This window comes from Oryzias latipes, chromosome 1 (genome assembly GCF_053564925.1).
Source record: "Oryzias latipes strain Hd-rR chromosome 1, Olatipes_Hd-rR_3.1".
NCBI classification, from domain to species: Eukaryota; Metazoa; Chordata; class Actinopteri; order Beloniformes; family Adrianichthyidae; genus Oryzias; species Oryzias latipes.
Window position 1 is genome coordinate 27,384,199 of NC_136237.1, and position 140,059 is coordinate 27,524,257.

Sequence of the window (140,059 nt, forward strand, 5' to 3'; positions counted from 1 at the left end):
CCAGCATCACAGCGATTTACCAGACTGAGTTAAAAAGGTATCTTAGCAGACGCAGCGTGAGTTGCATGACATTTTCTTATCTCCACAACACACCTTGATCAAAATCAAGTGTGCGCTTATGCATTTGTTGAGAAGAAAAACAAAGTAAAAAAATAATAATTAAATGTGTTTATTAGGGGGTAATCTGTTAATAAATCAATTGATATTCCTACGATCCAACCAAATCGATCAGCATGAGGCAAGTTGTTAATCGAGTTGAATCAGATCGACCTTTAAAAAATCCTTTCAAAATTAAATAAATTGATTATAATCCATATTGGAAACTTCCTGTAGATGGAGGCAAGGTAGGTTTACTTTACTAAAATGTAAAAAGTACCAGGCATTTATCTCTGAGTCACACTGGTTGAGTTTTTGGCTAAAAACGTCCTGGACCACTTTTAGCTCAGTGAATCTAATCGGATATTTCAAAATGAACCAATATTGTCTGAATTGTATTATCAACCACAAGAAAAAATTTTAAGAATTGAATAGTTGGTATGAACCATTACAATCCTAATACATGTATTGTGGATAATAAGTGCACATTCTGGTCAGACCAGGCAGATGATTTAAAATAGGAGTCCTAGAAGCCATCAAATCAAAAAGGAGAAAACCCATCATGATAATCCCTGAATCTTTAACATTTGTATCTGCTCCCTCCAGGACATATAGAATTTTTTGCCACACCTATGAAGCAATCAGCACACAAAGAACCTGAATTTTCCGTCAGCATTTAGAATTTAGGAGGCTACCGGGAGAAGCAGCAAAACGTCCTCTTCAACCTTTCAAAGGTCAACTGCCCTGAAGATCAGAATCCTGTCATAACACAGAATGATGCAAAGACCCACTGACTGTGTGTGATGGATATACATACACAGAAACAACAAAATAAAGGTATATTAAAGGGAAAGGCACCCACAGAAATTGCAGTTGAGGAAACCTGGTTAAGCCATTCATGTGTTTGGCTGGAGAAAAACATGGCAATGATCAACATTGATGTGTAGTAGAGGTGGGGGATTAACTAATTTAGCAAGAAAAGAAAAAAAAGTATTTTCTTGAGTAAAAGGATGAATTGCATTGAATTCTGAGCTGATGGAGACACAGCCTTGGGCAATTACCCTTTTCTTTGAATCAGAGGGAACAAAAAGCAGTTGTGGGGGGGGGGGGGAGCAATAGGAAATCAGAAATAAATACAGGATAGTTAATTGGCTTACAAAGCACTAAGCAGGATTTTAGGCTCTTGCACAGCCCTGCGCCCCGCTGCAGGCAATGTTGCATGAATTGTGGCACAGCGGAGGAACCTTAAAACTGGGACACGCTCCTGGTACAGCAGATAAAAATGAGAGGAGACGTTTATGTCGCAGGTAACTCAGTTTGACACGCAGGATGACAAGCAAAAGAAAAAAAACCCAGATAAACCTATTGTTAAGGATGTACAGAATGAGGGCAGCGGGGACCTGTGGTAAAAACTTAGAAGACATGTTTGTAAGGAACTTGCTGGCCTCCAGGATTCCAATTCTTTGTTGTTTATTAGGAAATGATGCAAGTAAGAGGAAATGTATTTCATCAGTGGAAACGTGAAGGTAGGAATCAAAGAGGGAACATGTAAGAAAGATTCAGAGGCGCAGCTCAAAGGACCATTTCACATGGAGGTGTATTTGACATAACCGTATTTGACCGTAAACAAGGCAACATAAACAAGAGGAGAGCACAGAAAATTGACATCAGCAGGAAAAAACCCAAAAGCAACAGCTAAACCCAGTCACACTAAATATATATATATATATATATATATATATATATATATATATATATTAAAAAAAAAAAAAATAACGCCCCTCTCACCCTTCTGCGGGTGGTTTCTCCTCCAAACTCGGGTCCTCTACCAGAGGCCTGGGAGCTTGAGGGTCCTGCGCAGTATCTTAGCTGTTCCTAGCACTGCGCTTTTCTGGACTGAGAGGTCTGAGGTCTTTCCAGGTATCTGTTGTAGCCACTCCTCCAGTTTGGGGGTTACTGCCCCGAGTGCTCCAATTACCACAGGCACCACTGCCACTGGATCTGGAAGTCCCACAGGATCTTTGCCCTCTCATTCTCTACCACCTTCGGGGGTGATAACTATGAAAGATTACGTTTAAAATAGCATTTCTGAGTATTTCTTTATACAAATCATTGTGAATCAGGATCGGACAGAAAAATGCAGTCTGAAAAGGAGCGTTTCCCTGCTCCGCTCCATTCTGATGCATCTACTTGCAGACAAATAGATTCATTTATGTGTTGGTATTCCTCGTCCAAGCTGGCATCTGTCTCCAAACTGTACAGGTGGATTGCTCTGATACTGCTCGCCATTTTTGTTGCACCAGTAAAGTTAAGTTGCGGGTTTGAGGGACTTTCAGCAAGTGAGATAGCGTCCAAACAAAGGGACGATGGGAAGTCCGTTGAACTATGTGCCAACGGTCCCGCCCACAACTCAGAGGGAAATTTCTATAATGAACTACTGCCAGTCTGAAGACACCATAGAAAACAACACAGATTTTTTTTATTTTGGCTAAAAACGGCATAATCACAGTTAAAAGACCACTGGGAATGCTTTTAAAATGGATCAAAAGATGACCGGAGAGGGACATATGGAATTAGCCACTCAAATCTGTCTTTTGGACTTATTTCATCATTGCCTAAATAAGATCAACCGGTTGATCACAATTTTATAATCCAGTGTTCCCTCATACCACCAGGATTCCTAAGAGTTTTTAAAGGGGAATCTTTAAGGAATGAACTTATCAGCATTGTGAGAAATGCAATAGGACAGGAAGAAATCTTCTGAGGAATTATTTGTAGCCTCCTGGATTTCAGGTTTGGATATAAAACTGATCTCAAAACCAATTTTGTGATCAAAACTGTTCTAATCTTTCCTGCAGCTAGCTTTAAGTTACTTTTTGCCAGCTGCTCTCTCCTCGTTTGGATCTATCTGCACATCAACAATGTCAGCTGTGAGGAGTCAACGGAATGAACAGGGGGAGTCAGACACTTCTGTTTGAATATTTTCAGTCCTCAGAAGAAGCTGCACGTGTGACCGTTCACCTCAGGATAGATCGACTCCGCTGGCTGAATTTAAATGAATCTGACGTCGGAAAAGCCTGAATCTCTGTCTCCCATCTCCCCCCACCGTGCACACATCCCAAAAGACTTTCCAGCTGTCTCCACAGATTTCTGATCAGCCACTGTACACTGAGGAAGGTGACAGCTCAGAGTTTTTGGTGTAAGCAAATTACAGAGTCCTCCTGCTTGGGTGAAATCTTTGGGGACAGTGGTTTGCAGTTTGCAGGGCTGAAAAAAAAAACTAGAGAGCAATTTTTTTTTCTTTATTAGTAAAACTCTGAGCACCTCATGTCCAATCAAGCCTACTGACCCTTTTTTTATGCCAGTACCATCAAATATTCATTGCTGCTGAGCGTATTACAGGATGCATACCGTGTTCCCAGTGGTTCTTCATCAGAAAAGATGAAGATCTCTGTAATCCCACAGAAAGCTAATATTTGAATGCTACGATGGATGTTAAAAATCCAATTTCTGTCTCTGCGAATTGCTGTCTCTCCTAGTTAAAACGCGATGAGGTGATTTCCATCTCATCCTAAACTGCAGATGTGGCCTCAGTTTGGAATTTTCCTCCAACTGCTAATCAAAGGAAGCGCATGAGTGCTTCCTCACAGACTGTGCAAATATGGACGTATGCTTAATTAACACTGTGGGCGTGTAATTCCTGCTACTTGTGTACACCGACAGCTTGATCGCAAGCAGACAAAAGTGAAACACTGCGGCTGCAGGAAAGCAGTCAAACATTAGGGTGTTCAGAGGACAGTTCCTGTGTTCCTCCTCACACAATTATCAATGTCTTGCTTTTGAGGTAAACCGCAAAAAATTCTCGAAATAGAACTTTTGAATATAATAACTTTTTTTTTTATTTATTGGCTAAATTTGAAAGCCTTTCAAAAAGCATCCAGAACAAAAAAAATGTAATAATAGTAATAAAAAGAACCACAGATAGAGATCCTCAGTTGGATCTGACCAATCAGATGATGCTCTTCTTTGACACATGCATAGTGTTCTTCTGGTCATACGAGCCATTTAGCAGCCTCTCCTCTGCGGCGGTCTTCCCACAAGCATGTTGTTCTTTGGTGAACAGCTTTCAGGCTCCATAGTAATCACCTGCACAGAGTACCCAGAAGCCTCTGCTGCCCAGGAACGATCCAAGTCCACCAAGCCCATACACTGTTTCCCTGCAGAAAAAAACATCAGTTTACTTTGTGCATTTGAGCTCAATAGGAAAGGTTTTTGTTTTTTTTCCTCATTTTACTTTGAAAGGACATTAGGCATGTTTTTTTTACCCTAAGTCATTTTGGTGAATAAAACTGAGGAACAACTTAATATTGTTTTAGAGGATTAGGAAAACACAATATAATAAACCTGAACATGTTTAATTCGTACATTGTTGTTGAAGATAAACAGCCGTTCAAAGACCCATTTCAATCTTCTTTTCATTTTTTTTAAAGCGTTCCCAGTGATCTTTTAATTATGATTATGCTGTTTTTAGCCACAAAAAACGTTTTTTGTTTTCAAAGACAGTTTCTGCAGAGCAGCAGTAGTTCATATGGCCTCTGAGTTGCGGGAGGGGACCATTGGCACGGAGCAACCCCGCCTTCAGTCCCCTTCCTATTGCTGAGAGCTTGAGCAAGGAGCTTGTGGCATGCCCAGCTTTATTTTCTATACAGAATGTCCTCGATCATGAGAAAAATGTCAAAAGAACATGTTAAAAACACTAAAAGCACAATTCATGGGTTTTAAATGAAATGAGAAATGCTGCCTCCCTGAATAACTGCACTATTACTGTAATCGTTTTGTAAAACTGCTAAGTTTATGACAGATGAATGTTGTAAGTGCACATAAACTAAACAGTCTAGTAAATAAACAAAGAAGGTCAGTTTGGTTTCACTAAGTAGGCAAATTAAGAAAAAGGACATTAGGGCTTTTTTTAAGACAGTCAATCATTTTTTTTTTAGTTGTGTGTGCCACCTGCAAATGCTTCAGCTGATAAATGGGAATCAATATGAGCATCACAGCACTTCAGCTGGGCCCTCTCTAGAGGCATCTTTTAAGTGCTGAATTTCATTTTAAGGCAATTTTGTTGTATCTGCTGCTTATTCCAAGCTTTTACAACTATTAGCAGAGAAATTCATCCACATCTCTACACCCATTATCCAGGTTCTTCCCAAGGATTTCTTTTAAACACATCCCTATGATGAAGGATAACAGTCAGGCTGCAAACGTACTAATCGAGAGCTTTAGTTTGCTGTAGAGCCTCGCCCATCACAGTAAGTTCAGCAGAAGTCTGGTTGGAAAGTGTTTGTCAGAGAGATCTTCCCACTGATGGCAGAGTGTGAAGCAAAGTGCCAGGTACACATGAACACGTTTCAGGCTGACGAGGCAATGGGGAGCCCTCGCACGTTCAGAGTAAGCGCTGATAAAGTGGAGAGCTATCAGGCTGAAGAGTCCTCCGCTGCACTGTGAAATGGAGGTTTCTCACCTCCCTCAGCAAATGACAACAACCTGGCAGCTGTTCTCTGCAGCTGTTTTTGTCGCTCTGCTGAAATCCAAACAATAACGACTTTAACACATTTCAAAAGTCTGGAACTCTTGACTAAATGTAGGAATGGTGTTAGCTTAGTGTGAAATATGACACACTTTTATGGATTTAATCACACATTTCATTTAAAAAAAAAGATGGTACCAATTCTTCAGGTGTATTTTATTTTCATTTTTGACAGCAAGTGAATCATCGGATGCTGGTCAGGTTAAGTGGTCGGTAATTTGTTCGATTTTTCCATTAAATTCTGTATTTTGTGTGAAGAAATCAGCTGTGGGAGCATTTGTTAGGAAATGGAAGACATACAAGACCACTGAAAATCTCCCTCAATGTGGGGCTCCAGACAAAATCTCACCCCGTGGAATCAAAATGATCAAAAGAACAGTGAGCAAAAATCCAAGAACCACACGGGGGGGAGCTAGTGAATGACCTGCAGAGAGCTGGGACCAAAGGAACAAAGGCTACCATCAGTAACCCACTACGTCGCCAGAGACTCAAATCCTGCAGTCCCAGACGTGTCCCCCTGCTGAAGCCAGTACATGTGCAGGCCCGTCTAAAGTTTGCTGGAGAGCATTTAGATGATTCAGAAGAGGATTGGGAGAAAGTCTTACGGTCAGATCAAACGGAATTAGAACTTTTTGGTAAGAAATCTATTTGTCATGTTTAGAGGACAAAAAATGCTGAGTTGCATCCAAAGAACACCATGCCTACTGTAAAGCATGGGGGTGGAAACATCATACTTTAGGGCTGTTTTTCAGCAAAGGGACCAGGACTACTGATCCGTGTAAAAGAAAGAATGAATGGGGCCATGTATGGTCAGATTTTGAGTGAAAACCTCCTTCTATCAGCAAGGGCATTGAAGATGAAACGTGGCTGGGTCTTTCAGCAAGACAACGATCCCAAACACACTACCCGGATATTGAAGGAGTTGCTTAGTAAGAAGCATTTCAAGGTCCTGCAGTGGCCTAGCTAGTTTCCAGATCACAACCACATTGAAAATCTTCGGAGGGAGTTTTAACAGTCCAGGTACAGCCCCAAAACATCACTGCTCTAGAGGAGATCTGGATGGAGGAATGGGCTAAAATAACAGCAACAGTTTGTGAAAACCTTGTGAAAACTTACAGAAAATGTTTGACTGCTTTCATTACCACCAAAGGCTATATTACAAAGTATTGAGTTGAACTTTTTGTTATTGAGCAAATACTTATTTTCCACCATCATTTACAAATAAATCCTTTAAAACAATCAGACAATGTGATTTTCTGGACTTCTTTTTCTCATTTTGTCTCTCATAGTTGAGGTATATCTATGATGAAAATTACAGACCTTTCTCATCTTCTTAAGTGGGAGAACTTGTACAATTGATGCCTGACTAATTTATTTTGCCCCACTGTATCTATCCATCCATCCATCATCAAGACTGGCTGCAGGACCTATCCAAAAACCCTACATTATTATTATTATTATTTGAATACAAATTGACTAAACACATTTTTTTTAACCAGCAGTACACACTTCAAGGGGTTTTGAACATTTACTCTAAAGAACTGGTAGAAGGAGAGATCCCTGTGTATCTGCTTATGCAGAGTGCATGAGCGCATACACAACATAACAAAACAAGAGGAAATTTCATATTATTTTCCATGGTTGGAAATGTTTTCATGGCACGCTGAAGTACTTTACATGCTGTGTAAGAAAGAGGCTGTCAGAATTACCGATGAGACGTCTCTCAGGTGGGAGCTGAACAGCAGTTTGGTCTGCAAAACGACAGAGGATCATGTGTTCCTGGAACAAAAAGCAGACAAAGACTTGTAGTCTATTACACAGATGAGCAAAACGTTTCACGACAAGCCCTCTCAAAACTTGAACATGGAAAAAGCACGGACAGGAAAATTGCACGCATCAGTCAAAGAAATCTCAGAGAATACTGTTATGTGTGATTTAGTTCCACCAATGTGTTTTTTTGTGCTGCGTTTAGACCTTATCTGCTCATCTAACTGTGCAGCCATGAAACCACAGTCTGGGGAAAAATCCTTAAGGTAATCAGTTGCATAGAAACTGAGTAAAAGCGGTTTTCATTGTCTTATTAAAGAACCACTCCAATGAAACTGGTGTTTTTGGTACTTTTAACATGCTCTTATGGCATTTAACGAAAATTAAGCATAAAATTGCATTTCTGATGTCCTGCTAAGCAGAAAATGTCCTAAAAAAAGGATAGTTTTATTGATTTTGGCCAAAAACCTCATAATCATAACTAAAAGACCATTGGTAATGCTTTAAAAATAGCTCAAAAGATGATTGGAGTTGGTCTTTAAATTGCACCAACACAACACTTTTCATATAAATGTTAACAACTGAACATTTTTTGTAGACATTTTGGAAAAAATCCCATAATCATGGTAATAAACCACACATTTATTGGGACAACATTGGCCATCACTCTACCTCTGCAATATCTGCTTGGAAACCGTGTTTAAAACATGCAAACACACACGCACATAGTTGTGGACTTCATAGAGACCACATTACAGATTTCATTGATGGTGCGGTTGGGGTTTGTAGATAATGAGCAGAGGAATATGGTACACAATCCTACCGAAGCACTGTTTAAACAAGTGCCATGTTTAAACAAACATGGCGATTTTTCTTTGATACGATATTAGTGATATCAGCATCACCATAACAGTTTTTCTTTAAAGTCAAATCGATAGTCTGTGTTGCCAAACCTTTGGCAGCAACATCAGCAGCCACACTAACAAGGTCTCGTGTGGGTTTTTCCCTGTTCAGCTCAATCTACATTGGCTTTGTCTGCCTTTTTTACTCATTAGTGCCTTATGAGAATTCCACTTGAAGCCGTTTGCTTGTTGGTAATCCTTTTCATTTGTGTGATGCATGATTGTGTCTGCATAAGATGAAACAAAATAATCTGCAGGGTTTTTTTGTTTTCATCTTTAATAAGGGTTTCAAAATTCTTAGTCTTCTCTTTCCAAAGCCAAAGCTTTCCTGTTCTGCTTCATTTAGGAGTCACTGGTGAGAGTGGCGAGTCATCTCTGAAACTGCCTCCTCTTTAATTGATGCAATTTCTCACCGTGGAGGCTCTACAGCGAGCGCACGGACACATGCATCTCAAAATTAGCTTTGGAAAAACAAAACCTTATGCCATTACTGTCTTATTTTTCCTGCACGATTGTGAGTTTGCTGTCAGTCATCTTAACTACTGTAGTTACAGCATGACAGCTACGGTTCAGGAAAACAAGGCAAATGCAATTCACCTTTCCCTTCTGCCAAGTGTTTGCAGAGACACAGGAAACAGGTAGGATCTTAGCACCGAGAGTTAATAAATAGCAAATGTCAAACACGGCTGTTGAAAGCAAAACCAAAGTGGGTGACAGACCCGATTTAGAGCTCACGCTGAAAGCTGCAAACACAGTTCCTCCCAGTTCAAAGAGGCTGGATTTATCCTGCTGCGCTCCTTCGTGTTCTGCTTGCTGCTTCTGTTCATGTTTTGATCATTTGTTAAAAAAAGGTGCACTTGTTAAAGGTTTTGATGTCCATGTGGTAAGATGAATAATCGCTAACATCGCATCGTGTTTAAAAGGCTGAATGTGGTGAAGTGCAAAAGAAAAGAAGTTGAAGATCGGCCAATGTTGTGACATGTCAATGTGTGGTTGCTATGGTTAGGACCTGCAGCTACTTCTGCACAGATTTTCCCGGAGGCACTGACAGGGCCCATACATCAGCGTGGGATAGCCCCCCCCCCCCCCCCCCCCCCCCCCCCCCCCCCCCCCCCAGAGTGCAGCGGTGTGTCTGCGCTGAGAGATAAGGGACTAAATGACTGGAGGATGCAAGATTTACTTTGTGAGAGATGGAGAATTTTTTTGAAAAGACAAAAATACTTATGTATAGAATCTTAGTCCGTTTAGGTTTCCAATTGAAAAGAAAACTAAACAAACAAACAAATAAAAAGGATTTTCAAAGGAAACTCAATGTGCCAAACCTAAAACAGAAAAAAGGGCAGACAAATTATTACATTTAACAGAAATCTACTAATTAACAATATAACTCAAAAAATAAAAGTGACAATAAATCAAAGACCCTTCAGTGATGATCCTGTAGTTATGAAGTATTTATGTTTTAAGATTAATGGCTACCTCACAATGAATTTCAGTTCTTTGACATTTTTAGGAGCAAAAAGAAACTGGATGTCAGGAATGATCAACTACAAGCTTCAGACGCTTATTTACTTAAAAATAATATTTTCATGAGTTGGAGATGAAGATAATTTACTACACACTACTCTGATCACCTCTGGAAATGTCAGGAGTTAACGACTGGGTTACGAGAAAATGTTCTCATTTCGGTAAGCGTGGTTCAGGTATTTGAAACTTTACATTAGAAAATACTAAATCAAAGTTGAAGAGTAATCAGTAAGATATAAAAAAACACTTCTGTATGACAGCAAAAAAAGCTTACCTTATATGTCAGAGTTTTCCGAAACTGTTCACTAGAAAACAAAATGAGAACATTAGAGATTACGTTTCAGAAATATTATTTAACAAAATCAGTTAAATCTATCCAGATGGTTTATGCTGGCATCTTTAGATCCAATGATTTACTTTTTTAACTTTGAACAAACAAAAACGTTATTTTTTTTAAGAGCTTTATGTTTTGCAGGTTTTGCCAACAGACATGACCGCTTGATGCTTCTACCCCCATGTTTTATTATAGAACTGTGTGCAGTTGCATCAGAATTTGAGGTTTCTTTTATAAATGAAATAAAACTTTACATTAATTTATTTTGAGATACTTATAGACCTTTGTAAAAGCCAGTTAACTGTAGGGAGTGGGGAAGACAAAGTGGGCATACAGCGTCTTTAATCTTACATCTGTATCTTTGTTGTTTGGTATTTTTTTTTTATAATTAACATAATCTGTATATATTTTAAATAACTGATCTGCATTTGCCATGTTGATTTCTAAAATAGTTATGTCTATTTTTACATAATAATTAAATAATTCATCTTTGTAATGTGCTTTATTGATACCTAAGGATTCTTAACTCTTTCTGATAAAAGTTATGAACCGGATAATGATAAATCATTTAATAAAATGGTTTCGGTAGAACAGGGGTGGGATTATATAAATTCGCTTCCTTCTACTCCCTTTCAAGCAATATTCAATTTTATGTCTAATTATACTAAGTTTGATACGTCCTTGTACGAATGTATAACTGATGATTGTAATGTTTTCTGTGTATTATTCTTTTTTTATTGCTTGAAATAAACCAAATCAAATCAAAAATCTTTTTTTTTTGATCATATGCTCTTAATATTTCCTTGATTTATCCTTTGTTCCATAATTTTTGCTTTTAATTTCATATAAGTATTTAGAATTTTAACGTTTCTAAAGGGATATTAAAACTATTTTAGCATGTTTCTCTTAATTAAATGGAGTCAGCTAATCTCCTGAGGATAATCAGGTTTGGAGAGCTCTTTAGTCTAGTGTTTCTTGTACACTGTCAGAAAAAATGTGCAAAATTTGTACCTTTAGAGGTACAATGGCTTGTCACTGGGGCAGTACCCTCAAGGGTACAAATGTTGTACCCTTTCATATAGGTGCGTATCTGTACCCTTTCAGTATGTACCTTTCAAAGGCAAATATGTACCTCTGTGGACTAAATTGTACCTTATAGTGCTATGGTACCATAATGTACCTTTAAAAAAGGTACAAATTTGTTCTTTTAAGGGTACTGCCCCAGTGACAAGCCTTTTGTACCCTTTGATGGCAAATTTGTACCAGATACAGCATATTAAAAGACCAGTATACTGTTTATCACATTTATTACATTCAAAACAATTACAATTCTGACATTTCACAGTATGAATGTTTTAAGCTCTACAGTGTCACAACAGGATGCATATATTTACAATTATTAGCAATTTTACAATAATGAAAAATCTATATTTTTCCTTCAGTTCACATTGCATTCATTGTAACCATAACCTTAACATTTGATCAATTGTAAACAGCACATAGCACTTCAGTTACCATTTTTAAACCTTGAAATAAAACTTGTGACATTAACAAAAGAAGCACTAGACCTCATTTTAAGCACATCTTTCTACTGCATTCTACATTTTCTAAAAATAGATAATAAAAAAGTAAACTTATAACCAAGTTTAAATGCATAATTTAAATAATAAAATGCATAAATGTGATAAGATAATATTGATACGAATTCTAAAAAGAAGAACTATAAAACACACTAAAGATTACCAAGGATTACGTTTTATGTCAATACCTAGTAGATCCTCTGCAAGCATCTCTTCTCTTGCTTCTTTGGAGACTTTGGCTAATGGAGCTTTTCTTTGAACAAGCTCAAGCACCTTTGGCACAACACTGGTAAACGCCGTCCTTGAAGCGCTGGCTTAAACTGACAGGTGATGGATGCATTCGGTCAACATCAAACAACTGAAAAAAATTAGAAAATTAATCATTCACTTTAACTAAAACAAACAAAAGAAATAAAACATTCTAATATTCTTTGTTGCCTCTTTCATTGCCATTTCCCTTTAGTGATCCCATTGTATAAATATTTACTTGAATGACTATATATTTATATATGTGTTTAGAAAATTACAATGTTTTTACAATTGAGTTAAAGCTGTTAATGGTCATTTTAGCAGATGTCTCAGCTTATTTGACATTCAAAATGTATTTTAAGCTGAGAACTGATTTAAAATGTCACTGACCCCTGAGGTTGTCTTCGAGAAAGGGTACTTCTTTAGTATATCCTCTCGCACCTTGCTGTACTGGATATGCAGGACATTCACATGACCTTCAACGGACGATGCATCCTCACCAATGACAGCAACCACCTATTGGATCAAATTTAAAAGTCCATATTAATAATAAAAAATACAACTGCAAGCAGTGATTACTGGGGTTAAAGCACTTTGAGATGATGTTTAAAGACAGTTTGTGCAGAGTGGTTTGGAGTTGATCAGAAATTAACTTCTGAGTTGTAGGCGGGGCTATTGACACAGTAGTTACCCTCCGCTGATGTCCGATCATCCCTTTGTTTACGCCCTCTCCCTCTAGCTTACAGTCCTTCCAACCTAAAACTAACATTAGTGGTGAAACCAAAATGGTGAGCAATATTGAAGCTTTCCGGCCATAGTTTAGATCAAGCTCAGACAAGTATGATGAAGATGTTAATGGATCTGTTTGTCTGCAAGTGGACGCATCAGAATAGAGCAGAGCAGAGGGACTTGGACCCACTTCATTTCATGTGGTGCGTCACAATAGAGACCTTCCTCAAACTGCATTTATTTTGTCTGTTCCTGATTCATCCCAATTTGAGTGAATACTCAGATGTGCAGTTTTAAACGTGTTCTTTTAAACGTGCCCATCATGAGAAAAATACTGCGACATGTTAAAAATGGGGGACCCACTCCAATGAAAGTTATTTTTTAAAATGTAGCATTTTTATGATGACATATTGTTATAAGATTTAAGAATAAAACTGTGTTTCTGAATATTTATTTTCTCAAATTGGGATGAATCAGGAGCAGATGAAAAGATGTAATTTGAGAAAGCTTGTAGTTGTTACGTACAAGCTACATTTGGCAGGCCACAAGCTCCCTGCTCCGCTTGTCTTCATTCTCCTCGTCTGAGTTGGCATCTGGCTCACATCTATAAGGCTGGATAGCTCCAATATTGCACGCCAATTCTGTTGCTTGGGGCTTGTGAGGGACTGTAAGGTAACGGGAGCATAAACAATGGCATGATGGGAAATTAAGGCCGGTCAACTCTGCAAAACAGTCCTGTCAAGAACTTGAAGGTGAATTCCAATTGAACTGCAGAAACCATGTCCCAGAAAACATTTTTCCCCCTCAAAACTGCATAATCAATGTCTGTCTTTGTATAATAATAATAATGGATTGGATTTATCTGCGCTTTTCAAGACACCCAAAGCGCTTACAGTGTGTACTTCATAATTCATACTTGGTGATGGTAAGCTATGGTTGTAGCCACAGCTGCCCTGGGGCAGACTGATAGAGGCGTGGCTGCCATTTCGCGCCTACGGCCCCTCTGACCATCACCGGGATCATACATGCACATTCACACACCAGTGGAGCCACACTGGAGGCAAGGAGGGTGAAGTGTCTAGCCCAAGGACACAACAACAGTTTTTGGCTGGTGGGAGCGGGGAATCGAACCGCCGGTTCGGTCATTGGACGACCCGCTCAACCACCTGAGCCAAATGAAATGACTTTGTGAAAAGATTATTTACTTACTTTGGCAAGAGAGGTGTCTTCAACTCTCCGTCTTGTTGTAGGACTGTGTTGTAATATTATGGTGTCATCTGAGTCCACTTCAGTATCTCCACTTGAACTGGTATTGCAGCTCTTTGCAGGACAACTCGACTGATCTGTCAAAGTATTAAAGCTTTCAGTTACTGTAATATTTAAATTAGTATGATAGCAAAAACAAAGATTTTTTAAATACTGACCGACTTAACAGTTTAGCAGAGTTATTATCTTGTCTAAGACAGCAATAGGATATAAAACTCATACTTATTTGCCCGTGTTTTGTTCCCCATCAGCTCAAAAATGTTCTTAATTTAGCATGTACAGTGATCCCTTGCTATATCACGGTTTACTTTTCACGGTTTCGCTACTTCACGGATTTGCATCGTGCATTGTGTTCTGCATTCTGATTGGCTAAAAAAGTCACTCCGCTTCTTCTCTACCTGCGCGTCAATAATGTTGCAGTTTAATATGTACACGTACGTAAATCAGCTTTCCAAATTACGTACATGCAAATCATCTTGCAATTTCCTGTTTCTCTAAAACCCATAGAAAAAGAGCGACAACAACTGTCAATCACTATGTTCTTCTCCCGAACAAACACACACAGCTGCACCGCGGGCTTGAGAAGGAGAAAACACTGCAGCTTCTCAGACTGAAGAGCATTGAAATACACCTGAGCCACTATTTGTCCGTTTGTACTTTGTATTTTTTTCATGATCATTTTAAATTTTCTCCCGTTTAATTCAATTACTCTCGGGTCGCGGTGGGCGGGGCTAATCTCCGCGATTTGAAGCCTTCTGTTCACATTGATGATTAAAATTATTATTTGACAGTACTGTACAGAAGTTATTTGTTGAAAAAAAAACGTTTTTAAAGTACTTTGATTTGTGAAACAAATGTTTGAGCCTGTAAAATGGTTTGTTCTTCTTTTCAATGTATAACAGAGTATTTAATTGTATAATAATTGTTAAAAAAATAGAGATTTCTACTTCACGGATTTTGCCTATCACGGGTTCTTTTTGGAACGTAACCCCCGCGATAAACAAGGTTTACTGTACTTGAAAGCAAAAACACAGATTATTTCCCTTGGAAATAAATTCAGGCATCGAGGGGAATTTACCCAAAACCATTCAAAACAAAATAGATAAATTACAATTTAAAAGAAAAACTTCACCTTCTGGATTTGTATCTTCGGCCAGACAAATTTCCAACACACCAAGGTTTGGGTTTTTCAACAGGAGATCAAAAACCTGCTCATCAACTTCTGTCTTTGAGTCATCAAACACTTTCAAGTCCAAGGTTGGGATGTTGAACTTTTTGGCAGCTGTGAACACAGCAAAATTATGTTTAGAATACTGCACAGAAATTATCTTTAAAATAAAAAGCAATTAAAAAAATCTGTTTGCATCACAGCTGACAGTTTATCCACAAAGTTGACTGATTCCTGTAAAGAAAAATGCTGGAAATTGTGATGTTTCCACTCACCGCATTCCCAAAAGGATTTGAAGGTCAGCTGAACTTCAAAACATTTTTTTTTTTGCGTTCAACATGTTCACGCACAGCTTGCATCTATCCTGGTGGGAAAAAAAAAAATATTACAAAAAAGAAAAAAACATTACAACACCAAAAGGTACCAACACAGCATTTATTCAGATCTAAGCCCTGTTCCAAATAAATTAATACATTTTAAAATAGTAATGGCAAATATACAGTTCACACTAGCTGCCACAGCAATGTTGCAGAATTTGCAGAACTGCTAAAAAAAAAACACTGACGACAATGCACTGGCTTCTAAGGGCCTACAGATTTATTTCTTGGAATTTCATTTAAAAAAAATATTTTTTCCTGGTTTATAGATGAGTTTTTGGTATGGGAAATCGTGACGAGTATCTGGAATCACGGACCTCCATTTAAAAAAATAATCTCTGCAGGAGAATGATCAAAATCAACAACACTGTGTAAACTTCGCTTGACCAACAATGAGCGATCATGACAACCTAAACAGTCTCTGTCACTGTCTTGCATTCGAGAAATGGTGGCTGCCCGCGCAAAGCAGCTAAGGCAGGCTGACATATGGGAAGGACCGCCATACTGCGGTGTAAAAAAACGTTATTGGACTCCTACACATTACAGATTCAAATGATTAACGCATTTAATTCGACGGAACTGATAATTATCAGTAGGAATTATGGAGCTGGTCGTTTCAAAAGTAGCTGGCTACCTTACTAAGAAAGACAGAAAGGAAAAAAAAAGGAGGGGGGGGGGGGGTAGGAAACAACAACCGGTGCATCAACGCCAGCGTACATCGGTAAAACGGCGACAGAATTATCTAGTGAAAAATGTATATATTTCAATGTATTTAACGGAACGCGGTACAACACCAATATAAAAACAACAGCTTAATTTATTTAATGGCTGCATTTAGCTGAACTTCAAACGGCTGAGGCTAACCGTTAGCAAACTCCTGCTCGTAGTTTTCAATCTCCTCACAGGCACATACACGGTGGAATAGCAGCATTCCACTACACAAAAGTTATTCCTTACAGATAAAATAACCGAACCCGCTTAAAACAAGTTTCCAACTTATTTTTGAGCAGTCTTACCTCAGTCAGCCTCTATCTTCCGGCCGCTGCGGGATAACAAAATGGCGGAAGAAACGAAACTTAAGAAAGTAGAGTGGGCGTGGTCTCGCTGGTTTACTCCAACATATTTCCTCTACGTTTTTACACCTACTTAAATAAAAAATTACTGATGGTAACTCCGAAAAAAGTACTCTCTCATTATTCCTGTGTAGGTACAAAATCTAAAAGGTACTAATATGTACACATAATGTAACGTAGTAACAGAGAAATTTACTTTTTTATGAGAATGTATGATTAGAAAAAAAAACTTAAATTAACAGCCCAAAGATTAGAAATTTAAATTGAACTCAGGCCAAGTTAAAGTACACCATATAAGGTTAAAAACATCAAATAATTTTGTCTACATAGTGCTTTTGCTCTAAATTAAAGGCAAAACTTAAAACAGCTCTTATATAAGTAAAAAAAACAAAACAGGCTCACACTAATACATGTTTAAAGGTTATTATCTTGATGCTCTGCACAATCAATAAAATATAATGTGCTTGTGTACTGTTCAGAACTAGTCATAAAAGATGTGTGGTCTCTTAAATATATTTGGTTATTTTGTGCATCTTTTCCAAATAACCAACAACGTATTAAATGATTTTGGGTGACGTTTCATACACTTTGAATTATTACTTTTGTCACACAAGTGATTGTACCTTTGTTTGTGGAATAAAGGGTCCAAATATGGGCCCTCTGATGGTTGGAAACATATTTGTACCTTTTTTATCCTTAAATGGTACATATGAGTACCCTAAGGTGTAATTATGACTCACTTAGGGTACAAATTCACCATTTGTACCCTAAGTGTTCACAAACGTACCCCAACCGTACCCTTTTTTCTGACAGTGTACTGAGGTGCCCTTGTATGCAGTGCAGCAGACTCTGAGACTTTTGGCAACAAGATGAAATAGAGAAACTTAAACAAAGCCTAAATTTATGACTTCTTAAGTTGTGTCTCGGCACCATAATCTGCAGTGTGCCTTATCTGTTTATAGGACCCAATCTTGCTGGGAAATCAGCACTTTTATTATTTTCAATTAAAACAAAGTTGGTTTGTTTGAGAATAAATAAGATGAATTTTAATTTATGGAATGGCTTATAGACAAAAAAAATAAAAAGAAAAAAATCAACAATTGTGGGTTAAGAACTTAAGACATGAAAAAACAAAACACATCCAAACAAAATGACTGAAACAGGCTGTCAAATTTCCAGAGCCCATAAAACCTGGGAACTGCTCAAAAAATGTCTGAACCTGCATAATGTCCACCTGAATGCCTGAAGATGACCTTAGGGAGGAACAGTCAGGACTGACAGGGTCAGGTTTGGACCGTCTCTGCAGAAACTGTCCCACTGATGCAGTCTCTTCTTCAGCCACCAAGTCTTCCTTATTTTAAGTGTGAAGAAGTGGTCATGAAGAATCAGACTAAATGCATCTTTATTATATAACCTAAGATGTTTTTTTTCTAAACGGACAATTAAGAGCTAAACAAAAACTATTTTTTCTGGTGTGTAAAACATGTTCTTAAAGTAGCCAAGGAAAAGTTCAATACTTTGTCATTTTTCATGCAATTGGTCCTGTAAGGTTATTCTTTTTTCACGTTTGTGTGCATTTCTGTCATTTCTTGGCAAACATCGGTGACAGTGATGAGGCATGCACAAAGAACCAGTTCAATTTGAATGTATTAAATAAAAAGCAATGTGGATGGGTTCTTGTCATCCAATTATTCTAGCTCCAAGATTCTTAGTTAAGCCTGTAAAGCCCACTACATCAAATCATTGACAGAAAATGCTATTTTTTAATTAAGATGTTAGGAGGAACAAATATTGACAGGAATGTTCAGGAAAAAAAGCATCCTATTTACCCACTGTCTCAAATTTGATCCACACACTTTTAACACAGTAACTGTTATATAAAGAAACGCTTATCAACAAGTTTTGAAATATTTTAATACTGAAAGTAGTCATTTAAAAAATTGAATAACAATAGATGAGTTATTCCCACCATAAAGTTTTGAAAACCAGCTAAAACTTTCCAGACAAAAGTTTTTTTTTTTGAGATTTCATGGAATCAGCCATTTCGAAAAAACAGGAAAAGTCCTTCTACTGCCCCTAGTGGAATGATGATGAACTACAGGGTAAAAAAACATGGACCAAGTTCTCTACAATGGGTTTTTAAGGAATCTTTAGGTCATGCTAAGAAGATAGGGGTCTCAGAAAGGTCTACATCAAATATGATATGAATGGTTATTTAGGGTTAAGAAGTATTTCAGTCTGACAAATAAGTTTCAAGATTTACTCATGTTCTATTTTTGTTGATAAAATGGTTAATGATCTTTTTAGAAAAGGATTGATCCTTTCTCTTCAATTAAAAGTTCTTAACTTTTATTGTCTAGATTACAACAAAAAAACTTTCATTAAAAAAATGAAAAAGAGCACAACTAAATGAAAAGAGGGAAATAAATCCCTCTCGAGTTCTTTTCAATGTTTATCACATGAAGAGAAAAGCCACAGGGGTGCCTTTGATTATATACGGTGGATGATCTGTTTGACATTAAATTATCTCTGTTAGTCCAAGCAGAATTTCCTGTCAGACTGTCTATCACGTTCCTGTGACTGTCTTTCAGCGAGAACACCGTCTTCAGGAGCTGACAAACAATAATGAGAATATGATGGACGGGGAATGCTGTGTAGATGCTGTGACACTGCCGCCTCGCTTTGTCAGTGGTGCTGATAAGAGACAAGAGCCGAACAAAAAAAAAAAGAGCAAAGAGAGACATTATGTATTTTCCTAGTAAGAAATGGAGTGAGGCTGATGGGAATCTTTTCTTGTGATAATAAACATATTAAAAAAAATCTGTGAAATAAAGAGGAGAAACGCAGTGACTGCATTTTTTTTTTTAAGGCAGATATCTGGAAAGCTGAGGCTCGAATGAGGTGTGGTGAATGGGTGCAAACCTCTTGGGGAAGGTGAACTTCACTGCATTCTGTATGAAACCGTAGCAACAAGGACTGATGACAAAGGCGGACTCAGCCTGAATGCAATGCTCCAGCACCATGTCGGTTGCAATGCCACATGCATGGAGGGCAACCTGAGAGAAAACAGGAAGAAAGCAATCACAAAGTACATTACTTCAGCCCGTGAAGAGTGTTCACGCTGAACATTATGTGTCCCTAATGGAGAGACTGAAATCGAGCGTATTTGAGAGTGTGGACTCGGCCGCTGCGATCGTTTCATAAAAGCTGCTCATGCTACTACGAAACATGAACGCTGTCAGAAGTTAACCACCAGAGTGTTAAAACAAACAGAAATGTATTGGTGCCATAAGAGCAGAAGCACGACTGCATCAGGACTCCTGCAGAAGGAGGTAAACCGTGCATGATGATAAACACCTCGCAATTCGTTAGGATGCCTCCGGTTATAAATGGGATGGCAGGGGACTAAATTATTGAGTTTTTCAGCACATATAAGGTATGGAAAAGGGATAGCTAAAATATAGGAACAAGCTTAAAAAGTATGGGTTGGTAAAGTTTGAGACAATGAATACTGATAGTCTGAACGAACCCTCGTAACACAAACAGCCATTTTTATATTCCATTCTTGCTTTTCAAGATGCTGGCGTCTGGAGTCTAGATTTACAGTGCGTTGCCTTGACATCATTGCCACAGAGCAGAGATTCAGAGCCGATCAGTGCAGCAGTGAGCCAACTGGCTGGAGTTTCACTCCAGGGAAAGGGAAGACAGACTCTAAGAGCAGCACATGAAACCGCGCTTCTAAATTTTGTATTTCACCGGTGGTAGCTGGAAAAAATCTTTGAAGAGTTCTATCGTCATGGAGTTAAAATTTGAACATGTTTGCAAACACGTTCCAAAAACAGGCTATCAAAGCTGAGGGCATAGCACCCTTTCAAGACAGAGAAGATGGAAAACCTAAAACACCACTCCTTGCAAAACTAAAGGCACCACAATGAACATAAAGGGTAAAAAAATACAAGAAACTGTATAACAGCTAAATGACAATTTACAGGGAAAAAAAGGATCAAATCTTTTATTTTTTTAAGATAATGCAGGACTGTGACTTGTGACTGCTGAAAATATGCTTTAAAAATACAAAGTCAACATTTTTATTATTTTTCTATGTTAAGAATTGTATAAAAATACTAGAAATATTGTATTTCAAAAATAATATAAAACGTAAATTGAAAATAAAGTGTGAACCACGACCCCCCTTTGGGGTTTGCTGCTGCAGGGCTAGATGAAGCTCCAGGTGCATTGTGGATCAGGCGGCAGTGGCAGATCTATGTCCACTAACTTCACTTCTTTGACAATGAAAGAGCTTGAGGTTGAGTGTAAGATTTATAAGAAATAAATGGATACAGTTAGACTCACCTCACAATTTGGATACTGGAACCAATCTTTTCAATAGAGCTTGGACTTTTTTATTTTTGAAGTTTCCCTGAATAATAGGTGACAAGCAGATTTGAAGCTCCCAGGTGGTACCTGAACATAAAATTGTCCTTATTGGAAGTGAGGGTGGCTTCCTTGCACTTTGGTTCAGGGAACAAGACCTGAATGTCACTTGTGCTTATGCTTCTAATGCCAGGTCAGAGTAGCTGAACTGGCATTAGGATGTCCAAGAGGGCATCCCTTCTAAAGCAGGCTGTGTCATAGTTTATTTATTTATTTATTTAATGTCCACATGGTCCACAATGTAGATGCCAAATAGGTAAATATTTAATTTTTTCATAATCTATGTGTAAATAACAAAAGATAGTTAATGGAAACCGGTAAAATATGATGAATCTACCTGAACAGGCAGCATTCAAATAAAACACGGGTCTAAATTATAAATGTAACACTGCAATAAGAGAAGGATTTGTTATGAGTGTCACATACCCTTATATTTGTGACATGATTGGCTAACAATCTACTTTTTTTTACAACAACCACGTATATGAATGTTGGTAATGAAGATATTTATAATTAAATAGCTAGGAAGCAGCACATTAAGACATCTTTTTATAGTTTTAGAGAAAAGCTGCAGGTTAATTGCTTGACACTGAAACTCACACATCAAATCAATATTGACAAATGAACATCATTAGTTTGATCCAGCCACTGTAGTACCTTCCAAAAAGAGTCAAAACCATTTACGCAGATCACGTAGACATAAACTTACTGTAATATTTCTTATAAAACCCTCTGACTTTTATATCTTATATTAAAAGGAACCACTTCTTCATTACATATTAAATATGCATTAACAAAACCTTTTTCTAAGGATTTACAGAAAGGAAAATCTGTATTTCAGTGCAGGCATCAAACATATGGCCCTCTGAATAACCATATTTGGACGTGGCTATCTTTAAAAAAGATGCTTCTTGACAAGCCTTTGCTCAATAACCTCATCCTAAAATAATGAGGCTTCATTACTCACTTTTATTCAAGTGATCATGTCCTGCCCCTGGTCTATCCAGACTAATTCACCAATACAGCTGTCCATATTTATCATCATAATCACTGTGGTCTTTTGCCAAATAGCGCTCTGAGAGCTTCATCGGGGGAAAAAACCGTCTGCAGCATTTTTTTCTTCTTTGTGCGTTTTTCTTTTTTTCCTAAAGATTTTAAAGTCAAAATTGGATTTCACTTATGCTAAAGTCTGTGTTAACACCAAACCCAAGAGTCTTTAAAAAATGTTTAAATTGTTATATGTAACATAGAACATTCCAGTGACAAAGACCTAGATATAAGAAAGACTAATTTTTTTTTATAAAGAGCTAAAACAAACAAAAAAAAACCTACCCTTTATGGGATAAATCATTAAATTAGGGAGTTCAGAAATAAACCAGATACTCGTGGCCCCATAGTCTTTTGGCGCAATGTTATCAGGCGGGAGAAAGGATTAAAATCGCATAAATCTATTAAAACGGTGGTTCACAACTTCCCAACCTTCAACAGCTTGAATGAACAGACGCGGACTAAGATTAGAAGCACCGCAACATAATTAGCCTGAATAAATTAAAGGGTGGCTAAAAATGGGACCTTGTGCAATGCATCACAGCTTTGAAACCTTTGTAATGGGAAACTCCTCCAGGAAGCTGGAGGCAGAAGGAGGAAGATTAAAAAAACAAACAAAAAAAAACCTAACAGTGCAGTGATGTATATTTAGGCCTCATTTGACTAAAATCAATAAGAGCAAGTATCCATTTCTAGGCAGGTAATGGCCACGTGTTGTTGAAAACAGTAACTTGTGCAGTTTGTTTCTTGCTAAGTGGAACGGGTCTCAGCGGAGTAATGATGCTGGAACAAAGCTCAAACTAATTACAGCAGGTACATGCTGCAGACATTCCTGTTTGTCCCTGGGAAAGCTGAGATGTGACTACAACTGTGGGTTCTTTTGAAAGTGGGTTAAAACACGCCAGTGGAGTATGTAAGCAAATAATGTGCCTTTATCCCACTTTAAACCTGATTCAAACAGCTGCAGTTGATCCCATTTATGCTCTGAATTCAAACTATAGGATTCATGAATAGTGAGAAATTGCTGGTAAATTTCAAGCAAATAAAGAAAAAAGCATTGAACAAATTGGTTTAAGTTTTAGTAAAACTTAATATTAAATCCCACTAACATAAAATAATAATAATTAATATTTTTAAAACAAAACTTGGATGGAATACATTATATAAAATTTAGTTGTCATGCCGCAAGATTGTACAGTATTTAAAAACTAATGTTAAGGCTATGAATAAAACTTTAGTTTTTATTAAAACAATATCAAAATAATAGCCGTTTTACATTTTTTATTAAAGTATAAATCTCACTAACATTTAACAAGAAATGAAAATGAGTTTTTGGATGGAATACATGAAATAAAAATGAAAATGTTAAGCTGCAAGACATCTCACACAAAACCTCCTCCAGCTGTAGGAAGCAGTCATGCGTTGTGTGTGAACACCTTGGGCTCAAGAATGCGTGTTTGGCACGTCACATGCCCAGTGTGTACAAAGCTAAAGACGGATGTTTCAGTTTGGATAAAACAAAAAAATGATTGTGGTTCTACTTTTTTTTAATTGAAAAATAAAACATACTAATATTTATAAAAAACATTTAAATTAAAAGTTTTTGGATGGACCACATTTAATAAAAAAAGTATTTCAATTAAATAGTTTCTAAAAACTTTGTTGGTAATTACTCTGGTAAACTGCTTTTTTTTTTACTCTCAGAAAGTCCGAAAGATTAAAGCAACTCATTAGTTTAGACCAATTCAGAAAACTGAACACCCTACAATTAGAAACTTTATTGGAGAAAATAAAGCACTATCTTTGTTTTTCTCCCCAAAATAAGTGCATGTTGGCATTTTCAGTTTCTGTGGAAGGAGTATGATATGCGGATGTGCTCTTCTTCTGCAAATACAGGCTTTATGTCACTCCTAAAAGAAACACTAATTCTGGCAGAATAGAACTTCATTTATTAGTAATAATATAATGTTAAATGAAAACGCACACAGTCATGATCACAAAAGTAATTGAGTTCAAATGAGCCAACAAAACCGACTGAATTATCTAGCTGTTTTTTTGATAATTTGATCATTTTAACAACTTTTAAATGAAATGTGAAAATGTCAATAGACAGCTTATGAAAAGGTTTGTTTCTCGGATTTTACCTTCTTGGAAAAAAAATCCCAAAAATGTGCACTGGGGGCAGAAAATGAGGGCAATGAAACTTTTGACACAGAAATATGGAGATAGATCATAAAAACATGACGACTATTTAACTGAGGTTCTAAAATATTGGTTGTTTTTATCCCAGCAAATAAACGATTCTTTGGTGTCTTTTAAAATGTGAAGAACCAAGAGAAAACAGATCAGCACAAGCCTAAGGACAAAAGCCGGTCAATTTCAAATTCCACCACGTCAACAAACATATTAATGTCAATGATATCCTGGGGCTCTATGTGTACAGTTTTTTTTTTGATGCTTTTGGCACTTTGTATTTCCATTTTCTGTGTCTAATATAACTAATTCTTTTCCTGTAAGTCACCTGGAACAGTTATAGCACTACATTAAGAACCATTATAAAGAAAATGCAATAGCAGTTTGTTTGTTTACTTTATTTGTTGAGCTCACCCCGATGTGAAACGGCCCAGTGAAGTAATCCAAGTTGGTCTGAATGAAACCGATGTTTTTCAAACCGAGCTGGGCGCTCCGACTCCGGGCCCTGACCAAGGACTCTTCTTTGTTTTCTATGAGAATAATCTTGAAGCGCAAAAACAAAAGGATTTCTTTCAAGAGCTGGAATAAATAACATCACAATGTTGGTAAATAACAGCTTATAAACCCACTCTTATCATCTTTTGCTCTATTTTCAAATCGTTTCCAGTGGTCTTCTAATTATGATTATGCCTTGTGTCATTTTCTAGGACATAGTTTCTGCAGTTCATTAGAAATTCGCCTCTGAGTAGTGGAGGGAACTGTTGGAGCGGAGTAAGCCTGTCCACACATCCCGTCATCCATATGCTTAACCTCTCTCTCCTGCTAGCTTACAGCCCCTCACGCCCCCAACCTAACTAGACCTGGCTGCAGACATCAACTTCAGAACCGGAAGTCCTCGACTGGAACAACAAGTCTGTCATATCACTCAGGAAAAACTTCATTTTAACTGTTGACCCAAACAGTAGCAGTTTGTTCAGCTTTAATGAAAGTTTTTTTTCTACAATTCTAAACACCTTTGGGTTAGAAAAGATAAAGGTCTAGACCCCACCCTCCATCAGAAAGCGGAGTCAGTGCACACTCCACACAGCCCTCCCAGGAGCAGAGCTCCAGGACCCATCAGATCCCCAGGTAGGGTTAATATTAAGTATTTAAAATTCTCTAAGTTGAGGTTAGGGTCGATGATGTCAGGCTGGCACCATCTTGCCTGCAGTCAGGTCCCTCTCACAAAAATGAAAAGAAATATTGGAGCTATCCAGCTATACAGTTTGGAGCTAGTTGCCAGGTCAGACGAGGAAATCAAAGACGTTGATGGATCTACTCGTTTACAAGTGGATGAATCCGTCTACAAGTGGATGCATCGGGATGGGGCGGAGCAGGCAGCATGAGCTGCTGATTGAAGCTTCTACATTCCAACTATAATCTTTTTTGTCAGCTCCTGATTAACAGACTTTGACTTTAATAAAGAAATACTCGGAACTGTATTTTAATATTAATTTTCTTTACATATGTCCTATATAATAAGAACATTTTCACAAAAACATGTTAAAAACATCAAAAAAATAATTGTCATCGAAGCGGGTGTTTAGAACGGGTTTAAATCAGGTAAGAATAAGGAACTCTTTGTTACGTCTAAAAAGCACACTTACCTGACAGTCTGGAAAAGTGTGAGCAAGAACGATCCCTACGTGGCCCTGGGAGACCAGACAATTAGAGAGGTGAATAACAATGCACAGAAGTGCCACATCAAACAAGAGTCCCACCACAGTCATGTGTATTGCTTCCAACATCCTTCCAACTACACAGCCTTCTCATGAATATAACGACCAGTCTGCTTGAGGGCATGGCCGGGTGACAGCCGAACAAAAGGCATTTAAAGTGAGAAAGAAAAAGTGTGACAGAATAAAAAAGACGCGCTCCGTTTCAGGAGATCTTTAATGGAGCGGCAATCTAATGTAGCAGTGCTCAGATGTAACAGTGAGACAAACGCCGGACCGACGGGTGATTACTGTTACCGTTCCACTGCAGAAATCCACGATTGTATCTCCTGGCCTGGCTAGGTCCGTAACCATGGCGATTAAGTTATTCAGCTGTTGCATCTTTCTGATTGCACGAATATTTGACATTTTACCTAAGAAAAACAGAAAAACACAAACATATTTTATGAATAGAGATGAAGAGGATTTTTTTGATGCAGTGAAGCTGAATTAATATTTAGGGATTACAAAATTAGAAAAAAATGTACATTTGATGTTTATGTAGGATAATAGATTATTCTTTATAAACCTGCATAGAAAAGTTCTTGCAATAATTTATTAAGTTAATGAACCCAAATATTCCTTTTTAGGCTTTAATTTAGTGAAGCAACTTGGAGGCTTTCAAGCCAGCCATAACAGCTACAGCGCACAGAGAAAAAAGGCTTCCATTCTCTTGCCCACATCATTGTAGCCAATTGTCATCAGGTAAGTGCATATTATCTGGCTTAAAAAACATGAGTCCTGAGGCAGAATCAGCTTTCTTTGTGCTTGTGGCAGATCTTCCCGCTACAAGCTCCATCAAAGTCCATTATCAGGAAAACTCCCAGCAGTCTCTTCCTGCACCCTTCTTTGGTGAACTCAAAGCTGACACGAAACCACTGGTGAAATGTTTTCTTTCATGCCTTGGAGGCATCTCTGGGCCGACCTCTGATCGGATGTTTGCCGTCCATATGGCGAAGTGTCCTTGCCTCTGGTGGAAGGTTGGCCCCAGTGTTTGGCAGTGGAGCCGCCATCAGGATGTGAATGTGTGAATGGGACTGTGACTCTAAAGCGCTTTTGGCCTTCACAGAAGGTAGAAAAGCGCCATAAAAGTATACACCATTTACTATTTTACTATCTTTGGTTCATAGATCCTAAATCACAAAAGTTTCATTTTCTTGTGGGTTTAACCCCCACGATTAAAACTGTAAAATATCAAAAAGAAATACTATTTTAATACTATGATCCTTTGACTTGCTTTTCTTCACCTCCAAACTCAGCTCTTTGTCAGAAAATCCCAGTCTCATGGACAGAGCACTCAAAAGAAATGACAAATGAATTTCAATAAAGGTGTAAAGTGAATAGCATCCCTTGAAAATAGACAACTTTTTGGTTAAAAACTGAGGTTTTTGATGCAATTGAAAGAATTTAGATTCCTGCTGCCAAAAGCAACAAGAAGTATGATGAAATTTGACAAGGTAGGAAGGTGGAATATAAATTATGGCCTCTTATGTAGCATTAATTGTTCCATCAGTCTACTAAAGTGCTGGCGTGAGGCCATTTCGATAAGGTTCACTTTTCCAGTAATGCATATACTTTGCAAGGCTGGACAGGTGATTATAAAGGCAGTTTCAGAGTCACAGTATCCTCAAGTCATTTCAAATTAGAATTCATTTTTGCAAATGTAAGTGTGATGCAGTTTGGTGGATGAAAGGAGCTGAAAGGTGTGGAAAAATACTACTTAAACAATAATCATCGAAAAAAGAGTTTCGATTTCCATAAAAACTCAAAGATGCTCACAAGCGTCTATTGATCACAAATGCACTGGTTGATGGTTCTGCAACAGTCATTTCCCTGCTGGTTCCATCACACAAAACGCTACATAACAACTAAAAAAATGAGCTGTGAATTTAAGGTGGTAAAAGAAAAAGGATGACTAATATTCTTAAAAAAAAAAAAAAAGTTTTCAGCATTTCTAACTCACTCTCCACACTATATCTATTACAGGGCAGCTTTTAAATATTGAGCTCCTGTCTCATTTTTAACAATACTAAACATGAGTGTAATAAAAAGAGCAAAAATCCACTCTGATGCCTCTTTCCATCAGGTAAGGACTATTATATGTACTGCAGAGAGGCAAAGTTACACATCGGTTTCAGTTAACAGCATCTCAGAAATTCAAATGGTTTAGTTAACGTCTGAACTTTACTATCACACTGTGTATTTTTAAACTTGATTATAATCTTTGGTTCAGTATGTATTTGTGTTCCCACTTTATTGTAGCAGTTTGATAAGACATAAAGGCATAATCTACTCTCATAAAACTTAAACTTCTTAAAACCTTTAAACATCCTTACTGGTGTAGCAGTATCTCTACCATAAACGTATCACAAACAAAATATCTTAAATTGCCTTTCTATTTTTGTTTTAACAGATGGAGATTATAGGTAGTGGGCCAACAAGTCCCAGATTTTGGGAGATGGGTCACCTATATCAACCGACGGGCCCTCATGAGACATCATATATCATTGAAGTACCAGATACTCCACGGAGAAAGGAAATGAATGATGGCTGGGTTGTTTAAAACAAGTATGATCCGTCATTTTGAGACATTACAAATTCTTCAATCCGTTACAGCTATGGCATAAGTTTCTAAAGTGTGAAGAGTGATGTGACGTGAGAATTCTCAAACAAAGAAAAAAATAGTCTTGAACTTTAGTTAAGTTTACACAAAACTTATAGAATACAATATTTCCATCAGGCTGTACATGTGTTTTTTTTTTCTTTTCTTTTTAAGCTACAATGATACAAAAGCCTCATCTGCAACCAGGGCAAAGTTTGAATTCCCTCACTACTCCCCAACCCCTTAAAGACCATATAGTGCGGGACTATCCTATGCAATTTGGAAACATGCTCACAACCTTTTTTTAAAATGATAAATATGAAGCCACCCATTTTCCGAAGTCAAAACCTGAAAAATAAGAACGTTTTCCAAAGACTATTTCTGAATCCACTTTGTTCTGATGTTAACAATTTGGATGGTTTATTAAAATTAAAATTACTTTTTTTTTTTTCTCAAATGACAAATCATTAAAAAGCTATTTATTACTGTCACTATTTGTCAACTGAAAGAGCATTGATTTCCCCTTGTTTTTGTGCAGAGGCTTCTGGGAAATTTCCAAGTCCCTGCATTTTGGGAATTGTAGATTTGGACAGCCCAACAAAATGGTGAACACACTTTATGGTGCACTAAGTAGTAAGAAAATCAGGACAAAACCCAGGTCTTTGTGATTTATCAACAACAACAAAAAAAGAAATAAAATGAATGTCAATCTTTTGTAACTGCAGTCTTCTTCTTCAAATGGAATTACCAAGTTATGAAAAAAAGAACTACTGTATTCTTGGTGGAAATGGAGAAAAACAACAGTTTTATTGCATGTCACAGTGTAGAATTGAGCAAAACATACATCCTATTACAACTTTAGATTGAATCAAAACAATAATTAAATTATCTGTAAACCCTAATCAGGGGTTATATGACAATGTCAGGTAAAAAAAAAAAAACAATGAATATTTCAATAAAGATAATATAGACAACTGTTAAATAAAATTAACTAAAAATATTCCTAATTTTTTGTTTAAAAGTTAAAATATCTTTAGAATTCCCAATAGTTACTCTATGAGCTTACCTCATATGCTTTTTCACAAGATTTATTACGAAAATTATTACATTACTGAACACACCCAACAATAGCAAGGCTAGAGACAAATAAATTACCGTATGTATATTAATTGGTAAATGAATAATCAATCACTTAAGCAATTACTGGCTGAGAGCCCTATAAAATCCTTAATAGCTTTAGAGATCATATTCGTCTAATGACAATTGAGATAAGTTGCTAAACAAGTGACTAATTTCTAAGATTCAACAGGAACAAATCATCTTGTTTTTTAAAGGACAAAACACAGCAGCTGATGAAATATTTTCAAGAACACTGTTTACTGATTCTTGCCGCTGTCACTTATTATTACAGCTGAGGCTTCCCAACACGTAATAATTAAGTCATTTGTAGCTCTTGAAGTCTACAGCATTTCAAAGTTTATTGCAATATAATGTGTAACTTCTAAAAAAGGGACTATGCTTTCTTGTACTATTTTTTCTATTGAGCTGATGTTTTTCTCCAAAGATAGAATTTTTTTTAAGTTTCACTGCTTGCTAACAAATTATTGTTTTTATACAAAAGTTTCCCCTGCAACTGTCTTAGAAAAAAGGCGGAAGATGGAAATTGCATGAAATTAGATCATGGCCACTTTGAAAAACTGCCCATTATTCCGAAAACAAAAAGAAAATGAATGGATAAAAGTAATCAACCAGGCCTGAATGAAGTATTCATCAAAGCATAGACTCACTACCAAATTACAAATCATTTCTATGTAAGAAACAAAAAGAAAACGGAGGATTTCTCATCCTCCCTTCTTGTGCCACTCTTCTTTCATCCTGCTTATTCCTTTTCTAATTTTATCACATCCCTCAAGCATGTGTGATCAACAATCAAGCACAATCACGCTTGCTGGGAACTGATACCGTTTGTCCGAGCAAACCTCTTTGATGAACTGCTGAGACGAGCTGGCAGGTGGGCATAAAATGGCGTTGTGATCATTACTAAGCCAATGTGTCAGCAATCAGTCAGACATTGTACAGCCGTGTGAAGCAGGAACAAAAACGACAAAGAAAGAACATTTGGACTTCTTTAGGAAAAAATAAAAAAAATATCCAATAAGTGATATCTTCACACTGTATTAGGATAAAATATTAACATCCAATGGTCTGGAAAAGCGAAGGGGTGTGCTACAGACGTCATGCACGTGCATATTTAGTCAAACCCTTCAAATCCATTCTCACATGTACAATTAATGTCCCCTATAAATAAATGCAGAAGCAACTCCCAGAACCCCATTCTGGAGCAGTCTTTACTTGCAGAAGGTGCACATGTAACAAAACAGTGCTATGGGTATGCATCTCCAGCGTGTGCATGCAGGCCTCATTGATATGCGATTTAGTAAAAATGTGTAATCAACAGAAAGCCTCCATTTCTGGGCTTTTCATTAGGGAAAAAAAGGATACAGCCAAAATATTCTAACTAAAAGACTAAAATTAGTATAACAAGACTGCATTGTATAACCTTTTGGCTTTATCTCACACCTTGATGGTTGGTATAATGCCCTTCTGTGTCTTGCACAATTCACTAAGGAGACTTGATTTTATATGCGATCAAAATTGTAACCAGTATTAAAATTCTATACACCACCATGGGTAAATAAAAAAACATCTATTTTCTTTTGGTAAATAGCATTTTTTAGATTTTTTTTTGAAGCACTGATGTCAAAACTCTCAGCGCTTAGTTCATGCTAAAGTACCATACAGAGACATTCACTTACTTGCCATACTGACCAACTTTTGAGTTTTGTGGTCCCTGTACCTTCCCATATTGCCCAGAATACAAGGCTTCAAACATCTTTTGGTTTATCTTAAAAACATTTCTAGTGGTCTTCTAATTATGATTACCGGTGTGCAGTTTTTAGCCAAAATTAAAACACCTGTGTCGTTTTCTAGAACATTATTTCTGCAGAAAGGCGGGAGTTCATTAGAAATTTACCTCCGAGTTCTGGACGTGACCGCTGGCAAGGAGCAACCCCACACACCTTCTTGTGTGTGACCCATAGCTGAAACACGTATCTAGTCGTCTACAAGTGAATGAATCAGAGTGGAGTGGAGCAGAGAGCTTGTGCCCCACGGTACTTTCTACGTCATAAATACCAATTTTTTCAAACTGCATTTTTTATCTGCTCCGGATTCACAATGATTTGAATAAAGAAATAATAAAAGCTGCAATTTTAAGATCAATTTTCTTACAATATGTCCTCCATCATCAGAAAAATGCCAAAAGAACATGTAAAAACACATGATGGGTTTATAATATGGTGGTGCTGGTGGATTTGGGAAAAAATAAAAACAACCTTCATGTCACCATTATGATTAATAATAATAAAATGCTAGAACTTAGAGTTAAAAAGAGTTTTTGTGACTGAGAAGCAGCTTTTTTGATAGGGATGACTCAGGCTTTTTCACCTCCAAGAACTAAAGCAAACCGAAAGCCTTGCAGTGATTGTGTCATTGGGGGAGACTGAAGGTCCATTATCCTGTGTGCCGTCTTTAGCGCTTGTGTTAGGGCTGGCAGTGAGCCACCATGTCTTCTTTCATCTGTAGATCTGTATCAGTAGATCTGTCCATGTCCTTATCAACCAGGTACATCACTAGAAATCAAATGTAGAGGCATAGTTGTGACACTTGGGGGGATGTGTAGGATATCACATCTATCATTCTGGACATGCTGGTATGCAAAGGAATTACAAGCAGAACTGAATTGAGGCTTTGATTTAGATGATTAAATTGATTTTTTTGTGGGAACTTTAAAAAGTCACTGCTATCTCTTTTTATTAGTGTAAAGACGGCACATTTGTTGGAGTCCTAACAACCAAGGATTTTTATGGAGAGTAATAAATATCAGTATTAAACAGCCATCCATAGTTCTTTGTCACTAACACAGTTGTGGAAGAGCCTGTAGCTGTAACCCGCTCAAGTAATGCACTTTCTTGTTTTTTTTTGGCAGAGTGAAAACATATTCTGGATGGGTTCCCAACACAAATGCATTTGTTGTCAGAGAGCAGTCCAGTACTTAAATCCACAAAACCCTACATCCTGACCTTGAAGAACTTTTTTTTTGTTAAATTTCTACTATTGATTAATACTTTTAATACTGTGTTTAAGAGATTACACTAAAATCCCAAACTTTTGAAGTGTTGTCCAGCACTTGCATGGGGGTTCTAGTTCCCTTATACACACTAAATGGAGAGACTTGTGTGAAATATCATCAAAAAGTCTATTTCAGCAAGTTAGGAGCAAATGCTTCTCCTAGTTTAATCTAAAACACAGGTGCCAGAGCAGCTAATGCACCAACAGCTAAAGAAAGATGGATGGGAATGTTTCAGTATTCCAAGGGAATCATAGTCTGTCCTTAAGAGCTGATGATGATCCTGACTCTGTGCCAGGAAAAATACAGACAGACTTCCTGAGAGTCCTAAATTCACAGTAACACAGTCCAGACAGACAAAGTAAAAGAAAAAAAACTGGTTCCATTAGACTTCATCGCATGGAGTAAACAGAGCATAATGATACGCATCAAAGGATCTGTATGGAAACAAGAGCTTCATTGAGCAGTCACAGAGCAACTCCATGTCACGTAAGGACATGCACTTACTATTGTCAAGACTTCATGAGAGTATTTAAAATGTGGATTTATTAAGAAAAAGTAGGTGGCAACATACATAAACAGCCACTGTCCTAAACAGATATACATATAAATAATACCAAAAGCTGCATTTCCTGCTGAAACCGCCGCATGATAGAAATAACATGCAGGCAACGTCAAAATCGATCAAAGAACAGTTATTGTTAACTTACAATTTTAAAAGGTTTGTATCAGAACTCTCAAGACTGAATTTCAAGTTTGGTTTATTTCAGAAATTACTTAACCAGAATGCTGTTAAAAACCTAAGGCACATGGTGGGTTGTCGTTTTTGTTATTTGTGCTCTTTATGCGCATTCCTGTCAATCAGTGAGCAGTTGTTATTATAAAATAGTTATCTTAAGAGTGCAGTGTAAAAGCAGACAATGTTTTTTGCACACTAGCAAGACTGGCTTTAGTGTTGAATGTTGATACTTTGTGTGAAAAACTATTGTGAAAAACTTATGTGAAAAACTAAAGCATTTTTTAAACACAATCCCTTCATTTCATGGGCTCGTAAGTAATTGGACAAATGAAATAACTGAAAACAAAATGGTCATTACTAGTATTTGGTTGAAAACCATTTGTTGGTAATGACAGCCTGAAGTCTTGAACCCATCACATCACCAGATGGGTTTTCTGCTTCTGAATGCTCTGCCAGGCCTTTACTGCAGAGGCTTTCAGTTGCTGTTTGTTTGTGGGCCTTTCTGTCTGAAGTTTAGTCTTCAACAAGTGAAATGCATGCTCAATTGGGTTAAGATCAAGTGACTGACTTGGCCATTCAAGAATATTCCACTTTTTTGCTTTAATAAACTCCTGAGTTGCTTTGGCTGTATGTTTTGGGTCGTTGTCCATCTGTATCATGAAACGCCGCCCAATCAGTTTGGCTGCATTCACCTAAATCTGCGCAGGCAGTATGTTTCTGAACACCTCAGAATTCATTGGGCTGCTTCTGTCCTGTGTCACGTCATCAATAGACACTAGTGTCCCAGTGCCACTAGCAGCCATGCACGCCCAGACCATCACACTGCCTCCACAGTGTTTTACTGATGATGTAGTGCGCTTTGGATCATGAGCTTCTCCACGCCTTCTCCATACTTTTCTCTTGCCATCATTCTGGTAGAGGTTGATTTTGGTTTCATCTGTCCAAAGAATGTTTTTCCAGAACTGTGCTGGCTTTTTTAGATGCTTTTTAGCAAAGTCCTATCTAGCCTTTTTCCTATTCTTGAGGAATATGAGTGGCTTGCATCTTGCAGTGTACCCTCTGTATCTACTTCCATGCAGTCTTCTTTTTATGGTAGACTTGGATATTGATCCGCCTACCTCCTGGAGAGTGTTGTTCACTTGGTTGGCTGTTGTGAACGGGTTCTTCTTCACCATGGAAATGATTCTGCCATCATCCACCACTGTTGTCTTCCGTGGACGTCCAGGTCTTTTTGCGTTGCAGAGTTCACCAGTGCTTTCTTTCTTTCTTTCTTTCTCAGGATGTACCACACTGTTGATTTTGCCACTTCTAATACTGTAGCAATTTCTCGCATGTTTTTTTTCTGTTTTCTCAGCTTAATGATGGCTAATTTCACCTGCATGGAGGGCTCCATTGACCGCATGTTGTCTGTTCACAGCAAAAAAGAGTCCTCTAATTAACTCCAGGCAGAAACAAAATTAGAAAGAATGTGTCTCTGTCCAAATATTTATGGTCCTGACTGTATATTCACCCGTGGGACATTTTCTGATTATCTTGTCACTCACAGAGTGTGTAGTGTTTAATAATTTACTCTCTTTACTTTTCTTCCATTCCTTGAGACACAAAAAGGTCCCTTGTAAATGATCAGAGACACTTGATGTCAAGAGAAAAAGTGCTTAGGTAAAAAGGGCTATAAGTGGAAATGAGCGTCCAAATCCCAACCCAGCAAAAACCAAACCTGCCTGCATGAACAATTCATTCACTTTGCTGGTCTATAAGTACCTAAAGCTCTACTTATCATAGTCTTAAAAGCAAAATTAAAAGTGCAACTTAAAAAGAAATACATTCAGTTACAGCAAGTACATAAAGTTCAAAGTTAAGCTTATTTAAATATCGCATCATAAAATGCAAACCCATTTATGTCCGATTATTTTGTCTTGTCGCACAAATCAGGAAGAAAATTGTTAGACATTTAGTGTTTTTACATAATTTAAATCTACACTCTTTACATAAGCACTATCTGTAGTGGAAAGGTCAAAACTTGTCACAGTAGTGATCTGAAGCAGTGAGACTTTGGGTTCAAATTTTGATAATACAGTGACTCCTTGTTATATATTGCGGTTCACTTTTAGCAGTCTCGCCATTTCACTGATTTTTTTCAATGCAATTTTGCATACTTTTTTTTTTTTTTTTTTTAAACAGGGTGTCACGTTCTGTGTCCTTATTAATTGTAGATCTTGTTAATCAGTCTCCTCTGTACCGTGTCTCAGGTACAGGATGTGTTCAGTTTGCCAAATTGATATAAAGATCTTTGCTTTCATCCTATAATACTGGATTTTTATTTTTCCACGAGGGTTTGAACTTTTAAAAAGTTAAAACAAGAGAGAAACGTGAAAATTTTCATGTCTGAAAAACGTATATAAAACGTGTAGTGAGGGGTTTTACATCTTAAAACATCTGTATTCCTACTTCACGTATTTCACAAACTGTAGGTTATTTTTAGAACGTAATTCCCGCGATGAACACAGGAACACAGTATTTTTTTAAACACTTTTCAAATAGTAAATTAACTACATTCAATAGAGAAAATGTGTTAATTTACTTAAAAAGTATAATACTTTTGATTATATGCAGTTATTGCTAAATAAAACTGTCAGACATCCAGGAAGGAAATACACTGAGCTTCAACTTATTTTAATCCTATTGCACTGGTTTGAAAAAGGAAAAATTAAAATAGCAAAAGCTCACTTTTTTGTCATCTTTAACAGAAAGTCAAAGTTTTGTCAACACCTCTATACAAATATGCTAAAACTACAAAAACAAAAGAAAGTGAAGATAAATATACAAAACAAATTTCTCAAGAGCAATCGCTGACTAACAATGGAGTGACGGCCAGAGCACCACCTGACATGGCTGCAGGCAAAAGGTCTGCATAATTACTGAACTCCAACACTCCTTCTGACAGGTTAAGGCACATTCCCAATTTGTCTGCAGTGCTTTCTTTCACAATGAGCATACATCCAAACGGAGATGTCAGTTTTGCACCAAGGAGTACATCCAATTACTGACTTTTATAACAGAAGTGTTTTACAAGAGGGAAAAATTGTTTAAACAATTGTACATTCTTAGCATGGCAAGGAGGAGTTCAGAAATGGGAAGATTTGAAATCAAATTTTTTTTTTCAATTTTCTTTTTAATATTTAAATATGCAAATATTTTTATTTATTTAGTAAATTGTGTTTTCAAACTGTCAAGAACAAAGAACTACACCTGGGCTTCAGTTCATATGCATAGGAATTAGGATTTTTGGACATAATCACAACAGTGTAACTCATCAGGCAGTTCAGGAAGCATAACAATGTACATAACAGGGCTGCTTTTTATTCATACACACCAAGAGCTGTATAAAGAGTCCAGGTTGGAAAACTCCACTCACCTATTCTATAAAGAGAAAAAGCAGTCTGTTGGGGTAAAATATAATTACAATAATAATATTTATTATCCAACCCAAAAACAGTTTTAATCCTCTTTTTATTTAACCCTTTCTTTTTGACAAATTTTAATTCACTTTGCTCTATTTTCTTCATTTTTTAGTGCACACTGTAAGAAAAGAACATAAAACTACTGAACTAGGGAAAATGATGGAAGGCTTAATTTAATACTATACCTAACTAAAATAAAATTTCCTAAAAAGGAAAAAAAATGCAAATAACCTTTTTCTGCCATCTTCACTTAACTTAAATTACTCAGAAAGACATAAAGAAAAACTGTTCTTGCTCAAGAATAAAAAAAAGAATGTGGTCACCCAACACTAGCCAAGTAAAGGTAAAAAAAAAACTAACTGAAGACAGAACTGTTTCAATGGTAAGTAAATGTTTAACCATTCAGCAGTTGTAGTGTAAACTTTATGCATTTGAGATTATTTTTTTATCCAATAATGTTCTGTTTCTGTCGAAGTATTGAAGAAAAAATCCATAAGAAAACTCATGATCACATAGAAAAACATGAAATCAATTAAACTTGATATTTTTTAATAATCTAGAAATATTTATGATAAATAATTCTAGATGGCTATAGAGCTTTTTAGCTTAAACGATCTTAAAAAGGAACCAGGCTGCCAAAAATGTGCACACTTTTTTTATATAATTATTGCTGATAAAAATGACATAAAAGTGATAATACATTTAATAAAAAGGAAAATCCTTGGTTTAAAATCCATTAAACAAATATTGCTGAGTAAGACTTTTGTTTTCAATCCCAAGTTTACTCAGGTGAAATAAAAAATGTAGAGCATTAAATCTACTCTGAAGAGAACAGTATTTACTCTTAAAAAATGTATTTGCTACACACCTCTTTTAGTAGCTTGCAGCTTTGTGGTTCTGTTAATTAAATAATCTATACAGAAATGAGGCCACTTATACTCTACAAAAGCAACATGGCAGCATGCCGGAAAAACTGTGCGTCTTCCTGTTTACCGCTTTTTAAGGATGCGCTGTGCAAACTCTGCTCCGTCTTAACTCCACATTCTGCTTTTATTCAGCACACATTCTCTACTCTGTGTAGTCTGGCAGAACTGTCAGAGAAAGGGAGATGGTGGCCCAGAGGGTTCAAACCACAAGAATGTTGAGTAAATGTTTTCTTACGCCTGCAGACTTCAGAAAAATGTTCCAGCTTGTAAATGTTGAGAAAAATAAAAAGAACACAGTTGAAGGAAAATGTTGATTAAAAACTGAATACATATTTGTTATGCTTTTGATAAATTAATGAACTTTCATTTATTGATGTAGTTGTTTGTTGTAGTTTTGTTTTTAACCCTTGTGCTATCTTAGATGACCCCACCCTTCCATTGAGGTGTTCTCCCTACCATGACAAAGGGGGATAAAGGTGGAAAGATTTCATGTAATCCATGGACACCAGTGAAGATCACAAATCATTGAAGAAAAAAGGTTCAGAGCACTGTCTAGTGGGTCTAAATGACCCAACTCCCAATGTTAAAGTGCCTAGGATAGCACAAGGGTTAAAAAGTCTGTAATTCCTCTTAACTAAATTACTCAGATAAAAACTTGTTTTTATTTTTTTTAACATCTTATAGAATTTTTCTGAGGATGGAGGACATATTTAAAGACAATTAAGCTTAAAATAGCATTTCTGGGTATTTCTTTATTCAAATTGTTGTGAATCAGAAGCAGACAATAAAGTATCGTTTGAAAAAGCTTGTACCAGTGATGTATAAGCTGCAATCAGAAGGTCTGCAAGCTTCCTGCTACGCTCCATTCTTATACATCTTGTAAACAACTAGTTCCGTGTATGTCTTTATTTTCCTCGTCTGAGCTAGCATCTGGCCCAAAGCTGCACGGCTGGATAGCGCCAATATTGCCATTTTTGTTGTTAGTTAGGGGTTATAATGGGCTGCAAGCTGGTGGGAAAGCCTTTAAACAGGTTGATGATGGGAAATGGGGCTAGGCTTACTCCACGCACTATCCTGTTCCCAGTGCAGTGGCAAATTTCCAATGAACTACTGCTGTTCTCCAGAAACTATGTCCTAGAAAACTACACAGGCTTTTTGATTTGGGCTAAAAACTGCATATTCATGATTAAAAAGACAACTGAGAACCCCTTTACAACAGATCATAAAATTGTGTAATTGTTGTTGCTTCACTTGTAAAGCCCCACAGAATTTCTTAATGCAAATGTCAATATGGTCACCTGGGTAACTGTTATTTTTTTAGAAGAACCTATTCAAACATTAAAATATGGATTATAATCTCAATTTAAAAGTTAACAGTGCAATAATGAAAGAAGCTCATTTTTTAGCACGACAAACAGTATTCTGAAATATATCGGTTTATTTCTTTGTATACAGTCGAGTTCATCTCTGTAGATTTAAGGCAGATCAATATCCTCATTAAATTTGCAAATGTCATTATAGTGTGCAGATATTGTAATTTAGGAAAGAGGAACCAAGAATCTAGGGACTGCAGATCAGCCAACAACACTGCATGTGGCCTTTGGATAATTAGACCAAGACTCCGATGAATCATTATTCTGTCACTAAGCCACCTGCATACTAAAAATGACATCGCACACACTAATGACAAAAGTAGCAGAGTCTTTGTTACCATCTCCTACTGAATAAAAAACAAATTTAAATGTAGAAACACAAGCCAGAGTCTGAATGTCAACAGCCACACTTTCAGAGACACAATCATTGTAAGAATATGAGTCCATGGGGGCTCCTGTTCTGTCAAGAAGTAATGTTTATCTCTGGAAAGATCTGCAAATGCAGAAAAAGACAAAACACAAAACAAACATTCACACAAATGACAGTGTTCCCCCATGTTATCACAAGGCCAACATGATGAGGGTGCAAAACGCAAGAAGGAGAACTGCTCCACAACAGCAACAAGGACGCCAGAATCTATTCACAATCTTGCTTTGGAGCCAAAATAGATGTGGGCACATGGGAAAGTCCCTTCCACATGAGGAGCACATCTCCCAGCATGCACTAAAACTAAATGTGACATCATCAGTTCACTCTGTACTAAATATGGTTAAAAATTATTTTTTTAAATGGGGGGGGGGGGGGGGGGGGGCTTGTAAAGCAAAATTCAAAATCAAAGAATACATAAAATGCATAAGTGCAAAGAAAAGAAGAGAAACAAAAATATTTTAGGAAAGTTTGCTTTTTTGCTTCAGTTCAAGGAAAGAAAATATAAGCAAGATACACTTCCACTTGCTTTCAGAAGTAAAAAAAAACAAAAAAAAGAGTAAAAATGGTAAATAGTCTTAAGTAATCTCATACGAAAAAATTGGCACAAGAGAAGAATTATTGACAAAGGTAGAAAAACTAACATTCTCTTTTATTTGGTCATCAGAAGAGGTTAAAGTCATCTGTTGAATAGGCCAACATGAAAAAGACTAGAATAAAATGACAAAAAGAGAGCTTATTTTGCTTCTGGAATAAAGCAGAATAAATGTTAAGAAACCTGATGGCATCTCTCTCACAGTCTTAATATGAACAACTAAAGTACTGTTCAACAAACTGCATGCTCGAAAAAGCAGAACTAAAACATCCTGGCTCACAGGATCAAGGAGGAAAATGGTCAAGCATGCTTCCCTGGCCACCTCAAAAAGGGCCTGTCTTTTTAAAAGACAAAGGAACATAGATAAATACCCTTAACTGTTAACAAAAGAAAGTTAAGAGCTTTTTTTTATCATTATTAAAGGAGATATTACTAAGCATATTTGGTGGGAAAGATACCCAAGCTTTTGGTAGTTGTTCCTTTTTTTTAATTTCTACTGCAAACAATAGAAAAGGTAAAAACAAATATTGAAAACCAGTATGTGCACAGATTAGCTCTAAAACACGCAGAGGGAAAAATGTGTCATTTCACTATACAATCACACATGATCATAAACTATTTACAAATTTGCCAAAAATATATAATCCAAATGTCACTGAGAGCTGGTGTAAAGGGTAAAGAAACTGTGCAAAACGGCTCTGCGATTTTTAAGAGAAGATCTTTGAACAAAACTGAAGTATAGAAACAAATGAATATCCATAAATGACTTTGCAAGGAGCTTATCATGGAGGCAGCCATTGGCTCTGCATCATATGGGCAGAACTCCAGCATGACTGCAGCTGGTGAAACTCCCTCTGGGAGTCTGGCTGTGTTTGAACTTGAATTGCACAAATAAAGTGCCAATTACCAATCTAATTGTGAGTAACAAAGCCTAGTGCTAGTTTTCCCGAGTCCCGCATTTACTGTGTATCTTTAAATCTCCAATTTAAAAGGTTACATTGAGTTCACTTAATTGTGAATGAGAATGGCTGATTTAGAAATCGTAGGCTGAGTTTTGGAGTTTTAATAACCGGGAATGAATTAAGCAAATGGCAGCAGTGTACAAATAGCCTTATCAATGCTTATTAAATAATAAACTCACGTTCAGCTGCCATTAAAAAAAAATAGAAAAAAAACAGCAAGGAAATATATTTTTATTTTCTTTTAAACATGGGAGCTGACCAACACCCAAATCTAAAACATACATACATAATTTACTTATCTAGCAAATACATGTTAATAATTGAGTGGTCCAGTCTCTAGTATGTCTGACTTTTCTAATTGTTGTTCTGAGTATTCACAGCAGAACAGTTCGGTAACTCAGAATGTTTGCTTTGTTTGGACAAGTGACTAAAAGCTACAAAATTAGGAAAGAACAAAGTACAAAATAATAATGTTTTGGGTATAACTGCGTTCACAGTAACTGTAGAACTTATTTGTAACACGCTGCGCTTTACTTGCATGTAAAAAATCAGACTGATATCACTGAAACAAACATTACTATGGCTATGCTCCAACCTTGTTATATTACACATTAAAAAAAACAATCTGACACCGCTACACATTAGTGTATTAACAGGAATAACCAATCTTGCTTGCAACGCGTAAAAAAAAAAATAGACTGAAATTTTGACAGAGCACCGAGTATCTCTAAAAAATTGCTTCAATGTCAGTAAGGACAACCAGAATGAATCCATATATAAAACACTCCGGATAATAAATCGGGCTGTCGTTTTTTGAACCAAATTAAGCCTTTTAAGTGTGCCTTATAGTGCAGAAAATATGGTTATATAAAAAAGACGATTGTTGTGAACACAGAAGAAAGATCCTAAACAACTCTAGGCAAACATAACTTCTGTATTTATCTAAAACGATCTACCTTTAAAAAATCAAACTAAAAAATGAAATAAGGTCTCTTATCTGACTTCTATTTTGGCTGCTAAATCATAACAAGGAGCTTCATTAATGGCCAGTAAAAGAATCAAAAACATTTTTTCCTTCAAATGTTGGCTCATTCAAAGCTACTTGGGTTCCACACAAGAAGGAGATTGGCTTAATGCATCGACCTAACCTCAAAAACACAATGGCATTACCGCAGGGCTCTGGCAGCGTCTATTCCTCTCTGAAACATAGGTATTTGAAATGGTGAGTTCCACAAACGTCGAGTTCATGATGTGCAAAATTCATGCATATTTTTTCAGCTGTATAATTTAATCATGTACAGCTATAAAAGTTGGTGATGAGGAAAACATGAGGAATGAGCGTAAATGGTGCAGCACGAACCCATCTTGGTCCAGGAGAGCTTGAATCGAGCTCTGCTACACTGCAGCAGCCTCTCTCTGTAACATGTATGGATAGGTTTAATATAAAAACATTTCAATGCTCACCAGTGCAGCCTAATGGCATTAAACCTCATTTTTCCCCAACTAAAAGAAAGCCCTTTAGACTGGAATGTGCTCCTTCTTCATCCTCATCCAACCAATATGAAAACATAAACACTTTGTGTCTTGTTTGAATTCTTGCTTGACTGGGTTGATAGTATGAAGGCAACACAATGCACATGCCACAAAATATTGCATTTGTACAGTAAATCAATATTTGTGCATCTATTTCTCTGAATTTCAATTAAATTTAGCCAAATATTGCCTGCTAATTTATACGAGATGAAAACGAGATGACACATCTCAAGGGGCTTATCCTACAAACAAATAAATGTGAAATAAAATACAGAAGGGACAATATGCAAATGAGAAGAATGAAAGTCATTAGTATGCAACTTATTAAACTTCAAGGTGATTCTAACAAGTTTTAAAAATCCAAATTAGAATTTTAACCAGAACATTTATCTGATACATAAACTCAATTTTTTTGTTGATTTGATGTTGTTCCTTAAATTTCTTTGAAAAACACAATTTCCTGTTTTTAAACACCCTACATATTTCTAAAACGGTGTTTTTCAACCAGTGTGCCACGGCACACTCGTGTGCCGTGGGAAATTGCCCTCTTAAACTGATCTAAAAACATTTACCATCTCAAGGATATCAGCTCTGTTTTCATCCAAACAGGCCCTGATAAAACACTGAGTAGTTAGGAATATGAAAGATCGTAAAAGACTTTTTTCTTTGTGTTTATTTGATTCTATTAAAGACAATTTGATAAGAATGACGGTACCGCGATTTAGCCGTAGCTTCAGATGTTTTTGGAAAAGTCCCGCCCCTTTAACTGTCTCCACCAATCAGTCTTGGAGGCTTAATCATACGTCATCAGTCTGACCAATCAGAAGTGGTTAAAGTCTTCACTTCCTTGTTCCGATTTAGCTCATAAAGTCCAACATAAATATCAGCTAAAGCTCGTATTTAGCGGTGTAGCTTTCCACAGAATCCGGTATCAGACCGTGGAAAAAGTGAACAAAACAATGAAGAATGAATAATGAAGCTCAGAGACGCTAGTCTTTCTGCCCTTTTGCTGCAGTTTTCACACTACATCTCCCATGATGCATTGGGTTAAAGTGATGTCGTCTCAGCGCACAATGACTCTTTCTTGTTAAACGTCTTGAAACCACAACAAACACACATCAAACAGTTTTTAAATCTTCCAACTTAACTTTTATTACATCTTCTGGAAAAAACAGCTGCAACTTCCAGCTTTTTCTGCCACAATAATTATCACAAAAATGCATGTGAGATTATGGAGGGGCTGTAGATCAGTACAGACTATGAGTTTCTCCTTTTTTTTTTTTTTTGATGCTGGTGTGCCACAGGATTTTTGTCAAGGTTAAAGTGTGCTGTGGCTCAAAAAAGGTTGAAAAACACTGTCCTAAAAGACAAATGAGAACTAAGCATGCTTGGTCTTTTATTAAACTTGTGCTGAAGCTGAAGTAAAACACAAGAAGATGAGTACAACTGACATTTCTATTTGATATTTAATTAAGAAACAGAGGATGATGAATGGTATGAGATGGAACAAGAAGTCCTTGACTTTAAAAAATAAAAAACTTCTAATGAAACATTTTTTATTAGAATTTCACAAGGACCCTGCATATGAAGCTTGATTTCACACAAATACTAAACAGTCATTTTTATATATAACTACAAGTTATTACATGTGGAGTTCCTGCTGAGGTTAAGTATCTGCACTGTGTTAGTATTCCTACAAGAAGCCACAAGGCTTTGCCCTACTTCCTAGTTGCTTTCAAGCTGCAAAGGGAAAGGAAAACAATAGGTATATAACATCGAGTGTAAACTCCCAATCATATCTTTGTTGTATTATAAACAGGAAGAAAGGAAGATGGAGGCAGCTTTTTCTTTTTTTAGCAGCTCAACCCTGAAGGACACAACATCAGCGTCAAGTACAAACCCTAGATGGCTCCTTCACTTACCCTTTTATGCTTCATTGCCTTTCACACTTTCTCAGTGTCATCTTTACCTCTTATGTTAGCACTTCTCTATTTGCCACAGTGAAACACTCTATCCTTACCCATTCATCCATCCATCCATCCCTCCATCAATTAATCTACCAAACTTGCTTAATATGTTTTGGGGGTCACAGAGTTGGACAAAGGCTACACCCAGGTTGCCAGTCTGTCTCAGGGCATTCGATCCTTATTAAAAAAAAATAATAATAAAGTCAAGAATCTTTCCTTATAAAGGGAAGGGCTCAAGAAAAAAAGCTTGCATGATTTTGCACAATATTATTATTACGTATTTGTTAAAAAAAATTTAAATAAACAAGCGTGTTTGTTTTCCCCCCACTAATGACCACTGAAGAAGAGCCGGCTTCGGCATGATTGTTCAAAAGCAACATAGACGTTAACGAATTAAACGGATTTAGGGATTTGAAGTGATATAAATAGTCAACTAGACTTGATAGCGTCTTCTCTATGATATGGTTATCTGAATAATTGTTCTTATATTGCGCTAATATACTAGACACTTATATAACCCTTGTGCTATCTTAGATGACCCCACCCTTGCATTGACGTGTTCTCCCTACCATGACAAAGGTGGATAAAGGTGGAAAGATTTCATGGAATCCATAGACACCAGTGAAGATCACAAATCATTGAAGAAAAAAGGTTCAGCGCACTGTCTAGTGGGTCTAGATGACCCAACTCCCAATGTTAAAGTGCCTAGGATAGCACAAGGGTTTATTCCTCCTATGTTTCATGAAACTAAATATGGTTTCTGTAGTGAAGGATGAATATATCCAGTCTTATTTTGTTATTCATTCCGTTATTAAGATTTGTCTTTCAAGATCAAAAGCCCGGTCATGTATGTTGATAAATACATTTCTCCCAAAAGTGCAACTTATATTCCAGTGTGAGTTATAAATGATTCTTTTTTCTTTATAATGCATTTTTTTGGCATCTGTGCATATACCCCAAAGCAGCTAATAGTTGGAAAAACATGGTAATATTAATCCTGATTAATACTGACTACCATCAAACTCAACATTCATGTTGAAGGCATGTAACTCTGTGCATGACCACTTGTCCAGAAGACATATTTGCCTCTAAAAAAGAAAAAAACATTTTAATTTTTTTGGTTAAATGTTTGCACTCCCAAAGCTGAGACACAATTCAACGTATGCTGGTTGACTTTTTCTTTATTGTGTTGCAGAACAGCAAAGACTAAAAACTATTTATTTATTTAGATTTCTTGTTAGAAATAAAATACATAAAAGCATCCATTCTAGTATATAGAACAAAGAAAGATAAAGCGTAGAGAAGTGTGAAAAGTCAAATGGTCTACTCAATGATTAACTCCCAAGCCAACACTAAAACACTAGGACTGCCCACTCACCGACAAACCTGGAACGGCAGAAGAGGTCAACAGTGCAGTTTATCATGAAGTGCAGGCAAAAGTGGAGCAGCTACAATGTTATCTATTTCTGCTCAAGTAAAATATATACTGCCCACAGCATTAACCAAACTTCTCTTTGAACAACACTTGCCTGTTCTGGGAAGATTGTCCTTTATCTTTGAATGGAGTTGGAGTGGAATAAGCTTTACTAAAAGCTAAATAGAAACAGCAATATAGTTTGTTTTACCTTCGAAATGCTCGATTACTCTGAATTTAGCATGTCAACTTTTTATCAATGTTGACTCAACGTTTTCATAGTTTAGGGGTAAGAACATACATTAAGACCATGAATTATTTGTAAAAATAGATTAATCTTTTTTTTTTCACTTGTCCTGTCCAACAGCTAGGCAGGCAGATGAGAGCTGAGGGCCTCTTGTGTTGGACATATTTTACTTTAACAAGAGGGGTTATTCATTTCAACCATGTTTGAAAATCTTTGGTGTTGGACCGGACAGAAAAGGAAAGAAGGGAAGAAGAGAGAGGGATGTTAGAGAGGGGGGGGGGGGGGGGGGGTGATAGTGAGAGGGGGTTAAGACCATGAAGCAGCATAGAGCAGACAGGTTTACTGGTTGTTTATCATTACGGTACGGTTCAAATGTAGTACAAAAAGGGCGGGGCCTGTTCGCACACACTCAAATGTTATCAACACACCTGCTAGCTGCAAAAAATGTTCACGCTCAGGGGCAAGGACCAGGACCCACCCCCCAGGGACACGAACACCCCCGGCTCAGGTGTAATATGAACCCCCCACCGTGCGGAGAGAGCACCGCCGGGCCCAGGGAGCCGGCACCCAGGGGACACGGCCACCGTCGCCAAGGGGCCCGCACCCCCCACCAGGGAAGGGGTAGGGGACAGATGGACCCAGGTCCCACCTTCCTTGCAAAATGTGTGTGCGTGTATGTGTGTTTGAGAGGGTGTGTGTGTGCATGTGTGTGTTTATGTTGGAATGTATATATTGAAGGGGGAGGGGTGTGTGTACTAAGGGGGGGTGCAGTTAAAATTGGCGAGTAGGGCACTAAGGGGACATCTCCTGATTACTCACAGTGATGTCCCCTCACCCTCCCCACCAAGGGGCCCTAAATGTCTAAGGTGCGGTTAAAATTGGCGGGTAGGGTGCCAGGAGGACATCTGCTGCTTGCTTGCAGTGATGTCCAAGCACCCCCCCTACCAAGGACCCTACATGTCTAAGGTGCAAATAAAACCGAAAGAGGGGGGACCCACTCCATATGGCAACCATAGGAGGGGGGCCACTGCCAAGTAGCCCCCCCCCAAGGCGCATCACAGGCTAGACCCCCCACCCCCTCACCCTAATATGAGGAAGGGGGTAAGTTGGGGACAGCTGGTAGACTGTCCCCCGGTGGCCAAACAGCTGTCCCCCAGCCCACCCCCCCAGCAAAGGGGCCAGGGCCACCCAGCCCAGGGGCCCCACCCGCGGAGGCGCCGACACCCCAGGCCCGGCACCACCCGCCCCACACAGAGAGAGAGGAGCCAGAAAGCGTCACTGAAAAGACACTGAAAGTCTTTAAATAGAAAAAGCAAATATATGCATTAATAAAAAAGAAAAAAACGTCAGAGTACCTCTGGTATCTATGCAGCCCCTCTGATGAAATGGTACAATGGTACATTGTAAAAAAAAAAAAAAAAAAAAAAACTTATTAGTGGCTACAAAATAGATCCATGTACTTTCTGTCATTGGTTTTTCTTCCCGTTTAGGCAGACTAACCATGCAGTTTCAAAGGTAGAAAACGATCAAGGAAGATATTTGGTTTTAGACAATAAAAAAAGGATGAAAAGAAATGTTTCTGCTATTCTTGTAAAATATGCCTTTTTCTTTTACACCACGATGGTTGTCTGAATGCCATGATGTTGTCTGGGATGCATGATACTGCGTCTGTGACAGCCCAGACAGTGTGAAGGACACTGGAAGATTACTGGAAGCAATCTTTCATCAGATAAGGGGGGGGGGGGAGGAAAAATACATGTGTCTGAGCCTATGACAAGAAACCCAACGCCCACCAGCAAAGACTGAGTGGAAGTCTGTGAGACTCATGAGACCAAAGGATGCAAACCACACACCATTTAAAGTGTATTCAGCGTCATGAACACTACTGAAAAAGCATCATATGCTGAAATATAATGTTCAGTTTTCTAGCTTTCCGTGTTTAACTTATTAGTATGATGGTTATTTTAGCGTTGAGTACAATTATTTTTGGCATTCAATTGTAATCTGACAAAGACTTTCTTTTGCAACAATGTGGTGCGGGTTCTCGAATATATTAATAACTTTTCAAATTTAAACAGAGCTGTAGTTAACAGGTAAAACATGAATACTAAAGCTAGAGAAAAGCCTGTGATTGCTACCGTTTTGCTTCAACAGCGTCTACGCAGGCAGCAATCATCAGTTCTTTTCCTGCCTTTTAGTCATTGTACTTAGAGCAGACTGTGTCTATTGGAGCAAAAGCACAAATTTCACTTCACATATTTGCTTTTTGGGAATTTATGACCTTCACCCTGTAAACACACAAAGCGTAGCACATGCAAGAGTTGTTTTTTTTCTTTTTTTAATGAAATACAGGGACCTATCCAACTTAACAGAAACAGAAAGATCTGCATTACATCAGAGTTGACACTGATGAGAAATATCACTGGGCCAGACAAGTGCGGCGAGGTTTGATGCAAACATTTATGCCTGTTCCTCTCTCAGGGCATTATCATCAAAAAATTCATGGAGCATTACGTAGGCAGACAGGTAAAATATGGAAATAGAGGAGCGGAAACAAATGTCAGGAGGGAGTCTGAATGTTAAACAGAACGAACATATATGGAGACAGAAAGTACAAGATTATGGAAATAGAAAAAGACATGCTTTAAAAAAAGAACAGGAAGTGCAGGAAAAAAAACTTGACTTTACCTTCAGTGGGGTTTATAGCGCTTGGTAAACTGTCCCATGGGAGATTCCAGGAAGGACAAGGATGGGAAGCAAAGATTGCCTCAATGCCATTTTCCTGGTGAAAAACACACACACGCCTACGTTTGTATAACTCTTTTTTAATAGGACATTCCAATGACTTTGTTATAGAGCCGAACCCAAACCCAGTGGCTAAACTTAACCAATTTAAGCAGATGTCTGTTTCTGACCTTATCCTATCCTTGGTTTCCCATAAGGCAATGTGTCCCTAAATGGTTGTTGATCATTTTAAAGGGTTACTACTAAAGGAAGAAATACAAGTAAACACACACACACCAAAAAAAAATCTTCTCACAACTTTAGTCTTATATATTATGAATATCAGGGAGTCACATTTTTTTCAAAAATAGATTTCCATTAAAAGATATTTGGATCCTAATCTGCCCTCTCTGATTTTAGTCAATGGTTTGATTATTTTTAGACTAATTTTGAACATGGACGCATGCTTCCTAAACTTGTAATATCATGCGAGCCTAGTTTCATTTCAGGTATAGAGCTTTTATTTTTTCCCTTTTAACTGAAATATGAATGTTTTAGTATCTAATATTGGATTTTGAAATACAAAATTGATCTATTTTCAAAACCCTGTTGTTCCTAGAGCTTATTCCAGCTACTTTTGGTAAACCCTGGATGGTCCACCAGTTTGTCGCAGGGCTCCACAGAGAGAAAGAACCACACAAAAACATTCCCACCTAATGGGCAATTTAGAGTCGCCAATCAACCTATCAAGCATGGTTTTGGATAGTGTGAGGAAACTAGATTGCCCGGAGAAAACCCACAGATGCACGAGAACTCCACACAGAAAGGACCTGGCTGGGATTTGAATCACACATTCTTGCTATAATGAGAGAATGCTAACCACTACACCACTGTGCAGCCCAATATTTGTATGAAATATATCTAAACAATACATTTAAATGCTAAAAATTAACTAAAAATATCTCATTTAACTGCAAATGTGGTTGTCGTTTTAAAAAAAGAAGTTAGCTGTAACAGAATAAAGAGCAAAAACAAATCCCTAAGCTTTCAAAACTGACTTTACAATAAAAGAGAAACAAGATGTGCAGACAGGGATAGACTGCCTTTCAGATCAATCTACAAAATGAAAAGCAGACAAACCCCAAACTGTTGTCAGGGAGGCTGTCAAAATCAGACCAAAGCAGTTTCATGTTTTTTTTTTTAAATACTTTCATGAAAAACATTAAAAAAGATAAATAGCAATTAGAAATTCATCCAAACTTTTTGACGTGCTGGCAACCTAAAAATATAATTTAATGACTAAGAATCGAGCGCAGAGCTGCTTAATCCTTGTCCTTGAGAAACACTACCTGACTTGCTTTCCAGCTATCTCTGTCTGAACTGCTGATGATTAACTAGTCCTAAACCCTTGCAGGCTTAGGGAGAATAGGAAAATCCAGTTATTCTAAAAAAAAACTCAGAGACTGGCTGCATTCGGTTAAGGATGTGCAAACACACATACTGGGTGGGGTATGATAACAGAAAGTGCCCTTTTTTGGTTTGTTTTAGCAGCATTGGAGCAGAGTGGACCAAAATGGTTTGTCCTGTGTCATGTTGTTCTTCTGGCCTTGCTGGTATTAACCCGTGTGCTATCCTAGGCACTTTAACATTGGGAGTGAGGTCATCTGGACCCCATAAGACAGCACAAGGGATGCAAAAACACTATTTGCTTTTGCAGCTGGGGCCTGATTCAGACAAGCTGAAGTCACCAATTTAAAAACTACATCCATCAAAATATATAAAGGAAGAAAGATTTCTTTATTTAAGTTGAAGTTTCAGTGTTGCTCTAGTGTCATATCCCACCAGATCCCACCAAAACAGACTGTGGCGAAACCAGTTTCCTAAACAATAGCTTCCCGATGAGACCAATTATTTGAACAAAAAGTAAAATTTGGACTCACTTTTTACTTAACTAACCCTAGAAACTTGGCAACTCTCCTTTCTGTCCATAACTTTGCAGTGCTGGGGGCAAACTTTATTTGCATTTGGATCACAGGCTGTGCCTCTACAGCTCATTGCACATGGCAGTTTGACTCGCATGCATCACCGTGCCTCAACTCAAGTGGGAAAATGAGAAAGTGAGAAGGTTTATGAGCCATTTATATAGTGGATAACGGCAAGATGGGATCAGTGCCTCTGGTCAGTGAAGGACTGGTTGTCATCCACCTCTTCCTCCTGTGCATCTCCCCTGCACACAAAGCTGTATACGAGGGTGCTTGTGCACAGCAGCCCATTGGCTAAGACAACACAACAGCTGCACTCAAGACATAATGTTGGCGACGTGCAGCCATCGCTCTAATCCCTTAAGGAGAGAGGAAGAATGGTGGCCATTGTGCCAGTGGCTGCGTGTGCGCACATTCCTCTCGGTTTTAATGTCAGATTTCAATTTCTACCCACCATGAAAACTGTCATTTGTACACATCTGGGCTTCGACTGAAATTTCATCCAACAACCCCGGCAAACGTGAGACACTTCCCGTCCTGCTCAGCCAGTTCCCCGCGTTTTCCAAACTCTAAAGCCCTCTATTACCGTTTTCTCTCTTTCCATGACCTTATACCACCTCGTCTAAGAAATCTAGCCAGCTGGAAATCAAAGGAATGTCTTCACAGGGAGAGAATGAAGGCCAAGCAAACAGTTGTGAGAGGTTAGTCAAAGTTGACGAGAGAGTCTCTCCCTGAATAACTGCTCCGGCTTATCTCTCGTTGCAATACCTGGCTCAAAAATGGCAGAGGTGCTATCTGGGGAGCTCTGAAACTACAAATGCATGTGACTGTGTCATTGTCTTATCAATGCATCCAGAGGGAAATGCAGCTTAAGATCAGGTAGTGGATTGTGCTTGCTTCTCTGTCTCCCTTTCACTTAAAGATTTTTAGTCATTTCAAGGCATTTCTTGGATTGACTATAAACTTTGGAGTATTTCGGAATGGATTTATCTTTTCTTTGTTGCACCTGAGAGAAGGATCAGCTGAATACAGTGGCAAGTGGCTCTGGGATCCGGTGGGAATGATGTGCAAACGTGCATTTTAAAAAGCGCAGTACGAGGCTGTTGTAAACTTTGTTTTTCTTTAAAAAGAAAGGTCAGTGTTTCATTACTTTGTCTTTCCCGGTATTATATTATTATCAGAAACAACCAAAAATAAGTAGATTGTCTCACAACTCACTTAAACAGAGAGACTTGAATGTTGTTTTATGGAATCAAGGAAAATTCTAACTGGAGAACAACAATCAAAAATTCAGACATTGTAGATTTTATCTAGCAAACACTTTCTGAAGGCATTAGGGTAAAACCTTTGAATGTATGTGAGAACTGGACTGAGGGCCCCCTGCCCCCCATGGCATACTAAACAGGAAGTACCCGCATAGACTTCTCCTGAGTAATAAACAGATGTGACTCACTCAGTTATTCTGTCAGAATAACCATTCTTGTTCTCACACTTTTTTTATTTTCATATTTTTTCTGTAGTGCAAGTTATTCAAGCAGGTGGTCTCACATTGAACGTTTGAAACATTTGATTGACAGATTCTCCAGAGCCTGCTTTCAAGTGGAAGGGGTGTGGCCTTCCAACAAGCTCACTCCTGATTGGTGAGAGCAGTATTTTCCAATATGGATTATGATTGCTTTATTTCATTTTGAAATGATTTTGTAATGGTACAGGTCGATTGACTACACAACTTGCCTCAGACAAATCAACCTGGTTGGATCTTAGGAATATAAATCGATTAATCGCTACACTCCAAAGAGAAACAATGATTAAGACCGTTTTTGACCAACCACTACTTAGTCATTTTCTGTGGGTAACGTCCCACTCACTTAATCCAGTTCTCATATAGAGTCAATGGGTTGAATAGGTAAAAAGAAAGTAAAGCTTTACTTTAAGTTTGGTCATCGTTGGCCGGGGGCCCCCGACGAACGGAAGTGGCGTGGTCGTCTCCTGACTTCCCTCTTCCTCCAGCAGGGTCGCTGAAGGATGGGCTGACGGCCATGGAGGGCAAGTCGTGGCAACTTGGAGGGTGGACAGATGAAGCCCACAGTCTTTTGCTGCCCGCATGACACCGGGCACCTCTTGAACACGGTTGTACCAACGGAGCAGGTTGGGAAGCTGCTGCAGAGCGCTGGGGGCACTGGCTTGAAGGGAACACTTCGAGATAAGCAGAGCAAATGAAAATGAGGGGAGGGAGAACACAAGCAGAGTATTGATTAGATGATTCGGACCAACGCGTTATAAATGTCAGGTTTAACAAGCGATTGCTAGTCAAACCGGGGCTCTGCATAGAAACCTAAGACAAACAAAGCTGTGATCACGGATAAAGAAGACAGCCACAGGAGACAGCGTGGGATGTGTGTTGTGGACAGAGAAAACACGCTAAGCTGAGTATGAAACTGGAAACCACTGGAGCACAGCTGACTGCTAAAAGCCTCACTGTGAGAACATCAGTTAAATCCCAACATCTGAGGAACAGACTGAGACAGTTGAGAGGTGAAACTGAGGCTGGAGACTCACTAAAGCATTCCAGAACGACATAGAACAGGTCCAACAAGAGCTATCAGCACAGGCAAGATGAAAACATGGAGGTGCAAATGGTTTTCCAAAGAAATGTAAAAGGAAATACTTTTACTGCTAATTATCCAGTAAAATCAAAAACACAAACAGAACATTTGCTCCTGTGACATTCTTGTGCTTAATGTTCAGTTTTCAGATTTGAAAGGGAAAAAAAGCTTCTTTTTTTCCATCTAAATATTGAAAAATACTCATATTTTTTTTGTTTGTTAAATAAAACTTTAAGGCATTTTTAATAATACGGGGTTCACAAAAGGGAAGAATTTGAGATGTGTTAAGAAAAAACATGCTATATAGATCATTTTGAGGCACAAACAGATAGTTAATCATAGGAATAACATGCTTGTTAAGTAGGAACCTATTCAAAGTACAAACTAAATGAAAATAAAAGGCAGTTTCAATTTTTTTTTTTGCAGGTTAGAGTTTATTAACAATAAAATAGAAAAGTGAAATCTTAGAAAAATGGACGGAGAAACTGGTTAAATTTGGGAATAGAGTAAACCCTGCACACCCAAGTGGTGATTTAAGGGCAGCTGCCAAAAGGACACAACTATGAACGCACAAAGCTGCAAGACTCATTTTTGCTGAAACTTTCACAGCTAAGGCACAGTCTTTTAGCAGTAATGCTCCCTAAAAAGACTGAACCAAAAACCCAAGCTTTTAGGGAATGCATGTAATCTTCTAAGAAAGCAACAATGCAAAAATCTGGATTTAACCAAGCAATGCAGTTTGAAGTTTATCATGGCATGCCAGAAAAACAGGTATGAATGAAACATTTGTTAGCTTACCAGAACAAAAGTGTGGAATAAAAACGGGGAAAAAATGAATAAAGAACTCTAGATAAAATGTACTAATCTAAGTCTTGCTAAAAGCTCTAAATGTGAAGGAAGCACCAAAAGGCTGCAGGACGTATACGTCTAACTGTTATAGGGATAATCATCACTACAGTAATGTTTTAATTTACTGCTGCAGAAATTATAATCCATACCATTCATACATAGTGGTAAGTTTTTTTTTGTTTAGTTTTGAATAACAATGTTGGTCAAAATACCACAATCAAATATTTTGGCTCCAGCGAGACCCATTCCTTTTGTGGGGTATTAGAAACACCTGGAGGTGCTTTAGGGCAAACATGTTCAGTTACTGACAGACTCATGGGAATGCCTGAGAGGAGAGTATTTTTACAAATCAACAAGTATTTTATATCTGTAGACATTCCATTAAACTTCTATAACTCTTTAAAATTGCTCAATCTTTTTCTTTCTCCAAAGAGCTAATTAAGTATTTTGTTAAATTGTTTTTTTCAAGCTTCAACCACTGCTGCTCCTTTTGAAAGCACTTTAATGCTGTTAAATTAGTTCCTACTGTCAAATGAGCGGCACTCATTTTTAGTATTCGCACTCGAATCTGATTCAACTTTAGGTCAATAAAAAAAACCAAAGTGTTTCGATTCTGCAAAAAAAAAAAAAAAAAAAAGTTCCCAAATGAAATGCATTTTAACCTCCCTAATGTGCGACCCTTTCGCACGCTGTTATCAGGCTCTGCCAGATGGCTCCGGACCACCTGTGAGAGCAAACAGGTGCCAAGTCCTCTTTACTCAAGTTTCTGCTTGAATGCACCTGACAGGAGTCTGCTCACCCTGACCGGAGTGCTAAAACCATACGTCATGCATAATTTGACAAGTTATCACAATAAAAGTCTCAGCAAGCCAGTTAAAACTTGCAACTTCACTTTTCAAACAGAGAGGTGCATAATGGGAAGTAAGGCCCTGCAAGGGTTCACGTAGGGAGACCAAATATGAATAATGACCCTCACCAACGGCTCGGGACGAAATAATGTCCTCAAAGGTTTTTGAAGAAAAACGTGTCAAGTCTAGCGAAGGTTTAAGGTTTATGCAGTAATAACAAAATGAAATGATCATTTAGAGTGTCTTTATGGATCATAAAGCAGAGGAATCCTTGAAAAATGGAAAGACTGGCGTCCTTAAGCATGAGGGCTCACTTATCACGGCACTCTGAATAAGTCACACTGCTCAATGATCCGGTGCAAATCCCTTACCAGATACTGATGAATACATGGCAAGAGCACCACATCAGTCAGAGTGAAATACAGCCCTTCAGCGAACACGTGCTCCAGTGGCGGCAGCTCGCTGGTCTTCACTTTCCTGATCTCAGAGTTCTCCCTGGTGGTTACCGCCGGTACTGACACCACAGAGAGCTTAGCCAAAGCTGCCCTCAGCTCCAGCTCGTCAGAAACCTGTGGCGGACGTCCTGGAGACGGCTCCTTGTTCGCCTGGCCTCCAACAGGCTCCAGCTTCTCCCTGCGTTTCTGCTCTTGGAGCTTCTGCCTCCGGATTTTGTCGTCGTTGTGGACTTTGACGGGTTCTGCTAGCCGGCTCTCCAGGGTGAGAACAGGGAGAGGCAGCTGCTTCCCCACATCTCCTGGGTTATGGAGGTGTTCCTCCACAGCAGAAGGAATGCCTATTTCACACAGTCTGGTCCACTTGCTCACCTGCAGGGGGAAAGAGATACAGAACTTTACTCAACACCTATATGACGCTTTGGACAGTTTTGGCCGATTTCAAAATAAAATTCCCTGAGAAAAAATGATCAAAAGAGCTTTTAACAGCTCTTTAAAAAAATGCTTGTGACCGAAGCTTAAAGTATAATTTCAACAAAATGTTACTTTTTTGTAGTGTATCATATGACAGCAAGATGGCAACTAAATATACAGTCAGGACCATAAATATTTGGACAGAGACACATTCTTTCTAATTTTGTTTCTCTACATTACCACAGTGAATTTTAAATATAACAGCTCAGATGCCATTGAAGTGCAGACTTTCAGCTTTTATTCCATGGGTTGAACAAAAAGATTGCATAAAAATGTGAAAAACTAAAGCATTTTTTAAAGGCAATCCCTTCATTTCATGGGCTCCTGGACAAATGAAATAACTGAAAACAAAATGGTCATTACTAATATTTGGTTGGAAACTCTTTGTTGGCTATGACAGCCTGAAGTCTTGAACTCATGGACATCACCAGATGCTGGGTTTTCTGCTTCTGAATGCTCTGCCAGGCCTTTACTGCAGTGGCTTTCTGTTGCTGTTTCTTTGTGGGCCTTTCTGTCTGAAGTTTAGTCTGCAACAAGTGAAATGCATGCCGAGCAAAGACCTATCTAGCCTTCTTCCTATTCTTAAGGCTTATGACTTGTATCTTGCAGTGTACCCTCTGGATCTACTTTCATACATTCTTCTTTTTATGGCAGACTTGGATATTGATACGCCTACCTCCTGGAGAGTGTTGTTCACTTGGTTGGCAGTTGTGAACAGGTTCCTCTTCACCATGGAAATGATTTTGCCATCATCCACCACTGTTGTCTTCCGTGGACGTCCAGGTCTTTTTGCGTTGCTGAGTTCACCAGTGCTTTCTTTCTTTCTCAGGATGTACCACACTGTTGATTTTGCCACTCCTAATACTGTAGCAATTTCTGGCATGGTTTTTTTCTGTTTTCTCAGCTTAATGATGGCTCCTTTCACCTGCATGGAGAGCTCCTTTGACTGCATGTTGTCTGTTCACAGCAAAATCTTCCAAATGCAAGCACGAGTCCTCTAATCAACTCCAGGCAGAAACAAAATTAGAAAGAATGTGTCTCTGTCCAAATATTTATGGTCCTGACTGTATATGTAGATGCAGTTTGGTCTGGGTCATCTTGTACTGCTAGCAACAAATCCTGCCTTTAGGTGTTCAATGATGGAGTCAATTTGACAAGACTGTAGGTATCTTTTTTTACTGCCATCACATGTGTGTTGCCCACTGTAATGGCACTCTGTCAGTTTTTATGTTATAGTAAAATACACCCACAAGGCCTCAATCCAAATGGGACTTTCCAATATTGATAATAATCAATTTATTTCATTTTGAAATGATTTCATAGGTCGATTCAATTAACAGCTTGCGTCAGAAAGATCTGGTTGGATCATAGGAATAAAATTCGATTTTAGTCAATTAATCATTACATCCATAATTTGTTGGCAAGGTGCACCACCTGTCACCGGGGGGAAATGTCTGATAATTAATGTTGCTGTTTTTCTGTAACATATGGCAACATTGACCTGAAACTGTAAGATGATACTTGGTGTTGTGTTGGGGGGGTGTCATTTTTGTGGCATCTTTTTGCCTACAAACACAACAGCTGTTCCTTTCATGTAAAACTGCATAACTTTGATGCCCTTTAATGCAAAGCATCACGGTCTTTTCATATTTTCAAAACACACATAAAGACTTTTTGTGTTTTTCCATCCTGACAACCAAAACAAACCTACAGAGACGTGATAGAGTGTAATTGCACCAACCTCTGCACAGGCTTTTAAGCAGGTCTTTTTGAAGCCCAGCAGAGCTGCTACATCCTTCCTGGAAGGGTCAGCCTCGATGCTCTTGTCGATGATGTGTCTGAGGACCACCGCCAGTCCGGCCCTGCAGATCTGCGCGCTCTCATCCAGAGCAGCGGGGAGGCGGCAGCTGCTCACCAGTTTGGGCAGCTCGTCCACCTGGACGTCTGAGAGACTTGCAGATGCTGGAAGCTGGCTCTTCAGAGGCTCGGAGCTGCTGCTGTCGCCAAGGACGAGAAACACTCTGAAAGACTCGCAGTCGCAGTAAGACAGCAGAAACAGAACTATAGAAGAGTGCAGGGGAAGACGCAGCTGCTCGTTTTGGCTGCAAACTTCTAAGTAGAGGCACGGGGGTTGTTCGGCGTGTGTCATGGTAAATGCTGTGAATGGGAGAAATATGTTTAAGTATTTTTTATTATCACTATTTGTCTTTTCAACTGCTAATAATGCCATAAAACAGTCAGAAAGAAGTCATACAGACCGGCTACTTTACAAACATCACGTTATCAGCGTGCTGCTTTTTCTTCTTCTACTACGAGTTATTGAGTCGAGTATTGCCACAGCGCCACCAGCTGGTCGTTAAAATATATACATTTTAAATGCATTTATTGATAGAAAGTCGGTTAGAATAAAACTTATTTAAAAATACGAGTGAAAAAACAAAAAACAAATTCGCTTTGCTATTACGTGAAGTATATTTTTTGTTCTACTTGCGCCGCCCACTTAGATTCCGGACACATTTATCGGGTGCACATTGTGAAAGACATAAAACGTCAGCGGCGATTTCCTCTTTGTGGAAAGAGTTCTATTAAACAGAAATATCTACAGCAGAGACCAACATTTTGCAGAAACTGAGTGTGAGGTAGGATTACCCATTTAAAGCTATAGACTGGGGATTTTGACGTGTTGGTGACATTTGGGAAGATAACTTTACCTACGGTGTCGCAGTGATATTGTTCCGTCCATCTGCTACCAACGATTACTTTAAACCCTACCAACTGGATTTGAGCATTGTGGGTTGTTTTTAATAGACACAGGCATCATATTTCTTTATATATTTGTAGTAAATAATGCAGAGGCAGGATTTCTTGTAATAAATACCGCAAATAAGGAAAAATAGCTGGTTAGTCTTAAAAACGTTCCGTTTTTGTGTACCCATTATTAGGCAAAACTCTTAAAAATGAACATTTTTATTGGTTGCTGTATTTTTTGTTAGTTTTGACAGCCTATAGTTCATTGTAAATTGCTTTATTTGATTACAATTGTAATTAGCAAACTATAACTTTGAATAAATATGCTCATCATTGATATTCATTGTTGTAAATGCTCCCAGACGCCTATAAACATGTGTGACTGACTTAATAAATGTTTGTTTTTGTTTTTGTTTTTTATTATAGTTAGTATATTTAATTTGCAATCTAGATAAGATGAAATAGTTTTGTATTGTAGCAAAGTGTACATTTGTAATTTGCAGACGTCAATGAAAACCTAACATTATTCAATCATTTTCTAACTAGGCCATGGCTGGACCTGTCAGCTTGGAGTTGGACCCCCTTTTTTTAAAGGCTCTGGGTTATTTGCACTCCAAGAACAAAGATTCAGCAGAGAAACTCAAAGCTTTACTCGATGAGTCCCTTGCGAGAGGAGGTGACTCCTCCTACCGCTCATTACAAAAAGTAAGATCCGCTTCTTATAAAGATAGTCTTACGCTGTCAGTGATAATTCATTCGTATGGAGCTTATTGCTCCTCTTTTCTGCTGTGTTCATCTTTAGGACTTGGAAATGCCAAAAAGTTCTGTGTCCAAACTGAGCCTGACTAAGCAAGACTCAAAGTCTTTGAGCACTCCATCTTCCAGCAACAGTGGAAGTTCCAAATCCAGTTCAGAGAAGAGCAAGAAAGAAGCAGAGAAGAGGCCATCAGAGAAGGTGGGGGATTAAAAGTGTTGTCACATTATCATGTATGTTTAGATGACACCATGTGCCATGATTGGACTGTACTCATTAATTCTCTTCAGGATTTACATTGATTCCAATTAAAGCTGCAACAATTGTCAATCATTAGAATTTAGGAATAAAGCCCTGAAGAGACATAAAATATTGACAAATGCAAAAAGAAATGACAACACTCAAAAAAAAAATGTTTGGAATAAAATTTGAGACTTTTTTTTAACACCAGAAAAAGGATGCCTGATCAGGGAAAGAGAAAAAGAAAACATACATGGGTCATTATTTTAACATATCAGCAACTTAAAGGTTGTTTTTTTTTATGAATAATCGAAGTCTTGATTTATGGCTTTCCTGGGTCTTGTAATTGAATATTATTACTTTATTTTATGAACTAAATGATGCCACAGCGAGATGAACAAGTCCATTTCTAACAAACATGTACATCCTTAGTTTAAAATAATAATAATAGACATTGCTTGGGACTTTCTTCTCAATCTGTGGTTATTTTAAGCATAACAGCTTGTGTGATTGAACACCAATGTTGGTATGAATTTTCAAATTTCATACGTTCTCTGTCTCATTGACAAATAGATACGGGTGGAGTTGTCTGAAGTGGATCCTCCAAAAAAGTCCCGCTTGGAGAAACCGGACAATCGCTCGTCCCCTATAACTGTTCAGACGAGCAAGGACCTCATGCCCAACATACACGACTACGATGAAACTAATGCTGACGACTTTGCCATGGAAATGGGACTGGCTTGTGTGGTTTGCAGGTGCTTGTTAATTATCAAATGAAATGAAATGAAACTTTGAGTTTCTTTGTTATTTGCACATTTTTCTGGTTTGTGGATCCAGTTTCTCTTTCTACAACGTGCGAGTTGGTATGAAATTCTCTTCACTCAACTGTTTTTGCGTCTGCGTTTCTCTGAACTGTAGACAAATGACGGTGACCATGGGAAACCAGTTGGTGGAGTGTCAGGAGTGTCATAATCTGTACCACCAGGACTGCCACAAGCCCCAAGTGACAGACAAAGAGGTCAACGACCCCCGCCTTGTGTGGTACTGTGCTCGTTGTACCAGGCAAATGAAACGCATGGTGAGAGCTGTTCCTGTGCTCGGGTATTGACTCTTATAGTGATCAGCTGGGAGTCATGGCAACAGGACCAACAGTCTTCATTAAAGCTAATGATTTTTGTGTGTGTGTTCTCAAGGCGCAGAAACCTCCACAAAAACCGTCTCCTGCATCTGCATCATCAGTGCCTGTGGTGAAAGACACGCTGGTGAAGAAAACGGAGGGCAAGCTTAAGATTGACACAGCCAACACCTTCCAAGCCTTCAAAAGGACAGAGGTGAAGGTACGTGGTGACTTTTGTCGTCTAGACCTGTGGTCTCCAACCCCCCGGGCCGCAGACAGAAAAAAAAATGTATACACTAACTTCGATCATTTCTGTTTTGTTTATCACGATCTTTTATTATCTTTATGCAGTGCACAATGAAATTGTTTTCAGCAGCTCTTTTTCAATGAATAATTGCACATAGAAAAATAAATGTGCAGCCAGAGCGTTGTCAACAGAGTAGTGTATTTTCTGATACTAAAGAGAGTTTTATTTTGAAAAACTACCGGATTTTGTTTACCACATCCGTCCGTCTTAACGCGTCTCGTGACTTTAAGCATCTGCTCGGAACCTCGCAAGGCAAAGTTGGTTGCTCAACGCTTAAAGGCAAATCAAAACCAAACAATAAAACGTATTTGAAAAGTTTCTTTGGGGAGAGAAGAGTTAGTGTGGAAACAGAGGAAGAACATTTGACTTCAAAGGAAAATAAAGCTGCTATATGCAGACAAAATCAGGAGTCGTTCTTTAAATATGGATTTATTGAGATTCCCATGAACCAGAAGCTGCTCGCTTGTCTGATATGAAGTGACTGACATTTGAATGTTTCACTCATCCCGATAATGACGTTGCAAACGTGATGAACTCATGTTTATTATTTAGAAAATAAGTGAGTTGTGTCATTTATTTTGCTTTATTTATCCTTCTCATCTTAAAAGCCGGACGTGCCTGAAGTGAGCGTCTGGTTGTTAGCCCCCACTTTGACATTAAAGGGAAAATCTTCATCACAAAGTTTAAATTTAAACTATCCACAAACAATTTACAGGGAATGATTGTGTCAATCAAATAAAGTTTCGATTCGTGGAAACTTGTAAAGGGGACATTTTCTACAGCAAGGGAGAATTAATAAACATAAGAGCAGAGAAAATGTTTCTCTGTGTTCAAAAATACACAGTGAATCTGAATTTATGTAAAAACAAAATATGATCAGTCTTTTTGCCCTGAAAGATGATCTCAGACTGAGTTGAGTTATTTATTATAATGGTTTTCTATGTAAAAGAAGAAGAAAAAAACTATAAATTTGCTTTCATTGAATTATTTACAAATAAACAACTTTGACTCACTGAATCTTTGTCATATGTTAAAAAATAAAATTAAAAAAATCTGCTAATGGTCTCTGATTTTTTTTTTTTTTTTTTTTACAAAATTTCTTGTTATAGTATTTTATTTGAAAAAATAGGGTGTTCAGAAACCAGAAGCTTTAAAAAGATTAAACACAAACTTTGCCCGTTCGGACCGTTCCGTGAAAATATAGTCTTGACATTGAACCGGTCTGTGGCGAACCAGCATGTGGAGCTGCACAATATGGCCTTTTTCTATCCATATCTAAATGTAAAAAACTAAAAAAGTACTTGAAAATACCGTGTAAATGTTAAAATTGTAAAAAGAAATTGCAGTGAAGATTTTTCTAAAAATAACGTTTGCATTAGAAGCTTTAAACAGTTTGAACTAAAAACAACGCAGCAGGTCCACCTGAGGTGGCAAAGCACAAAAAAATCTTTAACAACAAAACATGAAATTTTCATCCTCTGGCACAAAAATGTGAATGTAGAAACATATCTCAGACATTTAAAACTGCAGCAGTCACATTAGCAGTTGTGGGGGGGGGGGGGGGGGGAGTTGTTTGTAATACCTATGCAAAAGCATCATGTTTACTTTTTTTTTTCCATTTTCTTTTTTCACATTTCCACGGTAACAAAGTTTAGTCAATAAGAAAAACGCAATTACTCTAGCTGTACTTAAAAACCAAGGATTGGTTTAAAGCAAAGTTGTCTTTTTATTTATTTTTTAAGTTACATATTTAAGATTAATAGAAATGAGACAAGCGTGAAATTGTAAGGGGTTGCTTCTTGGTTTAAAATATTTTTGATGAAATGTGACGAATTTGTGACATCCTTTAGTTTCCTAACTTTGATTCTTTTCTCTTTTTTTTTTTTTGTCACACAGCCACCTGTCACATTGGCGAGTTCCACTATTTCAACATCCTCCTCCTCTAGCAGCGGTCTGACAGGCTGGGCTGCATTTGGCGCCAAAACAAACCCCTCTCTTCCCGCTAGCTCCAAACTAGCTTCCTCTGGCGCGAGCGGGAGCAGCAAGACCTTGACAGCTCCTAGTCAGAAACCTGTCGGGTTGTCAGGGCTCGCTGGAGCCAAGTCAGGACTTGCAGGAGGAAAAGTCGTTGGAAACAACAATGGAAATGGCTCCAGCCAGGTAACTCTCAAGCCTCCTCCACCTCTGACTTTGGGGAAGCAGCCAGTCAGTCGCTCGTCGAGCACAGAAAACCCGGGGAAAGTGTCCTCGCCATCTGGGGCAGGCTCTCCGAGCAACGCCCAAACAGGCTCCAGTGGCAGCAATAATGGAGGAGGTAATGGAAACAACGGTAATGGACATAAAGGCGCTCCAGGAGACAAAGCACCAACCTCTCAAGAATCCCAACTAAACGCCATGAAACGGCTGCAAATGGTCAAGAAGAAAGCAGCACAGAAAAAGATGAAGAAATAAGTGGATGCATAGAGAAAAGATGAAAGGAACATACAGGAAATTAGTGAATTCATTGCCAGAACTTTGCAAAAACTTGAGGAGCTGCACATGGAGCATACTTGAAGCTAACTTTGTAGAAAAATGTCACTTCATCATTAGATCTGATCCCTTAAAAATGCTCCTTTTTACCTATAATGTCATTAAATCTCCTGTTCTTATAAAATTATTGTAGCTGGTGTTTCTTGTGTGGATGCGAGTCAGTATGCCATATAAAATGAACAAAAGTACCACAACAATTTATTCATAAACATCATTTTTTATTTACAATGTCACCTTTTCAACACCAATGATAAAATTCTTCACTTTAAATGCACACAAAATAGTTTCTTAAACCTTCATAGATCGTTGACAAATATACTTCATATATCTTCTTCTATAAATCTTCTCACATATATTGTATTTACTTCATATTTAAATCACTTCATTTTTACTCTAAACAACACTGAAGAACAAAAAGTGCTCAGCAAAAGTGCTGTTTGCTTTTTAATGGAACCGCTCGCTTTTTTTTAACACGTTATTGCTCAAAGGCGTAGGCGAGCTCTTGTGGTTCATTCTCACAAAGACAAAGACTGTGATCAACCATTTCAATACAAAAACATAACTGATTGCATCTGCTTTCAAAAAGTGCTGTTTGACATCAGCAAAGAGTTAAAAAAAGAAACAGTGCTAAAAGAAAATAACATTTCACTTTCCAAACTGTTAAGACTCAGTATTTTGTCAAAATACTTTTGCATGAGGAACTCTTTTATTTAAAATATTTCCCAACTTTTTTATTATAAAAGTAAATAACATTAAGCTTTCTTCTTTTTAGTATAGAGTTTAGCACTTATTTATTTTAGTTCCGAGCTGCATTCGATTTTTTTCGAGACATTTTTTTCTTTTCATGATAACAGGCCAGTTTGGCTTCTGTAGCCTTCCGCACGCTCTAGGGCAGGCATGTCCAAAGTCCGGCACTTGTCCGGCCAAATGCGACCTGTGTTAAAATTCCACCGCCCCGCGGGCTCCTGTCATAAAATCAAAAATATGGGGCTCCCAGCCCTTTCTGAAAAACTGTGCAGACGATTTCTTGAATGTGATTACGTTATAAACCATTGTAAACCTGTGGCAAACACTATAGTGTGACACTTTCTGGCTCATTTCTAAGATGTGAACTGTAAATAAATTTTTTTTTAGAAACGTAAGCTGACAATGAGGCCCACTCCTTTCAAGTGGAAATTTTTCTGTGAAATATAACATCTGTGTCGGCCTAACATGCCAAGAGACTGGCTGTTTTTCAAGGAGTTCAATATCAAGAAGGTTTACGAGACAGAAGATGCTAACTGGTAAAGAACATTGCATGGGCTTTGAAAATGAGATTCACAGCCATTGCTGGCTGATGCAGGCTGCAGGGTCTCACAAACATTCTCCTCATCACATCTAGCCCTCTTTGCAAAAAGTTTTGACACCCCTGAACTTAAAGGTTCCCGGTTGCTAAAGTCCCACATCCTTAGCAACACTCATTCTCAGCGTGATTTATCACATGACACTACCATCATGAAACATGGCCATCCCATCAGGGACGCCCATCATCCAATAATGGAAGAACTCATTGTAATTGGACAACTCAAAAACACAGCTTTAAATATGCATCCCAGAAACATATATGTTATTATATTTGCTGTTTTTTTTAGTAGATGTTCATATTTTTATTCATAAACACTAAGAGAGAAAAAACAGACTTTAGTCAGAAATCCTACTTCAAGGGTTCATCCTCACTGAAAGCTGTCTGGACCGTCACTTTCATATTTTAATGTGAAATTGTAAGAATTTGCAAAGATTCAGTGATGTCTTCACAAGAGAGAAGATCAAAAGGACAGATTGAAACGATCTTCATCCCCTTCAGACATGCATTTTTTTTTTATATCCCTGTGTTGGCTCAGAACACTTCCAATAATCATCATGTGTCTAAAAAACAAGACAGAAGTACCCTAAAATACACAGTCACATATGAGGAGATGTCTGCCATTTGTCTGGGCTGAAGCCCGTCAACAGATGAGCTGCTGTTTTGTGGTTTCATCACAGACTGAAGTTTTCAAGGAAAATTAATCAGAGGGAGAGAATAAGCAATCGGTGTATTGCCAGCTGGCACATCAAAAGACGACTTGCGCTTTGAAATGGAGAAGTTACAAAACTACGAAAAATGCCCTGAAGCAGCATTTTTCCTACAAAAAAACCTTGCTTGTTCCAGCAGTTATTTTTGGTCAACCACAAAGTTAGTGATATTTGTTCGGGTTGATGTAACCCTTGTGCTATCCTAGGCACTTTAACATTGGGAGTTGGGTCATCTAGACCCACTAGACAGAGCGCTAAACCTTTTTTCTTCAATGATTTGTGATCTTCACTGGTCTCCATGGATTACATTTAATTTTTCCACCTCTATCCACCTTTGTCATGGTAGGGATAACATGTCAATGTAAGGGTGGGGTCATCTAAGATAGCACAAGGGGTAAAGAAGTACTTTTCTTCCTTTTTTTTGAACCTTTGTTGGAATCATGGTTTTGCAAGCTTCTCCCTTTTCATCCTTTTTTATATTGTTTTTGCACAAAATGTGTTTCAGAAAATAGAAATTTTTAGAAATGGGAAAATGTATTTAGGATTTTCTGTTTCAAAAGGAAAGAAAAAGAGTAAAGATTTGCTGAAAATTGCAAATATAGGAAAGTATTTTATAAAGCCTGTAACCCCTTTTTTTCCCCTTCGGTTTTTACCTTTAAGTATGAAGGAGTAAAAAAAAAAGACCTTGAATTATGCATAAGACATTTTACCAAGATAGTTAGCTGGAACATATCCTCTTTGTCCATTGGCCTCTGCTAACCACCACTCCTTATTGCCCCCCAGGTCACAAAACTGGATGATGCGGACATGCTGGTACTCCTGCAAGGTCAGCTCCTGGGCGCAGCGAGCTTGGAACGCATACACGGCATAAAACTGTGGAAATACACACTTTAGGTGTAATGACAGCAAATACGTCATTTGTGTTGACAGTACTGAAAACAGATTACACACTGCACAATCCTGTCAATCCAGAGGGTGGCACTGTTTTATCAATTCTCAGCAGGGGTGACTGAACAACATCTTGTTCCTAGCTGCTGTCTTTTTTTTTCTTTCTTTTTTTTTTACTTTTTGCATTTTACCAGCAAAATGCTGTATTGCTACAGCCTTTTTTCAATATGTCATTTAAATAGAGAGTTAGGGTTAGCTTGAAGATTCAATTTAATGTAATTTTATAAAGAAATATTTTATCTTACATTCTAAAGTCATTTTACTTTTATAAATTGTTTTTTTTTCTCAGTGTTTGATTTAGTAATTCTGCTTCAAACCGTTAATATTACCTGCTACAAGTGTGCACCTGGTAACTAAAGAATCCTTAAATCTAATGAGTCAATGCAGCATACACACCTGCTGAGCCTCTGCCTCCGGTGGATCCTGCAGGTCGTCTGCAGCCTCCAGCTCCCCCGGCAGACCAGACAGGATGGAACTGCTGTCGGTGGTGTTGAGTTTGAAGCTGTGCAGGCTGCTGCTGCCACTGCCTGACACGAACAGACTAAGGTCGTCAAAGTCATCATCTGCCACGGCGGGCGGCTGCTGCTGTGGCTGCTCTTGAGCTTTCTGGCCCGCTCGCTGTGAGTCCCTCTGAGGGTTGTATTGTTTCAGGAATGTAGAGTAAACGTAGCCTTGTGCACCTAACGAGTGGACAAAAATACCGTCAATTCCGTCTTTTTTGTCAAAAATTGTTCTTTAAAGCCCCAAAAATAAGTGAAAGGTAATTGTTTGTGTGGAGTGTCATTCTGTAATGTTTCTTTTGTTGGTTTGCAACCAGTCTGACATAATATTTCTTTTTTTTCCAATATTAAGAGAACACGTGCAATAATGTCACTGACAGATTTTCTGTCACAAAGGCTTTTGTGCTTAGCTTTCTCCAAGCATCACTCTTTGTTTCTGACTCATTTGTAAATCTGAGGCTTGGCATATTCATAGTTTTGGTATCAACAGAGTAAGTTCCTGGAAATTCTCGTCTTAGAGGAAAAAAGAAGAGCACCGCTTTTGCAAAGAAAAACACTTTTCTTTATAGTTTGCAAAAACTGAAAATAATAAACAGTAACTGCAGCAAACAAAGCAAAGCAGGACTTAAAACCCTTCATACATTTGAATAACAAAGGTAGGGGGAGCTTTCTTCTTTCCGTGCAAGGGTTTGCTGAGAGTACACTGTGATCCCTGCTGCCTCTGTGAGGCGTAAAGGTGAGATGGAGACAGGCTATAAAGTTAGTCCTGTTGTGAGGCAACCATCTCAAGAGGCCGCCGCAGCAACGCATGAGACGCCGGCTCTTGGCAGTGCTTCTGGTGTGCTGACTTGTCAGAAAGTAAAGTTTGGTGCGTGAATAGCACTTTAATCACCTAAAATATGCAGTCTTAGTCACAGAGTAGACACACCTGCACATCCAGTCTGATCGCATGGCTCACCTTGTATTGTTGGAGCCTTTAGTTTGGCCTACATACAAGAATAATTTCCTTTATAGAAATAAACAAATGCGTAAGCTGCCACACACTTACCTCCTGTGTGTACCAGCCAGCGGCTGCTGCTTCCCAGTGGGTCTGTATCCTCCAGCAGAGCCACCAGCTCCCCCTCCAGCAGGCTGAGGTCCTGCTCCTGGCAGCCATTGCATTTCCTTTTTAGCTGGTAGAGACGGCTCACTGGGTATTCTGCCAGCAGCAGAGCACGCTGTTCCTCTGTCTGATGCTCCACCTCTGGCACCTGGAGGACAGAGCAGCACAGAGGTGTAATGCATGCATTGTACTTGACAGGTGCTTCATTAATAATCACTGCATGACAGTGTTTTTTGTAGGATATTAAACAAATCTGCAAATCTACTAAAGCTAGATCTATACTCGTTAAAAGAAAAAAAACTTTTTACGGCGATGAATGACTTCAATTGTCTCAAACATGGACATAATTTGTTGTTTTTACAGAGTTTTTTTCCAGTTGTTTAAAGCATTTTTTTCACAGAAGTTGTTTTTCAGGCCGTTTTACAAGCGCCTCATCTGTCTGTGATTAAGTTTAGATGTTTAAATTAAATTAATAATTAAGACTGAAGCAGTTTTCACAAAATATGTGGTTGATTTAATCTTGTTCCAGTGAGTCGCTAAAAAAAAAAAGAAGAATTATCTAGAAAAAAATCATTAGATCACTTTGACTATAGGGAATTTCCCAAAGCTAATGTGCTAACTTGTTATTTTTATAGTCAACTGAGTAGTAAAAGAGCACATTTTAAAGTGATAGTGAAATCTGGAGCTGCACAGTTAACTTTCTTACAGATGGTCTCCTTTCTCGTCTCTCAAAGCTGACTTTTCGCTCCATTAACCTCTGTGCATTGTCCTTTACAAAGGTCAGATTGTTCAGCTTGTCCATGATGCTGTTCTGAACGTCAATAATGTTGGATAGCGGAGGCTGAAAAGATAAATATTGCATCACTCAGTTTGATCATAAAATCAAAATAACTACTTTTTTTCGGTTCATGTTTGGGATCCTTACGGGTAGCTGTTGGAGCGACGGAGCATCAACCTGTGCATTTCCCATCAGCTCCTTGAGGAGTGCGACTAGACACACCACACTATTGGTTAGGATGGTGTGAGCAGCCAGGTTGAAGCGCTGTAATTCCTCTACAAGCAGATTATTGAGAGCTTCGTAGTCCCTCCTGGCAGGATCAGCTGGGTCCTCAGACCCAGCTGACATTGAAGATGTAGTGGCTGACGATGAAGACGAGCGCTCAAGGCGACAGCAGTAATCTAGCAGTTTATCGTAGCGCTTCTGGATGAGCTTCTGAGGAGCTGTGAACATGCCCTGGAGGGCAGACAGGGGCACCAAGACCACCTTCTCCATTCTGTCTTTCTACAGCAAAAGAGGCAAAAGACCAGTCAGCAGTTTAGTGAAGTTATGAATATTTTTGTAAGCATTTCTTGATAATTATGAATAAAAATTTCTAAAATTATACATAAATAAACAATGTCGTAATGCCCTATTGGCATGTGGCTGAAAGGCACTATTCCTGCATAAACTAGTTTCCAGCAACCACCAAATATCGTTACACCAAAGTCAAAAAGGCAATTAAAATCCTTCTGCATACAAGAGCCTTTTTTTTTAAGCCCCCTTTTGTGCAAGACTTTTTCTTTTCTTTTCTGAGTAAACAAGCATCTACATCTAAACATCTTTAAAAAAAACATGACATCTCTAACACAGGTTTTGTTAAGATGCTATTGGGAAGTGGAAAGTCACAAAGGCCACCAGGGGGAAAAAGGGTTAGGATTACAGATACAAAAGTAGATTCATCCTGTGGAGAAACGGCAGGCCACAGGACAAAAGCCTCAGTGTTGAATTAGAGCCCATGCAAGGAAGTGGCGAGGACAGACACGAACAGAAAAACTGATATGCAGAGAAAACAAAAGACAAGTAAAAGCTGAAATGTTAAATATGACTTGCCATGAAAAAAAAGGACTGGAGTTCACCAAAGAAAAGAGTACTTACAAACTGTTTGTAAGGATCATTCCAGTTATTGTGTAATGAACCATTTGTGTCAATTTTGTTTGGATCTTTGATAACAGTCTCCATGTCCTTCACATTCTGAACAGCTACAGACACCATTTCCTGCAGAGAAGGAATTTAGAATGATGATTATGATGATGCTATACGGTGGAGCAGTGGTTGGCACTATAGCCTGGCAGCAAAAAGGCCCTGGTTCAAGTCCCAGCAAGAGGACCTGAAACTGTGGAGTTTCCATGTTCCATCAGTGGAGTTTGCGTGGGGTTTTTTTTACGGCTTCCTCTCACCAAAAACATGCTTCATTGGTGAATGCGTGTGATTGTGGCCCTGCGACAGACTGCTCTGGAGTGGCTGGGTTAGGCTCTGGCAGCCCGCGACCCCGAAAGGAACAAAAACGGTTATACAACATCAAGGACTGATTATAGAGGATGATTAAAATAACATTTAATGCTAATTTCTCAATCATAACTTCTGAATTCCTGTGGGGTAATTTTGCCAGTTCCAACGAAGACTGTATAACTGTATAACATAAAATAATAGGATATCATGGTTACTGTTTTGAGTGGAAAACTGATTGATTTGGTTTTTAATTTCACATTCTGCAGGTAGACACATTTCTGATACGTCTGTATTTTCCGGACTATAAGTCGCACTTTTTTTCATAGTTTGGCAAGGGGTGCGACTTATACTCCGCAGCGACTTATATTAGAAATAAATTGAAATAAATACATTGTTAACCCTCCTGTTATGTTAATTTGTGAGGAACAGAGATGATGTTCCTGGGTCAATTTGATGTATGAGGTATGTTAAGTGTTAAGAGGATGTTAAGTGACTCAGAGAATCAGCAAACTTTTTTTTACAGTAAGATCTTGAAGGCTAACAACATAATATTCTATTTTCCAATGATTTCATAAATTCAGAAATGCAATAAAAGTGAAAACTGTTTCTACAAATACAGGATGAAAACAGAGTATTAGTTGGCCAATGATGCTTCATGAAAAGAATAAATAAATAAGTTTGAGAAAAAATTACTGTGAAATTATTAGATAAACAGTCTGCTATGATTGTGTCATATAAGGTTGTGAAAGTTAAAGTGCGACTTATACTCCGGTGCGACTTATAGTCCGGAAAATACGGTACTTGAAAGACCCACTCGGATGAAAGTTGTGTTTTTTGTGTTTTTAACATGTTCTAGGCATTTTTCTGATGATGGAGGACATACAACGGTATGGAGAAAAGTTTTTGTGACGTAGAAAATGTGCTGGATGCGCCACAAGCTCCCTGCTCTGTAATGTGGAATGGAAGGGGGGCCCATAACTTAAAGGCAAATTTTTAAATTACTGCCGCTCAACAGTAGGGATATTCTAGAAAACAACCATTTTTTATTTTATTTTAGGTTAAACTGCAAAATCCTACTTAGGAAGACCACTGAGAAACTTTCTTAATTGCCTTTTGATTCATCAGGAGGAGTTTATGTCTTGACCGTATAATTCAAGTGCAACCAGACATGAGCTTATTTTGTTTAGTGTTTGGCAACATCTCAACATCTACCATTGGTCACTCACCTGTGTGTGCTGCATGTAACAGTGAACATTCTTGACCAGCTGCCTCACAGCTTTCCCCAGACTCCTAAAAAGCTTTTCCTCTCTGTCAAATACTTCATCTCTCACCTACACAAATCACAGTAATTGATCAATAAATACGTAAATACAATTTTTTTAGTCCTCCAACAATATCAACATATTTTTATGCAGGTTAAAAACTTTGCATTGAACAAGAGAAATGTAGTTACTAAGTTTCACATTTACCTGTGGTTCAACTCCTGTGAGAATCTTAAGATAACCAGCAAATCTGTCTCCTTTTTTCCGAATTGAATGGATGTTAAGCTTGGTCAGTTTCCCCCTCAGAGTCCCTTCATCTTCTAACCTTTTGTACTTCATAACTGGTGATCAGAAAGAATATGGCATCAAAACCACGCTGAAATGTGTTGAACACAAGTGATAACTTTCATGAATGGTGTTGCACCTATGTCTTTGCGCCTCCTAAACTCATTTATGTTGATGTTTATGATCTTGGCAGTGGTGAACGCCTCCTGCAGGGGCTGATGGTCAGGGTGGTCTTCAGGTGTCGCCTGCCACAGCTCTCCCAGCAGCAGCGGATACTTCATGATCCTCTGCACTGGTTTGATGAGCAGGGAGCCCATGTCCAACAAGTTGGCTTTTCCTCTGTGCAGCAAAGCCCCTTTTTTAGTCAGCAGTCATTAATGGGATGAAGCAAATGTTAATGTGGAAACTTATCAAAAATATACTTACTCTCGATCATATATTTTCCTGAAATTAAACATACATACAAATAAATAAATGAATAAATACAGCTGTTTGGTCGATCATTATGACTAAAAAGAAGGAATTGACTTACTTAAGTGCTAATACACATGCAATGAAATGTTGTTTTATTTGTTCGTCCTTCTCATAGGCTTTCAGAGACATGTTAGCATCATCATGGTGGTAACAGTATATCTTATACACATCTTCTAAAGCTGCCTTTGCTTGAATGAATACTTCACCTTAAAAAAAAAAGCAGAACAGTTCATTATGACAGCACAAGAATAAAAAAAAAGAGGAGTTAAAATAGCCGTACCAATGACAACAGCCTCGGGATCAGGGTCCGCCATGGCATCATGCAGTCTCTGCAGGAGTTCTGCAGAAACCTCACACACGGTCTCCATGTTGGTGAACAATCGGTCTACATCTAAAACCTTTTTTTTAAAAAAAAAAAGACAAGTTGTGTATAACATAGTTTGACCCACTTTACCTCTAAATTAAAATAATTACATTTTATTTTATTTTCATGATTTTTACACAGGTCTTAAATTTTACAAAGTAAATCATTTGGCAAAATGTTTGCATAAGGTCACATTTATATAATGACCTAGTCATATGTTGTTGGGTTTATCTGAAAGAATTGTTATTCAAAGTAAAACACACTGACATCATAGAATAGGTTAAATTTAATGCTAGACTTGACATCTGGAATTCAATAATGAAAATTACAATATCAGGATTATTATTTTGCTTCTGCTGTTTTTTAAAACCCAATTAGATTTTGACAGTCGTTTACCTGCATTTTTCTCAGTGGTTGGACCACCTCTTTAATACACAATTCCAAGTCAGTGAGGTAGTCTTTTTCAGTTTGCACAAGTTCCTTGATAACGTTTGCCCTGCGGTTCATCTTCCTCAAACGGACTTCTTCTGGGTCCAGAATTGGAGAAAGGGGCGTGGACATCTCATGAGGCATCAGTTTTTCTAGGGGGAAAAGATGTTGTTCTGTTTCAAACTTTTTGGCATGTAAACAAGCATGTATTAGTCAGAATCACATGCAGCAATCATTTGAGTTTTAGAGATAAGAAGCTTTTTGCACAGGAAAAAAAGGTGATCAAATAATAGAAAAAAAAAACATTGATTCTAAGAAGAAAATTTCTGTAAAGTTGTAAAATGATCTGGATGCAGCAAGTCATTTTACTTAACTAGAAATGTTATTTCATTATAATAATACATCAAAATCTAAAAACTAGGAGTTCCACACAAGCTTTCAAAAAAACATAAGCTAACAAAATTATCTGTTAGAATTACTTCAAATTGAATGTTATACAGCCCAAAAATGTGTTGTTGTTTTTTTTTGCTTTTTTCAAATAATTAGTTTGTATTAGTTAAATTTTTCATCTACCTAATTGTAGTTTAGTGACAAAAGAAATTGTGTAATAAGTGGAAATGACTCATTTTAAAGCAAAATGCGAACAAAACAAAAATACAGTACAAGTTAGTCTATCTTGATAAATTACTTCTCCATCTTATAAAGTTATTCTGTTTGATAAAATGCATTTAGATGAACATTTCTTGAATAAAGGAACTGAAGTTTTTTGTCTTAAATCAGGTTTTTCTATTGTTGTGTGTAAAACAAAAGGATTTTGACTCATTTTAATAATAGGTTTCGTATACCTATATTTTAGCTCTATATGAGACAAAAAATTCTTGACTTTGCTGAAGTTGAGAAAAGCTTGGAAAAGTGTAGAGCAAAAATATATTAAAACAACTTAAAACCTGATAAAATGTCTAAAAACATGGTTTTAACTCTTTCCAAGTAGTAGTAGTTTGCAGTGTGCGTATAAAAGTAAGATTATTACCTAGGTTTTGTGGACTGTAAGCTTTAAAAACACGTAATTTTATTACAAGCTGCTTTTAAAAAAAAGTTATATTTCTATTTTTGTTTCTATTTTTTTTAATTTTATTTCACAGCCATCTAATTACTTTTAAGCAAATACCAACATGTCTCTCCAAACATGCTAGGCAGGTTTATGTCTTCTATTTTTTTTATTGCTCTGCTGCCTAATCAGTCTGAGGCTGCTGTGTGCTTTGCATGGAAGGCAAGAGCGCCTGTTCAGGGAAGACAAATGCTTCCTCGCTGCCTAATCGATGCCAAATACTGCTTCCTCCTCTGGAGGGAAAGAGCGATGAAGGGCAGAGAGCGAGGTCTGCGACGCTCGTGTCTGGTTACGAAACTAATAATGCAGCTGATGTAATTCTGCTGTGCGCTCTGGCATTTCATCTGCTCAGAACACACACACACACCAACCTGCTGCAGTGTGCTTGTCTTCATGTCCTTGTGAGGACCACCTTTTCACGCCCAATCACCATAGATTGTTCACAACGTCTTGTTCATGGTAGTGAGGATGCTTGACGTTATTCTGAAAGCTTTATAGTCAGTGTCTAAGGTGAAAATGTAGCTTCAGCATTAGAGAAGCGTAATGTTTTGATTTGTTGGGATATGTGTGTGTTGGTGTGCGCATGATTGTGGTGAGGTGGGGCATTGCAAGATTTCCACAAAAGCAGGGACACAGTCCAGCACTGATCCATACAAATATGTTTGAATCCACAAACAGTCAAATGTGTACATGCAAACACATAACCACCTACAGTATGTACTGTGCTTATTGCTCTTGCTTTTATTTAAAGTGACAAATATGGAATTATCTCATTTTTAAAAATTTTTCTTTGTTAGCATCCTGCTGATGTTAATATGATGTGGCCATACCTTTGCATTTAGATTGGATCATCAACGTAACAAAACTAAATGATGTTTTTTTTAGAAGGAAGTGGGTGTCAGCGACGGTGTAAATGAAATGAAAATATGTTTGAAAAAAATATTTTGTTGTTCCCTAAAAAAGCAGTTTCTTGTAAATTACTCTGTTCTTGATTTTGTCACGTTTACAATGGTTAAAAAGCAGCAAAGTTTGTGTTGTGAACTACTGAATGAAATTAATGAAATTAATAATGAAATTTAGAAATATTAAAAATATTTTATGGACTTGATCACACACCCCAATTTGTTAGTTTGTCCTAACTAGGATAAACAGGTTGACGGTTATGCTTATGTTTAATTAATCAGTAATATGTTGATGTGGCTACACATTTTTTTTGTACTAACTGGCAATCCCTATTAGAAAAGCTGAGAAAAAAAAAACAGAATGTTTAGGCTCATCCGGAAAAACTAAGACTGACGTTTACATAAAAGGTACACTTTTTTGGATCAGGAATCTGATTTTAGTAAATAATGTAGTTATATTCATTCTATAGTAAGAAGTCAAAAACATCGATTCATTGATTTATGTAGATTTCAAACCTTCTGCTTGAAAAGTGTTCCTTGGTTCAGTGAGATTTATGCCCTCTTTTCTGTTCTGTGCTTATTTTAGGCCTGCACACAGATTTTCAAAGAGCTTTAAGTAAAGGAACTGCTAAGACCATTCAAAAACTATCAGTTTGCACTTCTTAGGTCCACTGTGGATTTTGGATTTTAGGATTATGGTTGTGTCGTAAAAACTAACCTGTTTTAACCTTAAACTCCTTTAGGTACATCATGTTCTTTGCCTACTCTATTTGCTAGTATTTAGGAGAACAGATTCTTCCCTCAGCAGTACTGTCACTGGCTATGAGCTTCAAGAATAACAAATGTACCCACAGGTCATAGAGGATACTTTCAATTTTCTTTTTGCAAGCATATATCTTTTCAACTACTAGTAATACAAATTTCCAAACCTGAATGTTTACCATCTTCTGCATACCACTGAATTAACTACTGTTGTCATAGAGGACATTTAGGGCTTTTTAATGATACCAAATGTGAAGGGGTGGGGCTCTGGGAATTGAAGTTTTTGGTGGATACTTTTTTTCCCCTCGGTAATCAGAAGGATAATATTAATAAAAACAAGTTTTTATTCCTAATGGTCCCAAAAGAAAGCTTAAAATCATTTAAGATACACCTGCCTGTTTATACCAATTGATATAATCTATTTATGTATAAATAAGCATTGAGGTGTTCCATTGTGGCTGTCTAAGTAAACATTGACATTGAACAAATGCAGTTTTGTCTATTGACACTATTCTTTGCTCAAAAGACCATTTATAGGTGCTTCTTGCTGTCTGTGTCATAGACAAGCGTGTTCCTATAAACCAGAATTATAATTTTGTTTTCCTGAAAGTTGTTTGTTTTCAGATCTTTGTGTGATCTCTGTTTACCAAGAAAGTATCTTCTTGAAAATGCTTTGCGACTTGATATTGCTTTCTTGTTTGTGTTGAGTAGATCAAATTGGGTCTACTTTCTATAAAACTGTTAAAATAAGCCCATTAATACTGAGTAATAGAAATAATAAATCTGAATGTTGAGATGGCTTTAATATTTCAATAACCCGTATTTTCTGCTTCTAAACGTAAATACATTCTTGATGAAAGTATTCAAACCTCTTGTCTGAAGCAACCTGTATCCTTTTTTTGTATTGTGTCTCTAATAACAACAAAATTGACTTGAGGAGAAAAGTGATTATTTGCAATAAGTCATGTCACAAAATCTAATAGGGTACTGAGTGAAAGGTGGAATTCTTTTCAAAAAACCATATCAAATTCTTTAACTGCATCATGAGGTGTCATGTGTAAAGCAGCCCAATGATGACTGAAAACCTCCACCCGTGAGAAAAGCCCCCATAGAGGGAGTTTGCATACGAGGCAACTTTAGGCTGTGTGAACTCATTTGACATTTTCACACATTGATGTGTTGAATTATTAAGCTAATTCTTCACAACTAAAGTGTTAGAACCATTGACACACGGATTGTTTTAAAAAATAAACATTGAATGTTGGAGGGTGCAGCATGGCTAAAACTGTGGTTATCCTTTGGTTTGTTCGGTGAGGTATGGTTAGTGTATGAGTTCATTTGAAAGTGAATAGGCTGCTTCTTTTCACCGTATGGCTCAGTGAAAGGGATCCGACACACTGCGGCAAAAAAAAAATACAAAGCAAGCTGTATCATGTGACACTATCAAGGAAAAGCACGTTAACCAGCCACACAGTAAAGTGAGGAAACAGGAAACAAAAAAAGGCAAATATTCAGAAGGAATGAACATACTGCATTAAGAACCAAAACTTTTTTACTGAATTTACATTAAGTAGATTTCATCTCCTTAGAAAATGTGTTTCTAACTTGCCACATATAGGGTAGTAAGTAGGTGGTTGAATGGCGAGTAAATTATTGTCAAAGCTACTACATGGAGTGGCTGTAAATAATTAGACATTCTGATGTCATGTTTCCATGGCTCTATGACTTGATGAACCTGTCTGACAAGCTGATGACAAGAGGCTGTCGGGCAGCAGCTCACATGTTTCCTCTTTCAGTGAAGTAATCGTTCTGTCAATATTTGCATTGGTAATACCACTGTAAATATGCACCACTGCTCGGTCTGAGGAAAGGCTCCAGTCAGAAGGGGGCGGACAGATTTACTGAAAACACCTCTGTGTTTTTTTGACAACTTTGCCAGCTTTGATGCTGGTTGGAGCAAAGAAAAGGAAAGAAATGTAGTGAGGCACACATATCTTTTTGTGTGCGTGTTTGTTTGTGCCTTTGTGTGGGTGAAAATGGAGGAAAAAGCTATCTCACATTTCCACTGCAGGAAAGAAGAAGTAGGTTATACCTAATTACTTAAAACAATGCGTTAGTGTTCATTGTGGTATGGCATGTGCATTGTTCACAGCAAAGTAAACTAAAGCACAGGCAACACAGGAAAGTCTGCATACTTTGTGCTGTCATATGTAGACAGTGGCCCACTGATGTAATTCTGCCTGAAGTGCAGCATTCCCAGTAAATGAGTGCACTCGAGGACAGGTGGAGCCAGTTTTGCTTTTTGAAGATGAATATTTGCACGGAAGAATTGTCTTTGTCAGCAGGTTTTCCTTTATTTGTTTTTGTCTTGTGATTTATTTATGTTTTTGTAAACCCATTTTCCACTTCTTGTAGTTGAACACAACAACTTTGCAGGCCTAAAGCTTTGCCAAACAAAATAAGATAGAAAAACAATTACCTTCTAATGAATTAAAATATTTTTTTCTTTTTTTTTTCTAATGATTCTTCGAGTCCCTGAGCAGAAATCTCTGCTGTCTAGGTCTTGTTTACCTGCTGGTCCGGAACAATTCAAAAGCCACTCCTCTGTGCCTAAGTTTGGGGCACAGTTTGCATATGTGGCTTGGTCCCTGAGGGAATATCTTGCTCAGCACATAGTAACGCAACAGGTGCCCAGTACAGAGCGGTACTCACTCACTGACTGTGTATGTGCTCAGTTTTTTCCCCCTCCAGCCATAGTTGTCACACTCACTGCCCATCTTTCAAGAAAACAGTTTGTGTTCTACAAGTTTGAATGTTACAAATTACTCTGCAATATGTTCAAATGAATTAATGAGGTATCTTATGTGTGTTTTAACTGTTACCATAGTTTTGAGCCTTGGGAATGTGATCAGCTGATGTACCTTTAATTTTGGCGCTGTACTCTGTCTTGTCAGACTGACTTCTCCTCACCAGCGTCCCCAGGTTGATGTCACCTTTGGCCGTGTCTTCAGTTACAATAGTGTCCGTTTTCCTCCTCTCCAAGGTACGCCACAGCACAAGTCGATTCTTCCTTTTATTCACTTTTTCCTTGTCCTTTTCACGCCCGTTGACCTCCTTGGAATCCATGTTCAGGCTGTCCACTGTGCCCTCAGTCCAGAGAAGCAAAAAAGAAGGGAAGAGGGAGAGAGGCCGGGAAGTGCTTCAGGTGTACTGTTCACTGTGCCCTGACTGCCAGCCCTGCACAGGTGACGCAGCTCCTCCCCGGTCTACCTGTCATGAAGGTTGTGAAGCCACACCCCCTTGACTGCTCAGCTATGTTTCTTTATATGAGCTCATTACATCTTAGACGAACAGAAACTTTCATTTGACATCCTACAAACAAGCTAGACATTTCAAAAGCAGTTGTGAAAATTATTAACTTACAAAACTGCTTTATCCATTGTGTACACAGTACAAAGGTTTTTTTTTCCTTTTGGGGAAGGGGGTTACTTGTTTCTTGGAAATGTTACATAAAAGTTTCAGTGAAATAACACTACATTTAGATTAGATCTCAAGCAAACAAATAAATCCCATCTGATCAAGTGCAGAAGTTGCTTTTTCCTGCTCTACAGGTTTTTCTTATCAACCTTTTTTAGTGCTACTTGTAAATGCACCTCCCCCAGTCTTGTGATGTGAAGCTGTCACCCAAGCCTGACAAAATCCTCTGGGAAAAACTATAGGGTTATCATCTGCCTACCACGTTAGTCATTAATGCCTAAAGTAATGCCCAAAGATTTCTCCATAGCACTCCCTGACAATGTTGCAACGTTACACGGCAACACCTGGTCTGTGTTTTTATAGCACAAAGATTTCATTTTTATGTTTCCCCAATGAAACACAGGACTGCTCTTGGAACACAATGGCGAAACCTGCAGTCCCCCTCAGAGTATAGAGCTACCAAGCAGCCCTTCAAAAAGCCACACAGCAGGGTTGTTGTGTTTTTTTTTTGTTCTTGCTCATAGAAGGGCTGGGCTTTGTGGACCTTAATGGTGTGGTGCAATCAGAATACAGTACAGTAGCAAGCAGACTGTTTACCTGGTTGACTTTTTTCCCTTAGGCTTTCAGAGGTGCCGACACCTAAAACCTTTAGAACCTGAAGGAAAAGTGAGTTTTGCTGCAAATGTTTCACTGTTTGGCACCTTATTTCTCTCCTCCATATTGTCTGGATTCAGTCTCCTGACTGTGTTTGTATAATTTATTTCATTGATGTTAACATTTTCCTAACTCATAAAGTATGTGAAGAAAATCAAAATATAGACACTTTCATTTGGAAACAGTCCTTCTATGTTAATCAATCAGCAGAGTATTTTTAAAATTACAATATTGTAGATGTGGATATGGATAAATACGGTGTGTGACTGTCACTACACATGTATAAAATTTTGTCAACAAATGTAAACTGTAACAAAAAGAGATGTGCTTATAAAATAACGTTGTAGTCAATTTAGATTGAAGTAGAAGCTAAATAAAGATGATGAAGTGCAATTATTTAACTTGTGTTTGTATATTTGTATATGTTCACAATCCACCTAGCCTTCAAGCATGAGGAAAAGATGACAGAGTCCTCTGTTAGCACAGTGGTTTTAGTTGCCTAGCCCTGAGGTAAGTTATAGGACATCGTGTACCATAGGGTGTGGTTTCTAGAGTGTCAGAAACAACGAAGGGATCTGTTGTGAATAAATTCACCATCAGAGCTTGAGATCATCTTTAAACTCAGATTTTAAAGAAAAGAAACAAGCTGGGCTTTTGTTAATCAGTCCTCTAAATAACAAAGCACTACCATGATCCAATCAGTTTGTATTTCTTATTTTTATTTTATTATTTATTAGATCCCCAACCAGATTTATAAAATCTTTCAAAGAAGCTAAAAATTTTAAGGAAATGAAAAGAAAACATTTTACATTATTGCAATTCTTTGCACAACATCAGACAAGCTTAAAGTATTTTAAGCAAAAACAGTTATGACAAACAATTTATTTAAAAGCCAATATGGCTTGAAACTGATAAGATAAGAAATACTTTTGCTAGAAGATCTAAGAAAAGTCTTCACTAAACATTTGATCAAGAACTTCTTTCTGTGACCCGTGTGCTTATCATTTGTTTGAACGGAGATAGACACAAAAAAAGCTTGTCGATGTTATGAGGACGGCTGTTTGTTTTTAGCATGAGACACTTTTGGACTTTGATCTCTTAATGTATTGCTGAAATTATTACCATGGACAAAAAGCTGCAGTTAACCAAAGCAAATCTGTTTTGACAAACTGATTGTTTTAAAATCAAAATTTTGAATATTAAATAGCCAATCTCTTTAACTTTTTTCAGCCTTTGCTTGATGGTGAATTATCCCAAAAAAGAAAGATCCTTCTGTAACATAGTATTGCAGGCTTGATCAGTGTCTTACTTGGAGTTGTTTAACATGCCCTGAAAACTTCATGGCCACAACAGCTCAACAGACCTTTCATTGTATTTTAACTAATGCTTTTATTCTGAAATATCTGACCGGAAGCTGTAGTTACATGCCGGAAGACGGGAAGACGGGAAGCAGAAGTGAATACATTTCTTACAATGAGAATAACGTTGTTCCGCTCCTCATTGGGTTGCGTGGTGAGAGTTTTCGGACCAGCACCTGCTTCTAGCAGTAAAGCCGTCACACAAGCAGTCGCTGCTCATCTCTATTGTTCGAGAAAAACGATGCATTATCTAACGGAGCAGAGAGGACACCTGAATTCAACCGACTACCGTCTTTATTTTAGTAAGTGAAGCCGCTATGTATGCTGTGTCTAAAAAAGATGCTTCTTCTTAAAATGACCGGATAATTAGTTTACTGCGCCACCCCAGGCAGACAGGTAACCCACAGGTCGACTCAGGTGAAGGTTAACTCTTGACCTTCGAGCTGATAGAGCTTTTTATTTTTAAGCTAATGTTTTGAGTTCTTTGATCCTTAATTAAATCAAATGTTTAAACTCAAATTGTGTAAAACTTTGCCGCATTTAACAAAATTGAGGGAAATATCTGAGATTTGGCAACAGAATGCTCAAAATAAAGGAAGTAAATGCGTTTTAAAGGATGTTTTGATGTGTATTCCCATCATTGTTTACATATTAACATAGAGTACCCCTTACAGGCCCCGCCCACATACCCGAAAATAAGCATGCAAGTGTTACGTTTGCATCAGTCATCCAGTAAGTAGCATTAACAATAAAAACACTAGAAAAATATGTATTTTGCTCACAGAAACCCCAGAAGGAAGATACATCTCACCATTTCATGACATCCCTCTCATAGCAGAGTCTGAAAAGGTATGTTTTATTTTTATTTTCCTAGCAACCCGATCGATGTAAGTATTTGAGCCAAACAATCTATTTTTTTTATTATTTTTTTTTTCCCTTTTTGTGGCCTGGCAGGAAAATGACGCTCCAGCCAAAAAAGCGAAGACGGACACCGAGGTACTGTTCCTTAAAAACAATCAGTGTCATTACTTGGAAGTCTTCTTGATCATTTATGTTCTGCTTTGTTGACCTTAGGTGATCTATAACATGGTGGTGGAGGTACCACGGTGGTCAAATGCCAAAATGGAGGTGAGCAGAGACTTAAAGCATCTGTTTGCAGGTTATGCACATCTTTACAACAGTTGAAACCCAAAGTCAGCTCTCTACATCATATGTGAGTCATCACACTGTCGGATACATCATTTACTTGCATGTTTTCATTCACCTGCATGTTAATTGCCACTTAAGTATATCATGTACAAATGTTTGCGTTGCAAGCTTTTTAACATTTATTGTAAAGGGATTCCACAATATAAGTCTTTTTTGTCGGTATGCATTAAAGTCTCTCTCCGATGATCCTTTAATCTATTTTCAAAGTGTTCCCATTGGACTTTTTAATTATGATTATACTGTTTTTAGCCAAATTAAAATTAAAAACTAGTACAAACAGAATGTGGCCTGCGGATTGTTGCTCCTACATCTCTACAAAACCTTTCCAACTGCATTTTTTCGTCTGCTCCTGATTCACAATGATTTTAATAAAGAATTACTTAGAAGTGCTATTTTAAGCTTCATTTTCTTTATATATGTTTAGTTCTCCGTGATCAGAAAAAAACCACAAGAACATGTCAACACCAAAAACACAATTTTCATCGGAGTGGGTCTTTAAGCATTTTTGCAACAAAAAGACTTGACATTAGCTTTTTGTACATGCAAAGAGCTTACTGTAGATGGGGGGGGGGAAAGGAAGTGTGAGTTCCACATTCAAGTTCTCTTTGACCGTTTTCACAAATTTAACAGAGGGCGCTTTTGTTTATTTTTGGGTTTTCACTTTGCAATATTCCCCCCATGTATAACCAGAGCCCTGCTATTGACAGGTTATTGATGTGTTGCAACAGCAACCCATTCCTATAGCATTTGTTTCCTTATTGTTACCACACCAAAAAAGGCAATGAAGGCTCTTTGACAATGCTTCAATGTTCTGTGGTCATAAACAATGAGGTGTTATAAAGCTGAACTATATTTTGCCATTAGCAGGAAATGGTAGAAGTTTAGCTTTTTGTAACCAACTGGACAGAATATCTGTATAATAAACTCTACATTTAAAAAAGCTTTTGTGAATAATAAAATTTCCAGATTGCGACAAAAGAGCCGCTGAATCCTATCAAACAGGATGTGAAGAAAGGAAAGCTCCGATACGTTGCTAACGTGTTTCCCCACAAAGGTTACATTTGGAACTATGGAGCTCTCCCTCAGGTAAGGGGAAAAAAAGAAACAAACTTCCATAGCTTGACATATCTTCATCTTTAGTGTTAGAAAACTTGACATTTTTTAAGTGTTAGTCTTCAGTAAGTCTGTGGTTTTCAAATTATATTTATGTTGTGATGAACAAAAACCAAATCTGGTTTATTTTCAGCACAATGATCATCATATTCCAGTGTCTTTATTTTAGCTTGTTTATATCATATCTTCTGACTGTTAATGTGATTTCAAATTCTAACTGGACAAGGTTTGATTCTCGCTTTTGAACTGTTCTTTGGGTTAGACGTGGGAGGACCCAAACCACAAAGACGAGGAAACAAGCTGCTGCGGGGACAATGATCCCATTGACGTCTGTGACATTGGCACTCAGGTAACACTTCCTAACACCAGTTAACATAGTTTTTAGTTCACACCCGCTGTGCATTTACTGCTAAATTCACATTTGTGTTTTTAAACTTAAAACGTGGGAAATTACGCTTGACTGTTTGTCCTTCATCGCTCTGTCTAGGTGTGTTCCTCGGGTCAGGTGATCCAGGTGAAAGTGCTTGGCATTTTGGCCATGATTGATGAAGGAGAAATGGACTGGAAGGTTGTTGCTATTAACGTGAAAGACCCAGATGCAAAAAACCTAAATAGTGAGTATTTTAAATAAGTTCTTAAAACCGGCTTTAGAGCCTTTTTTTGTGTACTTCACATTTTCCAGAATTCAAAAAATCCATTATTCATTTATTTCAGCCAAACATACATTTAAAAAAATAAACATTCAGTTAGCCAAAAAATGAAAATAAAAACCTTTTAGCATAGATTTAATGCTTCATCACTGATCCGCCTCTGTTTGGCATACAAGCACAGCTTACCGGAACAGGAAGTAACTTTCATTCATGCTAATGGAAATACCTCATAACCCTCACATATCTTTTAGATAATTAACTTTCACTTTATTTTTGCTACACAATCTTCTAGTTCTATCATCTGCCTTTTTTCAGAAGAGGAAAACAACAATTTTCAATTTAACGATTCAAATGCGATGCATGCCTAAAGGAACAAACTGCATGTGGCTCTTCGAGAACTTCTTCAGCCAAAGACGTTTTTTTTCCAGGTATAGAGGACGTTCGCAGAAGCCGACCGGGTCATTTAGAGGCCACTGTGGACTGGTTCAGGAAATATAAGGTGCCAGATGGAAAGCCAGAGAATAGCTTTGGATTCAGCGGGCAATTCCAGGACAAGGTCTGTACTTTAGTTAAAAATTCTTTCTAAAATGTCATTTAAAATTTGTCAATAAACATTTGCAGTAAATTTTCTAAATGTATTTTCTTATCTGTTATACTTTACACAATTAAAGCTTGATTGTATTAATAATACATTTTTTCTGGTGTAAGGACTTTGCTATCAAGGTCATCAATTTAACCCACAAGCACTGGAGGGCACTGGTGCAGAAGAAAGCAAATACTGAGGGGATTATTTGGTAAGTAAAAGATTTGATCATGTTTGTCTGATTAGGAAATAAATCAATTTTCACCACTAAGTTCTTTTTCCTTTTCTCCAGCAAAAACATCACTTGTTGTGAAAGTCCACACGTGTGCAGTACTGATGAGGCGGATGTTGTTGTCCAGTCGGTGAGAACTTCCCACTCAGTTATCACGTGTTTTTAGGAAAGTTTTTAGCTGATATAAATTTAAACTATTAAAATTTGTTTTTTTAACCTGCTTGAATAACTCCTCTAGGCTCCTGTCTCCGGTCCTGCAAATCCTGTTTCTAAAGAAGGTAAAAACATTTAAACTTAATTTTTTATTATGTGTTTTATTTATGACTTTTACTGTCATTCTAAACTTCTCAAAATCTTGCACAGTCGACAGATGGCATTTCGTCTGAAGGCCTCAAAGCTCCATGGAACCTTTCTTTACACCTGTAACAGCAACATCAGTCTTAATGTATGCAGGTAGATGTTTGTTTTTCTTAAACACTCAGACGTCGTTGGTGAAAGGTGTCATTATTATTGTATTACCTTTTGAAAATCAATGATCAGTATAAATATGATTTTTTTTCCAAAGAGAAATTTTACACAATTGATAACAGACTTGAGTTAAATTAAAAAGACGTAATCACTTTTTCCTTTTTTTAAATCTCGCCATTTTCCTAAAACAGGGCAGTATTTTGTGTTTCATGTCTAAAGAAAACATCATGTAAGACTGAAAGGACACTTTCATAACATAAAGCCAATATATTGTTTTGTCTTTATACATTAAGGGGAATAAAAAAAACGAAAAGAAGCTAATCTTGTATCTGTCTCGTCTTATCAGTTTGGAAAGAAAACGTGATGCTATAAACAGAGTAGAACATGAAATTGACTTGGAAAAACATATCAAGTTGCTTTAAATAAATATAACTTTTATTAAAAAACACACATCAAAAAAAGGAATGATATCATAAACAGCTTTCAAATAAACTGCATCCATTACATTACAATACTTACAGTATCATTACCCATCCTTAAATTATATTTGTAGCACACGAAACTTTGAGAAAACTGGGGAAGCCTTGAGGGATTTTCAGACCAAAGGTGGCAGCTGCACTTTTGCTATTTGACAAATCTTTACAATGGCTTTAAACCATGCACCTGTACTTTACAGAATGGAGTGCACAGAGAGCACAGCAGGTAGCTGTTCAAGCATGGCAAGGCTAAAAGGAAACTTTTCTGACAGCACACCAGTCTCATGGAACTACAGCCTCTTTATTTTTGCCTTTTTTGTTGTTTTTATAATAGTATTGTTCTCAGTGTTGCACACAGATTTCTGCTTGTGCGCATTTTGCTTTTTTCAAACAAGCGCTACACATTGCACTTAAAGTCTGAAAACCCCCGATAAAAATCAAAATGGCAGAAAGGTTGCACCTCTTTATACCTTTAGTGTCTAACTGCTTAAAAGATTTGAGTGTGAAGCGACTGGTTGCTTAACTTGTGAGCCGAGCACGCGCAAAGTCAGGAAAGTCATTCAAGTAACGTTGACTCACATAGAAACACTCTAAAGCATCTTCAAGTATGGCTATGCTTTGAAACCCGCTCTATCTTCTGGCACCTTGGCTTTTCTCAGCAACCTGCTACTGTAGCTGGGTTCTGTACAACAAAATTCCACATTTGCGTTTGAAGTTTTATTTTACAAAGGAGTTAATAAAACTAGAACTTCTAAGCACTAGCATCATCCTATGAATGTAAACATTGCAATGACAGTGAGAGTAATATTTACAAAAACATCCTGTAGATGCCAGCCGTCATCATCCTGGAAAAGCTCTTTTGATGTTCTGTGTAGAGCCAAGGGTCAAGTTGACCAAGTATTGAACCTACATGAATATCAACTTGAGTTATACTCCTGCAAATCAAATGGTTGGTATGTACAAAGTGACATAATTTATTCTTTTTTTTCAAACACATACATTTTGCTTAAATATTTTCCTGAAAAATAAATGAAGTGCTTTCAAAGATTGCGTGAAATAATTGGCTTGGGTTTTTAATATAATGCAATTATATGGGATCAATTAAATTGAAGAGACAGGGAAGAAATATACTTGAGTGGTTTTAAATAAAATCTGTACACGGCCACAGACGTGCAACTAAAATAAATGACTGCCATGGTCTTGGCTCATCGCAAAAGCATTGTTTTTCATTTATTTTACATCATTCCCTTTAGTTAACTTATTACTCATGAGTCAGAATAAATGGTAAAAAATATTCAAGAAAGTCTTTTTCTGTCTCTGTTAACTGTTTTTGACAAGAATGCCATTGGGATTGATGATTCACTGGCAGCTCCCTGAATATTACAAAACAGGTATGGGCAGTGAAGATTCACACACAATTAGATGAAAATGTCCCTGATTTTAGAGTAAAATCAAAGTTCAAGTAGTACTTTCATAGCACAGTGAAAGCAAGAAATGAACTTTTTTTTTTGCCTGTAGCTTACTTCTAACTGATCACTAAATGTTAAAAGTAATGTACAAATGATGAAAATTATGCAATAATCCTATTGCCAAACTAGTTTTGAGGTATATATCACACCATTTTTTTAATCATTTAAAAGCCTTCTCAATGCTGAAAGAGCCTCACATTGTACGTTCTCTAGTAGGTTAAATAGCACCTTATGAAATAAACTCAGTTGATCAGAAGAAATACAATGAAAAAAAGGCGTCACTTTTATACAGACAAACTTTCTAACAAGAAGTTCAGATAAGAAGTTAATTTACTGTACAAATCTTACCTGTTTATTTTACAGTCAGAATTTTATAGATAAACTTTGAAACTGACACCAAGCTTACCTTGTTTTGTTTTCTCAGTGTATAAAAAGCATGTTTGCACCACAGACAGAAACAACAGGTGATTTTTTTTCCCCCCACACATTAGTTCATGGAAGCTGCAGCAAAGAACATCTAAATCAGTTTCTGAGAACCAGCACAACCGTGTAAAACACATGTTTTTCACCCTTAAAATGTTTAAAAATGCACCATGAATATAGTTTAGTTGTACAGTAGAAAATACTTTTAAGTGATAAAAGCACCAATGACATTTAAGTTTTAGAAACCATTTAGCATGAAACTGATTCGCTCTCATAGCTTGCTCACTCAATCAATCACCTAATTCATAAAACTTGCATAAGAACTGTGACATGATTCTTGATGTACATGTATTTCCAAGTATGTAACCTTTACTCCCAGAAAGTGCTCCTGAAAACTGATTTTCCAAAAACCATTTGAAACCTGAAGCGTTGACAGTAATATTTTTCAGTGTCCTTTGTCAAATGTTTTATGGTCTTAGTGTGAATGCAATAGAATTGATAGTAATAGAAACAATAGTGCACAGTGAATAGTACATTTTAACAAAATCTGTCCTATGCCCAGATAATGTTACAGTTTTTCTGAAACAAGAAAGCAACCAAATGTTGATTTGTTCCCAGCTGTAATAGATCCTTGTGTGTCAGACTGAAAGCACCAGATATACTGAATTTTGCAGAAGTTATCTGACAAAAATCTGTTCTTCGTTGGGAGCTGCTGATAAAGCTCAGTTGTTGAAGAGATGAAACACCTGGTTTGAATCTCAGCACTTATTTTTTTTACTATAAAACACATGGCTGCTAGAAAGGCTTTAGTGCCTGTGTTTTTTTTTTTTTTTACTTAGCACCTTTAAGTTCCTAATGAGAAGTTCTTCATGCAAATCGACTGTAAGGCCCTGTGACCTTGGTGAATGCATATGGACTTGTATTTACGTATGTGTTAGTTGTACTTGATAAGGATCCTTCCATTAGTGCCTTGATAAAACGCTTGTATGGAGGCTCCCCTGTAGTCTCTGATTCGGGATGCTCACGCTTCACCCCCTTCTTATTTCCCTTGGTTGGTGTTCCTTCACCACCATTCCTTTCAGCCTCCTCTTCCTTTTCCCGAGCTTTTTCTGCCATCTTGGCTTCCCATAGGGCCAACCCATGCTTTGCTTCATTCAGATTCTTATGCTGATAGAAAACTAAAGAGATGCGTGTAGGGTGGTTGCGATCTGGATTTTTAAGTGGTGTTGTGGCGTGCAGCTCCCGCTTTGCACATTCAATGAGTACTGAACCGTGACTTGGTGCCACAGCCACGCCACCAATTTCAGGATCCAAGAAGTTATGTTCATTGTCAGACCACACCTCTGGTTTTTGTGGGGTTGTGGGTGTCTTTGGTGTTCCAGGTTCCTGCTTGATATTTGAACCCATGACACCACCATTGGGCAAACTTAGTTCTGACTGAGTATCAGGGTTTAAACATCTACCACGGAGCTGAGCTGAAAGCATCTGTGGGTCAGGAATACCCATCTCTGTCTTTACTTGAGTATGTAAAGGATCCAGCCCAGAAGGAAGGATGTGAGGGTTCTGATGGAGGTATGTATTTGGGTATTCTCCAAGCTGATTGCTTTTGCTCACTACGGGTGAGTAATCCATGCCTCCGTGGCCAGAGGGCATCCTTGAAAGAGGGTCAATAAACTGGGCATCCAAGGGTCTGCTAGGACCATAAGGGTTGTAAGGTTGCATAATTTGAGCTGGTCTCATACCATTGTAACCATTGACCTGTAAACCTGACTCGCTGTATCTTGGTGGATAATTAACATCAAAACGCTGATGGAGTCCATACTGTTGCTCAGGGTAAAGAGCTGGTAGCTGTTGTTGGTACATGTTCAAGTGCTTTTGGTTTGCAAGATAGTATGGGTGGCAGTTGTCGAGAGGCATTCCATTACGTTGGTAATCTGGGTATGGACGATTTGGCCCATTCATGTAAGAGTTTGTTACATTAAGAGGGGAGGGGTAAGGGCTTGCTGGTGCTTGTGCCTGAGTGGGACACATGCTGCCTGGCTTGGAAGTGCTTGGAAATGACCCAGGGGAGTTGGGGAACCTCATGAAACCAGGATGTGTTGAGCGAGAGTATGGGGGAATCATGCTTTGGTGCTGCTGTTGTGGATGCGCCCCTAGGGGTTGTGATAGATGACTTGACTGCATTGTGGCTCCCACAGCACCTGGAAGAGGTCCTGGAAAATAATCAGAAAAAAAGAGAAAATCCTGAGCATCAGAAAAAGAAATCCCAGGTCCCATTGATCATGGCCATCCTTAACTGCTTGATATTATACACCATCTCCTTCAAAGAACGTATAATCTCTAAAACAAAAATCAAATTACCTGTCATTGGAGTGCTTTGAGCTGTATTCTCATAAGTGCCAGCTTTTGACTTGGCCAGGCTGGCCTTTTCTGCCTTATCACCAGAACCTTCCAGGGTGGCATTCTTGTTGGCTGCTGCCTTTTTTGCTTCCAGCTTCTTTTGCCTGCAAGACTTGGCGGGCTCTGCGAGCATGCGTATCTGACGGCGGAAGGTACTGAGAACTTGTATGGCTCCTGACTTCATTTTTTCCTGCTGACCTTCCTCACTTCCAAATTCATCAGTGTTGGAAGCCTTATAGAGAGGTAACACATGGAGTTGCTCATCCTCTGGTATTCTTCCAATTTCTCGATTGTCCTCCCTTGTTAATGTACACACCTGGAAAACAGTTAAATGCTTACACGTGAGTTATGTCATACAATAAAGGAATAGACTGAAATCTAGATTTCACTTTATATATTACATTACAATACCATGTTTTGATTGTAATTTTTTAAGGACTTGAAATAAAACAAATTCTGAGATTTGCATGGACGTGTGCTGAAATGTTTTTCTTTTAATGTTGTATTTTTTGTTTTTTAAAGTACCATTTGTGGTAGTTTCACATATGTGTCTAAACTAGTCACTTCATGAATAGCAGTTTATTGTCCCATATTTATAGTAAACAAAAACGGTATAACTGCAAGGCGTTAACTCCATATGAAACCAGCTAGTTCTGTTTAATTTAATAATTTGACATTAGCTTGCATACTGTCCTGCTTGCATTTTTGGTGCAAGTTTCCCATAAGCCTAACTATTGATGTCTGCTCCAGCTATTGGGATTGGTGGAAATGCTGACACCAGCTGGTAGACCACAACATATTATGTCACAGCAAAGAATCACTGAGTTCAAATTAATAACTAGAATCAAATAAAAATAGTAAAAATAATCCAACTCAAATGCAGGTTGATCCCTAAATTCTACCAGCAACATAGCTAGTAACAGCCCGCCAGAAATCTAGTGAAGACTTACCACAGTGCTGCCACCCTGCATGTTGTGGAGATCCCTGTGAGCATGAGCGCAGAAGTCCATACAAGCAGTGACACCAGAGAAGGGCCGACCCTCCTTGAGTCCCAAACGACAATCTGGCGCTCTGTGCTCATGTTCCACCTGTAAGCACACAATGAACAACAATCATTGAGTTCTTGAAAGATACTAACAAAAATATAATCATTATAGGATAAGGATCGCTCCAACATTTTGATTTTTTGTTTGGCTGCAAATGATGGACATGCCTATAGATGAGCTAGAAAAGGGTGTTGTTGCCCATAGTTAAACCCAGTTAGCCATTACCACTTAATGACTGCTCAGTCTCATCTTTTGACTTGCCAGTTTGAAACAAAATGTGGCTAAATGACATGGATGTGAACGTTTTATTTGCGGATATGATAAATAGATTTTTTCTCTTACATGCATCAAGTGTGTAGCAACTACTATAGATATTCAGATTTAAAATTTTATTGATCAACAATTCATAAATGGACAAAAAACAGTGAAACACAACATATAATATATAAACAATTTACTACCAGTATTTGTGAAATAAATAACTGTAAATTCAAGCAAAATAAGATGTACATTTGAACCTACCTGGTTTCCATATGCTTCAGGTGCCATAGCTTTATATAAAGGCGCAAGCAAAGTCGCTAAATTTTGAAAGTTCCGCTCCACTTTCTCTTCCTGAAAGACAAAGTTTTTAACACCAAGGCCCCTTATCTTGACTGTGTTTTAAATGTAATTATGACACAGTCATTCTCTGTTAGTCTGCATAGATCACCTCTCTGACATCATCTCCAAGCAGCTTGAATTTCCTGGGAATTTTGCTCCGAGCAAATTTACAGCCATTGTAATACATGCTCCAGGAACAGCCAAAGGAGAAAGATGCTCCACTTTCTTCAGGGTTTAATCCCTGGCATGCACATGTCCTCCTAAAAAAAACCCAGAGATAATTTAATGGTTTTTGCCAGACTTGACACAAATGAAACTAACCGAAGAGTACATATCAAATATTATAAAAAACTGACCCTATGACAAGCAGGAACAATTTTCATTAATAGCACACTCTTAAATTAAATAAAACAAAAGTAATGGCTCTATTTGTAGTTTACGCCTGGAAAGTATTTACATAGCATTTTTTAAAAATTACTTAATTGTCAGACTTTGAAAAGAAATGCAAAAGCTGTCAGTTAAGGCATATTGTCACTTACTCTTCATTGAAAGCACAGCGCCGTTGTGTGTGAGCTCCATTTTTCTTTAGAGTTTCACTCAACTCGAGGTAGAGGCGGTCAGCCAGACTAGCTTGGATACCCTCCCAAACTAGTATTACAACAATGATGCAGGCAGTTTCACACCTATGACCTGTACGTTCACGCACCAGGACAAGTAACTTTTCTTCTACACTAGATCGACGGATAACCTGGAGTTAGGAGGATATAGGAATGTTTTCAAACAATTATTTTAGAAAGAAATTCTAGGCATGTCATTGATTTTGAGTACCAAACATTGAGTAAGTTGTTCATACCCATTTAGCAATTGGGCACCCTTGTGTGCTTTTTCCTTCTTTGCCAGTGTAAATTACTTTTTCAATCCTGATGGCACGGCCAGTTAATCCAGACCTATAAAGCAGAATAAATGTGTTAAAAATGAAAAATAATAAAAACACACAAGGTACAAATAAAAAACAGTTTATCTGTACTATAGATGTATCTTTAGTGTGTGGTTTACCTTTTTTCCATCATCTCCCGAATGCCAGGAACAGTGGGTGCTGAGCCCAGGTGAGTGTAGTAGGGGCCCTCATCCTTCTCGACGATTTGATCTAAATACATCAAATAATGTATTAGAATTTGTTTATAAGCTTTATGCAGAGCCTTTTTGAGACGGTTATCATTCTTCCAAGAAGTACTTGTCAAATTTCAAGAAAATCTTCTTTTAACACTATAGAACTTACCAACACAATGGCAAGAGGCTATGTCATACTGAGTTTTCAGGGGTGTATCCAAAAGATTCTTAATAGGGGTATCCAACAGCTTCATAGGGGAGTCAACAAAACTTTGAAGGAGTTGCTCCTTTTTAGGAGTGGATTCCAAGCCTTTTTTCGTAGATTGGGCTGGTATCGAGGATTGGACATCTCTTACTTCAGTATTGGTTGACAGTATTGTAACAGGGCCTGAAGATTCTACCTTCACTTTATTAGATGAATGGATGAGAAGGCTTTTTTGTTCAAAAACTGTTGATAGTTGGTACTGCCTTAGACTTTGTTCCATGGAAGCCAAGATACTCCTTGGTATTTTCTTGTGATTGCATGGGGATGGGTGATTTTCCTGCTTGACTTGTAGTCCACCTTTGTCTGGCTCACGCATATGTAGCAGCTGCCCCTGCTGCTGTGATGTAGGCAGCTCAAACCGGGGCTCCATTTTTATAGCTCTCTGGGACTGATTTAATTCAGAGCTCTGAAGGGGATGAAGAGGATTTTGGAGCTCCTGCTTTTGCAACAGGTGCATACGTATAGCTGCATTCCTCTGAAAGTTTGTTTGTGGACCCATGGATCCCAGAGGTAGTTGAGGTCCCCTTTGGAACTGTGTGCAAGAACTCTTAAGCTGCGGTTCAGCTTTGGGATGCATCTGGTTTCTCACCTGCTGGTTTAATGCACCTTGTGGTAAGTGAGGTTGGGACTGTGTTGAGGTCTGGGTAAAGTCCATCTTGTTGTGTTTGTGGCAGTGGTTGTTAGGCAGCTGTGGTTGAAATTGCTTGAGGTTTGGTAGATACTGTCTTTGCTGTTGTTGCATCTCTGCTTTATTACTATACATGAATGTGGCATGGTTGCTGTGCTGGCTGTTGTTGGCTTGAGCTAAATTGTTTCCAAGAGATTGGCTGAGTTGAGGCAAGTGCTGTTCTGGTGGAGGCTGACTATGTGGTCTGTAGTGGGGAGACTTCAATTGCTGCTCTTCAAACTGTGGTGGGTGAGATAAAGGACGCTGAAGTTTACAGTGCTGCTGTTGCTGAGTAAGAAGTCCAGCTGACAGTATATCCTGCAGATCAGTATCATCACTTAAGTGCTGAGAGTCCTTCTGGAAGTAATTATTTCCTTGTTGATTTTGAGGGAAGTTTTGCTGATCAGACATTTCAGTAACTGGCGTTTGCTGCATCTGAAAGGCTTTAGGGCTTTGATGCTGCCACCTAGTGGCAGTGTTTTGCTGGGATGGAGCAAATTGCATTTGGTTGGATAACAATTCTGGAAGTTTTTGCTGGGAGGTGTTTGACCCTGGACTCATGTCAGCTAAACTTCTCTGTATCTGAAATCTTTGCACTGGGCCAGGCTCCATGATTTGGGTATCACGTTGGGGACTGGCTGTCCTCTCTACATTAGGCTTAGGAGGGAGAGCTCTCCACATATCTTGGTCTTGTGTCTGAGAAGGTGGTGCCTGCTGCTGTGTGGAATTTGAAGGATTCTCTTCCATCCAACCTGTGTTCTCCAAACCATTTCCTTTACCAATGTGATGTTGATGTTGTCCCATCTCATCATCGTTGTTTTGTGTTCTGCCATTTTCTTGGAAGTTCTGAGGTTGAATTCCACACTGACTTCTCTCAGTGCTTAGGTGTAAAAACTGATCAGAACCAGATTTCTCATTTTGGGCCATCCCAGAGTTAGCAAAGCATCTATATCTACCATTTTCGTCAATTGCGTGTTGAGCATTACTGCTCCTCAGAAAAGGGCTGTGGTCAAACTCTTGCTGGGTGTTTTTATATGCACTTTGAGGATCTGATTGGTCTGTAAAATGGGGTATGCTGGTTGGATGTTCTTGAGAACAATTGGTGTCATTTGTTGGAGTGATCTCGCCTGATAGTTTCCTCATTTCTAAAGCAGAATAAGCATGTGGTTGCTGCTGTTGCTGGTGGTCTGCTCCAAAACTGCTTGAGAATCCATTTACAAGATAACTGTTACAACTGTTGCCCCTTTCACTGTTTTCAGGTGCCCTGGGCTGCTGCTGCTGAGAATTGGGCATCTGCCCTGAAGGAAGCAACCCTGAGGCTAAAGCAGGGGGTTGAGCACCTTCACTAGACAACTGATTGTCCAGTGAACCATTGACTGTATCCAGCTGTGATCCCGATGTTTGTGGTGCAATTGACACTTGCTCAGGATAATATTGGGACAAAGTCTTTTCTAATAGATCACCTGGAGTACTCTCTAAGGTTGAAGAGGCTGATACAGCACCATTGGGAAATTGTTTATTCCGTGGCCGACCAAAAATATCTCCATTCTGAATAGAGTGGTTCCTTTTATCCAAACTAAATTCCCTCTGTGATGAGCTGCATTCAAAATTAGTTGCATTAGTCAGCTCAGGTAAATTGTCCACCATTTCAGAACTTGTGCCATCATTTCTTTTGATTTCTAAATCTACCTTCTTTCTCTTGGGCTGGTGTAGTAATGTATCCCCTGTGAATCCATGCTTCAGCTCGCCATTCATCAAATCTCCATTCATTTTGTAAGACTCCTGATCAAATAGGCTTTCTTCTGATGCAGGGATGATGCAATTCTCCCTGTGTCTCTTCAAAGAGTTTGATACTTTGTTAGGGTTGTACTGTACTGGGCTTGTAATCCAGTTGTTGTCTCCTGTGGGCTGCGGAGAACCTTCAGAAAAGTGGCATCCATTCTGGAGTCTGGGAGAGATACTGTGAGGAATGCCAAACTGTGCTATCATTGAACTTTCTTCCTTCTCATGCTTGGCCTGGTCTGTTTCCATCTGGCCTGCTCAGAGTCCATACACTGGGCTGCCCTCTGTCTGTCCTGCAGAAAAAAACAGAAATAATTCAGTTTGCTAATTGTTTTAATACATTTTCACAATGTAAAAAATATTGTGGACAACACACACTGCTTTTCAGCAAATGTTTGGGGTTTCTACTTTTCTAAATGTAAGTGTATTAATGCAGCAATAATCTTATCTTCAGACCACACCCATTTGAACTATAATAGGATTATTAAAACTTCATATTTGTTCTACAGTTCTACTAAAAATGTATCTTTGCAGAAAAAACACACTGAAAATAATTCAGCCATCTCAGTAATTTATGTGGTTTTGTTTTTGCGGCTTGATGGTTTTTTGCAAGCATTACAATAAGCTTATTTGACCTGGTGGCATATACCTGGTGGCATTGAGACCAATCTTTTTTTTTTTTTTTACTGGGTGGCGCAGTGGTTAAGCACTCTTGCCTTGCAGCAAGAAGGCCCCGGTTCAAGTCTTGGCTGAGGGACCCGAAAGAGAATGCATTTTCTCCCCATGAATGCATTGGTTTTCTCCTGGGACTCCGGCTTCCTCCCACCATGCAGAAACATGCTTCATAGGTTAATAGGTTACTCTAAATTGCCCTTAGGTGTGAATGTGAGTGTGTATGGGTGTGTGATTGTGGCCCTGCGACAGAATGGCGACCTATCGAAGGTGTACCCTGCCTTCACCCACGAGTGACCCATTAAAGGACAAAACGGGTTTAGAAGATGAAGTAATGTTTTTTACCACCAGCTTTCCAGACTGTACTTCTGCAGATCTTTTCTACATTTGTAATACTTGTTTGCTTCCTTGTTGAGAGCTGTCTAAAAAGTGAAGCTTAAATGCGGAATTACACCATTCATCAAAACGCCATGATTCATTCCCTTCATTGACTTCAAAGTCACAACAATGGAAATTCAGCGAGTTGAAAAGGCACACTTCAAATGTGCTCACCAATCAGCTTAATGTGCACACCTATGCAACTTAATGTGACTTTTCAAGTAAAAAAAATGTATGAATGGCTTTAATGGTTTTACCCTGTGTCATAAACAAATTGCAGACTATTTGTTGCATTACGGTTAGAAGTGGCTTTAATGTTTCAATTTGCCAGTTTTGAATAACAGAATGCAGTTTTTCTTTTAGTTATCTGTCTTTTATCTAGTGATTTCATATCAGACTTGGAAAAACCCCACTATGTATCCAGTGTGGTCAGATTCAACCTCACAAAATAAAAATGTTAAAAAGGAAAGTTTCTTATAAAATTTGCCAGTGTAAAGCAGCTATTAAATTCTTAGTAAATGTTTTGTCGGTACAATAACTTTAAATCAACACATGTGAAATATAAGTAAATTTATTATTACGTTTGTCATCAATCACTCCCCTAGTAGTCATAAAGAGCTTACCTCCCCATATTCAAAAAAATTTTGAATACATATGTCCACAATATAATTTTACATTTTGTTTGTTTTCTACAAAAAATAAATAAAGGCCTTGGTGGAGCATCCGTTATTTTTTAAATTAATTCAATAATTTAGTGTAATGATTTTCACCCTTATACATACTCAAAACAAAGTATTGAAAAAATGTCATATTCATCTGACTTAATTGTATTTAAATGCTCTGTTTATTACTGTTACAAAGATATGTATATGTTATATTATTAACACACCCATCAGTTATTCATTTTAATGCATGGTGTGCACAGGAAAATTATCCATTGACATGAAAAGGTAGAATGGCAACTACGTTCAGCTTTCAAACCGAAGCATGTTTACACAACCATGCTAAAACATAATTGGACCCAGATCTGGATCCCCTCAAATGCTTTTCTGTTTTTCTAAACCTTCTTTAGGTCCACCACAGGTTGATCTTTGTATGTAGTGCTTAGGCATGTGCCACTTAGCAGTTTTGTCCTCCATCACTGGGCCTGATTATTGCATCTGGAACTAATTGGGATAGTTATCATGCCGGCAGAACGGCTACCTTCATCTGTTCTGTTGTTTAAGTCTAACAGCATCTTTAGAACAGAGACTAAGATAAAAGCCTTACAATTTAATCAGTGGGGGAAACAACAAAACAGGTAGTGACTCAATAAAAAGAACAATCCCTAAAATCAAGCTGTTGTTTTTACTTTTCCTTAAGAAATGTCCAGTCTTGGGAAAACATCATTGAGCAAAGTGTTAAATCGAAAAAGAGTCACCACCAGTTGCTCACAACTTGCTCTTGGGGAGTGGGATAATAATTTACCCTAATGATCTCCTTCTCTGTGTTATTTACCCTTCCTGAACTTAACCAGTGCCTCAGTCCCACCAAATTAGAGCCTTAAAACCTATCACTAACGAGTACTCTGTTGTACGCAGTCTGGACGCTCCATCTGCCGTCACTGAAAAGGAGCCGATGCAGAGCAGCATAGAGACAAAACAGATCTTTATACTGGCTTATTTAATCTAGACAATTTATATCAGGAAAAAGACCTAAACATGAAAACTATCACCATTTTTTTGATTTTTGCAAATGTATTTAACATTTCCAAACTAAATGGCAACTAACAACACCTAACACACTCTTGAAAATTAGAAATAAGCAAATGGCTTTTAAAGAAACAGCAAGGGAATCCCACTTCCTGATCTCATGTGGGTTCTTCACTTTTAATCTGGCCCTCTGAGCAGTCTGAAAAAATCTGCAACAACCTCAGGAGGTTTCCGTCTGGTGCTCAGCTGCTTTCAGGAAAACTCCAGTCCTAAGGGACACTCCAGAGTTTACAAAGCACCGAGCAGAGCCAAGCAGCTTGTCACAGTTGGATACACCCACACTGAAAAAAAAAGAAAGAATCTTTGCACACCCAGAACAAAGCCAGAGATCCCAGCTGTGTGTGCGTCTTCCCAGGATTCATATGAATGTACAAACACAAACACAGTTGTGACGCTATGCTAGAAGTCTGACTTTAAATGCACACTTTAAAACATTTGGCACCAGTATGTTCTCCACCTCTCAGAAATGATTAACAGGCAGACCTATTTTTGCTCTGAAGGTGGAGTACTGAAATAAACCAAACATTGGAGTACTATAGACGCCGGAGCGAATAATGCTTTGGCTTATTTCTTTCCGGTAGCAAAAGCTTATCAAAGAATTAGCACTGATTAAGTTTGAATTGTGGCTTAACTAACTTGACTTGTCATAAAATCCCCACCAACTTCCAGAAGTGAACTTTGGTGCCTTTTGTGCTATTATTAGTGGTCAACCTCACTGTTGGCGTGCACATCAGGTTGATTTCTGCGAGCCATTCCTCTATACTCTCATTTCAACCTGCTACCCAGTCTTTAGGTAATCATGCTAATCGTATGATCTGAGTAACTCTGTAGCTGTGATCAATGTTTTATTCCTAAATGAGCATTATTAGTTAATAGAATAATTCATATACATTAGGAATATTGTCTATGCACAAGTCAAATGAGTAGATAATCTCATGAGAGGGGTTTAAAAAAAAGTAAAGTACCTTAAACACATCTTTGCAACTAAAGTTACGAAGGTTTCACAGTATAAGTGACTTGTTATCACTCTGCCTATTCACACTCATCATTAGAAAGACAAAGTGATGCACATTTCACATTTCAATAGCACTTCTATTGTACAAGGCTCGACCCCAACAAACTGCAGCTTTGGTCTGCCTATCTCTTTGAAAGTGAAAATAAATGAAAAGTTATGCAGAGCTGCCAAACTTTTTTAGCTCTCAAAATAACTAAAATTCAAGAAATTTACATTTAGGATTGTTGTTAGGAGGAATTAAATCTCTATGTCATTGCAATTAACTGTGTAGAAATATGTAAAGGGGGTGTTTTATTCTGTTCAGCCTCCACAATTGTGACCTACATAAAAAGATTAGTGGATAAAAGTGGATTATTAAGTAGTGTATTTTTCCATCATAAAACAGCAGATAAGAATGAGGAGATTATTTTTGCACAAATGTTTTATTATCTGAAATTGTCTGTCTTTCTCACACTGAGCCATGGCCCTATTCTACTGTTATGTATGTTCAAACCAAAAAAAAAATGTATCTGCAATGTTCCTCTTATGTTTCAAATATTTGGAGTGCACAACGATGAACAAAGTTGGAACAGACTCACAAAAGTTACACAGGTTTAACTGAAAATATCACCTGACTTAGACAGTTGTTCGGTGTTCAAATGTTTCTATAATCAAATTCGCATTTTCAAAAACTGGAACAGCCTTTTTCCTTTTTATTACAACACTAAGGTAGGGATGTGGGCCCTTTGTAGAAGTAGGATTTCCTTTACTTTAGAGAGCTTGTGAAATATGAGAAGTGCCATGGCAGATGTAGACTACTTGGCATGACTTGGCAGCCCTGTGTTACATTCACCACTACAGCAGCTGCCATAAGACTTGGCTTTCAGCGCATTTAGGCTAAGAAGCCACCTTTGTTTATATGCCTTGCTACCATGAGTTTTTTTTTTTTAAAGTTAAAAAAACCTGACCGGTTTGTTAAGCAGACGTTTAAATCAAACCCGCAACTGCCAAGCCGCACAACCATAGCAGAATTTTGCTGAATAGCCCAAAAAACTGGCTAGAATTTCAAGTGTATATTTCCTTTTCTTCTCTGAAATAGCCCCTTTATGTTTCCTCTTTAAGAGATAAGAAAGTTGAGCATGCAACCAGTCAAAAGCCTATAAATATTCAAAGTGTTAGGTAATTGTGAAACTGACATGTGCCTTTAACTCATTCATAGTTATTGTTTGAGCCTATTAATACTGTTATATCTATTAACTAAATGTTTACTGTCGCTGTTACTTTTTTTTAGCATTTTATTTGATACTTAACAGTTCCAGTTAATGGTTTACATCCACTTTATTAGGATCAGTACATTTCAATTATCCACATGCTTTAGCCTCTTTTTTGCACAGTTGCAACAATCATGCTAAAAAAAGCAAAATTGTCCAAATGGTAACATGTTGCTCCATAAAGACAGACTGGATTTACACAGTTCGAGGGGCTGGCAGGCTGGGCTGCCAGTGAAACCTCATCCCTAGCAGCCCTTTACTCACGTAATTAGGTCAGAGGACTTGCATTACAGTGTTTTAAATCCCCTTCGTAAAAATAGAGCCAAACCTGCTGCTTTACAAACCTAACGACCTCTTATTGCTTCTTCACAACTGTACACCAATATAACAGCAAACACTAACAAACACTTTGCAAATCCCCGACCAAGTCTGAAATTTCATTATCCGAAAAGCCTTTTTTTTTTTTTTTTTTTTACAAAGGTCTTTTTAAATGTAATGTTGCAGCAGTCTGTTGATCTTCTGAGAGGGTAAAGGCTGCCCCCTCAAAAGACTTGTGTAAAGAAACATTTTGAAATATGAAACTTGCGGTGCATGTGAACAGTTGGCTCCAGTGTTTGGAGAGCAGAAATGGGGCTGCACTGAAACAAGTGGTAGGTCAGCGAGCACCAACGTTGTAAGCACAATATGAGGCAATGTCCTTTTAACACATGTCATTAGTGATGGTCAAATGTTTAACAGGCACAGATGCTCATTCATCTTCAACGTCTTCTCATGAGGCACCACACACACGCTTGTGATTTACGTCACATGGTATGTGCAGGCAACTTGGTGAAGGTCGGCTGTGCATTCTTTTTTTCCCCCCATAAGATGAAACATATGACATTGCTTTTAATAAACCCTGGAGTGTCTCTGAAGTCTGATATTCATACAAAACAGATTTTCCCCCTTTTTTAGACTATTATTGAAGCATTTGTCTGTTATTCATAGGAACTTTTTGGACGGAGCTGGAAAGACATTAAAAATAAATGTAATCAACAGTGTTGATGGAGAAGTTTTACGAACTTACAAACTAAATTAGAACAGACAAGTACATATGAATGTCAAAACTTTGAGTTTCTTAGCCAACAAACAAATGTGTGAATGATATTTGATCATATTTGATACTGAACCCTATTAGCGTTTTAGAGAATTACCTGAAATGAACTGAAAAAAATAAGCCTTAAAGTTCTGTTTTCAAAACCCCTTTTTATTGCTAAAATGAATTCCAACTGATGTTATTGCAACTGAGTCTAAGTAACTTTGAATTGCACAACCTTGTGTCTGGTTTTCGCCCACTTATCTGCTGATGTTTTCTGTGGTTTAAACACTTTATTGTGACATGATGACAGTTGCACTTTAGAGGAACAAACCCAAGAGCCTCCTCTACATGTTCTTTCAAAGTCAACCTGAAAGGACAACTCTGCAATGAAAATGATCACTTTTGCCTTTTCAATTAAGTGCAATCCAAATGTCTTTGCTCATTGCCTTATTCTCACTGTGAGGCAGCATTTCACTTGATTTAGCATAGGAAAAAAAAAAAGATTTTGCCCACCCTTAATTTAAATACATCAGCAACAGATTGTAGCAAAGACAAAAGAGGACCCCAAATGTTGTATGTCATTTTTTTCCCCTGAGAGCCACCTCCCCCTCCGTGTGATGAAAGGATTTGTTCAATCGACATTGTTCTTTATGTCTAATGCAATACAGATGTGGCAGGGATGGTTTCCATTGCCGTCTGTTTGCCTGCTCTGATTTTTGTCTCATTGCCTTTTCTCACTATATCTTTTATATTTTTAGATAAAATAAACCCAAACTTCACTGTTTCTTTAAACGTATTAGAAAGATTTAATAGGTGAGCGTTAAGATTAATGCTTGAACTTAAAAACAATCCTTTCAGAATCCTTATTTTTTTTTAAAACAAACAAAAAAATATGCTATCATAACAAATCTCTGTAACAACAGTCTTGACAGTAATGGTTAGCTCAGAGGAGTTTATAATCAATCACATAAGGTGAAAAATGTACATGGAAGCACAATAGGGCCAGACCAAACTGTATGCACAGTTAGAATGATTGTTGGCTACCAAAGGCTTTTTCTTGGAGCAGGAAAGGATAATTACCTCTTAAATTTGTTTTGTTTAATATAACACTGTAATAAATTAATTCCTAGGCCTAAAATTTGTAACATATCAACATTGGCATTAAAAATAAATTTTCACAAAAATGAAGCAGAAACTCTTGAGAAATATAGGAGAGTCCTTCTTTAACATGATCTTATCTCTGATGGTGTCACACAAGATACAATGGACTCCTGAGGAGTTCACAAAGCATTTTAAAAGACAAACTTCACTTGAGAAAACACAAATCACTCTTTAAATAACAGAGAATTTATTTGTGGTTTGTTTAGAATAGTTTGTTCTGCTTTAAAAAAAAAAAAAAAAGAAGTGGAAGTGACTAACAGAATGGGTTGAAGGTCTTGTAGTTAATGACTCAGGAAACATGTTCCCCCATATCATTGAGTTTAAAGATGACACAGTTTCAGTTTTTTGCAGGCACTGTAGGCATTGGTAATTCATTTTTTTATGTTGACGGGGACAAACCCCACCTCTTTATGTTTTTGATACAACTCGTTTCACCGGTATCTGGGAAAGTCATGAGCAAACACAAAGTACAATGCTGGTAAACGTGACTTTCATCTTATGAAACCATTTTCTCTATTAAACCACTATAGGAGTGTTCCAACCAAGCTTTTAGAAAACTAAGGCTTTAACAGTAACTTCTTTTTTTCAACTTTTGTTTGATTATTTGGCGTGATAAGACAGACAAAAGATAAGGCACTAAAGTACCACAGATAAAGTCTGTAAACCACCAGACTTGCATTTATTTATGTACAAATACTCATGTGAGGCACAGTATTTGTAAGAATCTTTAAAATTCAAGTCACCTAAAGATTTGTTTTTCCTAGAACAGGTCAGTCCAGATAATAAACAGCAGTTGAACATTAGCTCACCTCTTACTTAAACCTGTTAGTCTTGGATTCTTTTGCTGTTCAGTCTGCTCAAGCTAATGCCTACCCTGCCTTGCCTGGAAGCTCCCTGAGCACTGCTCATGCAGGGAGTCTAAACCTTTTTTTGTGCCTTCAAACTGCATCACATGGAGACTGAAGAAATGAGCGAAGAGCACAAACCTCCTGACCTGCCCCCAACCCCTCACAGCAGCACCATGTGTTCCCTTCCAAATATGTCTCCCCCACAACCCTTTGTCCGTGCACCAGTCAATATATCTGACTAACATGATGAACTTTGCACACAGCAAAGTTAATTTCTTTCTGAGTGCACAGTAGCCATGGTGACCATCTTCTGAGTGCTTCAAATCCCATCTGGTCTAAACATTACCCCAGAGAGGCTGACAACAGAATAAGCTGCATTGGTGTGTTGAGAACATGTGCTTTGTGCATTTATGCTAGCAGCAGTCCAAAAAACCTGCAATATTAGTAAAACTTTAAACCTAAAGGTCATATGGGAGATTTCAGATGTGCCCAGTAAAACTGTGAAAACTGCTGTGAACTAAAAGAAGCACAATGTGAAGAAACACAAATAGCTGCATTTTTTTCCAACTTCAAGTTTTTTCTTAAGTTTACCTCTTCCGAATGCTCAAACATCCTCTGTCTGTTTGCATGATCCACATCCACACAAGAAACAAAAGGCAGAAAACTGAAGAAGATTCTCACAGAAAGGAAGTAACATGGCACCAAAAGGCTGCCAGGAAATTCTGAGAGGACATTAGTGTGGACAACATTTTGAACTATGACACAGCAAACACATTGTAATCCTTGTTTTGAGACAGTAAAAAAATGTTTTTTTGCACAATTACAGATTCTTTGGCACAGAAGATGGTGCAACATGCTTCTTTATCTTGGACATAGCCTGAATACAGCTGACAATCTCTTCCACTTGATTATTGTTACCTACTGCCATAGGTAAAGTTTAACTATGAAATGTTTTACATAAATATGTAATTTAATGAAAACCAAGTTTGGTGATCTTCCACATGCAAATAAGCTGTTAACATTTGGCATTTCATAAAAACAAACCTTAGATGGTTTTGGTCTTTACATTTAAGTTTGTAACATATTTTTCACCACCATATTGGGGGACAGAAGATATAGAAATATTGATAAGGCAAATGTTAACTACTTGTTTCAGCTGGAACTGTGTTTGGTAAATAGAAGCAAAATTAAAAAATTAGACCTAAAATAAACCCAGGGCGAAAAATTAAAATTAAACTGTGTTTGATAGATGGGATTTAACTGAAACTGACTGATCCTTACTTGCTTTCATGTCTAATGGAAGTTTAGAATTGGAGATGGTAGTCTATTTATGTTACACATTTGTTATCCCATTATGCTTTGCACTGTCTTCTGAAATACAAGAAATGGTAGTGGCTGTTATTAAGCTGTGTGCTCTCCCTTTCTCAATTTTCACACCTCTGTAAAAAGGTTTTTACTTTTAAAATTTCACAAAAATGTCACGTCTTTACTGTGGTCTCCTTTTGGCAATTCATGGTTCTGGTTGTGTGTAAAAAGTCAAAGAAACATTGCAATTATGGTTTGCTACTTAGAGACAGAGTAAGAAGCAATACGAAACGTCCGTCGACACGAAGCAGCAGCGCTAAGGTAGGAAGAGATACCATTCGCTCGGGGACAGTTACGTAACATCCCACTTGTCTCTGTCCCTACGCGGAATTCCTGGATGGTGTTTGTAAACAGAACGGCCATGTGCGTGGACTCACGTGGAGGAGGCTTTTGAGCTGCTGCCCTCACCGTCTCACCCCCGAGGTAAACCCTGACATGGATACATGCTCACAGGGCCAGAAACGCTCCCATCAGTGCTGTGCCACTCGAACAGCGCCTTGTCACTCTCACTCCGTGTCTACGACTACGTTAGGCGAACAACCCATAGCCTCACCGAAAAAGAAGGCTGCAGGTCAAGACTGGAAATAAAGGTGCAAAGCTCATGGAGACTCTTGTTGTTTAGATAACTCATATACTACCTCATATAATCATGCTCACAGGTTTAAAGTATCATCTGTTAAACAAACTTGTTCCATCGAAGAGTTACAACTTTTTAAAGGGCTGAGTCTCGGTGGGGCAGAAGACCGGGTATTATTCGTGTAATTTCAAGGTTTTAATACATTTTGTTACTTTTCTTTTGCACATAATCTAGTGAATCCGGTGATTAATATTACCTAGTAATATTTTGCGGATTGTTTGGAGATGGAGAAAGAATGCATCATTGCAAAAGAAACTCCTATAATACATTTAATTGGATGAATTGGACTGAAGTCTAAAATGAGTCCTATTGTAATGCAAAATGAAAACAAATGGAGGCATGTAGCTGGAGTTATTTATCAAAAACTCTGCAGCTTAAACATTAGTTCACTCAGCAGACTGTCTGTAGGAATCTGCATGTGTGCAGTCAATATAATAGCTTTGTGATTCCACTGCAGTGACTGGATTGTAGCTTGCTGCTGTCCAACAGAGCTCCATAGAGCTTCACTCAGTGGTAAAATCAATACTGCAGAAATCAATGCAATTCTCAGTACCTTGTAGATTTGTCCTACAAAAGCACTTGAGCTCTGTCCTGCCAGAAAACAAAACATGTCTAACCTATTTCCTGGCATGTTTCAGTCACATTTTTGCAGCAACCTCTGGGTCAAAAAATGATATGTGGGGCTGGCCTGAGCTGGGTCAGAGGTGAAAGCTTGGGTAAGTGCTTAGGCTTTGTAAGGAGACAGCATTGTTGCAGAACGCTATGGCAACTGGACATTCTCCCCAGAGGTGATATTGTCTTTGCCCCCAGAGTGACTCAAGGGAAGCTTACGGCCATGACGAAGGAGCAATCCAAGCACGCAGTTTTATCTGTAGGTGTGGATAGAAGAGAGAAGCTATGTGCATGTGATTGATCCATATGGCCCTTCCCCCCACTCAGCCCCCTGTAGCCTAGCTTATGCTGTGATGCCTTTTCAGCTACTGGTGTAGCAGCAACCATGCATAAATCCCTTAAAAATCTTTATTCTGAGATTGTGCATTCATATTTTACTTTAAAACCTTGTAAGGGTAAATTAAACTCAAAAGGGTTCCATGGCTTTACTAAGAAAGCAACGTCTTATATATATCTGTTCACATGACAATATCTTAGCATGGTGTTGGATGTGTCACATGATGCAGCATGCCGTCACAACACACTTGAATACTACAGATAACCCCTAGATTAAGCCCCTGTGTTGATGCTGCACAGTCAATGACCATTTTTGGCATAACACAACAAAGCTATGTCCTCGCCTGCAGAGAGTTTAACCACAAGCTGAGTTTAAAAGTTGGCCATGCATAGCTACTAAAATAGAGTATTCTTATATGCTTAAAGCATGAGAAGTGTGAGAGCCTTGCAGTTGTAACCACAACGAAGACAAATGCTATGTACTGGATAGAATAAGAGATCCCTAACATAGAAAAGAATTCATCTTCTGCTCACATAAAATCATGTAAGTTGGTTTTTAGTCACGTTACAAGCAGCTGACTTTTTAAGCTTTGCTGTTTTTCTGTTTTTTTCCCCTCCTTCTTCATTCAGCTGCTGCTTCTCAAATTCTCTTTTGAATACGTATAACTGGAGGACTGTGTTGTTGCTGGTAAACGCTTCCCCTGTCGCTGCTGCTGTTCTCAATCAAAGCTCAGTCATTGTTCTTCACCTTCTAGACATCCATTTGTTTTATTTGATAACTTGAGGCCATACTGTGGTGATGTCAATATTTATTTGCTAGTAGAATACACCATATCTTACACGTGCTGATCTTAGAATACTGAATCCAGGAAAACAGAGTCTTAACAGTTTAAAATGCACTAATTAAGACAGGACATGAGTTCCTTTTGTGAATTCAAATTGTTTGCTTGATACTACTGTCAAGAAGTATTGTAGATTTAATATGATATTTTTATACTTACATTGAACTTTTAAAAATGAACTTTGAGGTTCATGTATTTAAAAGTCTTGTTCTGCTAGTTTGCCTTGCCATAAGCTTCATTTCTCTAAAGCACTGTAGTTCCTGTTTTAGAAACACCTTAATTGTAAAAATATTCTTTGCTACTTTAAGTTGCTTTTTACAAAAAAATAAGATTTCTTATGTTTAGTCAGGATGTCATAAAAACAGAAAGAATAATAAAAAAAACCTGCTCCAAAATGAACTTTCTTGTTTCTCTTAGTTAATGGTGCTGTAGGATTGAGTTTCATTTTCTTTAGTGGATTCTGACCTTGTCTGTCATCCAAACGCTATGCTGCCATAGTTCTCTCTTTTTTGTTTGTCATTAGGATTTGCCTTTGTGTCACTCAGCAGTGAGAGCAACTGTAGCTGATTCAGAGATACACCAAGCCAGAAGCCTTTTCTACCTTATTAATGTGCAGTCACTGTTCACTTAGAGCTAGACATGTCCTGCTGCTTTAATACAAACACACACAAGATTGGGTTTTGAAAATATAATGTTTTAGTAGGTGACACAACCCTAAAAGATGTAAAAGGAATTTTAAGTTGAAATAAAAAAAGGTTTTTTACTTACCATAGATTTCAAAATCTGTTAAAATGTGTAAAAATAGTAGAACAAAATCAAAAAAAATAAAAACTACACAATTTCACTCATTCTATTCAAATGTTAAAAACATAGCCTGACAAAGCAAAGTTCAAATACCGAATGAAAGCATTATAAGAACAGGCATTTCATTATAGCCCCTGAAAAACTCCTGAATTAGCAGTGCTAAGTGACTCAGAAAAGAAGGGATGCATTCAAAGGCAACAAAAATGTTAAAGTGAACACAGGACACACTTGAGCAGAAATGCCCTGTCTTTCAGTTCCAGTCGGCAAAAACAAAACGAAAATCGTCAGCCATGTTGGAGTAGGTTTATCTAATATCCCCTCCTTATTATGTTGCCTCTTTCTTTTACGGTGGGGGACATATACTGTGGCTCACCTGATCTAAAAACACACCAAAAATAGACTCAAGGTTAAAAGGGGAAAGGGGAAGCAGAAGATTAACACACTGAACAAAGTCTCACCTTCTTTTTACGTCCCTCCACTTTGTAGAAATTCCAACAAACCGTCTCGATCTCTTTAACAAATCCTAAAGGGCAGCCATCTTGCCTCCTTCTGTTCTATGAAACAGTCTATCCTCCACATCAATATTCATGGAAACCAGTCTGACGTTGGCTCTCATCATCAGGAGAAGCCAGAGTGTCGCTGTTTCGCCTGTCTGAGAGTCATGTGTGAGGCAGCAGTTGCACACGAAGCTGACCAAATCAGTAAGCAACTCTGCGGGGAGAGCTTGTCTCTGTGAGAAACTCAAATATTCACAAACCCACTTTGCCTCTGAGTCCTTCCCACACAAAGCCACAGTTTTTCTCCCCCCTTAGCTCCCTCTTTTTTTCTTCTTCTCTCAGCCGTACACAATAGTGCACACTATGATGGCTGCCCTCAAGCACTGGAGTGGATTCCATGAACAAGACAGGACTCCACCCTCAATGCACTTTTTTGTTGAATATTGCACCGGTCCTAACCGTCTGACGATGGCAGAGCAGAAGTTGCCTCCACCCCCTTCCTTTTCTCAGACAGGAAGCCGAGTGACTCAGGGTTTTTCCCTCCCTTTTCTCTTACCCTATTTTGACTTTTTTTTTCTTTCTGTCAGAGGTTGCAGAACTTCCTCTTTGATATAATAGTGCCTGTTAAAAAAAACAAAAACATTTTTTTTACTTCAACAGTCACACACAGCCGCTTTGCAGCTCGCCGGCTGTATCACAGTTTGACATTTCTTGGCTGGCCCCCTTCTTTTTTTTTAGTGATGTGTGAGGCAATCCAGCAAGTGTGCAGGGAGTGTACTTTGCTTCAGTCTTCAGCCAAGACCCACCTCCTGTTGACACCGGCCACGTGGGCTTCAGCGAGAAAAAGAGGTGTGTGACACAGAAGGAGACGATTAAAAAACCAAAGTTGGTGCTTTTTAAATAAATGAAAGTGATATTTTTGTTGGTCTGTATTTGAAACCTGCAGGGTTGTAGTTTTTTGGTTTTGCCATTTATGTAGTTCTTTTTACATCTTTGAAGCTAAAGGTCATATGCAGAACTGGAATGTGTGCTTACAGGCTCCTTTTACACTATAATTTTGCTATTCACCCCCCACCCTTTACTTACTAGCAGGTGTGTGTTTTCTGAAAATAATCTGCTTTTTTCTAGGCTTAACAGGAGACCCCCGCCGTATTCCCAGAAGCCCCTGCTTAGCTTCAGTGACATTTGTTGACTCAATACTTTAAGGCTCAGGGCAGAAAAAGAGATTTGTTTTTACACTGAATGGGGGAGGGGAAGACACAGAGGGAAGGAGGAGGCACTCTGGACTGCTGCACGGGTCAGGACAGCACGCAGACTTTTAACGTGCACAGAAAAATGTGGCCCTAAAGTCAGACAAATGTTGGCACATGTAGGTGCTTATTGCTTTTTTTATGTGTTAAATTGTGATGGAAATTTCCAAAAATGTGTGCAGGGTGGCCTATAGCTGAGGATATGAAATAAAAAGGACTATAAGTGGACTAAGTTAGAATAGCGGTTTCTTATGTGTTGAATTGCCTGCTCCAAGCAAAGCAGACTTGCCAATGCACCCCAACAAAGTGTGCTCCTCATTTGTAGGGCAGCCTGTGTTGGCTTTGACTGGTAGGTTTCCCTCCACCTCACTCTTTCCTGAAGAAATCAAAAGGTAACTAGTTTGTAGGCTTTTGTCCTGTCCAGTGACTAATGAGTTTAGAGGGAAACATGCAGTAACACCAGAAATGTCACTACAAACACCTAAATAACACATGGTCATTGACATACCATGATGCCTCGACTGTTTACTCGTTCAACATGAATCTGCTGACTTTTACACGAGAAAAATGCCTTCTAATATAAGTTTGAAAAGTTTTAGCACCGATATGGAACAAATTAAGGTGCTGCATATGGTGCAAAGCTGCTTTTCTTCTCTTCAGAGGTCGAAGACTTACAGTAGTTTTAAAAATATCAGGGCTGGAGCTAAAGCTCTGGTGTTAAAGGGTTAAACATGAATGCGAAGTTATTCATCTTGAACCAATTTGATTTTTCTTTTTTTGCATTTAATTACAAAAATTATAAACTATATAAGGGTAAAATGACATCTAAAACAAAATTACTTCACTTCTGGACCTAAACGGAGAAGTAAAGGTAAAACCCATGTACACTTTTAATTTTGTCAAGCAGCTGTAACAGCTAACTGACAGTAAGCTGCAGACAGTTCACAAATACACATGGAGGCAGCAATGAGAGGGTCACGCAGGTCAGTGGGACACGGTCGCCATGGCAAATGGATCTGATAATGTCAAAACCGAACAAACCTGAAAAACGGTGGCCAAAATTAACCAGTCTGAAAGTTTTTAATTTTTATATTAACGGAAAAAAGAATTCAAATAAAAAAAACTAACCAAACTCAATGGTTACCTTTAAGAAACATCCCTCCTGAAAAACTGACATTAAGAAAGGGAAGAAAAAAAGATAGTTACCAAATAAAGTCAAAATTTAACCCCATAAAAGTACCCTTGACCAGTTGCTGAGTTGATTATCTTTTAAAGCACAATCTCCAATGAGTCTCAGAATGGAATCTGGTCAAGGTCCCAAATCAATGCAACATTTCTAAACACTTGTTTAGAGGGATACCGACATTATGGTTAGAAAAAAGTTTAAGGGGTAAAGTAGATTTAACCCTTGTGCTATCCTATGCACTTTGACATTGGGAGTTGGGTCATCTAGACCCACTAGACAGTGCTCTGAACCTTTTTTCTTCAATGATTTGTGAACCTCACTGATGTCCATGGATTACATGAAATCTTTCCATCTTTATCCACCTTTGTCATGGTAGGGAGAACACGTCATTGTAAGGGTGGGGTCATCTAAGATAGCACAAGGGTTAATAAAGTGATGAAGAAAAAATGTATTTCTAAGCAACAAAACAAAATAAAGCTAATGTTTCACCACTTCTGATAAATAAGATTGACTGATTGGTTGATATAAGTGATTGGATTATTTAAAGTTATTTGGGACAGTCAAGCAAACTTGGGAACAGTAAAGTCTTGTGGCAGGCAAATCTAAAAATTCTGCCTTGTGAGTTCCCATCAGCGTGGGGCCAGGGTGGGGGGCTTGTTCTGGGCTGTCTGCTCTGACAGCTACTGTAAAGTTTAAATCCTAGATTATCTCGTCACTGCCCACAGCTTGTCACATTTCAAAGGATTGTAGGAGTGTGCCATCACCTCATCTGTAAACACACCTCATGCTGACCCAGGGCAATCACAATTTCGGCACACTTGTGACTTCAGTGCTTTCACACCTAAACCCACATTGAAGTTCATTTTGTATCTCTGAAATTTATTTTGTTTTTCTCTTTATTCAATTTAAAGTAGATCCCATTAGGATTTAAACTCATTTAAGAATCGTCAAAATAATGAAAATCATAATTGCTCCTGTTCTTTTACAATGCCAATAAGGATTTTGTTAGCCTATTTGAAGGTACAGTTTGGATCATTTGGTCAAACTATGTGGTGTTAGCCACTTTTTTTTTTGCTATTCTTTGTCAAAATACAGTAGAACTGATGCATCAATACATGTGGTCTTGACCTCACCTTGATATGCTTTTTTATATTTGGTGTGAATCATTTGGCTCTAATGAGGTGGAGACTCAAATAGGCGGGGGATGGATTTGTAATGATTTACGACTCTCTTCAAGTGGAAGAACATTTGAACTGACTCTGGCTGCTACAGAGCTAATCATGAAGCTGAGAAAAACAGCACTTCTCACAATCAGTTGTAACGCAGCACACATTTCACCCGGGGCAATGTAAACACAAAACTCTTTATGTAAGGTGATAGCTACTTACCCTCTGCTCCAACCAATACACAAAGCGTGTGACCACGGGATCCCCCCCCTAACTAGATGTCACCCACCACTGGCCCTCCTCCTGCAGTTATCTTAAAGACAAGGGAGAGTCGTTAGTGAGGGTCTCACATGGCCTAATTGTTTAAGCCCCAGCAGGGGTTTGGGGGCAGGGAGGGTACATAAACAGAGGAGAAGAGGAACTCAAACGCTGTTATAATTGTTCTAAAAGACCTTAAGTTGCAGCACTAATGACATGTTAGACAACATTTTATGTTTTTCCAGTTATATATCATCTTTTAGATGTCCTCGATGAAAGTTTATAAAGGATCCATGAAGCTCCCCCTGAGAATGTTACTACACAATTCTGACAGTAGAGCAAATGTTCCTGTACTCTGGAAGTATGAGTGTCTCCATCATCCCTTTACATAAATAGCAGGAACAACTTTTCATGACAGTGTGTTGTGACTTCCTGAACCCTTCTTCAACTAATATCGAAGAGGTAAATTATACCCCCCCCCCCCCCCCCCCATACTTTGCAGCTAAAAGCACATTCTCCATAATAAATGACTTATTGTGTACATATGCAAATATTAAGATGCTTAGACATCTCTGCGTGTGTTGCAGTTAACTGACCAGTTTGGATTCAAAGCATGTCAAGATGTACTGGAAGCCCTCTGCTGGTGGAGCAGGCAGGGGCTTGAATGTAATTCTTGTGTCGGAGTTTACACAGCCATGCAACAAGTAAATAGACACCTTTAATTTCAAGATTCTTTATCTAATACACAAAGCGAACAATTGAAATGTAATAGGTAGGACTACTTACTTTCGTTATTAGTAAACATTTCCTTTGCAGTCTTTTAATTTGAAACACTTTTTGGCATTGAAATGATGAGCAGCAGCGTTCGAATGGGGTTTAGTTTTCCACAGCTCTTTTCAAACAGCAAAGCTTCCTTTCCGATGGCCCAGGTCAGCCACAACAAGAATCAGTAGATACCTCTCCTTGGGTTTTGAACTGTACTATAATTCTATTAACAATAGCAAAAATAACTTGTAGTTTCTCTGGCTATTTTTCTTGGCCAAGAACAGCTTCAGATTATTCAACAATATGACCTCTTTGAAAATTTGAAGAGTTTTGCTGAATTTCTTGTGCACGGGCATGGTTACTCTGTGTTTCACAAATGTTTCAAAGTAATGGCTCCTGGAATGAAAAGAATAGTTGTATTGTAAAATCCAAAAATATGTGAAGACATATTAAGATAAAAAATTTAAAGAAACTAAGGTGTCAATTTACTTTTAGCATGGGTTAGTTACTGCTTTCAGATGACCTTTCAGCACTCCTATATGAACAAGATAAAAACGTTACACATTGATCATTTCTATTTCATGTGTACACATTTGAATGTTTTAAGGCATTGTTCACTAGAACTCTGTATCATTGCCAAAATACTCAGTTGTTTTTGGTTTACAAGTTCACACTGATTAAGGTTTTGGACTCTGTACAATTGAAAGATATAGTTAACTATCTTTCAATTTTTCATTCTGATATTTTTTTAATTATAAAAACAAAGAAGAAAATTATTTTAATATATTTAGGTATAACTTAAATTACATTAAAAACTCAAAGAAAATATTTTTTTTATCTAAAAGAACGAATGACATAAAAGAAAGTTAGCAGTTTTAATTAATCTATGTTGTATTTTCTAATTGATAAACAATGTAATTTGGGTTGGTATAAAATAAACAGAACAATATAGTGACTTGTAGTTCACAATCTTCAATGTACCTAACTCAGTATTGAAGCTTTTATTTTTGGTACATTAGGTGTAGGTTTTAAACAGAAAGGTTTTTCACCAAAGTTTGTTTTCATGGTTTTAATTCGTGACTTGCAATCAGGGGAGGCAGGTGAGGCACAGCCTCACCATTGGGGCGCATTGGCTTAAAAAAAATCATAAATTAAATTAAATGAATATGGCTTTTTTAATTACAAATTAAAAAAAAAACATATTGATTTTTAGACATGTCTATTTTACGATGACCTTTTTCTGTGTGTTTCTTTGGTTAAAAAGTAGCAAATATGCGCATTTGTGTTTCTACAGAAAGAGCGGCATGTGGACTTCATTTATAAGTAAAAGTAAGTCAATATTAACAATTTTGCTGATTTCTTTTCTATGCTACAGTTTGAAAATGGAATAAAATTGTTTAATTGAAAGTTTAAAAAAACACACCAACTGTTGTCAATCAAACAGTAAATGAGTTACTTAAGTTTATATGTTTGACTGATGAGGTCAGTGCCTCACGCACGTCACTAGTTTGAATTTCTATGTTTTTTTAACCCAACACACAAACAAACAAACAGAAATCAAGACTCAAAGATTATGGTAGATATTTCTTTGTTGCTAAAATTATTTTAAAATACATACTCTTGGAAAGAAAATTATCACTTTTATCAAATTATTTTTTTGATTTGATTTGAAATGGTTTATTTCAAGCAATTAGGTAGAAATAATACACAACAGCAATATAATCATCAGTTATACATTCATACAGTAACTAATCAAACTTAGGATAATTAGACATATTAATAAATATTGCTTGAAAGGGAGTGGAAGGAAGCGAACTTATATAATCCCACCCCGTTATACTGTAACCATTTTATTACATGATTTATCAATATCCGGTTCCTAGGTTTTATCAGACAGAATTAAGAATCATAAGATATCGATAAAGCACATGACAAAAGATGAATTACTTAAGTATTACGTCAAAAATAACTATTTTAGAAATCAACATGGCAAATGCAGATCAGTCATCTGAAATATATGCAGATTATGTTACTTATAAAAGCCATTCATATGAATAAACATAATACTATATCAGTAAAGTAGACACAACACTGTTTCAGGAATTTTCATAACAAAATTTCATCAAGTATCAAAAGTTAAAACATGTGCAAAATTATGCTACATTAGGAATGATTTTTGATTCAATTTATCAATTTTTGGAGCAAGTGAAGTAATATCATTAAAAGTCAATCAATTTAACAATTTTCAATTAATGATTAATCATTTGTTTTACTTTTTTTAATATTTTTTTATTTTTATTTTTTTGTATTTTTTTGTATTTTTTTTTTTTTTTTAATAAAGTAATGCTGTAGGGGAAAAATAAAAAAGGGTCCATAAATGTCGATTGTCCAAGGTTGGTATTTCTTCTTTTACTGATAACAGCTGATCTTCTGGGTTCAAAACAGAGTTCATAGTTCTCTTCCATGTTATGACTGCAGACATTAGATTCAGGTCCATATCCTTCTTCAGCTGATATCAGCGACGGTGAAAGTTGAGGTCAAGTTGTCTGCAGGTCAGAACTCTGCTGTTATTCAGGTGACGTCAGACATACAGAGAAAGTGATGAATCCACGTGTCATATTTCTTGAAATTATTTGGCTCTTTGGTTTATTACTCCATGTTGTTTCAGACGGCCGTGATCAAACACTTTTCAAAGTCCTTCATGGTGTTCACAACCAGAACCTTGGACTGGTCCTCTGGACCGAGCGGTTTGACGTAAATCCTGCAGCCTTTAACCCAAGTGTTCTCAATCTGCTTACGCTTCCTGAGAAGCCGTGCATGTTTTGAGATTTCAGCATTCCTTCTGGTCAGATGGTCGTTCAGATAAGCAGCCGAACCTTTCAGGTGTTTCCTTTGGGTCATCAAAGCTAGCTTGTGTTTGTGATTCACAAACCTGATGAGGATCGCTGGTTTATCTGTCTCCTTTCTCCTGGGGAGCAGGTGGCAGGTCTCGATGGTATTGAGATCCAGGGAAACCCCTTTAGATGTGAGAAATGAATGAATTTGCTGCTCAAGAGACTCTGCACCGATCTCCGTATTAGCACTGCTAGCTACACTAGCGCTAGCATTAGCAGTGCTTGCTCCTGCTGCATTCAGCTTCGCTCGAGGCTTGAAAGGTACTCCAGTGAGAATGACATTATTCATCCTTACTTGCTGTTCCACATCATCCAGTCTTTTCTCCAGAATCTCGACCCGGTTTTCTCGCTGCTCGTTTTGAGCCCGAAATCTTCGGAACTCTTCCATCATTTCCCAAAGTGGCGTTAGCTTAGCCGACACTTGTTCCATAAAGCTTTTCAGCGTTTCTTGAATAATGTCAAGAGACTTTTTGAGGTCTTCGTATTCCTGGGGTTTCTTCGGGGGCATGGTCAGCTCTCTTTTTTGGAGAAAATCAACTTTTTAAGTAATTTGAAGATAGTTGTATTCGCAGAGAGGCACGCCACGCGTCCTGCCGTGTAACCCGGAACCGGAACCGGTATCAAATTGTCACTGATTCTGAAAGTGATCTCATTTAATAAAGTGAGCGACCTTGGGAGCATTTCAGGGAGACTACTCTAGCAGTGCGTTCACCTCCTTAGGGCGGTTCAGTTAATCAACTCACCTTTTCAGCATCTTATTTAAGTCCAGGCGTGAAGTTGTTCCTCCTCTTCCTTTACCGCAAGCGCTGCGTTCGTCACCGGTTCTTCATGTGCGCTGTTCTCCTCGGTCTCCCTCCTTCTGATCTGGGGGCGTCTGTCTGTCCCTCCTTTTGCGGCTGTTTGGCAGGCAGTGTCGCAGCTCCCAGCGCGGCTGCGGTCGCGTCTCCGGCGTGCACCTGCAGGGGGAGCATCTTGCAGTGTTCGGGTTGTCAGCGGCATTCAATCGGGAGATGTCTGGATCTTCTTGAATCCCGTGATCACCGGTATCCCTATGGTGAGCGTGCCATGCTGTCCTCCTCCTGTATTTTTTCTGTGTTGAGGCTTTTCCGAGGCTCTTCCTGGTTCTCTGCTCAAACTGGGTCATCGGTGACGTCATGCCCCTAAAGAACCTGGGAATTGCAGTTCTTTTTCTTGAACGTAATGATGTGCACCTGGTTAGGTTTCTGCTGTGTGGCTATGCGTCGTCCGGGTATCGTTTCAGGGATTGTGGGGTCCTTTCCGTGGTGGTGAGGGCTGGCGGTCCTCGCTTCGACGGGTTTCTTATGTTGGCTGAATTTGTTGTGGCTTTTGGCATTTTTCTCTGTTGCTGTGTGTTATTTAGGAGCCGGATGTAAATCTTAGCCATCATTCGATGCTGGCTTTATTATGGTTGATCTCTGTTTAGTTTCTTTTCTGTTGAAGCCTCTGTGTACATTCGGTAATTTAGCCTGCATTTGGATTGGCCCTTCGTTGGACCTGTCTCAACTGTGGACATTTTACTTGTCATCGGTTTCTTTTATGCAGCATCTGTGATTCTTTTTCTCATTTTAATTCGCTTGGTCCAGAAACGGCGTTCCATGTGTTGTCGCCACCACATGCCCAGCGTCTGGTTCTGCTCCACCCTTCCTCCTTTGGGGCCTGCTGGTGTGTGGACAGCCACCCCGCTCTGTGTTCCCCAGAGAGTCCAGCTCTAGCCTTCGGGGAACTAACATCAGCCACTCTTGTGAATGAGGCAGCTTTGTACGCAGCCCCGTCTTCTCAACCTCACAGATATTTTGTTGTTCTCTTTCTGTGGTTTAGGGGTTTTCTGGCTGGTTGTGGGGGCTATGTGATGGGCTCTTTCCAGGGCCCCGTTTTCGAGTCAGCTCCCAAGGGTGGCCTCTTGGAAGTATTCAGGTTGACGCGACTTGTATTAGACCTGTCTGCGCTCGCAGTTCATCCATTCTGGGCATCAGCAGCCTAATTCCTCAGTGTCCTTCAGGTTTTGTTTGTTTTTTGCACTTCGGCTGACCTTGCCATCTCCATGATTAATTCCACCGGACGCAATGTATGGCTGGGGAAGGCGGATATCGCTGATGTCCTCACTCTTCTGTCTCTCCATCCCTCCCAGTGGCGTCTTCTTGGCGTTAGGTGGGGCTCAATGTGTTTATCAGTTCACCTTTCGGCTGTCGTAAAAGTCCTCATGTTTTCGACTACATTTGTCCGGGGCCTTGTGCAGGACTATATGTAAGCCTATGGGCTTCCCTTCGTTTTGCATATTATTGATGATTTCCCGGTGGGCGATTTTCCTCCTTTATCCCCGGTCTTTTGCATCTCTTTGGTCGCAACTCATTTTCGAATCTGGGTTTCCGCTTTATCTAAGTAAGACGTATGGTTCATTGATGCAGGCCTCTCTTCTCACTATGAATTCCCTTACATTCATTCCGCGCATCGTTGTTTTTCAATCTTTGGATGAATAAAAGGGGATATTTGTCACTGTTGGGCCACCTGAATTTTGCTATGTGCATTATTCCCCACGGTCATCCGTTCATCTTGTTTTCTCGTTCTAAGTAGTTCAGTCCTAGACCTCCGTGTTCCTTGTTCTGGATGTTTTTTTTTGTCTTGCATTTCTGGTCTCTTCTTCTCGATGCTTGGAGTGGTGTTTCGTTGTGGCGATGACTGATTCGGGTCTCCGGTCTCCCTCCACTTGTTTTCTCAGGCTGCGCCCTCCGTTGGTTTAGACACTCTTTAGCTTCAGTTCCAAGAGTTAAATTTTGTGTCCGCAATCCAATCCTCAATCTGCCCTGCTTTCAACCAGATGACACTCGACTACAAGCATCTCCATTTATTGACTTGCTGTCATCAGCCTCTAAATGCATGAGGTTCAGCCCGGTTAAAATCCTATCAAACTTACGATCCCTCATGGATCTCATATTGTTCTTCTTTTGCACTATCCAGACACCCCTTTGCCAATTAATATTTAAGTTATCTATGCTTTTGTTGTCCACCTATTTTGAGAACCGCTAATATTAAGTACAAAGCATCTAAACCAGCGGAGCAGCTGTCCATTGCTACATGAGATGTCGACCTTCCTCATCTACGAATCTGACAAGTCTGACTGAAGTGAGCGACCTTGGGAGCAATTCAGGCAGACTACTCTAGCAGTGCGTATACTTCGGTTACTCCTCCTTAGGGCGGTTCAGTTAATCAACTCACCTGTTCAGCGTCATATTTAAGTCCAGGTGTGCAGTTGTTCCTTCTCTTCCTTACCGCAAGCGCTGCGTTCGTCACCCCACCCTCCTCCCCGGCTACCACCTGTGAGCTCCGTGGGGGGTAGTTTATTACCCAAAAGTTTAATGGAGATCTTGTCTTATCTAATTGAACGGAGCCTTATGCTAAACTAAAAGAATGTGAAAATAAATGTCTTACTGCATGAGTTGTCTGACTGGAATAAGGGGATTTTGATGTATATCATTACAGGTACATTTTTAACAATGAGAGGCAGAATGTTGGGGAAAAAAAAAGGTTTAATGTTTTACAGGACTGTAGATGAAGAGATGTATGCACACTGTTGATGTATGATTGCTGTTTACAATGTTTCCCAAGCCTTTATAGTCCAAAAACACCTATAGGTGCCACTTCATTGTAAAAACACACAGCATCTTGTCATTGTTTGGTTTGATTCTTCACCTCCTCCTATGTTTAGCTTTACAAAAACACTTCTGTGCAAATCTTTTCAGCACATGTAAAGAAATCCTGTTGGCAAAAAATGCTTTCATAAATCAAAATGTTTTTTTTTATTTTTGTCAAAGTAGAACACAAGAAAAATCTAAATCAGATTAATATTTGGTGGTACTACTTTTTGTCTTTTGTACACAGTCAAATGTCTAAACAATATATTTTTCCTGCATCGGCAAGATCTTCTCCAAACAAAGATTTCAAAGCAGACTGGACTTTTAAGATGTACTGTCCAAACTCTTTTGACGAAAGTCAAAGGAATGGGCAACACATCAAGCTTTATAACCTTTAAAATTGGTGGATGTCCAACAGTGCCGTCAACCCAGAACTGGCAGAAACCAGTGAAATCCAGGTACACCATTCTATGATCAGGAGAAGTCTGACCAGAAGTGATTTTAATGGAAGAGTTGGAGCTAAAAAGGTGTACCTCCAATGGGAAAACAGGGCCAAGAGACTCAAGAATGCATAGAAAACAAAAGAACTGAAAAACCCCAGCAGGTTCTCTGGAGTGGTGAGTCAAAATATTTGGCTGTGGCAGAAGGTGGTTTGTTCATCGTTTGACTGGAGAACTCATTATGTTCTGAAATAAGTGTCTTCAGGCAACAGCATGGTGCTAGTTCCTTGAATCTTCTGCAAATGGAGTTGGAGTTTTGGTCAGGATTAATGGTGTTTTCAATGCTGAGAAATACAAGTAGATAATTACCCATCATGCAATACTAAGGAGGTGAATAATAATAATAATAAACTTTATTTATATAGCACTTTTCAAAATCCAGATTACAAAGTGCAATCTGTACAATTAACAATTACAATTAAGTACAATTAACATAAAACAAAATCAGGATTAAAAACAGTAAACAGTACTGTTTGGCTGGCAGCAAATTTATTCTTCAGCAGGACAACAAGCCTAAACATACAGTCAATTCACATAAAGAACAAGAAGTACTGGAAATGACGGCATGACCCCCAAAGAGCCCTGATCTCAATATAATCAAATGTGTCTGGAATTTTTGGGGATTGTGGGCATATGCGTGTTATAATTGTTTTTGCGTGGGCGTGGGTGTGTAATGGTCTTTTGTCTAGCTTAAGGTTTTTAAAATTGGAAAATATTTTGATGTAAAGCACTTTGAGTCACATTGGTTGGAAAAGTGTTGTACAAATCAAGTTTGATTTGATTGATTACATAAATAAATAGACGTGAAAACATTTACATACACAAAAGATCTGTGGTTAGTTCCCCAAGATATGGAACATCCTACCAGCTGAGTTCTTTCAAAAATGGGTTTATCAGAATTGAGAATGTTTTAAAGGACAAGGGAAATCAAAGACAACATTGACTTGATGTGGAGTCAATGTTGTTGCGGAAACCCAGATTCAGCCTGTTTATTCACTGCATTTTGTTTAAACACTTTCATTTTTTAAAGCATTTTTTGTTAGCAGTATTTTACCTGCCTAGAGCTTTTGCAAAGTACTTTTATGCTGCATATTTAATTGTGTAATACTAAATTGTGTATATTATAAAAGCTCTTTAAGTAATAAAAATGATTTTTTTCTTTCTTTCTTTCTTTATATCTCCAAAACACATAAAATTCCATACTTTGAACCACCTTCACATCATGGGCCTTTTTTGTGCTCAGTTTTCCTACACTATACAGTAACTCCACTAGAGGGCAGTGTGTCCAATGCGTTCAGCCAGATTTCACAGGTTTCATAAGGCTGACAAACCACACAAAGAGAAATGACAAAGAGTCATGTGCAGACTGGAGGAGTGAAGAGAAAATCCGATCATTTCCTCGATGCAAAGCCTGGTGTTTTCCCCCCTCCTGTCAGTTTCCCCAATCAGAACTACGAAGAAACCAATATTACAGCAATGACTCTTGAACTACAGCTTTACAGTGTAGCCTTCAAATTATGAGATTGTAGATTAAATCCAAAAACATAGTCATTAGTGTAAAATATTTGTTAACAAAATGGAAATTTTAGTTTAAGAAAACTTGCTATATTTATTCACTAAAGCATAAAAAAACAAAAAGTCTGGTCTAAAACCGTGTAGGCTGACGTATATGTGTGATTAAAAACCAAATAAAACCATTACTTGGAGGATATTTCCTTATTTTATTCTCCTGCAAACAAAGAGGAAGCTTCCTGCTTCCTCATCTAATGTTTTTCCTTTCCTCCTTCTCTGTGTCCCCCTCTTGCTATCTGTTCTCCCTCCTGTGGGATCATGGGAATTGTGCAAGTAGCGTGGCGCTCCACGCTCTGCCCGCAGCGCTCCAGGAGGAGGCGTGCAGTAATGACCTGCTCCTCAGCTCGCTCGCCACCATCGCCCTCACAATTAATTCCCGCCTCGCGTTCCTCTGTGGTGGCGGGGGGGGATAGCGTGGGCTCCCTCATTAGAGCTCCTTGTAATGTGTCTGGCAGCAGTTCCCATCCTGCCACTTCTGCCCTTCCACTGCTGCTGCCGTATTTGTATAATGGATGCTTCCCTCTAGGCTTTCCTGCCTTGCAGAATGACTGACAAAGACAGCAAACGCTCGTCTGCTCTGTGTTTTTATCCATCAGGGCACTGACACACACAAACGCGGCTTCTATACGTGTAAAGTAAAGGGATATACGTTAAGCAGGTTATTCGAGGTTCATCTCGTTGAAGTCTGACCTTTTTGGAAGCATAATTTATAGAAGCTTCAGTGCACTTGCCTACCTCTGAAACTAGAAACAGGTGGTCGCAGTCTGAATGCATGGGGACACCAAAATAAGCCTCCTGAAGCCGAGTCAGATTTCAGTTTTTGCTTTGCAGGCGTGTTTTACATCTAGGCCTCTGTGTCTGTTTTGAGGATGACAGTGCAAATGTAACACTCACAATCAGTCAGAAATTATTCAAACCCCAGGCAAACCTTGGCCTTTTTCTTTTCTTTTTTTTTCTTTTTTTTTTTTTGCAACAATGCCTATTGTGCATTGTTTTTACACTTTTTAGGGGTCACCTGCGTTCTTCCGATCAAAAATGTCCTTGCTAATTGGAAAAAAAGGGAAGCTTGGTAAAAATATGCCAGGTCTTAAATGTTGCTGCCACAGAATTATTTGCACGATATCCAAGTTAACATCAGTTCAAAAAGGGTGTTATCTGACACTAAATGTAGAAAAGCCACATGAAAAAGCTCATCAATCCCAACAAATAAGCTTTCCAACCTATTATTAAGAAGAGACTGACAAAAACATTTACATTTTTAACTCTTCCAGGAGTTTTTACAATCTTATTGAGCTTAAGGGGTTTAAAATAAATGTAAGTCCTGCTGGGACAATTAATATGTTGCTGTATTTAGTACTCAGATTTGTTACATAATTAAGGTACTTTTAGTAGCTCAAATTTTAAATATTTCTTGCCAGATTGCCAGAGTTCTTTTGACTGGATGGTTATTAAATTTGGGGGGGGGGGGGGGGGGTGGGGGGGGGGGGAATAAGGGGACCCATAAGAAATATTAAGGTCGTAGACCACTCAGTTAGTCCATATAGAGCAAAAATGTTCATTCAGATTTTTTTTCTATAGGCATGCTGAAGGAGACAGAGCGAAGAGAAGACTTAAACTTCATGGAACGGTTAAGAAAGGGGAAAGTGACCTTGTTATGTCATAGGGATTTTTCTTTTATTTAACCCCCCCAAATACTGTGCATAGTATAAAAAGCCAGATAGTGCTGTTTAAATGACAAGAGTACACCTGTGTACACAGCCTGACTATTAGAAATGAGGAAATAAGACCCATGGTCCCTTATGTATCACATGCACATCCTGTGTGTGCAGCATTTGTGCGTGGTCAGTAAGGAGCCAGTACTCGCACCCTACTAATGACTATAGGGCAGTACGTTCTAAGTGCATGCAAGGGTAACATTATAATACTCTTACCACATGCACGACAATCGTACGTTCCATCTTCATGACGTCACTGCTTTAAGGGAACTGCAAGACTCTCCCCCTGAGATGGAGCCACTCCTGTTGATGACCCTCCATGGGCCCAGACAACCCAAAAACCCAAAGCACCCGTTCGGTTCAGCTCCCCTGTACAGGTTCATATGAGTAAGGCATGAGTTGCACTGAGAAGGAGTTACCCTCCACTAAGCTGCCAAAAAGAATCAGTTTTTTAATAGGATGTAAGAGGATGTTCAGTACTCTTTAGCTCATAAATTCTTGGACTGTGATCATTTTCAGAGGCCACAGGGTATGTGCAGCCGCACAGAGGAGGTTTGGTCGTCTTGGGTTCAGTAAATGAGAAACATGAGTTTAAAGATCCCCAAGAAATGTCTTTTGGGCTTTGGGAGACAACAAGACTACTAAAGACACCTTCTGGAGCTAGTTGGGGGGGATTTAGTTTTTTACAGCTTTGAGGGTTTTTAGACTCTGTTTCACAAACATATGTTTTCTAAACAAATCCTAATATAAAACTGGATTCATAACACATTCATTTCTAAAACTGGTGTTCCAACACTAATGGCAAGGAGTCAACATAGGCTATGTTCACACTGCAGGCTGAAACGACCCAATTCCAATTTTTTTTGCCCCTATGCAACCTGCATCTGATCTTTTCATGACAGTCTGAACGACACATCTTTTGATCTTTTCAAATGCGACCCAGGCCAATTGGGTATGTGGTCCTGAATCCGATACACATCCGATCTTTTGAAATGCGACCTCCGTCTGAACGGCCAGGCCACATTTATCCAACCCGTACGTCATTGATACGCTTCAAACGTCATACTTCTACGTTGAAGTAGGCGGAAACGAGAACATAAACATCAACCATGGCGGACGATGCTGCTGAGACCAGTCAGTGGAAGGGAAGCGAGGTCACCGATTGGATTAATATTTGGGGTGACAGCTCTATTCAGGCAAAACTCCAGGGCTCTTATCGCAATCGGGTGGTTTTTGAAAACATTTCCAGCAAAATGACGAGCGTGGGTACAGACGATCCTGGCTCCAATGCCAGCGAAAAATAAAAAGCCTCCGAGCCAAATACAAGAGGTTAAAGACTGGAACAAACGAAGTGGCCGTCAATGTATCACCTGACCATTTTACGAAGAGCTGGACCGCATTTTGGGGGATAAGTCCGGCATTGTTGACATCCATTGTTAATGTTAGCTACTTCCGCAAACAACAGTGACGTCGTTCACCGTTGAGTACTCTTCTACGCATGCGGGTCACTTCTGGGTCATTTCACGGTCACACAGGAGATCACAAAAGTTCGCATTTAATTGGAAATTTGAACGGCCTTGCAAAAATTTGTATTTTTTTTCTAAAAATCTGAATTAAGCATTAAGCCCTGCAGTGTGAACGTAGCCTTAGTGACTGATTTTTGTGCGTGTGTTTCGTATTGTAGTGTCAGCAGAAATCTGTGTGTAGAGTTTATTTTGGTGGGAAAATATGGTGAGAATGTTTTATTTCTGACCTTTATTCATTGCTTTTATTTTGGAAACTGCAAACTGTTTCACTGAACTACCGAATAAATGAAAGGAGGAGGTCAGCATGGAGGACTAACACCTTCTAATAGTCTGACTGGTACACATCCATCCCTCACAAACACCAGGTTAATAAAGGACAATGAATGGAAAAAGATCAGAATTAGGATTATACAATACTGTGGCACCAACTTCACACAGATGGGCTGAATTTTAAAATCCCTGACACTGCTAGTGAATTGTGAAGCGTTGCATTGACAGAGCAGGAAGACTCATGGAAGAGCAACAGTAGGAATGTGTGCGTTCTTGTCTATCAGAGTGAGAATTGTACCCTTTAGTTAGGTTTGATTTGTGTTTGTTTTTTTTTTTGTCACGTTTTGTTTTTAGGTTTTCCCTTGTCAGTCACACCAGGTTCAAATTTTTGATATTATTTAAAAAATCACCAAAATACAACCAGAACATAGAAGTCATGCTGGTGAGACATTACCAATTTGGAAAACCTATCTGATCCAAAAGGGAGGGCCATTGTCCCCAAATTAAGACTTTGGTTATTGGATCAATATAAATGTAATGCTGGTATAAAGATATAGGATTAAATAGCCTTGAAAAGCATTAAATGAATTGAATGAACCGCATCTTCTGTGAAATCTAATAAATCTTCATGGGCCCCAGCAGAACGCAGGCTTTGGTGAGTAACCCTTGGAGACATCCAGAGACTGAGCTGGATCTGTGATAGCTGGAAAGCTCTGATCCACACTAATGCCTCAGGTGACAGATGAACAAAGGGAATAAAGTGAAGTACGGGACAAAATGTTTTACATTCACAGATTAACTTTGAGGACATTTTCGTACAGCTTCTGCAGTGTTTCCTAAGTGAAAAGGAAGCTTTTCTGTGGCAATCATGCCATTAAAATGGATGCACGCAAAACGCACACAGCAAACAGCAAACAGCTTAATCACAACTGCCCTTACAGGTGGATACGGGCTGTCTGTGGGCGTGAAATATTACGATCATAGACTGCAAAAATGTTCTCCTGTCCAGGCCAACCAACCATACAGGTGCATGTGACTAATAATAATGAATAATTTATTCACTGTGAGTTGGTCAAAATTTTGATGCTGTTTCTAGTTTATTCCATTCTGCCTGCTCACACTAAAAAATTTAGTTGTGTCCAAGTTGACCTTTTGGTCCTTAATGCATTAAGGCCATTAATGGAGTGATATTTCTGCCACCACTTTGCCCACAAAACTTTCTAAGTTGCAAATCAAAATGTTAAATATTTGCTTTTCAATTATTTTTATTTTGCTTTGAAAAAAGATTTTTTGCTTTCAAAAACTTTTTTTTTTGCTTTCAAAAACTTTTTTTGCATTTGCAAAAGGCATGTTTTTGCATGCATTGTGTCAAATCTCGTTTTTTCCTTATCTTTGATTTTTTCTGACTATTTTGAGCGCGACTTAGCGTGATAAAACTGCCACTATTGCCACCGCCAAAAAAGTTTTCGCATGCGTTGTGTGTCATCTCACTTTTTTCCTATCTTTTATTTTGCTGATTTAAGTTTCAGTTAGACGTGACAAAGCTGCCATCAAACAGCTGCTGATTGGTCCAGATTCTAACCAATCAGGTGTCTCTGTCTCATATTGACGGTGCTTGGAGGCAGACACGGACTATGGACTTTGTGTCGGTTCTGTTCGTAAAGGTTTCTGCCGTTTTCAACCATTCTGTCCCGTTTCTCTCAGAGTAAAACCCAGAAGGAGCAGCAAAGCAGCTAGAATAAAACCAAGTTTTGTATTTATTCATGTCAGTGTAGAGACCAACGTGTTTAAAATGTCTGCAGCAGAAAAAAAAATGTCAGAGCTCCGACTCCGTCCAGCAGGAATTAACACTTTTTAAGATTTGTATCTGAACTATTGTTTTATTTTCATCATTAATGTTGAAATATTAAGTGAAAATAGCGTTTTTTCATGAGTAATTGTTTTTTAATTTGGACAAACGCTCACGAGTTCTAAAAAACAAGACACTGAAAATGAAAATAAAATTTAAAAATGCTTTTTCTATTAAATACATTGAGGTTCCTTTGATGAGCCATCAATCCTTTGCTTATTATTGCTGTTCATCTAATCCCAAACACTTGTGCAGCATAAAATAATATGTGCTTTAAAACTTTTATTGTTTTGTTTTAACAAACAGATCTTATAGAAAATCACACTTTTTACCAATATTTTGCTCCAGAAGATTCACATATTTAGCACACAGGCCTGTTGATTTCGTGTCAGCAGATAAACTTTACTTTCAGGAGATCCAGCAGCCATAAATTCACAAATTTTACTTAATAAAAAATAACCAATGCTAAAAAAAAGATATAAAGTATTGTTAAAATGATTAAAAAAAATGAAAACGTCTTCATCCAAAAAGACTAAATTCAGTGTAAAAAGAGCTGGTTCGGTTTCTGATATTTTCACTTGCAACTTAGAAAGTTTTGTGTGCAACGTGGTGGCAGAAATATCACTCCTTAATTAACAACCGTAACCCTTGTGCTGTCTTAGGCACTTTAACATTGGGAGTTGGGTCATCTAGACCCACTAGACAGTGCTCTGAACCCTTTTTCTTCAATGATTTGTGATCTTCACTGGTGTCCAATTTTTCTACCTTTATCCACCTTTGTCATGGTAAGGAGAACACGTCAATGTAAGGGTGGGGTCATCTAAGATAGCACAATTAATGTCACAAAATGTCAATGTTATTAAAATATAAAAGCATTCTGACTTCCTGACTCAAATTTGGAAATGTTTTCCCTTAATCCCTGACCAACTAGTTTTGATGCCTACACCTAACTCAAAAAGTTGTTTTTCATATTCAAACCAAGCAGCAAATAAAATCTGTGACTTAAAGATGATTAAAAGGGTGGATGTGTGACAAAAAGCAGAGCAAAAACCGGTCGAGGTGTGTTATTAAGCCCCAGCACTGCATGCATCTAACCAACCCACCATTTAATCTCTATTCGTGTTATGTAAGTGTGGACTATCGTTTCTTTGCAGTTCCTTTTGTTGATGCTCACATACAGTACAGACCAAAGGTTTGGACATACCTTCTCATTCAAAGAGTTTTCTTTATTTTCATGACTATGAAAATTGTAGATTCACACTGAAGGCATCAAAACTGCGAAATAACACATGTGGAATTATATACACAACAAAAAAGTGTGAAACAACTGAAAATCTGTCATTTTGTGGGTGCTTCAAAGTAGCCACTTTTTGCTTTGATGACTGCTCACCACAAACCATCTCCATTGGGTTCAGGTCCGGTGACTGTGGAGGCCAGGTCATCTGGCAGAGCAGCCCATCACTCTCTTTCTTGGTCCAATAGCCCTTACACAGCATAGAGGTGTTTTTGGGGTCATTGTCCCATTGAAAAATAAATGATGGTCCAACTAAACAGAAACCGGATGGAATAGCATGCCGCTGCAAGATGCTGTGGTAGCCATGCTGGTTCAGTATGCCTTCAATTTTGAATAACTCCCCAACAGTGTCACCAGCAAAGCACCCGCACCATCACACTTCCTCCTCCGTGCTTCACGGTGGGAACCAGGCATGATCACCATTTCTGCATCGCACAAAGACACTGTGGTTGGAACCAAAAATCTCCCATTTGGACTCAACAGACCAAAGCATAGATTTCCACTGGTCTAATGTCCATTCCTTGTGTTCTTTATAGCCCAAACAAGTCTCTTCTGCTTGTTGCCTTTCTTTAGCAGTGGTTTCCTAGAAGACGTTCTACCATGAATGCCTGATTCACACAGCCTCCTTTTAACAGCTGTTGTAGAGATGTGTCTGCTGCTAGAACTCTGGGTGCCATTGACCTGGTCTGTAATCTCAGCTGCTGTTAACCTGTGATTTCTGAGGCTGCTGACTCGAATGAACTTATCCTCCACAGCAGAGTCTTGGTCTTCCTTTCCTAGGGCAGTCTGCATGTGAGCCGGTTTCTTTGTAGCGCGTGATGGTTTTTGTGACTGCACTTGGGAACACTTTCAAAGTTTTCCCAATTTTTGGGACTGACTGACCCTCATTTCTTAAAGTAATGATGGCCACTCGTTTTTCTGTACCGGTACTTAGCTGATTCCTACAGTCTATTCAGTAGGACTATCAACTGCGTATCCACCTGACCTCTGCACAACACAACTGATGGCCCCAACCCCATTTATAAGGCAAGAAATCACACTTATTAAACCTGACAGGGCACTACTGTGAAGTGAAATCATTTCCGGTGACTACCTCTTGAAGCTCATCAACAATGTGCAAAGAAGTAATCAAATCAAAAGGTGGCTACTTTGAAGAAGCAAGTTGTTTCACACTTTTTTGTCATGTATATAATTCCACATATTTTAATTCATATTTTTGATGCCTTCAGTGTGAATTTACAATTTTCATAGTCATGAAAAGAAAGAAAACTCTTGAATGCGAAGGTGTGTCCAAACTATTGGTCTGGACTGTAAATCCTACAACACACTTCTATTGTAGAATTATTAAGAGGAGGGTATGAATGACAGTAGATTTATATTTAGCTCTATAGTTTTTTTTCTGTTGCAGAGCTAATGGTGCAGGTTTGTGTAGTCCTCCAGATGGTTTTAAATTGATCTCTGGCTCACAGTAACTTGCATCAAGCAATGACATTTCTCATTATAACCAACATCCTGCATATCACTGGATGAGGCGAAAACATGGAAAATCTGCAGCTGTCATGCTCCGTAGTAAAATCCAAATTTTAATCCAGAAAATGTGGGACAGCAAAGCACAGATGAATGTGGATGACAAAGATAGCGGCGTGATTCCAAATAGAACTCAGGATTAATGACAATTTCATTGTAAGTATCAGGAATAATTAAAACAAAGTATCAAACAGGGTTAATGCTTCAGATAGCCTCTCGGACAATTGTACTGCTGAAAGATCCAGTCACGTTTTATCCTCAATGCTCTCGCTGATGGAAGGAGATTTTGGCCCAAAATTTCACCACAAGTGTCCCCATTCATTCTTTCCATAATATGGATCAGTCACCCTGACCCCCTTACAGAAAAGCAGCCCTAAAGCATGATCTTCACATTGGGTGTGTAAAATTCGCATTCTGCACTCTATAAACATGACGAGTGAGGTTTTGGTTCTGTTTTGGTTTTATCTGACCACATGACCATCTCCCAGTCCTCCTCTGGCTCATCCAAATGGTCTCTAGGAAACTTTTTCCAGGCTTGGACATGCTGAAGTTGGAAGCACTACACAATTTGAATCCATGACGATGTAGTGTGTTGTTTTTGTCATGTTTTCAAGATCATTTATACCCCACCAGGTGAGATCAGGTGAAGGGAGATTGTCAGTATTTCTTCAAATTTCTAATAATTGCTCCAACAGTTGCTCTCTTCTCACCAAGTTGCTTGCTTGCTTCTTCCCAGTCTTGTTCATGTCTAACAACTTGTCAAAAACAGCTCTTTGGTGAACATTTTAAACCACTTTTATCTTTTTCAGAGTGATAAATTGCAGAATCGATGACTGCCAAATACTTTTATGCATAATGCCATTCAAAAAGAAATCCAGCCAATGAGTAATGTTAATAATAACATTTAAGTAGCTTTAGAATCGACTTCTACCCTAAAGGTGGGGCAAGTTTACGTTTTTTAATGCAGATGGACTAGTCTCTACGCCTTAGAAATAATCAATATAGAATGATCTGGTGGCAGCATTCTTGTTGCTTTAGTTCTTTGCCTAAACTGTGCTCAGTTTTAGCCAAAATAATAACACCTGTGTCGTTTTGTACAACATAGTTTCTGAAGTGCAGTAGTATATTATAAATTTTCCCTTGAGTTGTAGCCCACGCCCTTCCTGTCATCCATTACTCTCTCCCACAAGCTTACAGCCCCTCACAATCCCAACCTTACATGACCTAAGCAGCAAAAAAGGTGAATATTTGAGCTATCCAGCCAGATTCCAGCTCAAACGAGGAAAACAAAGACGTGCATAGATCTATTTGTCTACAACTGGAAGCATCCGAATGGAGTGGAGCAGGGAGCTTGTAGCTTTTACATCACTGCCATACGCTCTTTCAAACTGCATTTTTTTTGTCTGCTCCTGATTCCCAGCAACTTGAAAAAATAAATACTAAGAAATGCAACTTTGAGCTCAGTTTTCTCTATATGTCTCCTCCATCATCAGAAAAAAGGCCACAAAACATGTTAAAAAACACCAAAAAGAGTTTTCATCAGAGTGGGTTTTCAAGTCTGTGGCTTGCCAGCTGGATTTAATGCAGCTTCCTGTGAATACCTTTGGACAAAAATGCTAGCTCTGTCTTTTAAAGAGTCCAAGAAAAGGACCCCCCCCCCCCAAAAAGAAAAAAAAGAAATTAAAACATCCACAATGCTTAAGGACCCCCCTCTCTCTTGGAAACACCTACACTCTTGACTACCAACTTTCAGTCAAAAAACGTTCTTTCTACAGGTTCCTTTAATATTGCTTTGCAAGGGTGCACGTATCCATGCTGTCATCTGCAGCAGACTGTGTGGCAGGAGTTGGCTCTCTTCTAGCAAAGCTACTAACAGGATAATTAAGGGTGCTCTCTACCATCCAATTAGCAGGCAGTAACAAAAGGAGAGGAAATAACTCAACACTTCCGAGGGAACCAGTAAAAAAAACTGGGTGAAACATGTCAAATCAGAGCAAAAGGCTAATGTGGGCAAAGCGAAGTCTTCATAAATTATAGCCAGTAAAAAAAATGTGCCCAGTTTTTAAAGAAAGTCTGCCTCTACAGTGCCAAAGCTGTAATCTGAGTGTTTGTTTCCAGGAGCTCCCTCTAGCAGAGACTCCCCTTCCCTCCTTTTCTGCTTGTGTCTTTCGCTTCATGCTTTTAGGGCCTTAGAGGAACACAGTTTACTATAACAGAGTGTGCAATCCTTTCAGAAACACCTCCAGAAGGAATACCAGAGCTCCTCCCTGTTTCTGGTCATTTTTCCCCCTGTTTTCCCACCAACATCATGCAGGTGATTGAGATGGTAGAAAATGAGAGACAGTGAAACGCCGCACGGTTGGAGTAACAAACCGAAGTCACTCGCATCCTTCAAAGGGTTGTCTTCAAACAATTATGAGCGCACCGCTTTAATCGAACGGAGACAGATTTACACCATCAAACATCAGACAAACCGTGCCATGTCACTTCACACTGCGATTCTATCGACAAATGAGGGTTGCGTTTAAATCGTGCGTCCTGGTTCTTCATTATTCCTCCAAGTTCAGTTGAAAGCCTCTGGAGGTGGGGGAAGAGGTAGATGCACGGGGAGCGACGCTGTAGCACGCAGATAAGAACAAAGACCTGCCACAACGGTTCATTCCTCGCTCTGCAGGAGACTCACACACTGTAGTGGCTTTGCTGACAGAGGTTAGGACCACCTTGGCAGATTTCCCTCGGGGGCTATTATCACCCGGAAGATAAAATGATTTTCAGACAGAGCTGCTTTCACGCTGAAGCAGAGGGTCTGATACTGAGGAAGGTGATGAAAATAACCCTCAATTTTTTATTTTTTTGGTGTCGCTGTCAATCAAGCCTCAAGTCTAATAATAAAATAGTGATTCTTCGTTATTTTAAGCAAATGTCAAGACACAAAAAAATATGCATAAACAATATACAAATCTTTATCTGCTGCATTGTTATGGTGTCAAAATAAAACGCTGTCTAACTTTGTGCTGCACAGTAATCAAAACGGGACATAACCTTATTTTTAGATGAAACAAAAAAAAATGCTGGAAGGATTTTCCATCCAAGACTTTTGGGTGTTAATTAAACCTTATTTAGTAGTTTGAGTCTTTAAAGTTCAAATAACGCAACAATTTTGTGAACCTTCATGCAGAAAGACAGTTGAAAGCCCTGACACTTTGTGTAAGGTCACAGCAAACCATTCACACACTAGTTTTGTTCTATAGTCAAAGTCCCATTGGTCTTTTTTTTACTTTAAGTATTTACATCCTATCCAAATCAGGTTTCTTCTGTTTACTGTGCACCTGTCATTTTACTTTGAAAATTGAGCAGATTTCCTTTTCCTTTGTCTTTTGGTTTGTCTTTCGATATGACAGACTCCATTGCTGTCTTTAGCGCAACATATCAAACTGCGTCTGGGCCGCCTCACAAAAGGGACATTATGTGTCTGTGCCTTAGATGTAAAACAGATACTCTCTGATGTCACCCATAAAATTCTGAGTGGCAAACTGTACACCTCCACATCACGCAGATGATGGCCAGTTGGGCAGAACTAACCTGCTTCCTTTTAATAACTGTTGTTTGAAAGACAGATTGACCTGGTTGGATTGCAGAAATATAAATCGATTAATCAATTAAGTCAGTTAGTCATTTCACCCCAATTTTTTACAAATTCAGTGGAATTTTACATTTCTTTTAAAGAGTGAATGTAAACTTGTAAGGTTGTTATGCTGTGAATATATCCTGCAATGAACTGTAATCTGTCCAGGTCACACTCTGTATTTGCCTAAAAACACAATAGACTCTAGAAACGCCCCGTAACCTAAATCAGTACAGGAGGGTATGGATTTACATTGGAATGTTGAAATTTTGTCCAACTATAGTCCGCAAGCATGTTAGCATGTTAGACAACTGATCATTTTCTCTGAGGTTTTTATTGTTTTCCATGCACAATTCCACCTTTTGAGGAATTCTGGTTCAGGCACCAACAGACCACTGTAAAAGGCTCACAGGTGCTGAGGATCGGGTGCCTGATTTGTGTCTGATCTTCAGCACCAGGGGGTACCACAAGCTCAAAACAAGAGTAAAAGAACATCACAAAAAAAAGAAAAAAATACCTTTGAGAGGATTTAATACATTTTTCATGCCTGCAACCCACATACACAGCTCTACCACGTAGGTTTCCTCAGAAAAGTGGCACTCTTTAAAAGAAGAGATAAATCGGCTTTGCAGAAGTGAAGGATTTATCCCCAACAAGCAAGAAAAGATCTATCAGTCGTAAATTTCCTAACCTTTTCTGCATAGTTTGATTAGCAAAATGTTACTTGTGTTGACATTTTTTCCTTTATTTTGTTGTAATTTTTGTCAAAAAAGGGTCAGAAAATATTAGGAAACCAACTGAAAATCTGTAATTAATTGAAATAAATTTCAAAGTATTCTAAAACAGTCTGATGCCACTTCTACACTGGCCTAGACAATGCATGCTCAAGTGACCTCTTCTGATGAAGAGTCTATGTAATATGCTCGTTCCAGGCTTCCACGTTCAAAACTCTCATGTTCACGCTTCACAACACGTTTTTAAGTCTTTTTGGGCTCTTCATGCAAAACGGCAGCCAATGAATGCACGTTGAAAATTAATTAAAATAGTTGAAGTTTAACCAATCGGGGACTCGGATTTGGTAACGGATGGTTAGTGTCTTTTTCCAAACCTTGAAATACCAACTCTGGAAATTGACCATGAAGGAGAAACTAATAATTGCAATATGTGCCTGGCTGGAATTATATGACACCAAGTCTTTCATATAAATTAATATAGCTGTGAAAGAAAAAAGATTTTCAAGATTTGCACAAAGTCTCTTCCAACTGTGAGTACATGCGCTAGTATCGGGTAGCAACAGTCCAGTGGAAACACCATATGCTTAGCATGTTCAAGAACCCACTGACATCACATGCCTGGTGTGTATGTAGCGTTAGACCCATCTACCCAATTTTTTATCCACTGTGCCTGTTGCAAACTACGACCTGGTTGAAGTTTCTTAATTGAGATACCGGTACATAGAGAATATCTTCTCCCAGTCATCCCAAGTGTTATTCATGTGAAGTTGAAATGAATAATAATCACTAAAAGAGATTATTTTACATACATTTTTAAGCACAGTGTTTTTTCACCAGTGTAGGATTTTGTTAGCATTGTCAGTCTGGATATCTGCCGGGATCCCCCAGAATCCCCTGTGGCCACAGAAAGGATTGCATTTAATATAATGAACCTCTCTTTAGCTTTACGACTTTTGTTCCAAAAAAAACAAACAAAAACAATACGCTGGATAATTCTCAGAGGTGTTCAATACACTTTAAACAATTCTGTAGTTCTGGAGTCTTTTTGTAATGAATGTCAACAAAGTGTAATATTCACAGGTTTGTAATGTTTAGGTTCTTGCTTCTCTGAACATCTATCTATTGCTAGTGCTAAATATATTCATTAAAGTGTAGCCTTTAGCAGCCTATCGGCTTGTGTCACACAACTCAATTGAAAATGTTGGATGGCTCAGAAATGTCAGTATGGATGTCAGTTTGTTTACTCAAGCATGAGCTAGTTTGAAAGTACATTGATAGTTTTTTTTTCCTCATTCTGCCATATTTGCCATAGTTTAGTCTTCCTGCCTGCTTGTTTGTTTCTCTGCAGTACTAACGTGACATCAACATCACCGAGTAATTGTGCTGACTTAAAAAATTAATTCAGAGATCATTGCTTATATTTATTTTTAAAGAGTGGCTATAAAATGGACTTAATTGTTTTGCACATTGTATTGAGGTCTGTACACCTAAAGATTTTTGTCTGAGAAACTGAGAAGAAGTGAGCTGAGCATTCAGAGGAACCGCAGGGGCTTCACAAACAAAAAATGTGGATGCTTTGACACAGCTCTGCTCCCTATGTCCATGTTGGTGGAGGAACATCAAAGAGCTCATGTAATAATCATTCTTCCTGTTTCCATCCCTGGGCAAAGAGGGGTTTAGGTTGGCTGGAAATATTTGAGAACTGGCAAGCTTAAACTTGCCCAGCAGACAGAATTTTGCATGACAGAGGCCATAGTTTTTGTCCTCCACAGCCAGATGCAGCTGGCGCTTCTGGACGTAATCGCCGGCTTCTGTGTGGACCAACATCTTTACAAACAAGCCATGTGGGCTGAGTGAAAGCTGGTGGGTAAAGCCTCCGTACAGATTAGGAATGGCAGGTAAACTGACAACTGATAGATGTATGTTTGGTTCAAAAACCAGAATCTGCATTAAGTTTCACTGATGCTCCTCTTCCTGCTCAAACTTTTTCTGCCTCTCTCCTGTCACTCTCAAGGTTTCTCCTATCCTGTCTGTCCCTCTAAACACAGAGCCTTGCATTTTCTCTGTTTGAGCACCTTTTCTGCCCTCTCACTTTGTAAAAACGGCTTGATAAGCTGGTCTTTAAATTAATAGACAACATTTTTTCCACCTTACGGGATGGGAAAGCGTACTCCTTCCTTCCTGGACGCTACTTTTGCAGCTTGATACACCACTGATCCAAGGGGCAAGTGGAGCTTGGCATAACTGGAAGATGTTGGAAATGAGTACCTGTTTGAATGTTTTCTCATTGGATTTTTATCAATCAGGACTGGCGGACTTCTGATTTATCTGGCAGTTTCAAAGGTGCTAATCTTAACATTTGTACATACTACATGGCATCTATAAATGACAAAAAAGGATTTCTTTAGACACCACGCTTTAATTTCAAATTGTACTTTTTTAAAAAAATAAGGATTTGTAGCATGTTTAAAAAGGAAATTTAATATTAAATTCTTGAGCATTTTAACAAAAAATATCACTACTACCTCATAAAAGTCTTAAATTCATGTTTCAAGTTTCACAGATCAAAAATCTTATGTTCAGAAATGTGTCAAAATTAATTTTAAAAAAGTGGCAAAACTCTCCTTCAAAGCCTAGACATTTGTTCTTTTTTTACACCATCCACATGATTGTATTTTCAAACTGGTGTTCATCTTTCATGTATTTGTTGTTCTATGCATTTTATATTGACCAACATTTTCTTTTATTTATTACTCTTCTCTTAATGCTTTTTTTTAAGTTGCAAAGTTCTGTCTGGTGGTTAGATTTATTTAAAGAAGATTATTGTCTAAAGTCCTATAAGTAAATGACAGATTTTTCTTATTATTCATTGTGAATGCTGTTTTTTATTCAAAAGAAATGGCAAACTTTGAAAATTAAACCTTCTTAAAATGTCAACAGTTCTTTTTTTTCTAACAGCAAGGATTTATATTCATTTTTTTTATTTTACTTGAACTTAACCACAGGAAGTACCAAAATCGCTGACCAAAAGACAAGTAAGGCTGCATCAGAGCTGCTAAGGGTGATAGAGAAAAAAAAGCTCAGTTAGAACATCAACTACAATCACATGCTATTATGTAAGTTGATGTATATTCAGCTCAAAATGTGTAGTTTCTAAAAATACGGAGTTCAAATACAAAATCTCTTTGCAAATGAATGTGTGTTAGTTTAAGACATAAAAGCAACACTTGTACCTTTTTTTCCAGGGGAAAGCAGTTCATGTGGTTGATTTTCTTTCAAACATAGTTTTAAAATGGCAATAGAGTTTTGGTAAGAGCAGAGGAAAAGTTAAAACAAATGAAATGAAGTAGCCTAAGATTGACCACTACTCGGTGAATGAGTAAATGCGTTTATTAATAAAGTCTAAATTGAAATGCAATGAAAAGTGGAATTAAAATTTTAAGCAAAACTTCAATTTTTTGGAGGAATGACTAACTTCCAGGTATCCATCCAAGCCATCTAACAATCATAACTATCCATCCATTTCCTGAACCCGCTTAATTCCCGTACGTGGTCACAAGATTACTGGAGTTCCCTATCTGCTGTCTAGCAAAAGCAGGGTACATCCTGGACAGTTCGCCAGATAATCTTAAGGCCCCACAGAAACATAGAACCACACACACTCACATTCACACCTAAAGACCATTTGGAGTAACCCTATGAAGCATGGGTTTAGACTGTGGGAGGCAGCCGGAGTGCCCACACAAAAGCCACGAATGCACTAGGAGGACATGCAAACTCCACACAGAAAGAACCCCACAGGATGTAAACCCCAGGGCCTTCTCCCTGTGAGGCGAGAGCACTAACCACTGCACCACAATGGAGCCCCTACAGCCCACTCCATCATAACTACGTTTTTGAAACACTTTACAGTCATGGCCAAAAGTTTTGAGAATGACACAAATATTAGTTTGCTGCTAAACTGCTTTTAGATCTTTATTTCAGTTATTTCTGTGATGTACTGAAATATAATTACAAGCACTTCATACATTTCAAAGGCTTTTATCGACAATGACATGACATTTATGCAAAGAGTCAGTATTTTCTGTGTTGGCCTTCTTTTTCAGGAACTCTGCAATTCACTGGGCATGCTCTCAATCCACTTCTGGGCCAAATCCTGACTGATTGCAACCCGTCTTTTCATGATCACTTCTTGGAGTTTGTCAGAGTTAGTGGGGTTTTTGTTTGTCCACCCGCCTCTTGAGGATTGACCACAGGTTCTCAATGGGATTAAGATCTGGGGAGTTTCCAGGCCATGGACCCTCATTTTCAACGTTTTGGTCCCCAAGCCACATAGTTATCACTTTTGCTTTATGACACGGTGCTCCATCGTGCTGGAAAATGTATTGGTCGTCTCTAAGGTGTTGTTGGATTGTTGGAAGAAGTTGCTGTTGGAGGGTGTTTAGGTA

At 38.3% G+C, this 140,059-nt stretch overlaps 5 protein-coding genes and 2 long non-coding RNA genes across 17 annotated transcripts; 3 read left to right on the plus strand and 4 right to left on the minus strand.

Moving 5' to 3' along the window:
• Positions 1-3,970: 3,970 nt before the first annotated feature.
• LOC101171470 (glutathione S-transferase, C-terminal domain containing) lies at positions 3,971-58,841 on the minus strand. 8 transcript variants are annotated; one of them, XM_023957336.2, is made up of 12 exons: positions 58,709-58,841; positions 58,192-58,607; positions 55,896-56,348; positions 53,151-53,417; positions 49,204-49,297; positions 26,339-26,454; positions 25,973-26,017; positions 24,741-24,869; positions 19,575-19,708; positions 10,151-10,181; positions 7,393-7,462; positions 3,971-4,313 (listed from the first exon to the last, which is right to left on the minus strand). In XM_023957336.2, exons 2-12 carry the CDS (start codon positions 58,597-58,599, stop codon positions 4,162-4,164), a joined length of 1,899 nt encoding a protein of 632 aa, XP_023813104.1. In that variant the 5' UTR covers positions 58,600-58,607; positions 58,709-58,841; the 3' UTR covers positions 3,971-4,161. The 8 variants fall into 8 exon arrangements, 7 of the variants coding, with proteins under 7 accessions (XP_023813104.1, XP_023813099.1, XP_023813108.1 ...); XM_023957331.2 differs by having other exon boundaries at positions 24,723-24,869; XR_013657994.1 differs by lacking the exon at positions 10,151-10,181 and having other exon boundaries at positions 4,191-4,313; positions 24,723-24,869.
• Positions 11,501-17,806, minus strand: LOC110014447 (uncharacterized). Of its 2 annotated transcripts, XR_002873636.2 has the most exons (7): positions 16,596-16,707; positions 15,478-15,566; positions 15,167-15,316; positions 13,978-14,111; positions 13,294-13,433; positions 12,430-12,555; positions 11,501-12,148 (listed from the first exon to the last, which is right to left on the minus strand). It is a non-coding gene; the product is annotated as an uncharacterized LOC110014447 (long non-coding RNA). The 2 variants fall into 2 exon arrangements; XR_002873634.2 differs by lacking the exon at positions 13,294-13,433 and having other exon boundaries at positions 16,596-17,806.
• On the plus strand, positions 58,486-64,269 carry LOC101165697 (integrator complex subunit 12). Of its 2 annotated transcripts, none has more exons than XM_023957346.2 (7): positions 58,486-58,600; positions 59,745-59,903; positions 60,001-60,153; positions 60,766-60,947; positions 61,111-61,270; positions 61,386-61,529; positions 63,513-64,269. In XM_023957346.2, the coding sequence occupies exons 1-7, from the start codon at positions 58,598-58,600 to the stop codon at positions 64,065-64,067; spliced, it is 1,356 nt and encodes a 451-aa protein (XP_023813114.1). In that variant the 5' UTR covers positions 58,486-58,597; the 3' UTR covers positions 64,068-64,269. The 2 variants fall into 2 exon arrangements, with proteins under 2 accessions (XP_023813114.1, XP_004065942.1); XM_004065894.5 differs by lacking the exon at positions 58,486-58,600 and adding an exon at positions 58,920-59,089.
• Positions 64,270-64,342: 73 nt separating this feature from the next.
• On the minus strand, positions 64,343-79,741 carry LOC144994444 (rho guanine nucleotide exchange factor 38-like). Its single transcript, XM_078952293.1, has 14 exons — positions 79,524-79,741; positions 73,798-73,982; positions 73,318-73,435; positions 73,096-73,243; positions 72,990-73,007; positions 72,703-72,902; positions 72,486-72,619; positions 72,243-72,347; positions 70,663-70,782; positions 69,673-70,029; positions 69,454-69,588; positions 68,694-68,895; positions 67,542-67,825; positions 64,343-67,070 (listed from the first exon to the last, which is right to left on the minus strand). Exons 1-14 carry the CDS (start codon positions 79,726-79,728, stop codon positions 66,888-66,890), a joined length of 2,394 nt encoding a protein of 797 aa, XP_078808419.1. The 5' UTR covers positions 79,729-79,741; the 3' UTR covers positions 64,343-66,887.
• Positions 78,569-79,866, plus strand: LOC110015171 (uncharacterized). The gene is made up of 3 exons (XR_002290302.3): positions 78,569-78,683; positions 79,557-79,645; positions 79,735-79,866. It is a non-coding gene; the product is annotated as an uncharacterized LOC110015171 (long non-coding RNA).
• A 2,273-nt stretch (positions 79,867-82,139) lies between these two features.
• LOC101165451 (inorganic pyrophosphatase 2) lies at positions 82,140-86,662 on the plus strand. Of its 2 annotated transcripts, none has more exons than XM_011476065.4 (12): positions 82,140-82,393; positions 82,876-82,940; positions 83,046-83,087; positions 83,251-83,304; positions 84,267-84,386; positions 84,676-84,762; positions 84,901-85,027; positions 85,492-85,619; positions 85,772-85,857; positions 85,939-86,008; positions 86,117-86,156; positions 86,242-86,662. In XM_011476065.4, exons 1-12 carry the CDS (start codon positions 82,207-82,209, stop codon positions 86,262-86,264), a joined length of 1,029 nt encoding a protein of 342 aa, XP_011474367.2. In that variant the 5' UTR covers positions 82,140-82,206; the 3' UTR covers positions 86,265-86,662. The 2 variants fall into 2 exon arrangements, with proteins under 2 accessions (XP_011474367.2, XP_004065941.2); XM_004065893.5 differs by lacking the exon at positions 83,251-83,304 and adding an exon at positions 83,166-83,219 and having other exon boundaries at positions 82,145-82,393.
• Positions 86,663-86,759: 97 nt separating this feature from the next.
• Positions 86,760-110,180, minus strand: LOC144994441 (methylcytosine dioxygenase TET2-like). Its single transcript, XM_078952286.1, has 10 exons — positions 109,792-110,180; positions 94,040-96,877; positions 93,817-93,907; positions 93,614-93,707; positions 93,300-93,508; positions 92,870-93,020; positions 92,683-92,772; positions 92,065-92,202; positions 91,076-91,430; positions 86,760-90,927 (listed from the first exon to the last, which is right to left on the minus strand). The coding sequence occupies exons 2-10, from the start codon at positions 96,831-96,833 to the stop codon at positions 89,582-89,584; spliced, it is 5,268 nt and encodes a 1,755-aa protein (XP_078808412.1). The 5' UTR covers positions 96,834-96,877; positions 109,792-110,180; the 3' UTR covers positions 86,760-89,581.
• Positions 110,181-140,059: the final 29,879 nt, after the last annotated feature.

Coding starts and splice junctions, on each gene's coding strand:
- LOC144994444 (XM_078952293.1), bottom strand. CDS start 79,728: ATGGATTCCAAGGAGGTCAACGGGCGTGAAAAGGACAAGGAAAAAGTG. Junction 73,436..73,797: donor AACCACTGAGAAAAATGCAG/GTAAACGACTGT, acceptor TTTAAAAAAAAG/GTTTTAGATGTAGACCGATT. Junction 70,783..72,242: donor GTTACATGCAGCACACACAG/GTGAGTGACCAA, acceptor CCTTCTCTGCAG/GAAATGGTGTCTGTAGCTGT.
- LOC144994441 (XM_078952286.1), bottom strand. CDS start 96,833: ATGGAAACAGACCAGGCCAAGCATGAGAAGGAAGAAAGTTCAATGATA. Junction 93,908..94,039: donor AGCCTCTTGCCATTGTGTTG/GTAAGTTCTATA, acceptor TGATGTATTTAG/ATCAAATCGTCGAGAAGGAT. Junction 90,928..91,075: donor TCAAAGCACTCCAATGACAG/GTAATTTGATTT, acceptor ATTATTTTCCAG/GACCTCTTCCAGGTGCTGTG.
- LOC101165451 (XM_011476065.4), top strand. CDS start 82,207: ATGAGAATAACGTTGTTCCGCTCCTCATTGGGTTGCGTGGTGAGAGTT. Junction 85,028..85,491: donor AGATGCAAAAAACCTAAATA/GTGAGTATTTTA, acceptor TTTTTTTTCCAG/GTATAGAGGACGTTCGCAGA. Junction 85,858..85,938: donor AATACTGAGGGGATTATTTG/GTAAGTAAAAGA, acceptor CCTTTTCTCCAG/CAAAAACATCACTTGTTGTG.
- LOC101165697 (XM_023957346.2), top strand. Junction 60,948..61,110: donor CTGGCTTGTGTGGTTTGCAG/GTGCTTGTTAAT, acceptor TCTGAACTGTAG/ACAAATGACGGTGACCATGG. Junction 61,530..63,512: donor TCAAAAGGACAGAGGTGAAG/GTACGTGGTGAC, acceptor TTTGTCACACAG/CCACCTGTCACATTGGCGAG.
- LOC101171470 (XM_078952296.1), bottom strand. CDS start 58,599: ATGACACACGCCGAACAACCCCCGTGCCTCTACTTAGAAGTTTGCAGC. Junction 26,455..49,203: donor CGCTATAAACCCCACTGAAG/GTAAAGTCAAGT, acceptor TGTTTTTCTTAG/GTAAAATGTCAAATATTCGT. Junction 26,018..26,338: donor TGGATTTCTGCAGTGGAACG/GTAACAGTAATC, acceptor CTGGTCTCCCAG/GGCCACGTAGGGATCGTTCT.